This window comes from Heliconius melpomene, chromosome 3 (assembly GCF_056956725.1).
Source record: "Heliconius melpomene rosina isolate 202511_hmr_F chromosome 3, ASM5695672v1, whole genome shotgun sequence".
Classification (NCBI taxonomy): domain Eukaryota; kingdom Metazoa; phylum Arthropoda; class Insecta; order Lepidoptera; family Nymphalidae; genus Heliconius; species Heliconius melpomene.
The window spans coordinates 641,598-763,493 of record NC_140391.1 but is presented as its reverse complement, the minus strand read 5'-3'; the positions used below and the strand labels follow the sequence as shown (position 1 = coordinate 763,493).

The following is a 121,896-nucleotide window of genomic DNA, read 5'->3' as shown; positions in this document are numbered from 1 at the left end:
TTTATAAAATATTTATAGGTATGAAAATAAAAATTAATAAATTATGTTGATTTCTATTACAACATTAAATGAAAGTATAATAAAAAAATCTGATAGATATGAAATGAGGTTCCTTTATTATTTTTTTACAAATGTACAATGAATAGTATAATGTATTTAAGTATAATAAATCAATAAATTGTAATATAATATATAATGTGTATTCATTATTAGGTATTTTTATTTTACATCCAAAAACTTCCTTTCCTTTTATTTTCTCTATAAATTAATAATTATGGAGTGTAGAGGTAAGAGGTGCCTTCGTATACGAAAAAGAGCTAAAAACAGATAAAATAAGAGTAGCACTACGATATTATAGATTTTTTTTTAAAGAACGCGGTACACGCAGATAGACTATTGAACTGTTTTCGAAAGAAAAGAGTTCAATAGTCTTCAACTTTCAAGCAGCTCGAGTCCTTAAAAATATTCATTAACCAATTTCAGTATGTTTTACGTTTTCTATAATTGCTCAGTTCATATAAGGTTCTTCTTCATATTAGCTCAACTTTGGTCAAATGTTGAACTTTAATAAGCCGGTACTAATGCCAATGTCATTGTCAAAAATGTCAAATCACATTGTGTAGTCAGATGTCATTGAAGTTGTGATTTGGAAGGTGATAAAAGTTATTTAACTTTTAATTTGTTCACTTTTACTTCGTTGGTCCTAACCTGTTTTGCTTACTATTTATCAAGCAAGCTTGCAAGCTAATTTGAAAATTGAACAAAAGTAATGTAAACTTTTTAATAATACATTTTATTAAACAAAAAATATTTATAAATAATAATAATAATTTGTTAAAATAATTATTAAATAAATCGGTTCGGTTCTTTATTTATGGCGCTTCGAGCGTTATTAAATAAATAATTACAACGAATTATTCGCTTATAAAAACATTAGTGTTTTTATATTTTCAGATGAGTTTGGGAAAAAATATTGTCCTCGTAACAGGAGGATCTGGTCTTGTTGGCCAGGCCATTAAAACAGTCATCGAGGAAGAGAAGAAAATTGGCGGAAAACACATATCAAATGAAACTTGGATATTTTGTGGATCTAAGGATGGTGACCTTAGGTAAGTCAATAACTATTACTTAAAAACTAATAAACATTTTATATATTTAACTTCATGCTGTATCATATACATAGCAGGAAAGGTACAGGGAACCTAGTGTTAAGACACACCATTCCCCACAAAATGCTCAATTTTTGAGACATTGCCTTTAAAGTAGTGATTTTTTGTATTGTCAACAGAGGAAAAGTGAGGTAAATTCATTCCCTATAATGGAAATCAAACTCACAATTGTTGTGTTTACAGTTAGAGACTGTGACTACTACACTGCAACATTGTTATATATGTATTATAATTGACTTAAATAGATTTACAATAATTTATTTTTATATTCTTTAGTAACTATATTTTTAATTAAGGGACACGGCACAGACGACAGCTCTATTTGCAAAATACAAGCCCACTCATGTTATACACTTAGCGGCAATGGTTGGTGGATTATTTCACAATATGGGAAATAATTTGGACTTTTTTGTAAGTAATTGTTATGTTAGATAATTATAAGATAGTCTTCATTGATTACTTTAAATGTTTTGCTGTGTGTATTGTAAGCATTAGGACTTAAATCTGCACCTCTTGGAATTTGTCCTGGAAAACAGATGTGAAATTGTGTCCCCTTCTTATTTAATATGCAATTAATACCTCAAAATAGGTTAAAAAGCTTTATAATATTAGCCTATTATTTATATTTTTTTTCAATTACTTTATCTATTTAAATTTGGTTTCAGAGAGAAAATATGGCGATTAATCAAAATGTTTTAGATGTGAGCTTTGATAATAAGATAAAGAAAGTAGTGTCTTGTCTATCCACTTGCATTTTCCCAGATAAAATTACATATCCCATTGATGAGACTATGGTAAGTGTATAAAAAAGAATAAGTAAAATTTATAAAGATAAAAAGATTATTATTAATTGGCGGTCATTGTAGTACAGTGGGTCAATATCTTATTCTTGTGGGTTCTAATAAAAATTATTATTGATTTACATTTCTCTACACTGATAGACTGAATAGAACTCTGATACTGAACACTGATAGAGTAAATAGAATATATTAAGTGATACAACAACATACAATAAACAGTACAGTATATAACATAAATAGTTAAATGTTATTTTATATCTATAATTATATTGCAGGTCCACAATGGACCCCCTCACTCATCTAATTATGGTTACAGTTATGCAAAAAGGATGGTCGATGTATTAAATAGGTAGGATTTTGAAATTTTTTAGCTTCATGTGTATCCCGTTTATAGCAGGGTAACAGAGATGTGTTAGGACTCTCCATTCTTCTGCTGACTTTTCAAGACCTTGTAACCTTGACTGTAAATGTACTCAGAATTACAGGTACTTATTGAATAAATTATTTTTGAGTGAATATTGTACTTATCTTTTAAATATTCTTGTTTTCCCAGTAACACAAAGTATGGCAATCACTTTCATCCTAATTCCAATAAACTACTCATTAAAAGTGTAAATCTTTTGAGAAAATAAATGTGTCTAACCGTAAAATTTATGAAAAGAGTGTCTTAACACGAGATTATTGAGGCCTGTCGTGGCGCAAGGGCACAAAATGTGTCTAAATCGACTGGTTTTGGGTTTGATTCCCACTCGAAACGGAAGTCCCTTTCCCACTTTGCGTGGAATTCTTTAGGCAATTCGTGTTGAGTTGAGGAACTCGATGCAACGCCGCGCTTTGTTTCGTTAAAAGAGCTAGACAATTAAAACATTGAGATTAAAGATATTTATTTTTTAAAAAAAGACGATAGTATAGTCACTTACATGAGATTTATATAACTAAGGTTTACATATTTAACAGTAAGCCATATTAAATATTTAATTCCTCCTAATGAGATTCGAACCCATAACCGTCGCCTCCACTTCTTTTTTTAAATAGTTTCCTCATTGTAGAGGCTACAACGACCAACACGGCTGTGTATTCACTTCAGTGATCCCGTGTAACGTATTCGGGCCGCACGACAACTACTCGACGCAGAGCGGCCACGTCATACCCGCCTTGATCAGACGGATGGACGATGCTATGAAAAATGGTAGGTTTCTATGTTTATTTGGAAGATAATACACTCTTTTATAGGGATTTGCTGTATAATTGTATTTTACCTGACTTATGGAGGCCGCAGCGCTGGGGCACAAAGTGTGGTCGTAAACGCGACTGGTGTCAAGGCAATTGAGTTCGGTTCGCGGCGTTGAGTTCCGCCACTCAACACGCTATGCCTCCAGAATTTGATAAAAAGTGGGGAACGGAGTGTCTTAACACTTAACTCCTGCCTGCTATATGCGGGAAGCAGCGTGAAGCTAAAATAATATATTGATGTATATTATTATATTTCAAGGTGATCCAACGTTCGCGGTATGGGGCAGTGGTAAGCCGCTACGACAGTTCATATATTCAATAGACTTGGCTAAATTAATCGTGTGGGTGTTGAGAAACTACGATAGCGTGGAGCCTATTATTTTATCAGGTTAGTTTTGTTTTCATGTTGTTGTGTTTTATATTTTAAGAATGTGAGAAAAACCTTATTATAGATTACTTTAATTATTAAAGAAGAAAATTTTACGTTTTTAAATATAAATTAATATACCTAAATAAATATGAGGCGTGTCGTGACGCAGGGGCACACGCGTGCGATTGCAAACGCCACAGATTGTGGGTTCCATTGTGACTTGATGGAAAGAAATATTTAATATTTCCATTTCCTCGGTCTGGTAACGATCCACCACTTAACACGCAACGTTTCTAGTGTTCGGCGGAAAATGGGGAATAAGACACTTCGTCTTATTGTGAACAGACTGTTACAAAAGATTCCTTTTTTCTTCCTTACTATTTGCAGGATTCGGCGTGAAGCTAAAACAATAAATTAAAAAAGTAACTGTGTTTCAACGTAATACCTGATTAACACCACACATGTGCCAATCAATTAAAAGGTGGATTTAGTTCGGAATCAGATATACCTATATATTATTTTTTAGATAAACGCAAATAACATGTATATTCAATTAAGTTATAGATTTTGTTTTAGATTTGGACTATCTTTTAACAACGTTTTTACATTATGATACTTCTATTTTATCAAAAAAAAAAAGATCAGCTTCACGCTGTATCCCGCACACAGCAGGGTAGGCAGAGGGAACCTAGTGTTAAGACACTCTGTTCCCCACTTTCTGCCGATTTCTGGAGGCATTACGTGTTGAGTGGCAGAACTTGACGCCCCGCATTGCCTCGACACCAGAGCGAAGAAATAGATAAATATAAACGTAAATAAATATTTCACTTACTCAAGTGGGAATCGAACCCACAACCGTCGCATTACAGTCACATCCTTGTGCCGCTGCGCCGCGACGGCCTCTATTTTATTAATTCATATTTAGATAATATATTTCGTTTTATATTCACGCATCAATTTTTCACTTCATATTTTTTTTATTTTAGTCTGGTTTGAGGTTGTGGGTTCCCACTAGTGGGAATGTACTATTTATTTTGATTTCCTCGCTCTGGTAACGCGGCGTTGTGTTTCGCTACTCAACAGGCGCGCTTTGCCTCGACGCCAGAGCACAAAATGAAAATATATTTTCATTTCCTCGATTGGGAATCGAAAACAGAACCTTTGGGGTTTTGCCCCTTGTCTCCTGCGCCACGTCCGGCCTCAAATGTATAATAGTGTAGAATAATCTTAAATAAAAAAAAAAAACATTATTTCCCCATTTCCAGTGGACGAAGAAGACGAGGTATCAATAAGCAAAGTAGCGGAATCTATCAAAAAAGCACACAATTATTCCGGAGATATTGTGTACGATACAAGTAAAGCGGACGGACAGTTCAAGAAGACGGCGTCTAATAAGAAATTGCGTTCTTTATACGAGGACTTTGAGTTTACACCTTTTGAGAAAGCAATTCAGGAGTCGGTCACATGGTATAAGGAGAATAAAGAAAGTGCTAGGATGTAGGGTTTAGTTGTTTCCTATTTTTATTTATTTATTGGCAATAAATTATTAATTGTGTGGTATTATTTTATTATGTATTGACAGTTTGTGTGATCAATAGATTTATTACACTGTAGGATTAATAAAAAAACTGACTGCATAATAACTAAAAAGAAATAAAACAAGGCAAATAGGGTTTGTTAGGACCCCATTTAAATTTTACAGTGGTCATTTTGGAGATTTATTTGAAGGTTGAAAAAATAAGTTCTAACTGATAAACACATTGTGTTCTAAATATTTTTACACAATGGTGTAAAAATATGTTTCATAACCTTTCAACAAGTTTCGTTTAAAATTTTATATATATTTCCAAATATTTACCTTTAACCATGTATGAATAACTCATTAAAACTGTTAATACAATAACTTTTTTAAAAACAGCTAATTGAAAGTAATGACAGCTTAGAAATCTGATTGGATTATATTAATTTTGTTTCAATTCAATTATTATTCTCAAATAGAGCATAATTTATAGGAAAGTTTAGTTTTTAGATATATATTTTTTAAAAATTATACAGATAAATCTTATATACAATAGAGAAATCTTATATCCATACAATAGAGAAAACAAAACCAGTTGTATTAAATTATTATCATTTCCCCACTCTGGTAGTCAAAGGGCGGCGTTAAGCTCCGCCACTTAAGACCCAACATCTATAGAGGAATAACTACTTCACACATAATCTATATATATAAAAGGACTTGTCCTCACTGACTGAGGTAAGACGCACGCACAGCCGTAATCGCTGATGGTAGAAACGTTAAATTTGGACAAAAGTTTACTTTCGTAATCTGGACATCCACTAAGAAGGGATTTTGAAAAATTTTAACCCTAAAGGGGTGAAATAGGGGTTCAAAGTTTGTAAGGAAAAAAAATTAAAACGGCACCGATTTGTATAAAATTTGATATTTAGACTCTTAAAAATATTTAATTGAACCTATGTTTTATGATTTTCTAGAATTCACCCCCTAAGGGTGCAAATAAGGGGTTTAAAGTTTGTATGGAAAAATCTTTAAATCGCCACCGATTTTTATAAAATTTGAAATTTAGACTCTTAAAAATATTTCATTGAACACATGTTTCATGGGTTATTAGAATTCACCCTTAAATACGCAAGCGAAGCTGCGCGCGTCCGCTAGTATTTTAATAAAACACAAGTCTAAAATAAAACAATGTATAATAAATTATTCATAATACATTTACTTATCCAATCTACATATCGGGTTATTTTCCACCATGTTCAAATCCACTTTGGGTCCAACTAAGTCCCTTATATTGTTCAAGCCGTATTTAATCATGGTGGGTCTCTCCAGAGACAGCCCCCATGCTATCACATTCACGTCGTCCGGTAACCCCATGGGGAGGAGCATTTCTGGACGGAAAACACCGGAGTTGCCGATTTCTATCCATTTTCCGAGACCTGTAGTAGTATTGACAATATAATAATAATGTTATATGAGTGCGGTTATGGTGCAGGGGCAGAAGGAGCCCCATAACGCGACATATATGGGTTCTATTTTCACTGTGGGCTATAAAATATTTAATATTTCCATTTTGTTCTGGTAACGATGCAATGCGCGGCGTTAATTTCCGACATTCGACAAGCATTGCCTCCAGAAGTCTGCGGAAAGTGGATATGCTCCCAGGTTCTCTCTGCTTACCGTGCTTGGTGCGGGATATAGACTGCAGTTAACCCAAGATCATAAACGATTACTAATTATAAGGTAATATTTTGGCATAAACATGTTTATATAACGCCACTAAAATTGAAGTGATCTAACAAACAACTAAAAATCTAAGCCATAGTAAATTCTTACAAACAGTAGGAAAAATATGAAATTCTCAATTCTCATAGTATCAAGTTCTAAGGTGCCATACCTTCATGATAAGCAAATATCTCCATACTAGGCTCTGTGTAGGGGTTATACGCGGGCTTAAACTGCAGTTTGTTGAAGCCGAGTCTCTTGAAGAACGTGTCAAGAGTGGTGATGAGGTCGGCGAGGCCGAGCCCTCTTGCCGCTACCACACCCTCCACTTGGTGGAACTCCGCTAAATGGGTCGCGTCTAGAGTTTCGTTGCGGAATACCTGTATAAACAACATTTTTATTTATTTTTCTTAGTTTCACGCCGTATCCTCATATCACATCGCAGGGTAAGCAGAGAACCTGTGAACCTAGTCTTAAGACACCACCAACTTCTCGAGCCATTGCGTGTTGAGGGCCGCAACTCAACGCCGCGCTTAGCCTTGTCACCAGAGCGACGAAATGAAAATATTAAATATTTCATTATTCTAAGTGACGGTTTTGTAATTAGACAAATGAACTAAACGAAAATCTTATATTATTGAAATGCATGAAAGCCTCTCGAGTCTCGCTATGTGTGAAGCAGAGAGGAAGACTATACCCTATTCAGGGAGCCGTAAGAAAAAAAGATAAATAAACAAAAAAGGGTACTTTTTTATAGGTCACAATTAATAAATAATTTATAAAAACAACCATGGAAGTAAGTTTTAATTGTTTACATTTTGTCTCGCGCCCAAATGAAATGAAGACTATAGTCATAAGTTGTTTCGTTGTTGAACAAATTTATAAATAATAATTATCTAATTAAAAGACAAAAAAAAATCAAATATATCTCCATTCTACAAATATATCACCTTTACCAAAATATAGAAACAATATACATTTCTGAGTGTCGTAAAATTAACTTTTTTCGCCCTTTTTCTATGAGAAAAGAGAAAAACAAAAAAAGACAAAATTTCCTTACCTTATCAATACTAAAATATTTCTGTGGCACAAATTCCTTTTGCTGCGCCACTTCATACAACATGCGGGCGCTGACCGCCGTAGTGTGTGTACGGAGGAGGTTCTTTTGAGCTTCTTCTAATTTCCAATCGTATCTGTAACCCTGGGACATAAATATATATATTTTTTTGCTTCACGTTGCATCCCACACACACAGCGGATTAAGCAGAAATATCTAAGTCTTAAACCACTTCGTTCTCCACTTTCCGCCGAATACTGAAGGCATTGCGTGTTAAATGGCGAAACTCAGCGTCGCGCTTTGCCTCGACACCAGAGCGTAGAAATGAAAATATCAATTATTTCATTTTCTCGAGTGAGTTTCGATCCCACAACCTGTCTGTCTGTTCCACGGCTGGCCGCAAATAATCATAATAATTAAACAATGCATATTTATATGTCTTTTATTTATAATTGTTAATAACTCTTAATAATCAATAAGCCTTCATGGCACACTGGAACACAGTCCAACTGTGGTCATGTTTTTAAATTTAGTATCATTAGAATGATATTATTATGAAATTATTAAGTATGTTAGCAGAAATATGTATGTAGCATTAAAAGAAAAAGTGACAAACAAAATAACATTTTTTTTGCATTATTCTAAATGATCTGCCTCTTATTCTAATTGTAAAATAGTTGACACTAATATATTAACACATAGAAGCATCATACTTAGATAGCAATCAATAATGCATGCAGAATAGAAATGTCTATGTGCATTAGAAACTTGTCAAAAGTAATACATAAAAATACAACTTAATTAAAAAAAAATCTCACCTGTGACCCATAACCACCCTTACTATGAACAGTTTTAACCCTTTCCAAGTAATCCATAGGGAATTCCTTTGACAAACTGGGAGATGAAATGAAGAATGTATCGTGAGCATCTCTGGCAGGATGCTGCTGAGGCTGGAAGAGGGCATCGAAGTTCCAGAAAGAACTTTCCACATATTGATTGGTTGGCATCTCTGTGAAACCCATTTCTAGGAAAATTTCACGGAATTCTGATCTGACTTTTAGTAGAGGATGCAGGTGACCACATTCTGGAGGTTGACCTGAAATAAAATAAAATGAAGTTATATTAAATGCTAGCTTTTGAATTCAGCTTTGTTCGCATGGTCAAAAACCTAAGAGTTGAATTGTTTGTGTATGCCACATGACACAGACTAACAATAATTGTGACCGCACGGATAGTGGGTTATGCCAGTAGTTAATGTGATATACTGTAATTATATACATATAATTAAAATTAAACCAGTAGTTCATGAGATTATGGCATTCAGACTCAGTTCCATAAGCATACATTATTTAAATTTAAAATACTAGCAACCCACCTTTGAACATTTGTCTACTTAAAGTCATTGTTTATTCTGACTACATAATACAAATACTAAACATAAATTGTTGTAGGTAGCCTATGTGTTATTCCGCTGTATGAGCTGTGTTATTGTAAAATGTAATGTGATTTTGTTCTTTAACGCACAAGCTTTCACTTTAATAAATATAGAATAGATTAGTAGGATAGTAAAAAAAGCTAATCCTAAAAGACAAAGCTCCTAGTATTTTTTCATAATATTGAGTTTAGAAAAGTGTACTTTGGCAACCAAATATAATACAACAAACCAGCTTTTTCATTTTTCCTCATAGCATATTTAGAATTCTAGAGTCAAAACAATATGTTCCTCACTTTCCAAATTCAAGACATTGCACAATGAGAGAAAGAAATGAATGGCATCTTTTTCTAGCCAGAGGAAAGCAAACGCCTAATTCATGCCTACAAAAATATTGTTTTGAAACTTAGGTGTAATTATAACAGAAATGACATTTTTCAAAAAAATATTTTTTGCATAGTTTATTATCAATATACAACCACCCACCCACTAAATATATCATTTAATAGTTTGTAAAAATGTAAATATTATTTCTTTTAAAATTTCATTATAAAATGAGATAAGAATGTTGATGAAGGTTACCTTCAATTTGTACAAATACCAATTTGTCTGTGTCATATATTATTTTACTTTAATAGCATAAAAATTGTATACAATAATAATAATATAAAATATGTAATTAAACATAAATGTCCACATTATATAAAGAGTTTTATAAAGGTTTTTTTCCCAAATAATTGTATTCTACAATTTCCATCACATGTTAAGCAAGTTTATAAATAATTTACATGAGATAACTTACCAAGAGCAGCAAAATTATATGGTTTGAACTGCAAATCTTTCCAAGATCCTGTCAATAACATTTCACTAGTTAAATCAGTCTCTAATTTTTTTATTGAAGTAGAAAATTGTGGCCCTTTAGATAATAAGAAACTTTTTAAAGTTATTTCCTGAAGAAGCTTTCTTTTTTTATAATCACTTCTTACATTATCAGGTAGGTTGTCAATGCCCTTCTTGATTTCATTAAGATAATCTTGTACTGCGTCTGTGATGGATTCAATTTTCTTCTTAACTAATGGAGGCCCTCCAGATTTATCCATGTATATCCATCCAAGGGACATAGCTTTGCTAAAGCCTACTTTTGCATTTGGTACAGTCTAAAACAGATGAAGTGAATAACATATTAAATTATATGACGGTAAATAATAATAATTGACATATTTTAATATTAAAACGTTGTTACGGCAAATACAAAAAAATAAGGTTACCTTCATAACTTCAGCTTGCGGCATTCCATTTTCGGGAATACTTCTATATAGAACGGCTTCATGACTGCCCTTTTCAGCTACTAGACTCCCCTCCTCCGTTAATTCCCATTTCGTGCTTTTTACTGGCTCTGAGACGACCATTTCAAGTGCTTCTAAACTTTTAACGGCTCCAACTATCTTTTGGTGATCTTCGTTGAATTCACTAGCTAATTTAAGGGTATCGATTTTGTCACTACCCTCTAAATAGTTTAAAATCCTTTCATTTAATTCCATTTTAATTAATTTATCTAATATTTCAGAAATACATAGGTTATAGCTTTAAGCTAAGCCACTTTAACAACTGTTTTTGACATTTGCCTTACAAATTGACACGACTTCGAAACGATGACATTTCATTCCTCAACCTTGTTTTAAATAGTAAATTTATTAAATAACGTTATTTTTCCACAAAATATAAAATTTATTTATAATTCCTACAAAATTTTGTAATTTTATATTTTTATAAGATCTTTAAATGTTATAACCTATATATAATCTGTGCTTTGTATGAGCCGGCGCGGTTTTATTATGAAACATCAAATAATTCACAATTCGATTTGCCGGGTTGCGAGGCGCAGGAAATTTCTGGTCAGTGATAATAGTGTAGAGTTTACATAAACGAACTCTCACCATCCTTTTATTTATCTACGCGTATATAAATGTAAGTACATTCTGTTTCGATAATAAAATAATCAATATAGTAATTGAACAATTTACGAAAACATATCACTTAAGATATGCCGTTATCTTTGCTAGTTGTTTATTTAAGATATACCTATGCAATTTAAAATGATTGTGGGACAGTAGATATTGTGTATTAAATATATTTTTTGTGAACTATCGTCTTCGCTCCTCCCAAATTTCTCAACAGCACTGCGTCATTCCAGTAAGTTATTTTTAAAACGAACTTCCAGATAAATTAATACAATTATTAGTTGTTGTTTCCTTGTAAATTGTTATAATTATCTCAATAATTTAAATGCAAAATCAAATGTATACCTAGTTTTACTTTGATAATTGAAGCAACTTTTAAATATGTTTTTAGAGAGCTATATTTATTTAAGGTAATTTATTTTAACCTACCCTTCTATTTAAACAATGAAAAAGAAACCCAACTCATACTACGTACACTTAGTACTATACAAATTAAATAGCTCTTGTATGAACAGTAATATTGATTTTTCTAATGTGTGTGTGAACAATAACAAATAACATGGGTAACTATTGAATATGAATTATAAATAATTCTATTTGCTTTTTTATGTATATTCGTGATTACTTAATTTTATTTTACCTACTAATATTCTAAATATGGACAATTTGCTTTGAAAATGAACGCTAAGTAACCACACGCTAAACGCGGAACTAATCTCAGGAAGTACTTGTTCATTTATCGAGGAAGGCTACGGACTACATTACAGTGCGTTAATCGTTTCGGTGTACCCCATTATACCTGTGGTCAGAGTTACCTCGGACACTTAGAACGAGCAAAGTCAATGCAGAGCAGATGAAAGCTTAAATACTTAAGCGTTAGCATTAAGAGAGGATCCGCACTATAGTGTCAGTCACGGTTCTCACACAACGAGAATATCCATACCGTCGTTCTGGTCAAGTTCCGGTCTAATCACGCATATAAGAATATTTCTTATATTAGAACATGAGATCGGAACGTGTACGAACCGTCGCCATCACTATAATGTGCGCCTTCCCTAAAGCGGAGAACATAGTGTCTTGAATGCTCTCTGCCTGAAAAAACTTCAAGCTGAAACCGACATTATTGGTAGTGATTGACTATAAATATATTCGTATAGTTATCTATATATATAAAAGGACTTGTCCTTACTGACTGAGGTAAGACGCACGCACAGCCGTAACCGCTGTGCGTAGAAACGTGAAATTTGGACAAAAGTTTATTTTCGTAATCTGGACATCCACTAAGAAGGGATTTTGAAAAATTTTAACCCTAAAGGGGTGAAATAGAGGTTCAAAGTTCGTATGGAAAAAAAATTAAATCAGCACTGATTTTTATAAAATTTGAAATTTAGATTTTTAAAAGTATTTTATTGAACACGTGTTTCATCGTTTTCTAGAATTCTCCCCCTAAGGGTGCAAATAAGGAGTTGAAAGTTTGTATGGAAAAATCTTTAAACCGCCACCGATTTTTATAAAATTTAAAATTTAGACTCTTAAAAATATTTCATTGAACACATGTATCATGGGTTATTAGAATTTACCCTTAAATACGCAAGCGAAGCTGCGCGCGTCCGATAGTTGTTTATAAGATTACTAGCGACCCCCTTGCGGCTTCGCCCGCTTTTACTACTGGATTATTCATATAATGTAGGTATGTTTGCAAAGCACTTAAGATAATGTGAAAATTAATTAAACCCTAATGCAACCCGCATTTTCGTAGTTTCAATAAGGATTTTCCAATTGTTTTACACAGCAAGGATTTTTTAGTAGGTACCGTAATTTTAAATCTTTGCTACTAATCTTTTCAAGTACTTATTAAAATATATTTAAATGACTATTTTTAGATAGTTAAATGACTATTTTTAAACGGAAGAATTTAAAAACAAAAGCCTACCTACTAATAACTACTACAAAAAATATGAAACCAAATATATCGCGCTGAAATAATACATAAAACTCTAATTATCCAATACGTGTAAACGCATCTAAATCTTCGTTGCTATGCCTCTATAGCGGGCGGGTTTTTTTTTCGAGCTTGTGGTTAATGCTGAAGAGGGTATTCTGTCCCTGATGAAAAGCAAGCACTACGTGGCTGACTGTGAGGAAAATTAAATAGAATGCATTGGCCGGGAATCGAACCCGGGCTGCCCGCGTGGCAGGCGAGCATTCTACCACTGAACCACCGATGACTGCTCATGACGCACTTGTATAAGCAAAACGTCGCGGGGCGCGTTTCGCAGCAAGGATGTTTTGATATTGTAACAATTTCTAAAGTACTTATTAAAATGAAAAAACAGTAAAAGACAGTTTTGGTCTACATTAAATGGCCAACGTAACTAATATACTTATTTATATGCTGAGAGTAAGGGATAAATGAAACTTGAGTAACATACAGCTGATGTGTCAACAATTAAATGCGTTTTTCTCTAAAACTATTCGCAATTTCGAAATAGTGTAAACAGCAAATTTTATCTTCGTTTAACGTAGAAAATTAATAAAGTATTTTAAAGGATAAGGATTAGTACCATTATGGAAAAATATCCCTCACAATAAAAAATATATTGAAATTACTATTTTTAGACAGAAATATGATCACTACACGTTATCCTTAAAAGATAAAAATATGCTCTCGCGGACTTTTTTGTAGATTTTTTTAAGAGGAATAATACTCCAATACATTATTTTCATGTAGTACTTACCATTAAAGCAGCGCATGCGCGAAAGTGTCTCAACGGGTAGGACTTTATACACATTTATCGTATTTATGTTAACTTACATAAGAATGTACAAATAATAAACTATATATAAACCTTCCCTGAGAAATACACGACCTAATGGTGAAAACCGCATAAAAATCCGTTGACTGGTTTAGAAGAAGAAGAGTTAGAAAGTTCAGACAGACACGAAAAGCAACTTTGTTTTATAAGATACTAGCGACCCTATTGCGGCTTCGCCCGCTTTTACTACTGGATTATTCATATAATGTATGTTTGCAAATCACTTAAGATAATGTGAAAATTAATTAAACCCTAATGCAACCCGCATTTTCGTAGTTTCAATAAGGATTTTCCAATTGTTTTACACAGCAAGGATTTTTTAGTAGGTACCGTAATTTTATGTCTGTGATACTAATCTTTTCAAGTACTTATTAAAATATATTTAAATTACTATTTTTAGATAGTTAAATGACATTAAATAATACATTCAACTCGAATTATCCAATACGTGCAAACGCATCTAAATCTTCGTTGCTATAAAGGCAGGCGGGTTTTTTTTTTCGAGCTTGTGGTTAATGCTGAAGAGGGTATTCTGTCCCTGATGAAAAGCAAGCACTACGTGGCTGCCTGTGAAGAAAATTAAATAGAATGCATCGGCCAGGAATTGAACCCGGGCTGCCCGCGTGGCAGGCGAGCATTCTATCACTGAACCACCGATGCGTGTAAGGCAGGCGGGAGCGGCGGACTCGCTTGTATAAGCATAACGTCGCGAGGCGCGTTTCGCAGCAAGGATTTTTTGATATTGTAACAACTTCTAAAATACTTAATTAAATGAAAAACAGAAAAGACAGTTTTGATCTACATTAAATGGCCAACTAATATACTTATTTATATGCTGAGAGTAAGGGATAAGTCAAACTTGACTCGATCGTTGATGTGTGAACGGCGTGATGTGTCAATAATTAAATGTGTTTTTCTCTAAAACTATTCGCAATTTCGAAATAGTTTAAAAAGCAAATTTTATCTTCGTTTAACGTAGAAATTTAATAAAGTATTTTAAAGGATAAGGATTAATACCATTATGGAGAAATATCCCTCACAATAAAAAATATATTGAAATTACTATTTTTAGACAGAAATATGATCACTACACGTTATTCTTAAAAGATACGAATATGCCATCGCGGACTTTTTTGTAGATCTTATTAAGAGGAACAATACTCCAGTACATTTTTTTCATGTAGTATTTACCATTAAAGCAGCGCATGCGCCAAAGTGTCTCAACGGGTAGGACTTTATACACATTTATCGTATTTATGTTAATTTACATAAGAATGTACAAATAATAAACTATATATAAACCTTCCCTGAGAAATACTCGACCTAATGGTGAAAACTGAAACTAATACTAAAACTAATCCAAATCTGTTGGGTGGTTTAGAAGAAGAAGAGTTAGAAAGTTCAGACAGACACAAAAAGCGACTTTGTTTTATAAGATATAGGATAGGATAGGATAAGGTACAGTTATTGTAAAACTGTTTTCGCATTATTGCGTAGTTAGCATACGAGCATGTAATGTTAGTGATGATTCATTCTGTTCTCTTAACTTTAACGTACTAAAAACAGAGGATTTTACTACTTAGTACTTACCACATCTGGGACGTATCGGTTTTGCATACAGATGCGAATATGAGTTACGGATATAAAATTATTTCGAATTAATTTCGGTAGCTGATAACAGATTTTTGAAAAGTTGTCTATTATTCTGTCTCTTCTTGATAGCAATTTACCTACATTATTGCAGCGGTGTCACGTGAGAGATTTGAATTTGAATTCTGTAATAGTGCATTAAAATTAGCGGGGTAATCCGTTCGCTCTGACTACCCCGCTAGGGATAAAGCATGAAGCTATGTAAGTAAGATAATTACATACATAGCGATGTATGTATGTAATTAGCAAAATGGATAAAAACGTTAATCTCTAAAACTTTTATGTGCAAAGTGCAAATATTTGGATGTAGATAAGTGACTGATAAGAGAAAATTCAAATCCTTAATGTCCTCTCAAAATCCAAATCTTCAAGCGGGCGAAACGAAGGCGACGCTATGCTAGTCTATTTATATTTTTTAATTTTATACTTTTTATATTATAATTAATAAATGCTAATAATATTCATTAAAATATGAGTTATATGAATATGAGTGATGCAACGGTTTTTTGTAAAACGAGTTCCTACTGCATTTAAGTCTGGAAAATTTTAATATTAGATACATATATATAGATAAGGATATTTAGTTAATATTATATATTATTAATGCATTATTATATGCAATGCAATATTATTTTTAATGTAAGAATGTATGGATTGTTAGTAACCTTAATAAATAAATTATTTACCTTGTAGAAGGTAATCGTGGCGTAGCGGCGGCACAGTGACTAAACTCGACGGTTGTGGATTCCACTCCCACTTAGGAGAAAGAGTTATTTTCATTTTCTCGCTCTGGTAAAACAAAGCGTAATTGAGTTTCGCCACTCAACACTCGATGTTTTGATAAATTAATTTTTAACAAAAAGAAAAACCGACTTCAAAAAGTGAAAAATAACTTTACAAAGATTTTATAATTTTGAAGTAAGATCTTCGATCATCTTCGTGCCTTAACGCAATGTCATAAGGTTGGATTTTATTGAAATGATCTTATGTCATAAGCAGTAGCGGCGTTAGGGTAGGGCGAGGCTGGGCGACCGCCCAGGGGGGCCGGATAAAAAGGGCGCCGTAGACGCCCGTTTAGGGCGCTTTGCGCAAAGATGTCTCCTCGCTGCAGTGGCGTAGCTAGGGTATTTGCTGCCCGGTGCGGCTTAGGGGACTTGATGCCCTTTAAAATGGTCTAAGAGCTAAAAAAAAAACAAAGTGATCGTCGACTTTGATTACGGATTATGGGGAGTCTTCTGGAGAACTGTTTGATCTGTTACCTGCTGCCGAATTTTCTAACCGAGGAGGGTTTTTCAAACTGAAGCTAATAAGGACATACCTGCGATCCACAATCTAGCAATCTAGATTAACAAACTTAACAACTTTGAAAATAAAATTGCAGAAAACATAGACTTTGAATGCCTAATAAAAGAGTTCGCAGATAGAAAGGCTAGAAGAAGTGAAATTTTATTAATTTTTTTCATTATTTTTTTTAAATAGATGGTTATTTCGTTGTACCCATTCCCTTTTTTGTATGTTATTGAATTGTAGTTAGGGGGCGCCGAAAAAACTTCGCCCGGGGCGCCGGTAGTGCTAAAACCGGCACTGGTCATAAGTCTGTCATAAGTATCTGTGTAATAATATACTGAATTGATGTTTATATTGACTGGTGCCATATTTTTAAGCCGTATTTGTATGCAATCCTTTATCCAGTGTAGAGTTGATCGAAGAGTAAGATAACACCTTACCTACAGTTTTTATAAAGTAAACGAATAATCAGTAAATTAAAAAATAACTATTATATACCTCTACTCTCTTGTTCAGCTGTCTAAAAGATCAATTTGGGATCCGTTATATAACAAATACTCAGACTGCCTGGAGAGAGTGCAAAAGAAGTTCTTGCGTTGCATGCACTATAAATCCTGTCATAATTATAAACCATACTATCAATTACTGCAGAAGTATAATCTTTTAGAGTTAAAGTCTAGGAGAATACAAATGCAAGCTATGTTTTTATATGACATTTGCCATAACAGATACGATTGCTCTGATATTGTGAATAGTATAAGCTATGGAGTGCCTACTAGATCATATAGGCGGGCCTGTCGTTCCACCCATCATCTTTTTGCCACGCGAACGACTCGTACTAATGCAGGCCTACGTGCACCCATTCAGCACACATTAAATTCCTTCAACAGCAACTTTAGCCATATCGACATTTTTGCAAATACTGTAAGCGTTTACAAAAGATTGCTATTTGAGGAACTGTATGATGACACTTAATAAATTGTAAATTTTTGTAATTATAATGTACAATCGACTCTCAACTTTTAAAACTTATTTATTATATCTAGGGTAAACGATGTTGATTTCACAATTATTATATGTATAAATTATATTATATATAAATTATGTTATTGTGATATTGTTAGTTTACCTCAATAAATCAAAAAAAAAAAAAAAAATGTGCCGACTAAAAATATGTAGATTTACAATTTTTCACACTTTCTATTACCACCAAAAAAAAAAATTGCAATTGAGACACTATGTGTACAATTAAATATATTATGTATTTGTTTTGTAATTAGTACGACAAAATTTGTAATATTATCACTTTTTTTTGCCTAAATTAGAAAATTAAAAAACAAATATTTTTGACAGATGTCACGGCTAGACTTAGTTATATTTGGAGCCACCGGCTTCACGGGCAAACATGCGGTGATGGAGTTTGCTCGCTTATCCAAGAAATACCCTGAAATGACTTGGGGAGTGGCTGGTCGAAGCGAAGCTAAGCTAAAGGAGCTATTGGATGACATCTCTAAGAATAGTGGTATGTTTGTTTATATATATTTTACTGATTAATCTTTTTGTCAGTGTCGTGGAACTGTGACTTGGGCTCCCGTGGTTGTGGGTTCGATTCTCTTTTGAGTAACGTTTATGTTTTCAATATTTCTCTTAAAAATTTAATTGATTTTTGCAAAAAAAAGAAAAATGTCATTTATGGTTACAAAAAATATTAAAATAAAAAAAAATGTACATATTTTAGAAGTCATATTCCGGTATAGTATGAATAATTTAAATTTAATTTAACGGATTTAAAATATTGGTAAAGAAGCCTCATGGTCAACTTAACGTGTCTTCTAAAAAAGGGTCATTTGCGTAACTGTGAACCTGACCTTGAGGTTGCTTAACATACCTACTATTTTATACATATAATGCGGCTTAACATACTATTTTATCTGTTAATTAACCCATTTATTATTTCGGCGTGTATATTTGTCGATTTGTTTTCTTTAGACTGTTTCCTAAATTCACTACAATTTTCTGACATTTGAATCTAAAAAAATTAGAATCAAATATGCAAAATTTAAATATAGATATAGCCTTAGGTTTCAATATAGTTTGGCTTGAGTAGCAATCTAACCTACAGCTACTGCGTCCTTTCATCCTAACTGTTTTTAGGGTTCCGTACCTCGAGGGATAAAGGGCAACTCTTATATGATCACCGTTGTCCATCTGTCAAGATCATTAATTTATTATCAGAACTAAAAGGCTAATGAACCATTATTTCGTATTTGACTTCATCTCTATAGTAACTTAATATAAATAAACTTGCTTAACATGGAATGTTCACGAGAGTATTACAAAAAACACACCTTTGTTGTTTCACCAATTAGTTCATATAGGTGGGTTAATGTGAATTCTTGCTTCATTACTTACCATATGTTGTTTATGCCAAGTTATTATTATTTTTAGAGTTAATATATTTATGTAATATTTAAAGTAAATGTTTGAATCAAGACGAAAGTGATAGTTTGGAGGTTCGATTCCCTCTCGGGAGCATCAAGTATTTGATATTTTCATTTCCTCGTAATGGTAACGGCCTTCCTGAACATGCAATGCCTGAAAAATTTGGCGGAAAATTGGGAACGGAGTGTCTTAAACTTAATTATTATCTATTGATGAAACCGTCATCTCAAGATTACTTCATTTTCCGTTTTTATTTTTATAGCATTTTTTGTTGTATAATTTATAATTCATAATTAGTTTTAGCATAATTATTTTACATTTATGCGTAATAGACATATCTTATGACTAAAATTCAAATACAAGTTTTTGCAACATCATCATGAGTTTGTAGTTTTATAGTTTGAGTCAACTTTTTTTTATTAGACTTTTAATTTCAGCTTCACGATGTATCTTATATGTAGGGGTAAGCAGTGGAAACGTAGTGTTAAGATACTCCATTCCCCTTTTCCCTAAATTATCGAAACATTGCTTGCTGAATGGTGGAATTTAATGCGCCCCCCTTTGTCTTGTTACCAGAACGGGGTATTAAAAAAAAACATTTCCGCGAGTGGAAACCGAACTCACAAACGTCGCGTTTTCGTTCAGTCTGCTGCGTTTAAATCGAATTAAATTACGGAATATTGTGTGTATATTTTATTTATAGTATGTAGGTATATTATTAAATACTTATTATTGTTAATCTGTTCTTAACCAGAATAGGGAAAATTTTCATTGCAATTTACAATTAAATATTACTGAGATTAGTCTTGGCGCAGGGACAATATTATTTTCTTACTATCCTGCAACATGCGAGATGCAGCTTGAAGCTGAAAAAATCTATTAAATATTAACATTTGATCAATTAATTGTTCGGAGATCACTTTAAATTATCAATTAATTGTTGATTGAAGTGTAACAATTCATTTAAGTACAGGGTATGATCGATTGTTAATATTTTTTTATTAATTACAATTAAAATTTACCCAACGCCCTACGATTCGAGTAATGTGTGTTTGTATTCACAGCGCCACTGGCGTTAAATGAAATTGCTTTGTTAAACGTAACCTATTACAGCCGCCAAGACGGAAATTGCCGTGACTTATAATAGTTAACTCCATGAAACTATACTTGTATAAAAGCTTATAGATGTAATGTAGGAGTTTGTTTGGTTGAACGCGCTTGTCTAAGGAACTACTGGTTCAAAAAAAGAAAAAATATGTTAGATAGTCTATTAACCAAAGGAAGCTATTGGCTTGGCATCGTGTTAATCATTTTGATGACAACTGATAAGTTGTATCTACAGTCTAAATCCCCTCGACCAGCTAGGTTGTGTCATGGATCATTCACCACTTTTAGTTGTTTCCATTTGACTACAGATGTAAGAGATAATTTAGGATAAAAAGAAGAGAAATCAGTATACGGAGATAACACAGGCAGTGTTATCTCCGTCAGTCTATGTAACACTAGGTTCCTCTGTCTACTTTCTACCCTGTAGGAGCTGCGGAGTGCAGCGTGAAACTAAACAAAAAAAATGCATGTACGAGTGTAGCATTCCGCATGCCCTATAGTCTGTAAGCAAATTTTGTACTTGTATGTTTTCTATTTTGGAAGTTTATATGCAAGCACAAATTATTCTAAACGCTATCGCTAGCGCTAACGTAAATACATGAATGACCTTCTACACTTTGGGATCTCATTCGCTTGGGAGTTAATAAAACGCTGAGTTGGAAACCGCGTTGGTGCTTTTGTACATTCACAATTTGTTTATTCATAAGAACATATTAAGTACTAAATTACTAGCAATAGAGATTTGTATTGCTAAAAGATGAAAACAGTTTTTGAGGCAGAATGCCAGTAAATTTTAAAAAATATTATTAGAATATTTTGGCGGTCACTTCCACAAATAAGTATTTGAGACTCCATTTCAATAAACCACCTTCATACACCGCGGAGCACTGAAGGAAGCGCCAGTGCTTTTTAGAGCTCGTCTGATTAATAGTAAGAAGTTTCCAACGCTCAACGTCCAGAATGCAGAAGTTCTTGATTAAATATGTTCTGTATTATCGGTTTTATTAACGCTCGTTAAAAATCTCTCGTGTGTATGAGGTCTAAAAGTTTCTGAAGAAACAATTAGTGTTTTTAGACACGCTGTATTAACTTATTGTTTTGTTTCATCTATATATATAAAATCGAAAGGTCACTCACTCATCACGAAATCTCAGAAACTACATGTGCTAGGAATCTCAAGTTTTGCATAGGCGTTATTTATAGGACGTAGGTGCTCGCTAAGACGGGAATTTGCAATATTCGACTTCTAAGGGGTTGTTTTTGGGGTCGAAAGTTTGTATGAAACTTCTTTACTACAAATGCTAGGAGTCTCAAATTTTGCATGGACGTTACTTACAAGACGTAAGTACACACGGAGACGGGAATTTCCAATATTCCACCTCTAAAGGGTTGTTTTTAGGGTTGGTAGTTTGAATGAATCTTCGTTACTATAAGCGCTAGGAGTCTTAAATTTTCTATGGACGTCACTTATAGGACGCAAGTACACACGGAGACGGGAATTTCCAATATTCCACCCCTAAAGGGTTGTTTTTAGGGTTGGTAGTTGGTAGGCATGAAACTTCGTAACTATAAGTGCTAGGAGTCTCAAATTTTGCATGAGCGTTACTTATAGGACGTAGTTGTTAACTAAGACGAGATTTTGCTAAATTTGATACCTAAGCATGTAGTTTTGGGGTTGTTATTGTATATGCAATTTCGTAATTACAAGTGCTGGTCAAAAATCTCAAATTTTACATACGAATTATTTTAATGTCTATGTGTTTTTCGGGATATAAGTTATAACATCTGTTAACTATATAATGTATTTCATATTCTACACATAATTAAAAGAAAGTGGGGAAAGGAGTGTCTCAACGCTAGGTTCCCTTTGCCTTTACTCTGTGCGGAGTACAGTGCGTAAAGCTGAAAAAAGAAAGATAAAGAGGCCAGTCGTGGTGCAGAAGCACGAAAGTGTTATAGTAAATGCGACTGGTTGTAGGTTTTATGTCTACTCGAGGAAATGAAATATTTATTTAAATTTATATTTTCATTTCTTCGCTCTGGTGTCGAGGCGAAGCGTGACGTTGAGTTCCATCACTTAATACGCAATGCCTCCAGAAATGGGCGGAAAATAGGGAACGGAGTATCTTAGCTCTAGATTCCTTCGGCCCACCCCACTGTGCGCTGGATACAGCGTGAAGTTGATTATAAAGATATAAAAACTTAAGAATTAGGTCCATTAATATATCGATAATAGAGGCTTAAAACTACTTTTGTCTCCGATTGCGAATCTTGCAAAAATGACTGGTATGATGGATGCTGGCAAAATCAAAGTGTCAAGCCTTTTACAGAATATTGGATGCTTACCGATTCAAATGGTTCTAAGTTGTATGCAAACATATGGTTCCAAATGATACTGGGGCGCGTGCCTCAAGATTAGAACAGTAATTCATATGAGGCCGATCTTGGGCTCTTTACATTACCAATCGGTGTTTTGACGTAAAGTAATGTCTCGCTCTGCCGGTGACTCCCAGTGTTTTTGATACCAACTTGCTATTGCTTTCCGTATATTCGCGATACTGACTGATAGTTACTCGAAACGTTAAAGCCCAACATGTTGATACTGGGAGTATATGAAAATAACATTTTTTTTGTTTAAATTACTAATGCTCTATAACAAAAATTTACATAAAAGTGATAAGAGCCCTATCAGGAATGAATCCCTGTCAAGGCCAGTTATTTCGTCTTTAAGTCTGTTTATGCAATTGTAAATTATTTGAATAGTTCAAATTAATACTTATATTTCTTTTTAACATGGTGAAAGCAAAAAAAAGAAAAGAAAAATTAACCATATCTTTGCAATATTAACCATAATAAAAAAAATAACCATATCTTTGCGTATATTTTGCAATATACGTTCTAAAAAAATCGTTAATATATGTATTTACAAAAAAAATCTTTTAACTGATCTTAAATAGTAGGTAATGTAGGTTGCATTCTTTTAAATCATTCAAAATTCTTATAACAATTACGCTAATATGGTACCAATGTTATTGAAATGTGCATATTAGAAATCACTAAGTGCGCTGCAAACATGAGATATTAGAACATAAAGTAATACAGTATATTGAATTAATAATTGTGTAATTTAAGCGGGCGAAGCCGCTGGCGGTTGCTAGTGTTCATAATATATGTAAGGAATTAAAAATTCATTACATAGACTTTTATGTTTACTTTTTGCATTTAATCTTTAGGGATGTTAGAACATACACACAGTACACATATTAAAATATTATATATTATAACTGTTTTTTCGTGCTGTATCTCGCATGTGGCAGAGTAGGCAAAGTGACAGTGGCGTAGCTAGGGGGGTGCGAGCGGTGCGGTCGCACCGGGCATCAACAGGAAAAGGGCATCAAAGTCGACGATTAGTGTGTTTTTTCTTTGTTTTTTAGACTTTATACCATTTTAAAGGGCATCAAGTCCTCTAAGCCGCACCGGGCATCAAAAGGAACGGTCACTTTGTTTTTTTTTTATAGAAGTCATCAAGAAAAAAGAGGGATTAAAGTTGACGATAAGTTTTGTTGTTGGTTTTTTTTTTTTTTTAGAACTCATCAACAGGAAAGGGGCATCAAGTTCCCCGAGCCGCACCGGGCAGCAAATCCCTAGCAATACCCTAGCTACGCCACTGCAAAGTGAACCTAGTATTAAAATACTCCATTCTCCTTTACCTGTCTAATTTTCGAGACAGTCGTATTGACTGTTTTATACTTATTATTAAAAAAAAACAGCTTCACGCTGTATCCCGCAAACAGCAGGGTAGGCAGAGGGATCCTAGTGTTACGACACGCCGTTCCCCACTTTCTACCGAATTTTGGAGGTATTGCTTATTGAGTGGCAGTACTCAACGCCGCGATCATGTAAATTATTATTTTTAAAACTTTTAAAATATTACATACATCCATAGCTTCACGCTTTATCTTTAACTCCTCTCTTTACCTTCCTCGATAAATTAACTATACAAATAAAAAAAAAAACAAAACAAAAATGTTATTTATACAAAATATAAATACAAGCCTTCGAAAACACAGTATCAAAGATACTGGAGAAAGTTTGGCGCTCCGTTCTCTCTGACTACCCCGCTAGGTATAAAGCATGAAGTTACGTTATAAATATAGGCTTGTTACTGCACAGGGAGAGTATCACCAAATAAAAGACGTCGCTACGAAGAAACTATGCTCTCATAAATCTAAAATAAACATGATATGGCTATAAAAATTTCGTACAAACATATTTTACGATCATCATCGATATTTTCATCAGCCAAAATTAATCATACTTACCTACAAGTATAAATGTCAAATTAGCATGAAGTGAGTCATATTCTAGAGGCTATAATAATAAATTGTAAGTAGTTTATTATAAAATTGTTTTCTCCCGCTGCTTTGCCCTCGTGGTCAAATGAAAATAGAGCCCACTCGGGGGAATAAAATACTTATTTAATATTTTCTCGCACTAGTAACGAGGAGCGGCTCGGCGGAGAGTTCCGCCTCTCAACACACAATGTTTCGAAAATGGGAATAGAGTATCTTTACACTGGGTTTCGAGATTCTCTCTGCCTTCCTAGCTATATGCGCGATACAGCGTGAAGCAAAGCAACAGATAGAACTGAAAACTATTGACCAAACCGATGCAGAGACAATAATTTCACTAAAACACTACTGTTTATGAATCGAACCCACGATCATCGCGTATATGGTCAGGCACTTGGACAAACGAAGTAGAAACATGGAACGTTGAGTAGCGGAACTTAAACCCTTTTTTAAAATGCTAAAATTAAAATTATTTATTTTCTTCGGGTTAAGATTGAAACTATCACTAGTCACGAAGGGTTCAATAAAAATTTCTCATAATTATAGGTATTGACATAATTATATTATAATACTAGTGGACCCGGACGCGGCTACGCCTGCTTAAACTATAAGAATATTTATTAAATATATTATTTTCAGTTTTCAATAGCATTAGTAAGAAAATATAAGCTTAAATAATCAAAAAGTATAATAAGTAGAGGCATATTATTAGAAAAAAATATCTGAGAAATTGAAATAAACCAACAAAAGAAGTAAAAGTAACTAAAGGATATTCTTAATATTAGAAAAAGTACCTAAAGTTTTCCGTACGTGCGTACATAGATATCGACTCTACGAAATAACTAAACATTTCTCTCTATTAAGTAGGATAATTTTAGCGGGCAATATCAAATAAAATAAGAAGAGAATCAAAGTGTATTTTAAATTAATTATAAACAGCAAATAAAGTTCGAAAATGTATGAAAATTTATAAAACCGTCAACGTCATCTGCCCGTTCGCGTCGGTCATACTGTGCCGCCCGCTAGGTGGCTAGGTCATTTGGAATCAGTGACATGTCCTTAATTATTTATTAGTATGTTATACAGTAAACTATAATTTCAATCTAGATAAAATGCTAAAAGGGACTATTATATTTATTTTCATAAGGATGAATATCAAAACGTCGCGGTAGCGGTCGCGTAGCAACGACGGTTGTTATTAACATGGCAGAATAAATTGCATGTCAAATTAGAATGTACTTTAAAATATATTAGTATATATGTGTAATGTAATGTTATATAGCCTATAGCACTTCTGAAGAATGCAGCTTTCATACAAAACAAAAACAATGAAAAACGGACCAGTAGATCCAGAGATCTTAGCGTTCAAACAAACAAACAAACAAACAAACAAACAAACAAACAAACTCTTCCGCTTTATTATATTAGTATAGATTTAATTATTTATTTCACAGGAGAAAATTTGACATCAGTCAAAATAATAGTGGCAGATGTACAAGATGAGAAGTCCTTGAAAGACATGTGTGCACAAGCCAAAGTGATAGTGAACTGTTGCGGGCCGTACAGACATATTGGTGAACCTGTGGTCAAAGCGGCCATCGACGGCAAGGCCAACTACGTGGATGTCAGTGGAGAGCCGCAGGTAGGTTGGATATTTATATATAAATGTGCAGTCATCCCTCATAGGATCCTGGGCAGAGGGAGCCTAATAGTTAAAGGAACGCATACTCATAGTTTTTAACGACGTTTTTGTCTCCTGAGAATTTGCTTAATAGGCTTTTGTAGTTTACAATCTAAGTAATGTCCGTTTTGATAAGTCGGTCTCAAGTTTGAGTTCGATCTTGAGGTGCTGTTTTCATTCATAGGAATATATTTTTTTTACTTGAGATGGATTTATAAATACGTGTCTAAGCAAAAAGGTCACTAAGCCGAATAAAATGAATAATTGAATATGTTATATACGTGCTATGTTAACAAATAAAAAACGCCAATCTACGCAAGTCTACGGTTACATGAACATTTGTTGCGTAATAATTTAAATATAATATGATGACATTGAAATTACGGTTGTGTTTGTTGGTTGCAAATGATTAAATTCTATTATATTATATTATAGAAACTCCAGCTTTTGTAAATGATTATAAAAAAAAATATTCTTATATTGTGAGATGAGTGAGAAGCTAAGATGTCTTTGATTCGCCTTCGATGTTTATTTTCTTTCAAATTAAAATATACTAAGGGATGGTTTTAATGAGATATTTATTTTAATAGGTCTTTCTTTAAAACAAAGCATAGAGTTGAGTTCCGCTAATGAACACACAATGTCGTATTAAGTAGAAAATGAAGAACGGAGTGTATTAACACTTAAGTCTGACATGTGAATCAAAAATGTTTTAAGTTATTGTTTATCTAAAAAGTAATGATTCTTTTAAAAGCGGGAAAGGAAAATATCAAGTTTCTTTTATATAAATTTAAACTATACTATTTAAATTTATTTCCGTAGTTCGTTGTAAACGGAATAATTAATCGTTGTTACAGCATCAGAAAGGAAACAGAAGTTGCAACTTCCTTGTTAACGAGTGCATGCCATGTTGCCATATAAACTTTTGTTACTTATATACCTATATATTTTTTTATTTTGTGAGACATGTAGAAAATTTATTAAAAAGGATAGATATATGTCATTCCGTTTCTTGCCCATTTACATATAACTGTGTCGGTGGCGAAACTTAACGCCGCGTAATAAAAGTAAACGTTTTAGATATGATGGATTATATATGATACTACCGGTAGTCCTATCTAGGAAACCCGTAGCGTGACAACTCATCATACTTATCTTTCCCGTTGTTTATACGATACTAGTGTTGTCTGTAAGTGATAGGTGCATTAAGACTCAGTGATCAGACTTATCCCATGATGATCAGTCATCAAGAGTCATAATATGCCATTAGTACCTGAAGTTTGGAAGTATTTTTGGTTTCACACTCTATTACGGACATAGGGGGACATAGCGGGGTATGTAAAGGGAACCTGGTGTTAAGATGTTCCCATTAAGACACATCTGTTCCCTATTTACGCTTACACCTCTGCACCACGACGCCTTCAAGTTTTTTATATAAAAGGTCAAATTAAGCTTTAATGTAAAATATTAAATGACTAACCTTGACAATTCAGTTCAATTGTCCGTATGAATAAGTTCTTTGACTACAAGAAATCATAACGAAATAGTGATTAATGCTTATAAATCTTAGTTCACGTCTATTATTAGCAACAATATGCAATATAATTGAATTTGAACCTTGAACCCACGTCCTTCGATCTTAGTGGGCGGTGCTTGTTGGGTAGACATACCAATTGCGTGATAACATAATAGCGCAAAAACTGTGTTGCTTTGTTTTTTTCCTTATTTTTTTTAGGGTTCTCTACCCATATGAGCAAAACTATAAAGTAGGTACTGTTTCACTCTTTAGGAGCGAACGATATTAAGACTTCGATGCCTGTCGGTCTGTATATAAAAATATATATATATTTAAGGAGAGCCTCCCACACAACAAACGTGATTAATTTATAGATGATATCACAGTATGCGTGCTCGAGTACAACTCGCACTTGGCCAGTTTTTTAAAAGACTATTAGATATATTATGATTTAACAATTTGGACGGAAAGCGGACAACAGTATTTACAGAGGTTCTCTTAGCCTATCCATTGTTATACTGGGAAAAGTGTGGATTTCAATAGTGAGTATAATGAATATATTGTTATTAGTTACTTCTTTAAATTATGCGGGGTTCCTGGAAAAGACTTTATTGATTGAAGAATTACTTGTAGGTCCCGACTGTTCATCCTAATAAACTCTTAAAGGGCTTGTTCATTTTCTTTTTCGTTTCATGCAGTCGGGGTTATTGTTTATTTAAATATTTTTTTATTTTTAATGTAGTTCTTATTACGTAACTAGCGCCCCGATCGCGGCTTCACCCGCTCGAACTACATAATTTTTTAATTTACTAGGCTGCATAACATCCATTTTCAAATTATAATATTTAAAACACATTTTAAAAACTATATCTACATTGAAACTTAAATTTTTAGCCAATTCAATGAGAAGTTCTTTATAGCAATTTTATACAACAACATTATTTAATATGGTATGACTTTTTTATTTATAAAGCGACTAAAATAAAAAAAAAAAAACACTTAATGTTAGGGAGAGCTTGCCAAAATACAATAGTGATAAACTGTTAATGCAATTGAATCGGTGAAGCCGTTTCTGACATTAACGTGAACAAACGCACAGACAAACCACCAAAAACAACTTCTTCTCTTACTTTATTAAATTACACTAATAAAATTTTTTACATATCATCCACGTACAGACACACACCTACGCGTTGCGATTTTGTTATAAGTAGATATTGATTGCTCGCACCTTGATCTTATGAACTGTAGTAACAATATGTAATTACCTATAATAAAAATGTAAAGATAGTCAACTCTGAATATAAGATAAAAAAAAAATATTTATATTTATTCCCAAAGATATTATACTAAATAGCGCTATAGAAAATGTTAGTCAATATGATCCTGTTTCTGCCACTTATAAAAGTTACTAGTGATAAATTATATGTGCATTTAGTGCGAGTCAATATGTATTTAAAAAAATAAATTAATAAATAGGCAGCAGGGTTGGCAGACGGGACCTAGAGTTAAGCCACTCGGTTCCGGGGGCTTTCCGCCGAATTATGAGGCATTGCCTGTTGAGTGGCATAATTCAACGCCCTTTGCCTCGATACCTCGTATAGAAGGAAGAAATAATGATGACCTGGATCTTAACTGCCAGTGCAATAATAATTTTTATCTTGATTTTTCTCATTATTTTAAGTGTCAAGTCATTTTTATTGACATGAAGGTAAATTATAAAGCTATTAGTGGAATGAATAGTGATTATCCATTTTTTTATTACTTTTATAATTTTATAGGAAGAGTAGAAGTAGGTGATTGTTTTTTTATCGTTGTTTTTATTTTTTTAACGTGAAGCGTCACGTTATATGTTAGGTACATGTAGCAGGGGAGACAAAGGTCACCTAAGAACTAAAAACGCTAAAACACGCTATATACCACTTTATACCGAATTTTAGCCTCCTCAATCTCTCCCAATTTTTGGACTTCTTACCATACATAATTCATTCCTCCAAGTGCATTCAACAACCGAGCAGGGTAAGCGCAGGTAGCCTAGTGGCAAGACACTACTAACCAATTTCTGTCGAATTCTGGAGGCATTGCGTTTAGAGTACTGGAACTCATCGCCGCGCTTTTATCTAGACACCAGAGCGAAAAATTTAAATATGAACTATTGAATTTCCTCGTATGGGAATCAAACCTTGTGCCTCTGCGTTACGAGTGGCCTCTATTGCAATTTGTTTATATCGTACCTTATTAGGATTCTTGTAGACTTATGGGCTGGTTTTGTATATTACTGACAGACCAAGTCTTTTTTCGCATAAATGGTATCTTTGACCTTTAAATACACGTGTCAATCGCTTGCGTGTGGTATTTTAATAAATCAACTTCAGTTTCATACTGTATCCTGCATACAGGATGGGCAGAAGTAACCCAGTGTTAAAACACTTCGTTCCTCACTATTTTGTATTTAAAATACATGTTTATTAAATAAGGCACATATTATAACGTTTTATTTCAGTTCTCACGTTGCGCCCCTGCGCAACGACTGGTCTCTATACATTATTCTGTTATCCTCTTTTCACAAATTTACGTTACAATGGTGTTATATTCACTAGTTTGTATTTATTTTTTGTTTTTTATTACCTTTTTGAAGTGTTAGATAATGTTGTCCGCTTTGTCCTCTTACCAGAGCCATGAAACGAAATTAATTAATTCCTTCGAGTTAATCGAACCCATAACCCGCGCGTCTACATATTATGTTGTCCACTGCACCACAACGCCCAAGATTAACGTCTCCTAATACATATATACAAAAATCCAACACTTTTCCATTCCAGTTCATGGAAACAATGCAGCTGCAGTACGACAAGGCGGCGCGCGACGCCGGCGTGTACGTCATCAGCGCGTGCGGGTTCGACAGCATACCCAACGACATGGGCGTTATATATTTGCAGCAGAATTTTGGAGGTTAGTGCTTTATATTGTAGGTTTTTGTATATAGCTCTAATATATGTGAATTTTAACTATGGCAAATGTCACTTCTTCTGTTTGTATGATTTTCTTACAAAAAACGCTATAAAGATTCTTATACGATTAGCCTATATAGCCTGTCCTGTCCAGTACTCTACCCCTAGTATACCTTATCTAGTATCTCGTCTCTGGTACCTTATTTAACATAATGGTAAACTAAAATTTAATACTTTTTTTTTCACAAAATACTGAGAATAAATATAAAGAACAAAATATTGAGATTATTCACATTTGCCGGACGTTGTAAGATGTTTATTTTTTATGTTTAACATAGTGAAATTGTGCCTATAAATAATGACTGAAAGAGATGACAGTGAGTTCAAATTTTATTTCTACACTATAGGTATATGTATCTTTTAACTATTTAAAACAATTCTATATAATCAAAAATTTATGTTATTTAAATTACCATTCATAAGCTTTCCTTATTAAGAATATAGTAGGTAATGATATCTACATAGTTTTACATATTATGACAGGTAACATACAGGTGAAAAGAAGATTCACCTGCCGATCAAAAATGCAGGCAAAACGCCAAGTTACGTTTTGTCTTTTTTTATGTTTTTTTTTTAAATATTTAACTATTATTTATTTTTGTTTATGTATTTATTAATGACAACTAAATAAAATACACGTTTATTCTGATATTATAAACATATCTTAATAACTAACGGCTTGGTGTTTACTTATAAGCTGACATGCTTTTCTGAAGCGTGTTTTTATTTAGTATTCTTAAATTATTTTATACATAATAAAATATAAATTAATATCCAGTTTTCCCATTCAATTCATAGGTACCCTAAACTCAGTGGAATCGTACCTGAGTACGTCAGCGCCCCCACAACACGCCCGCGACGGCCTCATCAATACGGCCACCTGGGAATCGGCCGTTCACGGGTAGGTTTCATTATTTAATGGATTTACACTTTTATTCTACATGGAAATAACTATAATTTAGATATGTTATAAGTGCTTGAGGTAACTTTATACCGAGCCTACGGATGTCCTACCTATAGTCTTCCTTGGTAAACGGAGTATCTAACACACAAATATTGTTTTTCAATTTGAACTAGTATTTTCTGAGATTCGCGGGATTAATAAAACAAACTCTTTGGATATCTATATACACATGTACGAGTCGTACTCGTTAGTCGCAAAACAATGTCTTGAATTCTCATGAAAAGTAGAGAATAGAGTCAGTCTTGACATTATGTTTGAATGAAAAAAAACTTAAAATATAACATGTTCTACATTCTCACGTCTCAGTAACTACTTACGTTATGAAATTTGAATATTTTTTTATACGTAACTGCTAGCAATGCATGGAATGTGAAGTCAAAACATGCACATGAAAATTAATAACGTCATAATTGATATAAATTAATCGTGAACCTTCCTACGGGTATATTATATTTAGCGTATATAGCGTATTTACGCTTAAAGATAAAGTTATGTAAATTTTTAACCGACATCTGTAAACGGAGGAAGTTATTAATTCGACAGAATTTTTAATTATTATATAAAATTTTTTTTTTTTTAGTTTTCAAAGACACTTCCGTTCTTTAAGCACCACCGAATCTTTGAGACATTGCCTGTATAGCCTGTGGCAAAATAACATCGAGATATATTTTTTAATACGAAAAGAATGAATTCTGTCTTTTTTATCTACTACTAATCATCTATTGAAAAAAAAAAATTAAAAAATGGTAATTAAAATACTTGTTTTTCTTTTATCGTTGAATTTGATTCACTGTAATTTTATTCCAAGGTTTTCAAGTCTTAAACGACTTAGGCTTTTAAAAATATGTAAATGCGTCAATTATTTATTTTTACAAATATTAATACTTCATTTTGAATATTTCAGAGTGGCGCACTTAAACGAGTTACCGACGTTGAGGAAGAAGTTGTACCCAGAAAGACTTCCCACTTTCAAGCCGAAGCTGAAGTCGCGGTGACATTTTATATTTCTCTGTTAATATATATTGTACTAGCGGCCCGCTCGCGGTTACACCCGCGTTAACTATGCTATTATTAATTTCTGTCTCCATGACTACGTCCTAGTGACGTCTATGCAAAATTTGAGACTTCTAGCATTTGTAGTAACGAAGTTTCATACAAACTTTCGACCCCAAAAACAACCCCTTAGAAGTCGAATATTGCAAATTCCCCTCTTAGCGATCACCTACGTCCTATAAGTAACTCCTATGCAAAATTTGAGATTCCTAGCACTTGTAGCTTCTGAGATTTCGTGATGAGTGAGTGACCTTTCGATTTTATATATATAGATGTAGAGTGGGATCGTCGTGGCAAAGAAGCGCAACAAACGTGCGGTTGTAAACGCGACTGGTTGTGGGTTTGATTCCCACTCGAAGTGAAATATTGAATCTGGTTTGGCACACACATATAGGTTTTTTTGTCCTCTTGCATTCGAGATTTATTTATGTAGCTATTGTGTTATATCTAGACAAGTTTACGGGAGCACGAGTGAGCTTTTAAAAATAACTAAGAAAGTTATATTTAAATTTGTTTTAATTAAAATAAGAACAAAGTTTTATGTTCTTATATCTAACTTAAAATTAACTTAACTAGTGAATCGACCGAGCAGAAGTGCATGCTCTAATCGACTAAAGAATAAAATATAGAATAATTAATATTAAAACACTACGTTTGTTTCCCATGGCATGAGGGGATTCGCGTTACATACGCCGAACGCTGATTAGGCGTTTACCGGTACCGTTCTCACGCCATGAGGCAACATAACTATCTATAAGAAATTATAGATAGTTATGTTTGTTTATCGTTCTAGGTCCGTGATTCCTACTGATATACCTTATTTTGTTGTTATCCGTGTCTCTGTAGGTTTTAATTAATGTACTCATATTTTGTACGCAGCTCGATAAGAAGGTATGGCTTAGTGGTAAGAGGGTTTGAATAGTAAACAAGAGGAGTATGTGTGTGTTCGTATCCCGTTATGTTAAAAAAATCATATGTTTGAAAATTTGATTCTTTTCTTTATCAACACTTAATAAAACGTAAAATATATAAATTAGATATTTTAAATTTTGTTATATTTTTATGGAAAAGTTTTCATTTATTTCGTCATATTTTTATAAAAAAAATAGATATTAAAATTTTGTATTTTACATTACATGACATTTGTATATTTTTGTCTATTTGTACCTGTACAGTTTAGTGTTTTACAAAAGCGGATTTCTTTATAGTATTTTACAGTCTTACAATTTTTTTTTACTTTTACGCTGTGTTAAGACACTCTTTTTACATTAAAACACTTCTGTTTTTACAATAATTTATGTTCTTCATTGTGGAGTTAGTTGCAGGACTGACTCTACCAACACTAATGGTCCAATTTAATAAATAATATTTGGATTTTGCGTATAGTTCCGCCACTTAACAGTGTCTTAAGACTAGATTGCCTCTACCCTCTATAACTGCCCCCACACGCAGGTCTGTCCTGCACGCGCGCGGCGCGAGCTGGTGCGTACCGTTCCCAGGCGCGGACGCGTCCGTGGTGTACCGCACGCAGCGGCGCCTGTACGACAGCGACCAACTGCGGCCCGCACAGGTAACTATCTCTTCCATTCCTCATTATCCGGCCAAAGCCCTAATTCCGTTCCCCAGCTCCAGAAAGGAGCAGGATGACAGAATGCTTCAAAGGAAATCAAACCCACAACAGTCCTTTGTTTGCGCCGCTGCGTCTTCCTCTTAGGTCCCCTCTAACTATCCTGTCATGTACGGGACATGAGGTGAAGCTAAAAAATAATTATTTACTTTTATTTATTAAATTTCAGATAAAAACCTACGTAAAGCTGCCATCGCTGTTCTCAGCGGTATCAATTCTATTTGTCGCAATAATCTTCTTCCTATTTACCCGCACTCGCATCGGTATATGGTTACTGGTTCGATTCCCGGAGTTTTTCACTTTGGGCAAGGTTAAAAAGAATCCCCCCGAAGAGGCAGTTTCCGCTACGAAATTTAGTTTTGAATTGTACGGAGAAGGATGGAACAAAGGTGCAGACGTACATTCTAGTGTGCCTGATAAGAGGGTCAAAGTGAAGGTCAGTGATAAGAAAGTTATAATAAATGTTCATTATTAAAAATGTCTAATAATATTTTTTGTTGGAACCCGCATAACGCGGGGTAGGTAGGGCAACCTAGTGTTAAAACGCTCCGTTCTAAATTATAACATATTTATGTTGAGGAAATAAAAAATAATTCATTCCCCCCGAGCTGCAATCAAACCCACGACCGTCGCGTGTACAGTCATTCGCAAGTTGCGAGGCTGCGCCACGATGATCTCAATTATAAATAACCTCCAATTGATTTAGATTATATTTGTACTTTTATACAACTCTTGTTTATAGTAAAGTCGACTGGGTCACTCAACAATGGTGGTCGCCGCATTTTGCCCAGAGTGGAGAATTAAAAAAATATTCAAACATAATCAATCCCTTAAGTGGAGTGTGAACCCACAACGATTACGCTTAAATCTAGATACGCTGTAATATATTTTGTCGTAATATGTTACAGCGCGCGGACGGTTTCAAAGAGGCGCGGGTTGAAATACCGCAAAAGCCAAATGATCTACCTAATACTTATTATTATAATAGTGTAATGTAAATATATTTTTATATATATAATACAGGTATCTGGTACAAATCCCGGTTACGGAGCGACCGTCGTTTCGCTGCTGTTCTCCGCCATCACTATACTGAAGCAAGCTGATAAAATGCCAGAGTAAGAAATATTGATATTTTCATTGTTATTTTTTTTCTGTATAATAATGTAGGTTTTTGTGAAATTATTGCATTTAAGCGTTGATTCTCTTTCACTTATTTTTTTTAAATATTTGATATATGGACAACCCGAAACAAAATTAATTTCTCAATTTGAAATCTTATCAATAAATAGTTCCCGAGATTATTAGTTGAAGGGGTCAACCAAACACACTGTACAACTTTATAATATTAGTATATATTTGTGTAATTAACATATGTCTATAATAATATTAATTTGAGACCGTTGTGGCCTGGTGGCATGAATATGTGACTGTATATGCGATGTAGGTTCAATCCCTACTCGAGGGAATTAATTATTATTTATTAATATTTTTATCTCTTCGCTCTGGCACCAAGGCAAATGCACTGTGTTAACACTTAGTTGTTCCCTCTGCCTTGTGCGGGGGATACAGTGTGAAGCCGAATTTCTTAATACAAGTTTATAGTTTTAACTTCCCTCAATATAGATTAAAAAAAGTGTTTTTTCGACATACTTCCAGGCCCGGCGTTCTTACAACTGGCGCCGCTTTCCGCAACACCGACCTCATAAAGCATTTACATGAGAATAATCTTAAATTCGAAATTGTTGATTTCGACGAATAATTATTTCATTGTATTTATGCTCTCTTAAAAATATATACTATTCTCGTAAAATTATTTTCTTTTAATTCAATTTGTAAATAATAGATTTGTTATTAAAACTAATAACACATTAAAATAAAAAAAATGAATTGAATCAGAAGTAACAATTGCTTAATAAAAATACTTGAATATTATTGCTATAAATATGATTTAATAAAATGACTGAAATTATGTATTTTTTTATATTTTATATTAATTCTTTGGAAAGTGTAGTTGTTTTTTAATTTAATGCGATGGTCGTGGATTCAATCTCATATGAGAACTGTTTTATTTTAATATATTTGTTTTTTCAATATGGTGCTATTCTTAGTTGGGGGAATAAATTGTTTTAATTTCCTCGCTCTGGTAACAAAATAAAATGCAGTGTTGAACTATTATTCCTCTACCTACTCTACTTTTTTTGAAAATAAACAACTTATATATATAATATTTACATATAGATGTATTGTTTCTATTAAATGTTTTATATATTATATATAGTAAAGCCTAAACCAAGTGGCCTAAGACATATAAAAAAATATAGTAACATTTATATTTGATTTTTTTTATATATAAGTGTTAGAGTTTTTTTATGTTTGTATGAAACATTGTTTGGAAATAACTATAATTACAGTATTTACTTTTATATCACGTCACTAGATGTAACAATTACCTCTCTAAAAAAGTCGAAATCATTCTTCTTTGGTACTATGTATACTGGTACTTTATATAATATCGCAATAATTCTTAAAAACATCATAAATAACTCGGCCTTGAAATTGTTATTATAATACGTGGTTTTTTTCGCAGGCAGTAGGTTAATTTTCTACAATTTAAAGCATATTATTAATAAGTATTAATTGTATTTTAATTTAATGTCGTTTAATAATTTAACGCAGTTTGTATTTATCAATGATTATAATATAAAAGTGGATTATTAATTTTTTTTTTTATTATTTTACTACATTGGTTTTCTTTATTCTTTGTGAATGACTGTTGTAATAATATTTGTAATTAATAATATTTACAATTTAGACTGAAACTATGGTATGAAGATTACAAAAACCATTTTTTTATTTACTATACAGGCCGTTAATTATTATTAATAATTAATTAATGAGGATTAACTTAACATTAGGATCCCAGGCAGGAACTCCCTCTCCCTGAATCTACCTATCTGAAGGTTAAAAATTATATATTCACATAATTCATTCAGTTCATTATCACAATTGATATTAAATATATATAATATATAATAATTGTGACCATATCTTTCAATAGGGTTAATTGAAATGGAGGATGTTTTTAAATTATTTTAGAGAAATATATACACATAGAGGTTTACTCTTATGTAGTAAGTAATCTATAAGCGCCGTAGACACAACGTGCGGGTTTTGGGTTAGAGTCCCATTCGAGAGAATGAATAATTTAGTTTTTAATGAATCAAGACTAAGCTAGGCTTTGAGTTCCACCACTGAACACATAATGGTTCGAAAATTCGCCGGCAATTGAGAAACGGAATGCCTTAACATTAGGTTCCCTGTGGTTATCCTACCATGTACGAGATACAGCGTGAAGCTGATTTAAAAATAAACAAATTTAGTTGAAAAAAGTTATATTTTCTTAAAATCTAAGTTATAGTACATTTCTCTTTACTAAATAAAGCATTACAAAATATTATGCACTTAAACTAACAATGACTAGGAACATTTAGATACAGTGTCACAGATTTTACAATGACACGAATGTCACGGTGTCACGTGTCATAGTATCACGAAAGTTACGGTGTCACGTGTCAGTGTCACAAATGTTACAAATAATACAAGATAAATAAATCAGAGATCTAATGTAATAAATACTACAAAATGTAAAGTTTTAAAAAAGGTAACTTACTTAAAACATTTTTTTGACATTTATTTGTATGCATAATTTATAGTCTTGATATTTATGTTATTAAAATTACAGATTCAATATTAATTATGGTATTCTAATATTATAGTCACAGATTGTTAACATAAAAATGAATTCCATCAAATTGATGCAATATTTAAATGAAATCAGAACAGTCTAAAAATACAAACACATTTCCACAAGATACATAAGTTACTAACCTAACCTAACAACATCAATAATAATATAAGTAAAAAAAACTAAAACATCATCAAATTTATTAAAAATGTTTTTTCTTTGGCTGTCGACAATCGCAGTGTTCGTTAAAAATATATTAAGGTACAAAAATTATTTTGGCAAGAAACGGTACTGTAAGGTCAGCAAGTCGTGGCCGCCCTGAAGTTGGGTGGTTCAATGTGCATGTGTGAATGGACAATGCGCAAAAATTCAGAAAACCTAACTTCAGGGCGGTCACGCCTTGTGAACCGTACTATAGACAATTACAGAATGGTAAAACAATTAAAAAAGATATCTAAATAATATTGTTTAGTAGTTCATTTATGTTCAATAACATATTCAAAGCAAGCAATTATAAAAAGGCTTTGTTAGTTTCAAGCGAAATAATTGAGTTTGAAGTAAACACAATATTTTAAATTCTAAACTAAAGAAATAGTATTATTTATAGTTTATAATTATTTATAAACAATGCATATGAAATGTAATGATAAAAAACTAACAGTTTGACATTTTTAAATTGAACAATATTAAAAAAAACACAGAAATTACTAAAAGTATATAGATTTTTTGGAAGATATTACTGAGGTAGGTTTAAAAAGCACCTATATTTTGTGAAAGTCATATAAAATTGTAACATGTACAGAAGTACATGGCAGATTTATGAGAAAATCTATTATTGGGAACATGACTGTATCAATGCAATAGAACTCAAAACAATGATTTAAATTGTTTTTTTATATGTTTGTCCGTGCGTGTCGCTCGCACGCTCAGCTAAGATACTGCTTAACGGATTTAAATACAGTTTTATTTTAATATATAATATTAGTTTTATTCTATACTGAAGGCATCCATTAACAAAGTTTTAAATTTGGAAGAAGTACTGTTATAAGTAAGAGATAGACAATTTAAATTTAAAACAATTTTTCTCTTAAGTAAAAAGTGCAATTACTTAATAATTTAAAACAATACATTATATACAGTCTATATATTCAGTGCATTTTGTAATTAATATTAATTTCATTTTAAATAATTATCCCTAAACTTTAAATAGGTACGTCTATTGGTTTGTCTTATCATAAAATAAACATATATAGCATAATATACCAAGTTATTTATAGAAATTGGTTTTTGTTTATAAATATTTTAATTTAATTGGTTATTTTTTCATCTAACCTTAGTCAATTTCAAACCTTCATTCTTTGAAGTTTTTATTTAACCATCTATCTTATAGAAATGGAGCAAAAAAATGGAAACAATTTATTCTCCGAAATAAATTTGTGGGAATAGAATCCCTTACAATGTTATTGATCAACAACATATTAATTTGTAAAAGTAATACAAATTAAAAATATTTATCAAGTCTTATGTTCTAAAAAAATATCACCATAAACGTCCAAAAATTTTTGCCAATAATTCAAAATATTAGATAATTAGGAAGAATTATTGGTTCCAAAAAAATACAAAATTCATATATCATCAGGTCCCAATTGCCTCTCGCCCTCACTCAAAAATATCAACATGGCCTTATAAAGTAAATACAAACCAAACATTCTCCGTTTAGGACCATTCCAAGTCTCCGCCACACCATAATAGTTACCAGTTTTTATATTTTTCAAGTTTTTTATACCTATAGCATCTATAATTGAGGCCTCGTGGGTGTAGGCCTCTACCGGGATTACGTTTTGGAATACGTGGAGGCAGACTACGCCTAGATTTTCCGACCAAATGTCTAATATTGTTTGGACTTTTTCGTCTCTTGATGTTTTGAAGTTTTTCTTCCATAGGTTCAGCGCTTGGTACAGGTGGGCGTATGGGCGGGAGCGTTTGCCTATAACATATATATAACTATTATTATCATCATCATCAATCTTCACGCAGTATCCCGTACATAGAAGGTAGGCAGTGGGAGCCTGGGAACATAGTGTTTTTTGTTGTTGAGCGGTGGAACACAACGCCGCAAATAAAAAAATAGGTATTCCCAAAAAAGAAAAAGTCAGTCAATGCCTCATTCATGAAATCGAGGTATGTAGGTAACGGCGGTGAAGTGATGTTAAATCAACGCAATACTTACACAACACAACCACACAACCTCACATTTATTTAACTGACCACTTATTTAATAGATTTTTCAAAGTGCCCCCCTTATTTTTGAATGTGCAAAATGAAATTGCATCTCCGTAACATATTATGATATACATCCACGTGGAAGTTCGAACATTTCGTTTGAAAATTTTAAAATATAAAAAGAAGCCTTACCTTTTCCAACATAAAATATAGAATCGACGAATGTGATCCAAGTATTCAATTTATTATTTTTTCCAGCTCGTGCGGGCAAGTTGTTAGTTATACGAGGGTCTAGAAGTAAGTACGTGAAAGATTTCTTAGAGTTACCCTCTCGCCATATTTTATTGTTTTGCGAGAAATCATTCTTTATCATATCTTGTAATTCTATATAGGGTGTGAGATTTCCCATCCATTCGTCTGTTTGTAGTGATTTATGTAGTTCTTTTGAATAACCTGAAAATTCAAAGAAAATAAATACTTATCTATTAAAAAATTATGCGTATTATATTAACAAAGTGTTTTTTTTTATTTCAAATAAAAAAATCTTCCCTTCCTCATCAACCTTCTCTACTTTAAATAAATTAACAGATTTTTTTGTAATTTTCATCAATTATATGAATAAAATTACATTTTACAACTACTATGTTAGTATTATTATATGTAACATAAAAAAATGAACAAGTCACCTCTACGAAACGACTTTAATAGACATCTTGATAATTTAAAATATACCATTGTATAATTTTTCAAAAAACACGTGTAAATAATGAAAAGAAATGTAAAAACAATGACAATTTAATTTATAATGTAAAAGACATTTGATATTTTTTACGGATATGATGACCTATGAAGTTTTTACTACTTATTTAGGAATCGTTGCGGGATCTGAAGCCGCGTCTCTTGGAAACCGTCCAAGCGCTCTGGCCACTAAGCCGAGCTCTTATATTCTTGTTACAATTTATTTATGTTGAAGTCTCTATTAGAGAGATTTTTACAAATTTCCGCTACCCAAAGATAATTACTTTTCTAAGTACTAATGATAGTTCTCTATCATTTGGGAAGAGAAAATGCTATTTATTAAATATTTTTAAAGTGTTATTCCACAAATAGGAAAGAAAGAAGGTTTTACTACTTTAGTATTAGGAGGTGTTTACGTTATTGGTTTGTATTCGTTCTGCGTCACACGTAATACAGTATGGATAAAAAAAATCCTACGTAAACTGTTGACGAATCTTGATTAATTTCTTTAAGTATGGGTTTGAGTTCCGCCGCTCAACCCGGAATGCCCCTAGAATTTGGCGGAAAGTGGTGAACGGAGTGTCTTAACACTAGGTTCTCTCTGCCTACCCTGCTGTGTGCGGGATACAGCGTGAAGCTGATTTTTTTTTAAGAATCAAAAATAGTACTCACATTTCCCCCCCGCCGTAACAACAACACTCTGTTTCTTCAATGAGTGTAACTTCTTCAAGTACAAATGCTTAGTGTTCTCCATTATAGGTCCAGGGTTACAGCCCAGAGCTATCAGCTCGTTTCTAAGCGTCTGTGCATCATACTCTACTGAAGGCGGAAGTGAAGAGAGCGACATTGAAGAGTCGTTTAGAGAACTTTCTTCGAGAGGTAAGCTGTGGGAAAATATTTTATATAGATTTTAATATGTAAATTGTCGGTTGGGAGATTGATTTCCCAGGATTTATTTATTAGCTCTGGTGATAGATATGTTTTTTTTGTTTTAGCGTCACGCCGTATTCTACACATAGCATGGAAGGGCTGGGAACCTAGTGGTAAGATACTCCGTTCCCACTAAAACACTTTCGTCTTCCACTTTCCGTCTAACTTTGGAGACATTGTGTGTTGAGTGGTGGTACTCAACGCTGCGCTTTGCATTGTTAATAGAGCGAGGAAATGAAAATAAATAACCAATTTCCTCGAGTGGGACTCGCACCCACAACGCAAACGTGTTCCCGTCCCTGCGCCACGACTGTCCTCGTTAGTAGACATGTAATGTCTTGAAAATTGTGTAGGGAATGCTGTGTTTTAATATTATTTTTACACTGCCTACTCTAGTTAATGAAAGAAGTAAAGATTTTGTTTAGTTTTAGGGATCTTTTGTATATTTTCCACCGAATTCAATTAAATAAAAAAATGAATAAAATTCAATCCAATTCTTGAGATATAAAGAAAAAAAAACTTACACAACAGAAGAAACACGCAGTCTCCGCTCTATCAACACTACGTCTTCCTCTTTATCTTTGTATTTATATTCCTCTTGAACGTTCGCCAATATGATCGACCCCGAAAAATTACTACTGACACCACTACTTGACCGTCTAGTGTCCAAACACTCCTCTAAATCACTACAAGACGATAGCCACTCGTTAGTCCTATTCTGAACGACTGCCAAGGCTTTATCTAGATCAATTCTAGAACGTTCTATATTTTCCTTATTTTTCTTCAAACACGTTTTACTTTTATAGTTCTTATGTACAATACTGTTAGGCGAACCTGGTAACGAGAAATTTTCGTACACGCTGATCCTTTTGTTGTATTCCAAAGTATTTTCTAAAGGATGAATTCCACTGATTTCCAAACTTTTGTGTGATTTGCAAGTCTTAAACGTTGTGCTTGTTTCGTCTAATATATTCGATGTTTTGGGTAAACTAGTGGTGTTCCAGTCAGTGTCGTCTAGAACGTACGTATCTCCTATTATAGTAGGATATAGCTTGTTCATAACTAAAGTGTTCTTATCACACCAGTCGCGCGTCATTTCAGATTTTCTATTCGTAGTGTTTACTGGCTCTTCGTCTCTTACTGTGTATTCGGCGACCATTTGGTCTGTTGTCACTAGTATACGTTCTGAAAAAAATATAAAAAAATGTATTTTTAATATAATTATTATATTAATAATTGTAATTATCTAAATTATTAAATGTAACATTGCTTTTTAAAATAAATCAATATATTTATAGATTAATATTTTTATCTCTGGTAACAATATTACTGGAAGTTATATATCTATGCTAAGAAACTAATAATTTATTATTAACTTATGGCCAGTCAACTTAGGGCATTACTGCTATATATAGAAAATAGTAATAACTCTTGTATTTCAAATACAACAAAAAGGAAGCACGATTATGATTGTTCAAGCAACGAAGTGAATACAAAGTAACGTGTAAGTGCACGGACGATGGTGTAATCCATAAATTAGGAAAGCTATGCGAGAACCCAGTTTCAAGACACTTATCATTCCCTCCCGAAGGACTACGGTTGATTGTTGAGTGGTGGAACTCAAATGCCACACTTTGCATAACTAGAGCGATGGAATAAAATTGATTCATTATTCCGAGAAGGAATTGAACCCACAACCATCGCTCACAGTCAGACGCCGACCCGCTGTACCATGATTGCTAATTTTTTTTCTTGTTTTTACATGATCCACGAGGTCAGTCAACTTTTGGCGTCATTGCTATAATTAATTATATAGAAAATAGTAATAAATTCTGTATTTAAAATACGACAAAAAGGAAACACGCTCATCATTGTTTAAGCAACGAGTTGAATACGTAAGTAATTGCACGGATGGCGGATGTAATAGAAAAATTTAAACTGTCCAAATATAGTGTGTCATTTGTATGAAACTTCCGGTCCTTTTGTTTCCTTGTTACCACGTTCTATTTTACTGTTTAAATATTGCATAACGAAAAAACTTTAAATAGTTTGAAGCGGTATCTCGCATATAGCAGAGTAGGCAGAGGGAACCTAGTGTTAAAACACTCCGCTCTTCATTGTTCGTGATACTACATTACGTGTTAATTTGCAGTAGGAATCGAACTCGCAACGGTCACGCTTACAGTCAAAGGCCCTGCGGCGGCGCCACGACGATTTCATTATGTAGCGTAATGTTGATAAATACTACTAATGTTATGTAGTTTCAATGTAATGGACAAAGCGCTTGTGCGTTTATATGTGTGTACTGCGTCGGTATACTCAGTACTCTATCTTGATAAATCACTTGAAGATATTGATAAACTAACAGTATTTTGAGGCCGTTGTGGTCAGGGGTGTAAGCGAGCGACTGTAAATGCGACGGTTGTGGATTCAATTCCCACTTGGGGAAAGAAATATTTAATATTTTCTTTTTTTGGCTCTAGTAACGAGGCAAAGCGCGACCTTAAGTTCCGTCATTAAGAAAATTTCATAAAAATATATCTGTTATAATTGATACTATTAGTAATAGAATAGTAGATTCTCAACGGTAGCTATAAGAGATAAATTAAATAATAAGATTTGATCTTGCTAGTACAAAAATTTAGCAAAAACAAAAGTAAAATAAAACAAAAGTATTACAGCAGGTGCTTAACCAAACTGGCTCGTGGATGCTGTGCAGGTGTATCTCCAGTCTGCACTGTGCAGCTGTCGCCCATTGAAACCACTATAACGCAGTACTACCAATTAAGTTACGGAGAGCAGATGTTGTTAATATACACACATATAATTTTTAAAAGCGTTATACGATATAATTTTTTGGCTTCATGATGTATCCCGCACATAGCAGGGTACACAGAGGGAACCTGGGAACTTAGCGATAAAACACTCCGTTCCCATTGAAATACTTTCGTACTCCACTTTCCGCCGAATTCTGAAGGCATTGTGTTTGGAGTGGGGAACTCAACCCGGTTCGTCGGATAGGAATCGAACTCGTAACCTGTCGCGTTTACGAACCTGCGCCTGCGCCACAATTGACCGCAACTTATGTTAAACTGGTTTTTTTTTTAAAAAGTGCAATTATTTTATTTATTCCAGTAAGAGATTTTTCTAAACTTATTTCATATTTATTGTAGGAATAAATATTTAACTATTACAAAATTTGCAATACCAGTACATATTGTACCTACCTATTATTACTTAAACAACACACACATTAAGACTTCGCGGTGGCATTTCCGTTTAATCTTAGAAAGGGAGCGCGGCCGACCGTAACGTATAGTACGTTCGACGAGTCGTGGCCTAAATGAAGACGACTGCGCCCTGATAGATGGCTACACTGACATCAATATGTGAATTTTTCTTACGTTTTATTATATATTTTTTAACAGCTTCACGCTTATCCCGCACATAGCAGGGTAGGCAGAGGGAACCTAATGTAAAGACACTCCTTTCCCTACTTTCCACCGAATTCTGTAGGCATTGCGTGTTGAGTGGCGGAACTCAACGCCACGCTTACCCTCGGCTGAAGAAATATTATATTCTTCCTAAGTGCACAATGCGTTAAAGTTGAGAGTCTAAATTTAGGGTGGCCACGACTCGTCGGCAGTACTGTACTATGTAGTAGTGTAGGCGTAAACAAGTCATGAAGTAAATTGGCCAGCCTTCCCACGCTGTATATAAATCTTTGTATTTAAACACCTACTGATGTTATAAATTTTGAAAGTTTTTATTGAGAATCAAAGTGCGAGGTTTCATTGAGAATTAAACACCAATAATATAAAAGAAGTAATTTAAAAATATAAATCGATTTCAAATACCTCCCAATTACCTAGTTAGCTACGTACGAGACCTATATTGTAGGTATATGACACACGTCGATTTTGATAAAACTTCTTCCTTAAATTAACTGTTCCCTACGTAGTAACATGGCCAATTTAAATAAAAAAATATTAACAAGATATGACTTGTAGGTGGTAGGTTTCAGAGAAGTTTATGAATAAACAAACATACATACAGACTTAGCACGTACTTGGGAGACTAAATAGATTACCATACTCAAATATTATCCTATTCCAACAATATCATATACCTACATATGTCAAACTAATAACCTCCTATTTTTAAGTCAGTTAAAAAGTTACTTCGGACTTTGTTTATTAGTTGACGCAACTTAACGCCGGGGTCTGTTTTAAAATCTATATAGATAATTAAACATAGATAACGATTTGAACCTAAACTTATTGCGTTTATTGCGCCATAGTGGCATTTATAATGTTAAAATAACATTATTTATATATGTAATAGCAAAAATGTGGTGCAAATTTCCGTTTCCCATGAGCTACCTTATAGGATATGGTTATATCATGTTTATATCGAATTTCTCAAAGATCGACTTCACTCGGCGTGAAAGGATAAATTGCGCACATTTTGCACGCTAGATCGACTTCTGCTTGGGAAAAAATAGATATGTATAACGCACCATGTTATTACGTTTCTTGAAATTGGTTAGACATATTCGAAATAACTGAGATTTGCAAAAAAAGTATTATACCCTATATGTTGAAGTGGGGAATGGAGTGTCTTAGTGCTAGGTTCCCTCTGCCTACCCTGATGTATGCGGGATACAGCGTGAAGCTGATTTTTATTAATGTTGATGTAGTTGTATTTGAACCTAGACCATTTCAATAATATTTATTACTAAAAGCTTCACTGTAACATAATACACTAACCTAACCTTAATTAGCATTAAATACAATAAAAAAATAATGACATGTTTTATACACGCGATAAACAAGGCTTTCGATTAAAAAAAAACAACTCAAATCGCTTCGTTAATGCAGGAGCTACGGTGCTACAGACAGACATACAGACTTATAACACCCGTTCTTACGTGGACCGGGAACTAAAGATGGAGTGGCCAAAAATCCAAATATCTGGTTCTTTCAGCGTACTCCACTCCAAACAAATGCGGCTTTATATTTTTAAGCTTATTTATAGTAAGTCAAGTACACAAGGTCACTTTTGACCCCAAAATTATGAGATACGATCATGACTCACTACACATACTGCATGCTTAAACGTGTTTTACTTTGATAACACAGAGATATCTTCACAAAAGTAAACCCAAAAACTTTCGCATCATATTTTTATGTGGCTTCATGTTTTTAGGAAAATCCAACAGTAATTAATTAGCTTTTAGATGTTATTTTACACGTTTATAATTAATTTGTATATACATATTTTAATTACTATTCAACTTAGTAATATAGCTTCGTATAATTTGAATGGGAAACCAAAATATACTAATCTACCAAAATATACAAAATATAGTTTTTACCCGCGTCTTCGCTCCTGTCGTCAAATTGAAATGACTAAGAATTATAGGACACATGACACATTTTAAATACCACTACATCCAAAATATTAATATTGTGTAATATATAATATATCTTTGTAATATATCTTTTCTCATTAAATTGAATATCCAACACAAAAAGAATATTTTTTATTTAAGCCAGCAATTTCTGAGATTAGATCATTTAACCAAATAAACTTTTCAGCCTTATAATTTTTATTTGAAATGGGATTTGAAGCCACATTTATCAACCAAAACCATCAAGTTCACTTAGACTTTTATACTATACAAACATTTCTAAATGTCTAAAGGAAGGAAATGGCCTTTCTATTCAAGTGTAGTTTCAAAGGAAGTTACCAAGTTGTTTATTATTATGCAATTCTAAAATGGATATTTGGCAAAAAAATATTGTGTAATACATCAGCAGTGAGAAACAGGATAATAGTGTTGTAAAGGTGTGGCATTTACATTGTTTCCTTTTGCACATTAGTTCATCTTGTTTCTTAATATTATGTTAATTAGTTAAAGCCAGCCAAGGTGCAGGGGGCATAACAGTGTGATAATAAATGTGACAGGTTATGGGTTATAATTAATTTCCTTGCTCTGGTATAGAAACATAGAGCGTAATTGACTTCCATACAACATAGTTTACGAACACGTTCAGGTGAAATTGATAAGTTTAGAATAGTGTCACTCAAAATTGTACTTAACACAAAAATAGACAAAGAGATGAAAGAACTTACCCAAATCTAAAGTATAAGCACATTCTGATCCTATAGAGTCATCACTTTCATCAATAACATTATGTAAATAGTCATAGACGTCCCACTGCTCTTCCCTTACAGCATAGTTGAAAGCTGATATGCCATCAGAGTCCTGTCTACATGGGTCTCCACCACAACCTATCAGAAGTTTTAAATTGTCTACTTTACCCCATATTGCCGCTATATGTACGGGGGTTATACCTTCATCATTACTAAAATAAAAAAGAAATATATAAGCTTTCATTTATATTTTAAATAATGCTTTAATTGATGTTATATAAGCTTTTATTTAAATTTTAATAATGTTTTACTTTTTTAACTAGCAAGTTTTTTAAATTAGAAAGAATATGAATTGAGCCATACAGAAATTAATAAAGTAATCTTCTTTCAGTACAATATTTGGAAGACACGGTTCTAAATATGGAAGTAATGTTAAATATTGTACTAATATTTATAAGCGAGGTATTATAATACATGTAATAGTATTATAAAATAATATAATCACTTAATTATGCAATAATATAAAGATAAATATTAGTTATTACTGTTCCCTGTGGTAAAAATTCAAGTTGCAGTATTTGCGTCTAAATCATTAATATATAAACAAAATTAAATAATGCATATAAAAAATTACCTTAAGTTAGGATCTCCTCCATACTTTAAAATAAGTTCAGTGCATCTTCTAGATTTATCCAAAGGTTCTATTCCAACAGCTAAATGTAAAACTCCAATACCTTTACATGGTAAAATCATATTTAAATCTACGGTGGAGTCCTGTAAAAAATTCTCGACGGCCCTGTATTAAGTAAGAAATAATATATTTAAACATTTTTTTTCTTATTCCAATGTTAATAAATATTTAAATCCACCGTGTATTTATGAAGAAGTGAATTACCGAGCATCGCCGTTCTGTATTAAATCGTACAACTTAAAAAGCTCCCGGTACGTCGTTCCCATGGTTTTCGCGAATAGAAACTAAATTAAAAGTCGAGTCGGCGAGCCCGCGACTTGTATGTCTTCATTTCCTCCGGGATTTCCTGCGCTATCACTTTTATTTATAGATTATTTAAGCCCAATGTCAAATATTATCTTTTTATTATTAATATCTAATATAATAATCATAATCTATTAGTTTATCGAAAACACAGTGCTCGTATTGTCCGTCGTTTGTTTTTTGTTAACTTTTCAAATTAACGTCAGTCACGCTCTTCATTTCTTTGTTTATGTTTGGCAGTGGCGCGTTCCGTTTCATGTGTTCACTTTCTAAGTATTTGTATTTATATATTTACGTAAAATATTAATTAAAAAAATACAAATATATACAATTTTATAAAGTTTTATATATATTCGTGTAAAACAATGTAAAAATTTTAATTATTCATAAAGTTTTATTAACGTTTGACAAATTCAAGTAAGCGTGGAACGGGGCGATATTTAAACTTCAAATTTAAATTGTAACTGAACTATAAATGGCCCCAACCCAATAGATATAAATTGTTCGTGTAGGTGTATCGGCATTCACCGTGTAGAAAGTGTTTAATTGGATAATAAAGAATAATTGAGAGTTCGAAGGTTACCATATTAGGTAGGATTTCGTAAGCACGCGCCCTGTCTTTATTGGTAAATTCGTCATCCCACATGTTGAATTAATGTGTTATAAAATGGTATCAAGTTCGTATTAAATTATAATTTAATGTGCTTCTATTGGTGCGTTGGTGGAATATTATTATTGAATATGAAGTAAAAACATAAACAGATTTTTTTTGGTTTTGTACTGAGTTTACTTGCCATTTTTTTGTGAAATACTTTATTAGCGTCTTTATATTAATATTTTTTTTGTTTAATTGTAAATTTATTACAAATAGAAAAAAATATGTGAATAAAAGTACTCTAAAAATGTTTATATTTTGATGACATAGGAATAATTAAATTAAAATGTATATTACAATTTTTTAAATAATTTTATTGGCTAAGGTTCAATGTAAATTACAAATTGAAATTGAAATATTACAAATTGTGTTAACCACAGTTTAGTTCAGCGTAGCTCTTGGCGCTGTTCTCTCTGCCTTTCCCGCTTGTAATAAAATTAAGAGTTTACTACGATTCAGAATACTATGCTGTTTACTTTCCTCGATGATTGAGCACTCGTATTTCAAAGATTGTTTTTTAAATAGACAGTATCTGCCGAAGTGTTCTGACACTTAATTTCTTTGAAACCAAAAAAAATTGCGATAAAACGAATCTTAACAATAATAAGAACCAGGTATTCAACATTTAGTTCGTGACTTATTTCTTTCCCATTATATAACTCCATTGTGATTTGTAAAGTACTCCTACTATACAGTTACTGCGTAGTATGTACCAACTACGAGGTAAAGTGGATTACAGGTAGGAAAGATAATCTCCCGAGGCATTATGACTGTGAGGGTCTATTATTATATGAAATTACACTATCGTGGAAGACTTGGGACGTCAGCTAGCCGTGATTGTTCTAATTTTTACATTTAACTTTTTTTATGCTTCACGCTGTATATAGTATATAGCAGGGTAAGTAGAGGGAGCCTAGAGTTAAAACACTCCGATTCTCACTTTTCAATTAATTCTGTCCTAATTGGCAGAACTCAACGTCGCGCTTTGTCTAGTCAACAGAGCGAGCGAATAAAAATAACTTTTACCCCATGTGCTATCGAACCTATGACAGTCGCGCTTACAGTCAAACGCTGTGCCGCTAAGCTGAGCCACAATGATCTCATACTAGTTTAAGAATGTTTATAAAATTTCATGTTTCGTTGTAGAAAACAAGATAAGTTTATAAAGTATTGTACATACTGAAGGAAAATTACTTCTGTACCTATAATCTACTTATTAAAAAAAGAGATTTAATCCAAGTCGATTTTTATTATAATCGAATTAGCATACTTGACCTCTTAATAACAATTGACCTCCGTCAAAAAGTGGTTTTAGATTTGTGCAGTCATTCATTATAAATAAGAGCATTGAAACAAACTGGGTACTTTGCTCTTATTTTTATATCAGGAGCATATTTAAAAAAATGATACTTTTTTACTTGTAATGTATGGTAGCAGGGTAGGCTAATAACAATTTTATTATAATGATTAATTTGCATACGATCTCCATACGACTTTTTACCTTTAATAAATTGTATTTATAACTTATATTAACTTTGCATAGGTACATCAATAAGTGTATGTATGAGTGGTTCCCAATTTATTATTTAATCTTTTATTGTGACGAATTATAATAAAATTATTTCTAGACAAAATATATAACTACTATAAATATCTAAAAATATTTATAGTATATTTTTAGATATTTATAGTAGGTATATATTTTGGCAAGGACTTAAAATTAGTAAAAGCGTGCAGTTCAATCATATTTTTGTGATTTTCATTTCCGTTTAGCAGCAGCAAAGTAGAGTTCCGCCACTCAGCATGTATTTCTTAAATTATAATGGAAAGTACAAAACGAAGTGTTTTATCTCAAAAAATAAACTTTAATTAAATTAAATAGGCAGTAAACCCTGGTATTCAATTCTACATCGATTATATAGTAAACATAAGAAAAATAGACATTATAAGTAATTGCATTCTTCCAATTGCAAGTAAGTAATATAAGAGTTAAATGAATGGCTTATAAGATAATTTGCCTTTTACAGACATCGTGATTGTATATGAGGAAACCAGCTCACGTAGAGTATATAAGGGTGCTTACAAACGACTTAGTTTTTTATTAAAGCAATATGGCCGTTGTTTGTCGCTATCGCATTTATGGCGGAAGATGTGTGTGTGTATGAATGAAATATTAATCGGTATCGGTACATACACGTAATGCCTCCAGAATGCGGCGGAAAGTGGGGAACGGAGTGTCTTAACACTAGGTTCCCTCAGCAAACCCTGCGGTATGCGGAATATAGAGTGAAGCTGATTTTGATTTAATTTACAAAAAAGACGTTTGCACGCAGCCTAAGTTAGCAACAAAAGCCTTCCTTCAAGTCTAACCTCATTCTACAAGGAGACGTTAACGTAATGGTACGTTATTATTTTTTCTTTTACGTTACTGCGTTATTACAATTTTCCATGCTTTACTTTATTAACAACATTAGCTCTTTGAAAGATGAAATATTAATTATCTTTTTATAATCAAAAGGAATCCTTTCAGGATCACTTTGTTGTTTATGCCGCGCTATGAAATTTTAAACGGAGTACAAACTTCCGATATAAATAAAGAAAAAAATGGTGTATTAGTTAAACATAAGTATGTCCACCTTAATAAGTTGTCCTTCTTGGCCTACAATTTTGCAATTAGTACAGAAGCCTCAGTAGGTAGTACGACTCGCACTAAGCCGACCCTTTAAATTTTGTTTCTGATCTACTTCTGTCATAATAATAAATTTTTAAGCTTCATAATCTTTTCCGGTCCTACCTATCGTTTTACCTACGTCCTCGTATAATTTGCACTCGTTCATAACGTACGTAAACGTAAACGTAGACTTTATGTTTATATACATTCAAATTAAATATAATTAAAAACACTATTCATTACCATTAAATGGGTAAAAACCAAAATATATTTAATTTGCATATTTCCTTAATCAGTTTGTATAAATTTTATTTTTAGACTAGCGACCCTCTTGCGGCTTCGCCCGCTTTAACTACTGGATTATTCATGTAATGTATGTTTGCAAACACTTAAGATAATGTGAAAATTAATTAAACCCTAATGCAACCCGCATTTTCGTAGTTTCAATAAGGATTTTCCAATTGTTTTACACAGCAAGGATTTTTTAGTAGGTACCGTAATTTAAAATCTGTGTTACTAATCTTTTCAAGTACTTATTAAAATATATTTAAATGACTATTTTTAGATAGTTAAATGACTATTTTTAAACGGAAGAAATTATAAACAAAAATCTACCTATTACTAACTACTACAAAAAATGTGAAACCAAATATATCGCGCTTAAATAATACATTCAACTCCAATTATCCAATAAGTGCAAACGCATCTAACTAAATCTTCGTTGCTATAGAGGCAGCCGGGTTTTTTTGTTCGAGCTTATGGTTAATGCTGAAGGGGGTATTCTGTCCCTGATGAAAAGCAAGCACGACGTGGCTGCCTGTGAGGAAAATTAAATAGAATGCATGGGTCGGGAATCGAACCCGGGCCGTCCGCGTGGCAGGCGAGCATTCTACCTCTGAACCACCGATGCGTGTAAGGCAAGCGGGCACGGCGGACGCATGGCGAGTGGCGAGCCGTTTCGCAGCAAGGATTTTTTGAATATTGTAACAACTTCTAAAGTACTTATCAAAATGAAAAACAGTAGAAGACAGTTTTGGTCTACATTAAATGGCCAACGTAACTAATATACATATTTATATGCTGAGAGTAAGGGATAAGTGAAACTTGAGTAACATACAGCTGATGTGTCAAAGGCGGGATGTGTCAACAATTAAATGCGTTTTTCTCTAAAATTATTCGCAATTTCGAAATAGTGTAAAAAGCAAATTTTATCTTCGTTTAACGTAGAAAATTAATTAAGTATTTTAAAGGATAAGGATTAATACCATTATGGAAAAATATCCCTCACAATAAAAAATATATTGAAATTATTATTTTTAGACAGAAAAATGATCACTACACGTTATTCTTAAAAGATACGAATATGCTCTCGCGGACTTTTTTGTAGATCTTATTAAGAGAAACAATACTCCAGTACATTTTTTTTATGTAGTACTTACCATTAGAGCAGCGCATGCGCGAAAGTGTCTCAACGGGTAGGACTTTATACACATTTATCGTATTTATGTTAATTTACATAAGAATGTACAAATAATAAACTATATATAAACCTTCTACGAAAAACACTCGACTTAATGGTGAAGACCGCATCAAAATCCGTTGGGTGGTTTAGAAGAAGAAGAGTTAGAAACAACAGACAGACACGAAAAGCGACTTTGTTTTATAAGATATAGGATGTTAATATTTTAATAGTAGTTTATTTCTTATAAAATGCAGCTTTACAATTTAATAAAAATACCCAATTATCATAATATTGACTGAATAGTCAACTGTGTCTGCGCAGGACCTTGCAAACGCAAAAATATTTACAGTACACAAAAACTTCCTAAAAGAGACGTAAATGATTTAAGTGGTCGCGACGGCTGTGGGTTCGATTACCACTAGGGTGAATGAAATATTTAATATATTTATTCGCTCTGGTAATCTAAACCTTATTGATCAAAGATTAAGGCATATTGTTTATTCTTTTTTAAATAGAAGAGAATCTAATGTAAAAAAAAGTATGGTATCCAAAAGATTAACGTACATTTTTTGTTTCTAAGGAGAGGATAAGCATTGTAGTGTTTGGTGCGTCCGGCTTCACTGGTAAACATGTGGTGAAGGAAATGAGCAGGATAGGCAGAAGCTATCCCGAGATCACGTGGGCTGTGGCGGGGAGGGACCAGGATAAGTTGGAGGCTGTTTTACAAGATGTTTCTAACAAAACTGGTAAGGTTTATATTTATTTAATTTACTATACTTAAATAACAAATCAAATATTACAGCTCTGCAGCTTTTTTGAATGTCCATTTAGGATGGATTTTAATTTTTTTATAGCTTCACGCTGTATCCCGTACATAGCAGGATACACAGAGGGAACCTAGGAATCTAGTGTTATCACACTCCGTTCCCATTAAGACACTTCCATTCCCGACATCTGTCGAATTCGATATTACGTGTTGATGGCGGAACGCCACTCTGCGTTTTGCTTCGACATGAAACCAAAGCGAAGAAATGAAAACATTAAATATTTCATTTCCTCGAGTGGGAATTTAGCCTACAACCTGTCGCATTAACAACTACCGACTCTACGCTATGTGCGGGATACAGCGTGAAAAATAAAAAATAATATAAATTCTGTCTTAGTCCACTTTTTTCCTAGTCATCTCAGTTAAGAGGCGTCCGTCAGCATCTACACAACCTTGGTCATGGTCAATTAACTAACTAATTATACTATTAATCTCATCACGCAAGAAAATAAGAAAAAACTACATTTTGTTATCTTATCGATTTATATCTAAACGTATTATTTTGTAAAATCTCAATTTAGCGTAAAGAGATATAAGCTTTTTTTATTTCTTAAGTAAAGTACGTTTTATATGAGGTTTTGTTATGTTTTTATGGAAATAACTAAGAGTTTTACATTGTTGTTTAAGAAATAATAAAATAGAATAACGTTCATCAGTGAACGGCGATAGGCTAATTAAAAAAAAAGCTGAAGCATTTGTTGGGATGATCACGCTAATCTCTGGAACTACTGGCTTGAATTAACTCCGCCTTTTTCATTCATAATTCATATATAAGGATACCGTCATAGCGGAGCGGCACTGTGTTTGACTGTATAGTTATGGGTTTGACTCCTACTCGGGGTAATGAATTTGTTTCATTTGCTCGCTCAGGTAACAAGAACTGATCCATTGACACAACAAGAGAGCCCCTCATACAAAATGTCTCGAAAATTAAACGGAAAGTAATGAAGAGAGTGTCCTGACACTAGGTTCCAGCCTACCCAGCTGCAAGATACAGCATGTAACTAAATAATAAATGAAGTTATAATAATTTATTTATTATTGTAGGTGCAGATTTATCTAAAACGAAAATAATAATAGCTGATGTGAATGACAAGGAGTCTTTAAAAAATATGTGCAATCAGGCAGAGGTGCTAATAAACTGCTGTGGACCGTTCGTGAAGTACGGAGAGAGTGTAGTGTCCAGTGCCATAGAGTGTCAGACACACTACGTCGATGTCAGCGGAGAGACACAGGTGAGAATAGAGAGAACGTGGCAGGTAAGAATAGAATGTAAATATCATCCTAATAAATCCTAGGTAATAATCCATTTTGTATAGTAATATACTTTAGTTGATTAAAAATAGTTTAAGTTGATCTTATTTTTTTTCACCGTCTTAAAGCAGCGGCATTGACTGTAAATGCCACGATTGGGGTGAGTTTGATTCCCACCCGGAATTTTTTTCTATCGCTATATGCGGAAGAAGCTAAAAATATATATGAATATACATCATATAAGTAATGTGTTATATTGTTTTTAGTTTATAGAATGCTTAGAGCAGTATTATGATGAAAAAGCAAAAGAAGCTAACATTTTTATAATAAATGCTTGCGGCCTGAGCAGTGTTCCCGCTGACTTGGGAGTGCTGTATTTGGAAGAACATTTTAATGGTATGTTTTACTTAAACTTTAAGCTACATACCTACACTTAATTCCTAGCGTGTTGAGTAACGGAACTCAACGTCGCGCTTTGTTTTGTAAAAGGAGAAAGAAAAAATTACATTTAATATATCTCGTATTGTTTAAACAAATCAATCTAAATTCATTTGAGGTTCAGATTCATAATTGAACAGAATCGGGCATGTATGATGTAGGTACTTCATAATTGTGTCATAATTTGTAGATTTATTAATTTCGAGGCGCCAAAACAGTCCAATATTTCATTGAAATTTGAAGTTACAAACTAAGTCTCGTATGATTTTTTTATCATATTTATCTAAAGGTACATTACATTTGGTGGAATCATACCTAATAACCCACTTTCCTCCCAAAATGATGGCGGAGAGCCGGCGCAACGGCATCGTGCGGTACAGCAGCTGGGAGTCCGTTATAAATAGGTAATTTCCTTTCATATTTTTTAATGTACGTAAGGAAATCTGACAAAAAAATCAAAGTGGGGAACGGAGTATCTTAATGCTAGGTTCCCTCTGCCCACCCTGCTGTGTGCGGGATACAGCGTGAAGCTGTTTTAATATCTGTATGTTCATATTTTTGAGTTCGAATTAGTAACCTACAATCGTTGCGCTTATAGTCTACGTTTGTGGCACTGCAACACGACAGTTTTAACTGAGTAATATAGGTTTTTGAAAACTATTTCAGCATGGCTTACATTTCATTAAGTAAGGTGCGACAAAATTCGATCAAAATGGAACCAGAAATAAAGCAAAGGTAAAAATTATCAAGTCTCCACTATTTTTTTTTGTTATACCTAATCTCTCTAATCTAATCTTTTATTTATTTTTTCTATTTATTTTTAAATTACTATTATTCATTTAAATGTATATAATGGTTTGTTGTATATATGTAGTTATTTTTTTCTTTTTATATAGTGTATATATATATATATGTATTTATGTTTGTGTATATATATATAATATTTTGTTAGTTTGTTTATATTATATTGTATTTATTATATATCTGTATGTATTTTCAAAATTGATATTTTATTTTTATTTTTTTTATTTTTTTATTTTTGCACGCCTACACTTTTTGTTCTCCCACATGACAGGTTGGCTGGTAGAAAATGCTTGTTAGCGTTAAGCCCGCCTATTGTACATTTTTTTTTATTTTTTTTGTGCAATAAAGAATAAATAATAATTAAATAATAATCTCAAATGACAAATTTACATTTTGAATCAACTAATAATGTAATTAATTTCCAGATGCATAATTCACAAAAATCTAAACAAGTGGTGTATTCCATTTCCTGGCGCAGATTCCTCAGTAGTGTCTCGAACACGTCGCCACCTTGCCTCAACCGGGAAGAGAACCTTGCAGTACCGTCCGTACATCACTTTCCCATCAATTTTTACAGCTACAGGAGCTATTATTGCTGCATTCTTATTGTTTGTTCTTAGTAAAATGTCGTGGACTAGAAATTTTATGCTCAAGTATCCCAGGTATTTCTTTTTATTTTTGCATTTTTTTTTATTTTTGCCGATGCGCCATGGTTTTATATCCCACATAGCAGGGTAGGTAGAAAGTACAAACGTAAAGAAAGGTAAGTAAGTAAGAAAGGTAAGTTATGAGGACAACTATGATATTTTTAAATTTTTAAACGACCCAGCTTCTTTTTTGACTTTTTGCTTATTTCGATACAAATTTAAAAAGACTAGTAAATCACAAGTGTATGTTAAAATCTTTTAAAACAGTACAAAAATAATTTAACAATACTGGTTTTAAGAACAATATTTATTCAATGAAATGACGTCACAACACTGTCCGCAAGCGGTATTTTTAGATATACGTGAAGCATTAGGTTCATGGAAACAAAAAATGTTTTTTTATTAGTTTTATCCATAGCTGTATCCCGCACACCGCAGGGTAGGTAAAGGGAACCTAGTGTTAAGACACTGTGTTCCCCACTGGCGGAGCTCAACGCCGGCCTCTACGGAAACAAACAATGTATCTATATTAATTAAATTAATTAGAAATTTACAAAACAGTTAACCAGTCCAAGGTTCAAATCAAAATTTACTTCAAAGCCGTATACTTACTTATTCTTTCATATTTAAGGCTGTGTTCTTTCGGTGTAGTAACATACGGTGATCCTAAAGAAGGAGTAATGGACGATTCTTGTTTCCAATACGAAATGATTGGGAGTGGATGGGACAAAGATACTGATATTACTGATAAAATGAATAAGAAACTTGTAGCGAGAGTTAGTGTAAGTATTGTTTTTATTATTTCGTTTGTTATTTCTCTCTGTATCTCGCGTATAAGACGCGTTAAGACACTCATTCTTTACGTATAGTCTTAATTTCTGAGATATTATGTGTTGAGTAGCGGCATTCAGCGCTGCCTTTTGTCCGATAGGTAATCGAACTCATATTAAAGACCAGGACTATTAATTATTATATAAAGTGGTAATACTTCTTTCCTCTTCCTAGTTTCTTTCCTCGAGCTGCAAGTGGGGCGTCATCGGAGCCGTCTTTATACATTGTTATCTCGGTTCCAATATTTTTAAGATAAAAGATATTTTATGACGTCTACTAGTACTACTAGTAATAATAGCTTCACGCTGTATCCCTAGCGGGATAGTCAGAGAGAACGGAGCCCTGCGGTGGTGGACGGAGCTACAAATGTATAAATGTTCTTGTTTTTTGCTATTCGACTACTTTAGGTATCCCTTTCATAAAATTGAAAGGTAAAACATGAATGAATCACTTCATGGCTACAAAGTCCAATTAGAGACTCATTATGTAGGGCTCTTGCCTCTTGCACCAGCAGATGTGGCCATCCATTATACCCACTAAAACCTCACGCTGTTTTCCTTAACCGCTACTGGCCGAGTTTAGAAGTGCATAGGGATTCTTCCATAACCCGGTAGATTCAACTAGATCGGCCCTACCAGCACCACTGTAATCTAAGCCAAAGTTAAAGAAATTTAATAGAATGTGATACATGCTACAGACCAAGAGATTTTTCCCTAGATCCGAAGGAGAATACTAAAAAATGATTATTTTTTTAGGTTTCAGGCGTAGATCCAGCCTACGTGGGGACTGCAGTCACTGTTATATTATCTGCTATTATGATTTTAAAGGAAAAACACAAAATGCCCAATGTGTAAGTAGTTTAGGATTTTTTTATGCTCTCTTCTGCCTAGTAAGATACACAGAGATGACCTAGTGGCTAAAAGCCTTTTCTGCTCATAGTTTTCTTTTTGTTTCATCTTCATTTTTAAGTTTTATGAGATTTGTATAAATATAGTATTTTTATGTCTTTCATTTGTTTTAGCGGTGGAGTATTAACACCGGGAATCGCCTTCAGAAACACAAGCATTTTAAAACATTTACAAGAAAACAATATAAAATTTGAAATTATTGATAGTGATTGAAAATATAACAATATTTTTTGTACAGTAAGAAAGTGTAAGTGTAAAGCCAGAGAAAATTTAGCTGAAATAAAAAAAAAACAAAATCAATTCTTAAATATTATGTATTTTTTGTAATGTAACTGTTTGATATTGTTAGCGTTGTGAATTTATTATAATGTAAAGTTGTTTTTATTAGTATTTTGTTGTTAAACTTTATTAGAATTATGGTATAATAATTCTAATAAAGTTGTTATTTTCTTTGGCTTAAATTTTTAAATAATATTTTGTGAAGTCAAATGAGACAATTTTGTTATAATTGTATTTGTCAAGATAGTTGTTGATTTGACTAATAATATAAAAGGCATGGAATTAGTAGTCGGGATTCAACCGCCACCACCCTTCTTCTCACCTTCATCTGTAAAGAAGGAGATCCTACGCTTGAAACCGAAGAAAGCCCCTGGCAAGGACGGGGTTACCAACGGGGCTCTCCGACACCTCCCGCCAAAGTACATCGCCAGCCTCACCAGACTCTTTAGCGCCATTCCGCGCCTGGGTTACTTCAATCAGGCGTGGAAAGAGGGTCTGGTGATCACGATTCCTAAGCCCGGGAAGAACACGCGACACCCAAAGAGCTACCGCCCTATCACCTTATTGAGTTCTACAGCCAAACTGTTCGAGAAGCTTACCCTCCCGCTTCTCATGCCGCACCTACAGCCGCGGCCCGAGCAGTTTGGCTTCCGCAGTGGACACTCAACCACGCTACAAGTGGCAAGAGTCCTCCACTTCGCCGCCGCTACCTTCAACCGGAAGGAGAGCCCAGCAGCGGCATTCCTGGATGTGGCCAGCGCCTTCGACCGCGTTTGGCACCCTGGACTGCTCCTCAAGATCCTCAATGCCGGCATGCCTCACCACCTCGCTCTCGTCCTAGCCGCCTTCCTCCGTGGCAGGACCTTTCGTGTGAGAGTTGAAGGAAGCATCTCCAGGAGTCACCCAGCCACAGCAGGCGTGCCGCAGGGCAGCACCTGGTCCCCGGCGCTTTACTCCAGCTACACCGATGACGTTCCGACGATTAAGGACACCACGCTGGCTTTGTATGCGGACGACATCGCCCTCCTCACGAAATCACTCAACCCCTCCCACGCCGCCGTCAAGCTCCAACGGGCCCTCAACCTGCTGCCTAACTGGCTAGCGGAGTGGAGGCTCACCATCAACGTCAGCAAGACTCAGATCGTCTCCTTCGGATCGCATCTCAAGTTGCCTCCTCCGCTCAGCCTACAGGGCCAGCAGATCCCTTGGAGCCCCCACGCCACCTACCTGGGAGTGGTGATAGATAGGAGGTTGACCATGACGGGGCACATCCGCAAAGCTGCCAGCTCCGCCAAGACAGCGTTGTTCCTGCTGCGTCCTCTTCTTCGTTCGCACCTGCCGCTGCGAACAAAACTGGCGCTCTATAAGACATATGTGAGGACTCGCCTCACATACGCGTCACCGGGGTGGTACTCCCTTGCCAGCCCTCGCCAACGAAACATCCTGCAAGTGGTCCAAAACTCTGCCCTAAGGCGAGTCACCCAGGCCCGATTCTTCGTCCGCAACCGAACGCTCCACCGCGATCTCAAGATGGAAAGCCTGGAGGAGAACATCGGCCGGCTCGCGTCCAACGCGTTCCGCCGTGCCGATGTATCAGACCACTTGCACCTTAAGGATATCGCCCCGTGGCACTCAAGACCACCAGATGCGCGCCGTCTCCCCAGGGATCTCCTCTCCCCCCCAACATCCGATTCCTGAGCTGTCGCCTCGGTCGCTGGTCGCCTAAGCTGGGCCTCTCTCGGGTAGCCGAGGGTCTCACCCGGCTGGGCTGACCGCCCAGGCGACTCTAGCTCATCCTCCCCCTCCTAGCCTCCATCTATCCTAAAATTACTCCCCTCTCGGTCAAGTAGCGCCTCTACAGCCACAACCCGAAGACGCACCCATTTTAATAGGTGCAGAGTGATACCCGGCAATAGGGACTCTCCCTGATGCCGCTCCCCTCGCTCCCGCAGTGTGAGCAAGAAGGAAGATAACACGATTGCTCGGGATTCATTCCTTGCCCGAGCCTCGGCAAATACACTTACTTTACGGCACAGTGGTATCTATCAATAAAGTGTTGGAACCGAATGGTTGTTTCTATTATTAACCTGAAGAAGCTTATAGTTCAGAAGTGGCGAGTGTTTCCACGTTAACACATCAAAAGGTTATATTAAGGCCAGTATCAATTATTTTTTATTATCTTTATATTAATTGAAATTAACAGTATGCATTAAGATACCTATGTACAATAGGTAGACATATTATTGTTTTTTATATACTTATTTATTTTGTAAACTGATACAACTGGGTGTAAGTTTCAGATTGAGTCACGAGTGTAAATTGAAATTATCATGAAGGTGTAAGAAGACGCAAACGTGAACGTGGGCCAATCTTGGGTCGTAAGCTGAGTTCGCGCTCGTCTAGCAGATACCGATTGAGATGGCATCATCGAGCTTCGAGGTCACCTTTCGAGCGAATTGCAGTTATCAACTTTAATTAAGGCCACGTCGCAGTCACGAGCGACGAAGAAGAATGCTGGTGAGTGAATCATCTAGTTCTGATAGTGGATGTGGAATAGAAGATACGACTCCGTTCGTACGAAAAGAATGAATTAGCGTTGATAAAGAAGTACCTACATTCATAATTAAAGAAGTAATTAACCTACTCTTACTTAAAACAATTCTATCAACATATATTACCTACGAATACTTCTAATACGATTCCCGAATTTAACCGCTCAAATGAAGAACAAACTTTGGATATTTGGTTAACGAGAATAGAAAACTATTTAAAGTATAAATAGCCAGGAACTCAATTACTCATTACGTCTACTTTAAACCTAAATATAATGAACTTTTAGAAACGAAATTGTCATGAAATGAATTTATTAAATAGATGTGAAATGTAGGGTAAAAAGGCTATTGTTTTGTATTATTGATGCTACAGAGGATTGTAGAATACGATTAGGAGTACAAGTTGGAAATTTTGTAGTTCCAGAAGATTTACTAGCCTACTTGAAATTCAGCAAGTTGGAATATGAATATTTAAAATCATTAATAACTTGTATTATTTGTAAATGGTTACAAAGAAATGCTAAAATAATAATAATTAAGTTAATAAATATATAATAGATGCCTTTTGTTTAAAATCACTGAGTCGATTTTCTTTAATGAGAAATAAGTAATATGATTTTCGAAATTTACGTTTCGCTGAAAGGTTTTGGTAAATACTTAAAACTATCGGTAAGCTATAGATTATTTAAATTCAAAATGAAAATTTAAATAAATTCAAAATGTTTCGACTAATATTAAAATTCTTATAATACAAGATAATTTACTAAAAATATCCAGTAATTATTGAGCCATAATTTTACAGTGCATAATGGTATTGTACTAATTAAAGCGGATATAAAAAAAAATAATTTTCCAAAAAAAAAAAATGTTGTGAAAGCGGTGGTGAAAAAAATAAATAAAAATATAGTTAGTTCAGTCCCATTAGAAACAGAATAAAATATTGAATCATGTAAAGTGTATATAAAAGAGTTTATAAGAGTAGCAAGATTGTATCATTTTTAATAAACTTAAGTGAACCTTATGAATTCTAAAAAAAAAAAAAAATCGTGATCAATTAAATATTTTTAAGTCTGAACTTTAAATTTTATAAAATCCGAGCTGCTTTTAAGTTATTAAATTTTAGAAATCTGTTCAAATTTCGTTCGTACGTTTCTACGTATAGCGTTTACGGCTGTGCGTGTGTTAGAAAGCGTGCGTATTACCTCAGTTGGTAAGAACATGTCCTTTTATTAAAGGATTAGAGTACAATTAATGGAGGCCAAACATGTAGTAAATATTAATAAGATAGAAGCGACTGTAGAGCAAAATTTTGAAAAAAAATAACATGTGTTGTTGGCGATGTATTGAACTCGAGTGATAAAATAAAAATATGAAGAATTATTTCGTTAATATAGTAAATAACTTTCAATTAGGATGTTGGGCTTAGGTTTAACTCATTTTAAAGAAATGACATCAACTTAAAAAAAATCATCACCGTCGTATATTACAGCCGGCAAACGACTTTAAAAAAAAAAGAGATTTTAATAACACGGGTGGTAAGATGGTGGCTTCAAAATAACAACTTAGCTAAAAGAATAGAAACAGAAAGTAACTGAAATGCAAAAGACAGATGGCGAGATTTTAAATATAAAGCGTATATTAGACGAAAGTGAAATTGAAATGATATTTACAAGAAAAAAATCAAAATTATAAAAAAAAAAGGAATGGTATATAGTTATTCATAATAGACTCAAATTGATAGTTCCAAAAGTTGTTAGGCGGCAATTGTTGAAAAAAAAAACAAATACGATTTAGTGTATTTTGAAAGTGATAAAACTTTAGAAACCTTATTTTGAATGTAGTTATTGCAAAACATGGTTATTCATTTAATAACCAGAATTGACTGACGGTCAAATGTGTTGATGTCAATGAATAAATATGATTCGTTCAGAAACAGCCTTAAATGTTAATAAATTATTTATTTTGGTGAGGATTTATAATACTCTTTGTAAAATAAAAACTGCATATTAAAAAAAAATATATATATAATTAGGTTTCAGAAGTGAAATATCAAAAGAAAACTATACAACACTATTGTTACAAATACAATCTTATTTATTAAAAATCAAAATAACTATAAACTGAAGTTTAAATAACTAGAAACCTATATAAAACACCAACAACATTCGAAAACACATATAGGTATTTACTCAGTGTTAATTATAGCAGCTCTTTTAACCAATTCACAATATTTATTAATTAAAACATTTAAATTACTTTATAACTTGCTAATAATTATCTATTAACAACCTAGTAACAAATCACATCGACTACAACACGTGTAACCTCAAGTATATGAGGGCCAAATATGTCTTCCCGCTTAAATTAGTAACTTAATAACAAAATGAAAAGAGCGGGAGCGGAAGACATTGACACATTGCAGTACTATATTTGACAGTTGACATTTGTAGCACAGAAGTCTCCCAACTCGGCCATTCTGACCCTGCGTCGTCCCCGACGTAGCTGATCCAGTTGCCTGATCACATGCTGGTGCATCCCGATTAGCCCCAAAGTCATCAGCGTCGTTTCATGGCTGTATTGATGAAAATTCTACAGTAGTACCATATTCGCTGTCTTCATCATCTAAAATTTTAAGTTTATAAATGTCTAAACATTACAACATAAACGGATAGGCAATCAAAATGTACAGACAAAAGATATAAAAATAAAAAGTTTCGAGAGCTCTCATTTTTAACCCTGTAAAATCTTCATATCCAAGTATGTTCAGTCCGGTGCAGCAAACTCTGGAACCTGTGAACAGAACAGTCAGAAGGCGTCCCCTCTGTCTGCCAGGACCAAACGTCCACATAGACGTCACATGGTCCACAATGACCAAACGTTCACATAGACGTCACATGGTCCACAATGACCAAACGTTCACATAGACGTCACATGGTCCACAATGACCAAACGTTCACATAGTCGTCACATGGTCCACAATGACCAAACGTTCACATAGACGTCACATGGTCCACAATGACCAAACGTTCACATAGACGTCACATGGTCCACAATGACCTAACGTTCACATAGACGTCACATGGTCCACAATGACCAAACGTTCACATAGACGTCACATGGTCCACAATGACCAAACGTTCACATAGACGTCACATGGTCCACAATGACCAAACGTCAGCAAGGACCAAATGTCCACCTTGACCAAATATCCACAAGAACCAAACGTCCACATGGGCGTCACATGGTCCACAAGGACCAAACGTCCACATGAATGTCACATGGTCCACAAGGCCATAATGTCAGCAAGGACCAAATGTCCACAAGAACCAAACGTCCACATGGGCGTCACATGGTCCACAAGGACCAAACGTCCACATGAATGTCACATGGTCCACAAGGCCATAATGTCAGCAAGGACCAAACATCCTTCAGAGCCAAACGCTCTTCACAAAATCTTTTAGGGCCACACACCCGTCAAAATTTCTCAGGCCATATGTCTTATCAGACCAAACGTCTGTTACAAGTCAAAGTCAAAACACCCAACCCAACCCCATGTCTGTGCCCAAAGGGACCACACATCCAATTGAACTCAATAAACAAACTGCCACATTACACCAGTATTGTACACTAAGCCCCACCTTGGTTGTCAGACAAAAATTAAACAATTAGAAAAAGAATTAATGGAGGAAGAGAAAAATAAAATGTCGGTCTGTATGTATGTAAGCATGTAATGATTTAGAAAGAAATTGTGCTAGACAACAAAGCAAGAATTAGTGCAATACAGTTAAAATAACTTGTCAATGAAAAAGGCTGTACAAATTTCCAGTTACTAATCCCCATGCCATTGTACCATGTTAGAGCTCCTCGAGTGGTTTAACTACCACCACTCAATTATTAATTGCCTCAGTCTTAGGAGCTCGGCCTAACCTGACCTCTATTTATAATTCAACCAACATGTTCAATTTCTGTTGGAGTAATAAACATATTCGAAATTTTATGGGAAAATCGGTTTCTCGTTTGAGTATTAATAGTAACTGAATCCCATCATAACGCATTATCAACACGTCATCAACATATTCTAAAACATGACCACATTCAATATGTGTTTACATAAAATATGACAACATTCAACACATGTTTACATAAAATATTCATAACCACCACCACCACCAAATTATCCGTGTGTGATCATCAATCAAAGGGAGAAGATAGCATCCTCCGACATTCAACCCTTTCAGTGCCCCACAATCAACACATATACACACTTTGAATTGCACTCTCCAACATACATACTACACTCCTCTCTTCAAGATAGCTGACAATTTCATGTACTTTAAGCTTTTCCCCACCCCATATGGAAGATAAGCATTTTCCCATATTTACCGTTGTTTGCACATTTAATGGCACCGGCGATCGAATAATGTGAAAATTTATTTATTATGTACATAAGAGAATCCAGCTAATAACTTAAGTGGTACATTAATGTGTTGCCAAACGCTGAATGTGCTGACAGACACTTCAATACAGACACACACTTCAGACACACTTCACACTTCAGACCAGGACAGACACTTCAATAGACATTCCTAGGCATTGTTTACTCCTCACTATTTAAGTTGTCTGAAATTGTCTCCTATATCATAAACGATAAATTATTATTTACTATAAACATTCTTCTGGTTTCAATTTCCCATTTTAATTTGTTTAAAATAATTCAAACTCTGTAACCTCATAATAGTAATACACAGAAATCTTTTGCTACAATAATCCCTCCCAATTACTTATATAGCTATTAATAGAGGTAAGTCTAAATATTGTATCCTCAGTTATATAAGTAATAGTTGTAAAGTTAGTCTTAGCAAAAATTATTTATGTAGTAATCTTAATGAACTTGATGTAATCGGTAATCCTATTTGTGAAACCGAAATTATGTCTATGTATGTTATGGCTTTTAATTCACTTCCTACTATTTGTAAAACAAATTTTATTTTAGGAAATTTACATTTTTATCAATCACTAGGTAATAATTGATGGGTCTTTATTTATTCAAATCTACTAAATTGCATGTTAATTGTAATAACAATGATTTCAATGTAACTTTATTTGACACTGGAATTTTAACTTTGAAGCTGAATTTATTTACTCAGAATGTTACCTACAACATATGTTACAGATGTAATTAATTAATTATTAATATTTAGTCTCCATATACATTCTACCATTAGGCATGAAAATATTACATTTGGTTTTATTAACATAAAATTTACAATTTTTATATTTACTTGTTATGTAAAATTTATTAGTTCAATTAATCCAACAATTAAATTAAATTCTACTCATTCTGATTTCAATCTTATAGCAGACAATTGTTGCAATTGCACATAAATTAAAAATATTAATAATCCTAATTTGTTTAATTTAATAAATCCTAAGTTATATACAAGGTTTGCACCCTTATCTGCAGCATTGCATCACTTCAATACTATGTATGCATTAATAAGTCATTAGTATAAAACATAGTTAGTCTACCTGAAACTCTCCTAACAGCCACACATTTTTCTATATCCACTGTGACTCAATTCTATTTGTTTTATGATTGAGACTAATTAATATGTTTTAAATTATTACCAAATCTCTTTTTAATTGATTAAATCTTTTTTTTTTAAAACAACTTTAAGCCAAATGTACATAACAGCACACACATTCTACATACAATAACATCAGCATCTGTAATAGCTAGAACAGGCATGCAAGATCTCGGAACACCTATCAAGTCAGTTCCAAGTGAGAACTCATCAATAGCCAAAAGGGCACAAAACCATTTCCTGCCAACAAAGTCACAGTATTACTCACCCTCCAAGTGAGAGCTCATCAATAGCCAAGGAAACAAAACCATTTCCTTCCAACAAAGTAACAGTATTACTCACCCTCCAAGTGAGAGCTCATCAATAGCCAAGGAAACAAAACCATTTCCTTCCAACAAAGTAACAGTATTACTCACCCTCCAAGTGAGAGCTCATCAATAGTCAAGGAAACAAAACCATTTCCTTCCAACAAAGTAACAGTATTACTCACCCTCCAAGTGAGAGCTCATCAATAGTCAAGGAAACAAAACCATTTCCTTCCAACAAAGTAACAGTATTACTCACCCTTCAAGTGAGAGCTCATCAATAGCCAAGGAAACAAAACCATTTCCTTCCAACAAAGTAACAGTATTACTCACTCTCTAAGGTACAGTTTATTGGTTCTCCCTCACACAACAAACATTTCAGAACAAACAAAGGTTACAAGTCATACTGCTACCATTCCTAGGTTTCCTTATCCAATGTTACTCACACCCCCTTCACCAACAATAAAATTGTTCCAATCTAAAAGAATTGTGTAACGGACGCCCAATTATTAAGCTATGAATCTCTTGTCTTTCTTTTTTTTTTTTAGTCACTATGAATTATGCTCAACTGGCAAGCTCGAAACGCCATATATCAAGAATTTAATTCAATTCACTAAGCCCTATATACATTGACAAGAATCATCTCAAGGCAAACTGGCACCCGTCTCTCCTCTAGCACACTAAGCACAACCGCAGGACTCTTCAGAATCAGCCTGCATAAAACATCAACCACCTATGATCACCAGTAATCACTCACTCACTCATTCAATCATGAACATCACCCTTAAGGCGCCCAGAGTCATGTGATAAACATTCTGAATCATTCCAGTTATTAGCACTTCTAACCCTCTCCACCTCCTCACACTATAGCTCAATATTATTGATAACAAAGTCAGTTTGATATAAAATAGTTTTGTATTATTCAACTATTTAAAGATTTTATTGCATCAGAAAGATTACAGGCTAACTTGGTACAACCCCTAGGTAACCCCTGAAGTACATTGAGAAGGTGATGAGGTATCAGAGGCCATACTTTCAGATAATGCACCTTTGGGAAAAGTATCAAATCTAACAGTTAATCATTTAAATTTGTTTTTAACAAACTAGCATGACAGGTTGAATTATGAGAAGAAATATTATTTTGTTTACCTTTTTCAAGTTTGTCTAATCTCCAAAGAAATGCATTGTAATGCTCACCAGTAGAGGCACTCAGATACCTGGAGACACACAGAGACGCGTCGCGCATTGCAAGCAGAAGCGCGCATACACGTGCGGGGACGCGTCGCTCATCAGTATCAGAGGCGCGCAGACACGCGCGGGAACCGCATCGAGAGCAGTGGCGCGCAGATATGCGCGGGGACCGCATCGCAAGCAGTCTCGCAGACGCATCGCACATTGCGAGCAGAGGGTGTGCAGACGCACACCAAGACGCGCAGGAATGCGTCGCACATCGCGAGCTGAGCGCGTGCAGAGGCACACCAAGACGCGCAGGAAAGCGTCGCGCATCGCGAGCTGAGGTCGTGCAGAGGCACACCAAGACGCTCAGGTAAGCGTCGCGCATCGCGAGCTGAGGGCGTGCAGAGGCACACCAAGACGCTCAGGTAAGCGTTGCACATCGCCAGCAGAGGTACAAGAGACGCGCGGGGACGCGTCACTTGTCGTGGGAGCAGAAGCACCTCATAGCGGCACGGCGGTGGCATGAATGTCCTGCAACAGCACCATGAAAGCACCAGCGCGAGCGCTCGAGACACCCTTAGCGCTCGAGTTCCATAACATGGCTTTCAAATGACTTAACCTATCTCGCTAACCGCGACCACGTGTCGTGTCCGGTCGACGTGATTTGTTTTGTGATTTACTTCCAGCATCACCCATATCTAACACTGTATTTCTATATAGGCAATAAATCATTTAAGAAAAGAGAAATGATGAAACTGGTGTTTTATTTGCTTTCACAAAAATAACAAAATTATAAGGTACAAGGATCTGGCCTGATGGGCTTAGATAGGTATCCCACTTCTGAAATTAGGTTTCAGAAGTGAAATATCAAAAGAAAACTATACAACACTATTGTTACAAATACAATCTTATTTATTAAAAATCAAAATAACTATAAACTGAAGTTTAAATAACTAGAAACCTATATAAAACACCAACAACATTCGAAAACACATATAGGTATTTACTCAGTGTTAATTATAGCAGCTCTTTTAACCAATTCACAATATTTATTAATTAAAACATTTAAATTACTTTATAACTTGCTAATAATTATCTATTAACAATCTAGTAACAAATCACATCGACTACAACACGTGTAACCTCAAGTATATGAGGGCCAAATATGTCTTCCCGCTTAAATTAGTAACTTAATAACAAAATGAAAAGAGCGGGAGCGGAAGACATTGACAGTGACATTGACACATTGCAGTACTATATTTGACAGTTGACATTTGTAGCACAGAAGTCTCCCAACTATATATACCCGAATCGAATATCGAATCGAAAATAGTTAAATTGACAACGTCCTCCTTTTGGAAGTCGATTTAAAATATACGTTAAGTATAACTATAGGTGTAGATTGCTATATATTCGTAGGCGAACTAATGCCTTAAATTCATTTAAATGATGATAGTTTTTATTTATAAACCGATTTTGCTAAAACAAGATGATTAGATGTTATGCTGAGTTAAAACCGCAATTCGTGTAAGTTAAGTAAATCGGGTCAGCACTTTCCGAGATAAACATAATCATATACAAACAGACAGACAGACAAGAAAATTTAAAAGATATAGACATTTTTGCTTTCTATTATTCCTTTTAAGTGTCTATCCATTCCAGTCAAAAGTACTAAATGTACAAACAAAATATTTTTACTGTAGAATATAAAATTGTTCCCTTTATTAATGCCTCTAAAGAAACTCATATATAATAGACGCTTATAATAAATTTATTACTATAAATGCTGTCAAAAATACGAAAACAACTTTAAAATTACTAAATCATTATTTTAGTTTATTTGATAGTTCCTTCATTCACGAGTAAAAGCTTCCTAAGCTTTAAAGAATTTATTGAAACGCATAAGAACAGTCGTGTATTAAATGCAGTTGCTACATCCCGTACAAACGGACAAGTAATGTTATAACAACAATGTTAAACATAATTGTCAAGAAAATAGAAATGAAAATAATACTCAGGCGGCGGAAAAAAAAGAAAAGAAGTAAATTTACGAATAACAAATGATCAGAAAAAATAAAGAAAATAAATAACAGTGGCGTAAGAAGGTTAAAAGAGCGCGAGATTCTCTGCGAGATGTCTTCAAAGATAAACCCGACAAAATGAACATTGTCATAGTAAAAATAGTGATGGACATACGATAGGAACGAGAAATAAAAATAAGCTTGTTACGCCAAGTTTTCGCCTCCAAAAAGTTAATAAAGCTTTTATCGGTCTGAGTATACGTGTATATAATAAAATTCCGCTGTGTTCCAAGTTTGCCACTTCCAAAATTTAAAGTATTTGAAAAAAAAAAACAAAAAAAATTCTAACAAGTAAAGATTATTACACTGTACAAGAATATTTAAAGGATGTACATGTATGGAATGTAGTGCAGGATAGCTGCCAGCCAATATAACAGTAAAATATACCAGTGACTTTCAAAAGAGCAACTGTTGAGTTTCTTGCCGGCTCTTCCCAGCAGAACTGCCTTCCGAGCCGGTGGTAGCTTTTTGTTTATATGTTCATGCGACGATTCAAGAGTGCTTATAATAAGTTTTTTTTAATTAAAGAATATTTTGAATTTAATAACTACAAAGTAGGTGACTACTAGGTGGTTGGGGTTCAACGCGATATTAAGATTAAAAATGGTAAATCAAAAAAAAAGAACTTGTAGCAAGATTACAAGGATCATACCTCAATTACTAAAAGTGGTAAATATCAAGGAGTATTTTCAGTTCATAAAAATGTTTCCTTGGATATTTTATAATCGGGATCGGTTTAAATGATACTGATGATGACTTGATTGACTCGGTTGACTAGTCTTTAGAAGGTTTAATTTTTGATATAGTTAATAGTAGATGCGCAAGTGATGAAATTGAGCAAGGAAAGAAATTGAACAAATGTCGAAATTAATAATGAAGTTTTGAATGATTATGAAAGTTGATAAAGAGTATAGGAAGAGTTTGTGGTAAAGTTGATAGTTTTAGTGATGGGATAAATAATTGTGAGGAGATATGAATCTCCTCATGTTGAGTAGAGATTTAGAACATGAAAATGATTATGAGTATACTATACTTATAGGTGCCCATGAGACCAATAAGCCGGATGATGAGTGCATCTAGCTAGTGCATCTAGCTTACATGATTATCTGTACACACATGAGGCCGATAGGCCAACTAAGGAGTGTAACAGATATTGAATTGACTATAATAATGACCATGATTATGATAAATAAACAATTGTGAGGTGATATGAATCTCCTCATGTTGAGTAGAGATTTAGAACATGAAAATGATGATGAGTAAGTATAAGTGCACATGAGACCGATAAGTCAAATGATGAGTGCATCTAGCTTACATGATAATCTGTACACACATGAGGCCGATAGGCCAACTAAGGAGTGTAACAGATATTGAATTGAAAATGATAATGATAATGATAATGATAATGATAATGATAATGATAATGATAATGATAATGATAATGATAATGATAATGATAATGATAATGATAATGATAATGATAATGATAATGATAATGATAATGATAATGATAATGCTAATGATAATGATAATGATAATGATAATGATAATGATAATGATAATGATAATGATAATGATAATGATAATGATAATGATAATGATAATGATAATGATAATGATAATGATAATGATTTAGAATAGTTTAGTGAGTAAGAAATTGATGTAATATGATTTTAGTTTGGGTGTACATAAGACCGATAAGTCAAATGATGAGTACACCTGGCTAAAATCATAACCTGTTCACACATGAGGCTGATAAGCCAACTAAGGAGTGTAACAGATATATCTGTGTTGTTTAAGTTTTTTTTTTTATTCTTTTTGTGTTATTATTTAATTGTATATGTAATTGTAGGAACAATTAATTGCAAGATGGCCGAGAAGATTAAGTTTTATATACATGAATGTCTGTTTAATTTTTGGTTATTTTTTTTTTCTCATTTTTCGAGGGGACTCGAAGGTAAAGGAAGGCCGAGCTGTTAGCGTTGTGAATTTATTATAATGTAAAGTTGTTTTTATTAGTATTTTGTTGTTAAACTTTATTAGAATTATGGTATAATAATTCTAATAAAGTTGTTATTTTCTTTGGCTTAAATTTTTAAATAATATTTTGTGAAGTCAAATGAGACAATTTTGTTATAATTGTATATGTCAAGATAGTTGTTGATTTGACTAATAATATAAAAGGCATGGAATTAGTAGTCGGGATTCATTTACGCCGCCCCGGCCTGGTACGCGCTCGCAAGTGCGCCCCAGCGCAAGGTCCTACAGGTGGTCCAAAACGTCGCCCTCCGGCGCGTCACCCAGGCTCCCTATTACGTTCGGAACACCACCATCCAGCGCGACCTCAGAATAGAGAGCCTGGAGGTACACAGGTGTGCTATCGTAATAGCCGCCGCGAGACACCGCAGAAGAAGGGCAACCGCCCTGTACTGTTTCCCGGCGCAAGCGCCGGACGAATGAAATCCACTACTACGGGATTCATTCCTTGCCCGAGCCTCGGCAAATACACTTACTTTACGGCACAGTGGTATCTATCAATAAAGTGTTGGAACCGAATGGTTGTTTCTATTATTAACCTGAAGAAGCTTATAATATGATATATATTATTTTATTTTATTTATTTATTAGAGTTCATTCGAAAGGTTCCCAAATGGGACTATTAAACAAGGAACATACTAATAAAAGTGTGCTATGCATAATTTCATATATGTACGGCAGCAGTCAACCTATGAAATACACCAGTCCTCGTGTACTCCGCTTGCGTGGTGTCGATTAAAGCAATTACAGTATGCATCCTCTACTAGATAGCCCACTTTTTAGTCAATAGCCCGTATTCGGAGACTCCCCGAATGTTGTATAATGAAAAAACTTAATTTTAAAATTTTTAGGAGCAAATAATTGGTACTATCTATATTAAGTGAAGTAACGCCATCTATCGTTGTCTTAACTAATCTTAAAGTAAGCATTGCTTAAATAACATCACTTTCTTGTGAGGGCAGCTCTTGGTATAACAGTAACCACTACTTAATAAGAGATGGCGCTAGCTGTTACTCTTTATTAATCTGGAAATTTTAATACATATGTATGTAACTATGTAATTTTTAATTTGACCATTGTATTAACAGCTATATATTTGTATTTTATAATTTGTAATATATTAATACGTCATCGAAATTAAAGAGTATTTGACTTTATAATACTTTTTTATAATTTAGGGCCTGATTTTACGTTCGATGGCCTGAATTTAAGTAACATAAATAATTTAATATTTTATCGTACTATCTTTCAGACAAAATAATAAGTAAAGTAAAACTATTTTCTACATAGTATAGATAGTTTATAAAGCTGCGTTTATAACCATTATTATTATTCAATATTTTGTAACATTTAATTTAGATTGTTTAGAATTGTATTTTATTTATAGATCTTTTTCTTACGTTAATATTTGGCAAAGTAGAGGCTGTCGTAATTCTCACTCGGAGAATGAAATTCATTATTTTTATTCAATATTTTCATTTTCTCGCCTCTATCATAGAGAATTGAAGATAACTCAAATAAAATAATGCCATAAATATATAATAAAAAGGTAAAGAAAATACAATTTAAAATAGATAAAATTATTTTATTGATAAATTTAAAAGGTACTTAATACAAAAAATTTACACACAAACGTACCCGCTGTTATATAATATGTACAATAGTTATAATATACATACGTTATATCTTGTAACCTGTACAACTATACCATTACATAGACACTACACTATAGGTACTACGACCGGTATTTATAAATCACTCAACTCTGAGATCAATCTTGAGTTGCCGTTCTCATTCATCGATTATAATTTTTTGAATGAAAACCGGAACTCAAGATCGATCTTAATATCGATCACAAAGTTGAGAGTAGTTTATAAATGCAGGCTTTTTTATGTGGTCATTTTCAAATTATTCCATAACTAACCACCTACCTACTGGCTCGCTCGCTTCAAATTATTAATGTTTTCTATTTTAATTTATCGAGTTTTGATAATTCATAGATATAATATAAAACACATGAAATTGTTTCATTATATTAAAACAAAAGCGGATTACTTTATCATTGTATCGTCTGACTGCATCGCTTGATACAGTATACGCGTAAAGATAGATATAAAAATAAATATTTTTTAAGTTATTTTTTGCTTTTTTAATAGGTTTAATAGGTGGACAGAGGGAAATTAATCTTCAGACATTGCGTTCTCCGTGCACCGCTTAATTTTGCGTACTGAGTGGCGGACATTAACACCACGCTTTGTAGAACGAGATATAATGTCTGTATGATCTGTACAAGCAATAATTTGAAAATGACCCCTATTCTACATGTCGTAGCAGCAAAAAGCGAATTTTCATTTGATTTCCAAAAACTTCTTGCTGTCCGAGCTTAATAAATAAAGAAAATGAGCTTTGGTTTTTAATTACATAGTAAAAAAATACAATGACAAAAAAAAATAAATCCAAAAATTCTTTTTGTTAAAAAACAAAATAAAAAAAGCAATAAGTTACAAAAATGAGTTCATCTAATATGCGAAATTAGTGAAAAAAAATGTTTATATTATACAACTAACTTAAGCTAAATTTTGTTCTACGAAAATAGACCTAATTGCTAAGTAATCTCCCAGCAAAAAAAAAATTGCTTTATTATGACTATTAAAGAACACAAACTATGCTGAACACTTTCGTCTAGAAATTGAACAGGTTCTAGCATATAAAATGGATATTAAAAAAGTAAATGGGATGGACTGACAAAACTGACATAAAACGTCAGTTATGTTACATATGTATTATTATGTAACAGATTTTTAGGTTTAGTACGTTGAGCGTATCTTTGTTTTAACTCTGAAAAATTATTCTTTATACTTTGACAAAAAAAATATAGTAAAATATATTTAAAATAATCATTTTAAAAATATTTTGCTTCACGTATTTTTACTATTGAGCGCTTGTGATATTTCAGAAATCTTTTAAATTTAAAAATTACTTACATGTGAGTATGGCGGGGATAAAAGGGACAGTGGTCAGTTAAAACGTTAAAAATATTTTAAACGAAACTCTTTATTGGTGATCTGTGGTCAATGTCCCGTAACTACGGACTTCTGCAAAGTATTTGAAACGTAGGTTTTCAAAAAATGTGTAATAGTAATTAAAAAGAAACGATTACGATTCCGTTCGAGTTTCAATTAAAATGTGTTAATCAAAATTGTAATAATCAAAGATCTAATTTGACAACATAATGTTTCTTATTTTATGTTGTGGAGGAAAAAGTTCTGTATAAGAAAAGTAAAAGTAGTAAAAGTAGATTTTTTATAAAAAAAAACACTATTAGCGTTTAATTTGAGCACTTAAATATTACACTAGTAACATATACATTATTAATATAGAAATTAATTAATATATGTTAGTGCATCTAACGTTGGATACAACAACGTAGTCTCATTTGGCAAAATTCATAATATATATTTTTTTCATCATAAAAAATCTTTAATTGTATTGATTACGCCTTATGCATAATCAAACCAAGATTCTTAAAGTCAAAATTTTAAGAAAAACTATAAATATCATATTTATATTTGCGAATAGATTCGTATATAAATATTTTTTACCACTGTACTATTGTTCATAGTTGTATCCTACAATAGATAACTAGAAAGATTGTGATTATTTACGATTCTTAAGACATTTTCATAACATTCTATCTAATCATTATCAAGAAATGTACAGCGCTAGGATTGTATTAATGTTATATTTTAAAAGTTTTATCAATTGAGTTTTATTATATTTGCACATAAATAAGCAGACATATTGTAAATATTAAAAAACAGAAACTTGAATTATATAAAAAAACTATTATAAAAACAAAATATAGAATATAGATAGAAGAAAATATAAAAAAAGAAAAACACGAGTTACACAAAGTAAGGCAAGCCGCCTTACTTTTATTATGTTACTTTCATATATATTTTGTATTTGAAAAAAATTTAATAATTTAATCCCAAAATCAAACAATAACTTCTTATTTACGTCCAAAAAACACATTTAAATGGTGATGATATGGAAAATTTAATAAAGTTTACTGTTAATCACTCATTATGCACATAAACTAAATAAGTCAGTAGTCTAAATTAGTCTTTCTCACTTAGCTCGACTCTCTACTGTTTTCGTTGGAACCTACGTTAGGATGAGAAGTAGAGGGAGCTACGTCCGTCGCGACTATCAAGCCCTCCTTAATTCTCTTTTTCTGTTTCATCCTCCGATTCTGGAACCATATTTTTACTTGAGTCTCGTTTAGTTGTAATGCGGAAGCTATTTCTATTCTTCTAGCGCGAGTCAAGTATTTATTGAAGTGGAATTCTTTTTCCAGTTCTGTCAACTGCTTGTTAGTGAAGTTAGTTCGGCCTGTGTTGTTTAGATTTAGTAGTGGGTTCGACAGTATTTGACTGCCTGTGGGTGTACGTAGACCATCCTGTGGACTTCCCAGCACGCCTTGGTTGACGAAGTCCGAAGGAGGTATCATCAGTTTAGGTGCTGTAACAAAATAATGCAATGTTAGACGTTATATTTAGTATTGTTTTTTTGGACAAATTTTAAAGTCTTAATGTAAAAACATAAGTTGTAGGTTCGATCCCTACTCAGGGAATGTACCTACTATATCTTTGAATTATTTTCATTTCTCTGCTCTGAAAGGTAAAACAAGATCTTGAGTTGCTCCACTCAGCCGGCCATGTTTTAATAATTGTATTGAAAGTGGCGAAAAGCCTGTAGTTAAAAAATGAAGGAAAACTTGGTATTTTATCATATGTACAATAAAAAAATTTAAGACTATGATACGATCTATTGCAGCGTGTAGGTAGTCCTATCGGTGATACGAAATTGCGTAAGTAAAAATTATCACAGGATGTAATTATCTCTGATTTATATGATGATAATTTATTTTTTTTGAATGAAATCATGATTACTATTGAAATAGAATTTATATGACATATTTTTATTGAAATAGAATTTATATGACATAAAAAATATCATCAGTACGGTTTTGAGTTTGGCCACTCATTACGGAATGTTTTAAAAGTAGAGAACAGGTGTCATGGCCATAGAGAACCTATCTGCTTACCATAAGCGTGAAGCATTAAATTTGGGAGGAGAAAATAAGGATAATTTTTTATATAACTACTACTATAATTTTTTTGTGTAAAATGAATCGAGATCTGATCAAAGATAGCTTAATAATAAGTCATATCTTATTGTAATCTTGCAATTTCCATTTATTTTGATATCTGTCAATACTAAGATTGAGGAATAGCCTGTACTCGTATTATAAATTTAACCATTCCGGTGAGTGTAATTCTATTTTACATTTCCAATTTCTAATAAAAAATTAAAAGTAAGTTAATAAAAATAATTGAGGCCGCCACCGTGGCTTATTGGCACAGCATATGACCGTACACTACGGCTATGGGTTCGATTTCCACTCTCGGAAGTAAATTATTTAATATTTTCATTTTATATTATATTTTCGCTACAGCGACAAGATAACGTCTAGAAGATTCGGTGGAAAACGTGTGGAAAATGGTGGGAATGCCCTAACACTAGGTTCTCTCCGCCTGTCCTGCTATGCTGATATAGTTATGAGGGAAAAAAAACAAGTTAAATTAAAAAAAAAAACTCCCGTCAAAAGGCCAAACTAACACTCAAAACACGTACAAGTTACAATCCGACGTTACAACCGTGTTTACTTTATACACAATGTGTCAAAGTTTCATATTGAAGCCGGCGCGGCGCGGCGGTGACCGGTGCTGCCGCGGGGGGCCATCTCTTTTATCTCTTACGTTTGTATTAGAAAAAATTGACACCTGTCTCGATGTCTCGAAATGCAAAGGATATATCATTGTAATGCCAAGCAATGGTGCCGGGTGAATGTAAGGTGATCTTTGCTAATATTTGTTTAGAGAAACTTAAATGGTTGTTTACAAAAAAAGTTGGAAGATAAAATTAAAAAAAATTTAAAACTGAATGAACTGAACTGAATTGAAATATTTTTCTCTTAAAAAGTTTAGGGGTTAGTCGTCGAGTAGGAGAACAAAGTGTGACTGGTTGTGGGTTCAATCCCCACTCGAGGATATGAAATGTATATTTTCATTTCTTCGCTCTGGTTTCGAGGCAAAGCGCGGCGTTGGGTTCCGCCACTCAACATGCAATGCCACCAGAATTCAGCGGAAAGTGGGGTACGAAGTGTATGTGTGTGTGTGTGTGTGTATGCAGGATACAGCGTTAATTAAAAAAAAACTTGTTATTAAGTACAAACTCATACGTATACTCATATAACAAAAAAATGGGATAACTATTCTTTGTTCTCATAGTGACGCATTAATACTTTTGCTCGTCAACCTTAACACATTTATAAGAGATCAAAAAGAAACAATAACAACAATACAAATCATCTCACAAACGGTGAATCCCCCGTAACGGCAACAGTTGTCTAATTACTTAACTAAGGGATTATCTGGACAAGGGACGGTTTTCATTAAGCCTTCTCCTTGTACCGCTAGTTGGCAAGTTGACACTTATTAAATCATGTTTTCTAATATGAAATCATCCTATTAGATGTATTTTTGTATACCTATGCGGCGTAGGGTTACGTTAGATAATAAGCGATGTCTTCTAATACTTATAATACTTATAAATGTCATTCTATGAGATAGACGTGTATCTTTTGCTCTGCCAATTTTGCACGATAAAAATTGCTAAGAGTGAAAAATAAGCTTAAAAAAGTACTCAAAGTTGTGTTATAAGTTCCGAACTATAGTCTTTTAAAGAATTAAACATGAAGAATCGAAGTGAAGTGCTTAAATATCGATAAACCCGTGTCGTGAAGTTTATGTGGATTATACTTGTTAGCGATCGTTAAGCAGTATTTTCTTCTCCCACCGTCTTTGCTAATTGTTAAATGAACCATACTGCGTGACATCAACGATTTAACTAAATTGGCATATCAAGAAGTGGCCTAGCGGCATAACTTGTAGAGAAGTGAGCAACATTCCCTTCGTTCAAACCTCACTAAAAATACAAATTATAGTTTTTAATTTTATATATATATTTTTTCTTTTTAAGATTTAAATTAATAAAAATATAAATATATAAAAATGTCTGATAAACAACTATCGTGGGGATGTTGTAGCATGGGAACGGATAATGATAAAGATTTTATCCAATGTTTAAAATGTAAAATGTTATATCACCACGGATGCTTGAATATAAAATCTAATACAAAAGTACAAACTAATTGGATATGCATGAAGTGCGGCAAAACTAAAGCTGATAATAATGACGACACACCTATACGTTCTAATAGCAGTCGGATATCGGACTCCAACATTACGAAGAGATCATATAAAAGGCAAGCTCTTAGCTCGCCCGCTTCGCCTAGCTCAGCATTATCTATCTCTTCCGAGGAAATAACTAAGATAGTCAATGAAATCTTTGAAAAAGAAATGTCAAATTTACTCGTAAACATAAATAAAACAATTACCTCGATTGTCAGCTCTTATTTCAAAAGTATAGATAATAAAATTGAAGACTTACAGCATTCTATCTCATTTATAAGTACACAATATGATGATATGAAGAAACAAATCGACACATACTCCGAAATAATTGATAAGCAAAAGGAGGATAATGTATTTCTTCAGAAATCCGTTGAAAATCTTACCAATAAAATAAATCTTATGGAACAGCAAGCTCGATCGAACAATATCGAGATTCAGTGCGTCCCCGAGTCAAGAAATGAAAACTTGGTGTCCATCGTAAAGCATTTGGCAACAACTGTCGGGTATAATTTAAATGACAGTAATATTGCACACTGCACTCGTATTGCTAAAATTAATAAACAATCAGCAAGGCCGCGATCGATTGTGGTACAACTTAATACACCATTGACGCGCGATCATCTCTTAGCAGCTGTAATAAAATTTAATAAAAACAATCCAAGTGAAAAACTCAACTCTTCCCATGTTGGCATTGCCGGGGATAGATCTTTTGTTTATGTTGGAGAACATCTTTCAAGTACAAATAAATTTATTCACGCAGCTGCTCGACGAAAGGCTAAAGAGCTGAACTATAAGCATGTTTGGGTGCGTAATGGGAAAATCTTTATGAGGAAAACCGACACTTCAGACTATCAAGTGATCTCTAGCATAGGTTATTTAGATAAACTGTCTTAAGTTAAAATATATGTATTTCGTTTATTTTTCTCACTGGTGTATGAAACTATTTAATTAATATTATAACTATTTAATAACTTTAAAATTCGATTCGCTAACCATATACTATCAAAACGTTAGAGGTCTACGTACCAAAACTCACGAGTTTTTGAATAATGTTTGTCATAATAACTACGATATTATCATACTCACTGAAACATGGTTGTGCACTGGTATTTACGATTCGGAAATTTTTGATACAAATTATAATGTCTATAGAAGGGATCGTGATGTAGTAAACTCTAAGAAATTGAATGGTGGAGGAGTATTGGTGGCAGTATCCAACCGAATTATTTCTAAACGAAAAAGTCAGTGGAGCAGTCCATGCGAAGATTTATGGGTTACATTAGAACTAAATAAAAATGAAAAACTGGCTATTTGTGCAGCCTATATTCCTCCGCCAGTCAATGAAGAAGTGTTAGATAATTTTGTAAATAATTTTAATAACATGGTAGAAACAAATACTTCTGGTGTACTCGTTATCGGTGATTTTAATTTGAGTTGTATTGATTGGAACTCAGCCGATGGCAACCACGTTGGAGAACGAATGCCCTATGTTGCAAAAATATTTTTGGATTTCAGTTCTTTAAACAATTTTAGTCAATTTAATCAAGTAAAAAATAGTCAAAATAAACTTTTGGATCTTGTCTTGTTTAACAAAGATTATCCCCAAGTCTCAGTTGAACGTTCCCCTAATGAACTTACCCGAATTGATCCATTGCATCCCCCTCTATTAGTCCGCTTAAGTATGTTTAAAAAGAAAATAGCCCCATCATTGAATTTTAGTAGTTCTAGTCTTATATACGTTTACGCAAAAGCTAATTATCAAGCAATTAATAATTACCTTTCGGCCGTGAATTGGGACCATAAGTTCTCCACTTGTATAAGCGTTAATGAGATGGTGGATGTTTTATATGATGTGATATACGAATCAATGAATCTCTATATACCAAAGAAAACAATTACACAAAATTCAAAACATCCACCTTGGTTTACTAAAACCCTACTTAAACGTATCAGGGAAAAAGAAATCGTTAGGCTAAGATATAAAAAGTATAAAAATCCAATGGACGAGGTAATCTTAACGATGTTAGAAAAAAGATGCCATAAGCTATCTTTACAGTGCTATAACTCCTATATTAATTTTACTGAAGAGCAAATAACTTCAAATAGTAATTTTTTCTGGTCATTCTTAAAACGTAAAAAACAAAATATCACCAACTCATATCCAGCTGAAATGAATAATGATATTATCAATGTGTCAGGAGGTCAGAATATCTGTAACCTATTCGCAGCATACTTTTCATCTATCTATGATCTGAATAATGTTTCTCAATATGACTACGACAACGTCGAACGGAATTTATGCCTTGATAAATTTGACAGTCGCAGCCTATCTAACGTGCGCCTAAACCTTAGTGAAATCATTAATGTAATAAAAAAGCTCGATCGCAACAAAGGTGCTGGAGCAGATAATATATCTCCTATCTATTTAATAAACTGCGCTGACTCGTTGGCTTATCCTTTAGAAAAAATATATAACAATTCGCTTAAAACAGGTATCTTTCCTACGAAATGGAAGATCGCAAAAGTTGTTCCAGTATTTAAAAATGGTATTAAATCAAGTGTCAAAAACTACAGACCTATATCCATACTTTCTCTATTTGGTAAAATTCTTGAATCTCTAGTTTACCAGAGGATATCTAATTATTTTAAGCATTTTTTTAGCATTCACCAACATGGCTTTATCAAAGGTAGATCCACTTGTACAAATCTTGTTAATTCCTGTGGAATATTGATTGAAGAAGTCGACAAAAAGAATAGAGTAGACGTTATTTATACCGACTTTAGTAAAGCTTTTGATTTGGTGCCTATTCCCTTGCTACTACATAAACTATCTAAGTACGGAGTAGTTAATGCATTGCTCAAGTGGTTAAAATCATATCTCACGGAAAGGCAGTTTTATGTGGTTGCGAACGGATATGAATCAATTAAATGCCGCATCACTTCAGGAGTACCACAGGGTTCTCACTTAGGACCACTCTTGTTTAATATATTTATTAATGACCTGCCAAATTGCTTCTTATTTTCTACACCACTAATGTTCGCAGATGACCTTAAAATTCTCAAACCTATCCGAAATCCAAACGATATTTGTTTGCTACAAAAGGACCTTACTAATTTGAGTAATTGGTGTAAGCTAAATGCTATGGTGTTGAATGTTAAAAAATGTTTTCACGTTACGTTTACGAGAAAGAAACTTAATATACCGGCTAAATATTATCTGGATGGTTCCTCTGTCAGTACAGTGGATATAATTAGGGACTTAGGTGTTATATTCGACAAAGAGCTGACATTTGTACCGCACCTAGAAAATATCGCTGCTAGAGGGAGCAAAATGCTGGGATTTGTAATACGAAACTCAAAATTGTTTAAGAAAAGTCGTACGAAGTTAATCTTATACAAAAGCTTAGTGAGGAGCGTATTGGAGTACGCCAGTGTTGTTTGGAGGCCCCATTACGCTTCTCACTGTCTCAGAATCGAAAGGCTGCAAAAGCGCTTTTTATACCACCTCACCTTTTCATGTGGAAAATTGAGTTCACTTAAAACCTATGCGGATAGGCTTGCGTACTTTAAGTTAAGTAGCTTGGAAAATAGAAGAAAAATTATTGATTCGCTTTTCTTATATAAAACTATCAACAGCTTGTACGACAACCCGTATCTAGTACAAAATTTCTATTTTAAAGTTCCTAGGAATTCCCGCAAAAAAACTAATCTTCTCAAAGTTCCTTGTCGGAGGTCTGTTTTGGGCAATAATTCCCCTATGTCTCGATTTTGCTCTATTGTTAACGAAAGGACCGCTTTCGATCCTTTCGGTGACTCTTTCTTTAAATATCGCCGAGACGTAACACACTGTAGTATTTAATATTGTATTTACTGATGTTCATGTAACTTAACCTCAATTTTAAATTTAATTTTTTTGTGTATATTATTGTGTAGAATAATTAGGTACATGGCTATATAGTTACATTAACGCATGTGGTATTCACCTTAAAATGTAATGCATTTAGCTGTAATAATTTAAATATAAGAAACTTACTGTATGATTAATTTAATGTTATTACCACTGGTGGATCTTAATAAATAAAATAAAATAAAATAATGATTTAGAAGACTATGAACGAACTTATGTATATATCTACTTGGTTTTTTACGATTTTTAGTTAAACGCTGTATGCCACAAATCTATACAGCAGGAAATGAAATATTTAATGTTTTCATTGTTCTGCTAACCAGGCAAAGCGCGGCTTGAGTTCCGCCAGCGCAACCGGGTAGGCATGATGAGGTTATAGAAAAATCCCTTGGTTCCTCGTGGCGGTCGAGGAGCACCGTGAGGGTTTAATGGGTAGTGTAGTCTGTCTACATCTGCCATCTCGAATCCCCACTCGAGTCGACGGTTTATCCATAAAAGGATAAGACAAGATAAGCATCGAAAATTGGGCAATGGCCAACGGAGTGTCTTAACACTAGATTCCTCTTATCTACCCCGCCACACATGCGGGATACACCGTGAAGCTGCGTAGAAGCGTGCGTGAAGCACGGTGAACACACAATTGCGTAACAACCATTGCATTTGGCCGATCGAAGGCAAAATCCATGGACGGCAAATATTTGTCCACGTAATGGATTAAAGCTGTCGCGTCGGCCTTCTTCTGTTACAACAAACACGCGGCACCTTTGTGGGACGCACCGGCGTGGCGCGGTGTTCTGAACAGTGGAATGTTTTGATTTTAATAGGCTAATATGGGTAAGTAATAGACTGAATAGTGACTTGCAATTTAAAGTTATTAAAATGCGGTCTATGTGTTATTTGGATATAAGCTAAGTTTAGCAGTTTTTGCGAAAAACGTCCATGCTTAATATTTATAAAAAGTAAAATATAAACAAGTGAAATGTACAAGTATAGAGAAACTTTGATTCACTATTTTCCACTCTCCGCTCTTAATTTGAAATAAAATAAACGTTTATGTTTCAGGCTGAAACTTTCAGCTGAGGCCCTCGCGGCGCAGCGGCATTGTGTAGTCCTTTCTCTCTTATTGACTTCTCTTTTTGGTTTCGGAAGTAGATTTACAAAAGTTAAAATTTTACAACCTTTTTAGATGGGAAACCAGATGAAAAAATAAAAAATATCTTTTTAGATATGAAGAAAAAATGTGATGCAAATCAAAATACGTTTTTATTACCACCAAATTTGTAAATGATACTTAAAGTATGCAGCTTCTTTAAGTTTTTCCCGCATAATAGACCAGACTGAGGGATCCCAGTGTTAAGATATGTATTTGTATTGATAAGTAGCGGAACTCAATACTGCATTATCTCTGCCAGAGCTAGAGAGTGAGAATGAGATGATAATAAAGAATGACAGTCAATTACAATTACAAAACCCACAGGCCACGTTGGTCTTAAAGAAGGTGATAACAATCCTCAATTTAAAATGATTCTATATGTTTTCTGATAATCCTTTTCTATGAATATTAAAACAAATGGTAAAGTTTGTGAGGATAGATGTTAGTTCCAAATCTATTGAACGGATTTAGATGAACCTATACAGTAGTATTCATTATAATTATGTACATCAGTACAAAACATCTACAATTTGCGTAAAGATATTATGTAACTTGGTTGTAATTTAGCAATAAATTTAGGCGGGCGAAGCCGCGCGTATGTATCTAGTATCATGGACATGTTTCGTAGATTACAATTTCCAGCTAGCACTAGCACTCACGAGTGATGTGACTCTGGCATTCAGTTTGCATTACATGCGTCTCCGGCGTCCAGCAACCCGCAAAGCAAATAGCGGCGTGCCCCTCACTAGTCGGTGTTTGCGCAACCCCGAATACTCTCATAAGAAACTAAACGTGCAGTATCTGTTTTCATTCTACGATGAATTATTTTATTTATTTCTATTTGATTGTAAACGCGATGGTTGTGGATTAGATTCCCATATAGAGGAATGAATTATTATTATTTTATTTAGTAGTTAAAAAGGCAAAGGGCGGCGTTGAGTTCCTAAACTCAATACACAATCTCAAAAATTCCTTCTCCCTATTTTGCTATATTCGGGACATAGCGTGAAGGTAAATGATGTATAAATAAAATGGGAGTAAAAATAATAATAATGTAAACTAATAAATGAGAAATTGGCTACATCGAGTGAGTACTTGCTATACCTATTCTAGGTTATTGTCACGAAAAAAATATTGTTTCTAAATTATATTTGACCCTGTTGTAATAATCGTATCTGATGATGGAGTCAGAAACTGGATGAACATACTATGGACACGCACACCCCGGCGGCATGCGCATACGCAGCTTAATACAATATTGACTGTGACGCTAACACAAACAAACACACACACACACACAAAAGCCTCTTTGCTTTGTCTCTACTTTGCTTTGCTGACGACTATTGTATTAGGTTTCCGTCAAACTTTAATTTTTAAATCAATAATCTGTACCAATATTAGTTATTTGTTTTACGTCCTTTTAGATTTGGATGTTTCATAATCCGTGAAGTATAAAAGGTCAATTTCAGATTATGTAGGAAGGAACATTGAATCCAGAACCACCGCGCATACCATACTATCAATAAAAACCCCCACTACATTGACCAATTGCCGGCCTTTTAAAATATTGCAAAATCAACACCCCTATCTATGGATCTTATATTTAAATGCGGGTATCGCCCATAAAGCTATCAATAATCCCGTCAAATCACCCATAATTCAATCAGTTCAATTGTCGAACACGGCTGACCGTGTACGCCGACGCCCTTCGTGGATAGAAAAAAAAAGTATGAAATTAAATATTTAATCTGTGGCAGAATATTGTTGTGTTAATCTGTTGGCTATTAGGGAGCGAGTGATTTTAATATATAATGAAAGTATTTTTTAATTTAATTTTTTTATATTTTTCTGTAAGAATAGGGTTTTGTAATAGTTAGTAAATTGAGAATACTTATTGAATTGTAGCGGAGGATACTGAAATTTGAAATGTTGGGGAGCTTAAAGAAGCACTAAAAGAGCATTTCAGAGCAGAACGAAACGACCGCGGCTTCTACCAAAAAATAACATTTTTCTTCATAGTTAATTTCAAATACACAACTATTACTTGAGTTTTGTAGAAGAAATAATAAAAGAGTCAAAAATATTTTATCTACAACTACATCTTATTTTTAATTTATTTTTATTATAATTGCATGTTAATGAATGCCATTACAAATTTTTCGAGAGAGATAAAAGATAAAAAAACAGTAGCATTTCACTATCTCCATCCCCTTCTTCGGCTGTATAATTTAATACCATTGCGCAGACCCAATTACACGTCAATGGCTATGACAGTTAAGTGACAGCGAGGGGAGCGGGAACGCTCACCATTGGTCGAAAATTGGACAATGAAGCAGATGCGTTGCGTTCATTTTTTTATGTCACCCGCCATATTTGCCCAAATTCTTTGCTGTAAAATAAATAATAATATAACTAATATACATATACAGCTGACATCTTTATAACTTGTCATGAGTTTGACAGATATAGATAAAGGTGTATCGCTTCTTTTTTCTGTTTTTTTTATGTGTTTTGTGTTTTGTGGAAGGACTTAGTGATACTTTACTCTGTGTCTCATTTTCTCAATTTGGAAGACAACGTGTTCTGGGTAAGTCAATATTACAAATCTTATAGTATTTTGACTTCGATAAACATGAGTATTTTCCATTAGTTTTAGAGAAAGGGTTTAGGCTAATATCAGCAAAGATAAATCTATGAGAAAATTATTTTTTTAAATTGTTTAACTTCAATATATATAGAGTATTTTCTATCCTCGATATATATACCTATATTTAAGTCATATTTCATGGTTAAGTTACGCTCAACAAACAACACTTTTTAAAAACATATAATATACCTCTTCAAACGAAAGCAATCAATAAGGGCTACTGTATTTTTAATAAAGATTAGGATAAAGATAGATAAGTATCCCAAATTGGATGGTGTGCAAACAACCGTGGCAATATCCGTAATCCAGTAATCCCGGCTATCGTGGCGATAACTTTGTACGTCATTCACATATAATGCTTTGTAGGGAACAGAGTATTTACTTATTAAACAAAATGTATGAATGTAATATACCATCTTTGTATCTAAGCTATATCTCGTGTTAAAACATTCTGTTCCGCACGCACTGTCCAATATTCATTGCGTATTGAGTGGTACAACTCGTGCTGTGTCTTATTACCATGGCTAGGAAATGAAAAGAATTAATTCCTCTAAGTAGGAATCAAACCCTTAACCGTTCCGTTTACCTCCACTTTTTTCCTAATATTATATTGTCAAAGCTACCTCCAATAATTTCACTCGAGTGCACGAAGCTCGGGCGAAATATTAATTCCGTCTATGCATTACGACGCGACAGCGGCCGACAGTATGACGGATCACTCTTACAGAAAAAAAATACCCTATTTACTCGTGGGGTAGCACTGAGCTTCGCTTGTCTTAGATGTACAAATATCGAGAGATTTTATTCTGTACTAGCGAACCGCTGGCGGCTTCGCCCGCGTAAACTTATATATATTATAGCCAAATTATTAAAAATATTTATATAAGTTGTAGTCTGTGTGTTATTCTGATGTACTGCCTTCGTTTGCGTGGAATTTAAGAAGTTAGTAAAGAAGTTGGAAATCTTCTCTACACTTCTAGAATAATACTTATGCATATGTTCAGTAATGATCTGGATATTAGAATGCCCTTAAAAGACATATTAATATTTTATGTCAGGGTACAATTTAATTTGAAATATCTGATGTGATTGCATTTTCTTAGAAAAATACGTTACCTACTTTGCGTGTTATGAATAGTGTAAGACCAAGATTTTCCTAATTAAAAAAAATCACTTAATCCCATTATCACTAATCGTATAAACCAAAAAAATAAATAAAAACACATAGAGTTAATTTAATAATATTTTATTAATATAAAATGCCATATATATCATAAAATTGTGTATACGAACAAAGAAGTAGACATTAATTAAGAATGTATAGATATAGTATTTGTTTGAATAGAAGTAAAAATGAATGAAAACCTCATAAATAAATAAATTGACATTATGAATTTATATTATAATGAACACCCTAAACGAGGTTCTAATATAAATTTGCACAGATTCCACGTACGGACGATAAAAAAGGTAAAAGGATACCCTCGTGATGATCATCTAACAATGAGAACCAATATTTGCGGCCAATGTTTGAGTAACGACCAATTTTAGACATCAACGCGCTTTCAACGGACGGATGACTTGTGAATACTGATGTTTGTTAAGTAATCTAAATAATTAATGTTTAATTTCTTGAGTTAGTAAAATTAAAATTTTAAGCTTTGTTATGTTAGAGGTGGGATATCTTGAGGCAAAAGTGTATTTTATTATTTATTTGTTTTAGCTATTTTTATCTTAAGATAGAAGCGTATTTTTTTGTAAATAATATTTTAAAATTTCCTCGTAAAATGTGCTAAATGAGAGAATTAGATTAGAAAATTATAATTCTATTCAAGCGAAACCAGTCAACAATAGTTTTATAGTTTTCCGCGGTTAACAATTTTCCGTCGGATAAAACGAATTTTCCTTTTTAAGTAAATATTTACATTAAAAAGCACCATTAAATGAGACGATTATAAAGAAAATATGAATTACTATATATTCGGTTGCGACTTTGCCCGCGTGAATTAAGCAATTTTGGTATTTTTTCTATTTCTTGTTTGGGTGGTCTTGGACGCGAACACATATATTTTTACATCATTACATATTTTTTTATCATATTTATTTGTTTTCATATATTCTTTATTGTTTATAAATCACTAAATTTAAATCACTTCATGTATTAGAGAAAACTACATTAAAATTCTTTGCATATTTTGAAATATTCAACAGTTAGTCGACTTTGCTAAAATAAAGAGAAAATTATTTACAATTTTCCAATTAAACTTTATTTAATTATAATTAAATAATTAATTATAACACAGACTAACAAAAACAAAGGTGACTAATTAAAGTACGGCGTTGTTTTCTTATTACGAAGATTCTTTGTTATCGTACTTGATGAATTACTAAAATATTTTTTGCACAAAATTATCTAGATGTGACACGACATGAGGGATGAGCTTTTAAGTGGCGAATTGAAGAAACAACTCTAATTATTTAATTTAAAAAAAACGCGGGAGTCGTGTTTCGATGGCTCCTCACTCGAGGAAATGAAATTTTAATTTATTTAAATTTATATTTTCATTTCTTCACTTTGGTGTCAAGAAGCGGCGTTTATTTTCGCCACTCAACACGCAATGACTCCAGCCTTAGGCGGAAAATAGGGAACGGAGTAGCTTGAGAAGCAACTAGGCCCCCTCTGTCTACTCTGCTGGCGTGAAGCTGATTAACTAGTAAAATTAAAATTAATGATTTTAAGTATAATAGTAGTAAAATTAATAGTTTTCTTCATAAAAACGTATCCAATATTTTGCGTTCATTTTCATTCTCTAACAGCTACCCGATAGCAGATTATATGGCATTTCCAATTTTACATAGAAAACAATTTATAAAGAATATATGAAAATATCACGTTATTCACGCCACATAGTAAAACACAAAGCGTATAAGCAATCCGGGGCCGGCTCCTGGTCTATTGTCCGTAACGTACGAGTCTCTCCCATAGGAGCGTCAAGCACGATTGATGGCATCTCATGGGGTCTCATCCCCCTTACAACCAGGTATGTGCTATTATACACCCTATTGCTTTCATAATAGAGTGCAAATTTAACTGAAAGTATCTTGTCCACTCTCTATATTGTTCTCATATACTGGTATTCGTAGTCTGTAGGTACAAGTTACGCTTTATGTTGTTTGGAAATTATAAATTTGTTGTTTTTTTTTGTTTTGTTTTTGTTACGTACAAATAAGATAGCCTTGCTGAATTATTTCAATTGAGTTTTGGTTAATTTTCCACTATAAATATGTATTTCATTATTAATATTTGAGAAATTGTAGTATAATTTGGGCATTTTTATTTATTCAATCGGGTTAGACAAAATGGTGTTGGTTTTAGCAAACTAACAACTTTTTATAGTGCTGAAATTAAAAAACCGTCCAAGTGTGAGCGCGCGTAGAACTGTAACGGAAGTCTATTATCTATAAAAACGTGGAAAAAATCATGTATCTATATTGTATTTGAGCTCTCATAAATATTTATTTTTAGCTGATTTTTAGTATTTATTGTTATAGACTTATATTGGCAACAGAAATACATTATATGTGAAAATTTCAACTGCCTATCTATCACGGTTGACTTGTGACAGACGTACAGAAAAACATTGTAATTTTAGTAATAGAATTTCGTTTCACCGTGGGCACGGAACCCTAAAAATGCTCTCTACTACTCTTCGCTTACTCAGTCTAGTCACTAGCCATAGTAAATATTTTTCTACACAAAAATATCTAACAAACAAGGCCTGTTGCAAGATAAGATAAAATTTTGTATTTTTCCATAATTTTCCGAAAAAATAAAAATAAATTTGAAACGCGTGTGACGTTTCCAACAAAGAGCAGCGTATCTGCGTATCTGAAAATCTGCGCACTTTATCGTCTTATCCTGCGTTACCACTTTAAATTGATAATTTTAACATATCGCGATTATACGTCACAGAAAAAATAACTAAAAATATATTTGTATATTTAAAACATTGTCCAAATATTTGCACTTGAGATTTTTATCTTTAATCTCGCTATAGAAAATTTGCAAGATTTGGTATTATTTTGTTATATTTGGGCGATTTAACTAAATAAGGGTAACAAGGGTTAATTAACGAATGGGGATTCGGTGTTTTTCCACTTTCCGTCTCCCGTGAATGAAAAAATAGAGAGAAACTGATTGAGCAACTACTGGTTATTGATTTCGTTTGTTTTTCGATGTTTTTGTTTGTTTTTTGTTATATTTAATTAAAATTTTAGTAATATACAACATGTAGTGAAAGGCTGCAAGTAATGGCTTATAATAATAATCGCATTCGAGAAGTTCTTAATATTTAACAATTTTTTTTTATTCACTCCCTATCCTGTACATAGTAGGCAGACGGAACCTAGGGGCCTAGTATTTTGACACTGCATTCTTATTGCACCGCCACTCAACGTGCCATGCCTCTATGGTAAAGGGAGTGTCTCAACACTAAAGTACCATCTGCATACCCTGCTGTTTGCAATTTAAGATCATGTGGAATGTATGATGAAGAACTATTGTAGTCAGCTATTTGCATGATACTACAACACAAAACAATTTTAAATTAAGTATTCTAAACTCTTACTTCATCTTTATATGAAAATATCTATACTCTATATCTTCGTGACGTCATTATACAGTCTGTTCAATATTCTTATATCTAAAGCTGAAATAAGATATTTTCAATAGTCTGTAGGTATGAGCTGTAGGTTATATTTAGAAAAAAATATTTTAGTCTTCTTATCGATCGAGAAGTTATTTTGTCATACTTCTTGGGGAGTGGAGTAGGATTTCAATTTGAAATGAAAAATAAATTCTCTTTTTGAAAAACATAGATTTATTGTAGTTTTTGTAAATATTTTTAATGATAAAGATATAAAGAAGAGGTAAATATAACGAATTGGATTCCTTATAACTGTAACTGTAACATAATATTTATTTTCTTTTTTAATAGTAGAATCTATGGATAAATTTATTCTAAACCTAAGTTTCTCAAGCACAAATGGATATACGAGTGTTGTTAGTGAATTAGATTTGAGGCCGTCCTGGCGCTGGGACACGAGCGTGTGTGATTGTATGTTCGAATCCCATTCTGGGGAATCAAATATTATTTTTTTCCTCTCTCTGGCAACGACGCAAAGCACGAAGTTGAGTTCCGCTACTCAACACGCAATGCTTTGAAAATTCTGCAGAAAGTTGAGAATGAAAATGTCTTCCTGGGGAAAGGAGTGTTTTACACTAGGTTTCCATGTCGCCTCGAATTAACCTGCTATGAAAAATGTGGGGAAAAGCGTGAAGCTTCTTTTATGACATATCGAGTGAGTTAAGTTAACAAGTAATATAACATTATACGAAAACTTCTGGAATACAAAACATGTTGTTTCGATACACGTATTATCGTGAAACGTATTAGCCACAAGGTCGGCCGATAGTGCCGGTAACATACCTACTTTAGAAGTCAGTTTAAATTCGAAATCAGATTCGATTGATATGGACTGATAAGTGGAAAATATAGTTGATAAACTATTTTTATTAAATATTTTTTTATTGGAAATTGATAAGAAAAATTACACTTACCCTAATTATCATTTATACTATACCTACAGCTTATATTCTAAAAGTGTTGTTCTCATAAAAAACAAATATGGGACAATGGATGGTTTTGAGTTATAAATATTACTTCTGAGAAAAAAATACTTTATTACATACTCCGATTTCAACTTTCTTTGCGTTTAAGATATAGCACACTATATGTTGCTGGTTTGATACTCACTCAGGGTAAAAAAATATTTTCATTTCTTCGCTCCGGTAAGAAGACAAAGCCCGGTGTTGAGTTCCGCCTCACAACATGTAATGTCTCGAAAGGTGGGCGGAAACTTGGTGTACCGTTTGTTTTAGCACTAGGATCCTTCTGCTTACGTCTGTATACGGGAAAAACTACCTTTTGACAGAAATTTTCGAAATGCTTGATGGGACATGACATGCATGAATATTATGTAAATGTTATCAAAAAAAATCTTTCACCCAGAATGCTAAATCAAGATAAATCTTAAATTCTTATTGGGATTTCCAATTTTAAATAACATTAGTATATATCAGAATTGATAACTGTATCTGAGATGTCTGGTGATACGAGGCATTACTGTGATATCATTTTTAATAGAAATATTAAATCTAACTCTACGTTGTAATCAATATTGAATTAGATTTAATATTTAAATCTGTAATATTATCGTAAAGAGAACGATTCTTTATTGTTGCTACTTAAAAGTTATCTTTTAATTAAATTACATATATTTCATAATTTTATAGTATGTTTCATAAATGGTAATATTATTAAATATTAGCTTTCAAAATTTAAAAAATATTTATACGGGATAATGCTAGTGTATGCGGGATTTAGCGTGAAGACAGAAACCCTGATATCTCAGTTAGTCTCACTGAACCAGTAGCGACTCTAGTAGTGAAGAGACGAGGTGTATAATATGTGTGCACAGCGATCATCCATCAACGGTTATCAAGGGTAATTTGGTGATAAGCTATCAGTACTGTGGCCACACTGTACCGTGACTTCGACAAAATCGACTTTATTCTCGTCTATCAGTGCTTTCTTAACAATAACCTTGTTATTTGCCTGTAATGGATTTGTGTCGATGGTTCTGATGTTAAATTAATGTTTATATAGTAAATGGTGTTTCTGGGTTCGAATTCGATTTGGGGTTAAAAAATGAGTCAGTCTGGTTATAAAAAGTATGACAGTACAACTCCAACTTAGTTTCTTAATTTTATTTTATTGTATTTTATTAGGTCCTATATCGTCTTATCATAAAATTCCCAGATATTTTTTTCTTTTAAACCAGGATATCATACAACCCATATCAAAGCGCATAATTTGAATTATTTTTATTTCCCACTCTATTAGACATAGCGTGGGGTTGAGTTACACCACAACATTCCGTGGCGTAAAACAAACATAAATAATAAAAATGCTCTGGCAGAGAAAACGAGCCGTTTAGTTCTTCCACTAAACATACTGCATGTCGAAATTTGATTAGAATCGAAAGATTCCTTCTACCCAGAAAAGAAACGTGAAGATGATAAAAATTTTTACACCTTTCATCACTTTCAGACAGACTCGTCATCTAATTTTTAAGATATAGTCGCAGTATTCCGCACCTTGTGTTAAGACACTTCCTTTTCCTTTTTTAAGTTTAGTGACGAAGCTCACCGCCGCACTTTGTATCCATAGATATATTTATAGATAAAGTAGTAGTATAGTCCTATCTGTTGTATATTGTTAATTGATTTATTGATTGTTGACAGGATACCTGGCAGCATCCGGACTTACTCCAAATATAATAAATTACTCGTTACGACGTAACTTATGATCGATCATCTGTCTTTATCATACAAAGTCTATCTAGTGGAGGACTGTTTGTGTATTCCGTTGAGGGTTGTAGGTTCAGTCTCTGATAGGGGAAATGTTAATATTTAAAAAAAACAAGCTCAACCTGCTGGCTAATATGCAAGATATACTTGAAAATAAAAAAAAAACCTATTGGCTACTACCCATTGTAAACAGTGACACCGGGTAGGTAGAGAAGAGGGTACTCTGTCTCTGAAAAATTTGCAAGCACAATGTTGCTGTTTGTGAGAATGCCGGCGGTGGTATGGGCGCCCCCTGCGGGACACTAAGCTTGGCTCGCTGCCGTCGAACAGACTGAAAATAAATTCTATATATCTATGTATATAATAAACATTGCTACTCAGTGACTAACAGATAACGCACAAACGGAATTACTGGACTTATACTGGAAATTTGACATGGAGATAGGTTAAGAGGTGTAGGGGGGCACTAAGAGAAGAAAGTTCGTAAAATTGAGTGAAAAGTGACAACGCAGTGTCTCAACTCTAGTAACTCTAACTTTGCAAATATTTAATACATCATAAAATAATTAAAAAAGAAAACAAAGAAAAAGGAGCAACTTCTCTTTTTATTTGTTACAATTTCTAACAAAAGAAGAAAAATTGTGATTTGGACCTTTTACATTTTACTAAATCAAATAAATCATATAAATATTTTTATTGCGGAAATAAAAAAAAATAGTTGTACAGTAATCCCGCGCCAGGGTTACGACCGATAGTGATCGTAAATCTGTCCGATAGACACTCGGTCACTGTAAACATACGACTTATCGAATATCGATATAGGGACAAACAAGAATGTAATGTTATAAAAGATTTTTTAATATTTTTGGAGGACGTCCTGGCGCAGTGGGCTAGTTGGTATAGCGATGACTGTGAGTTCGATTCTCACTCTGGAGGATAAACTATTTCTCCGCTTTTGACGAGATGCTGTCTCGGATATAGGTGGAAAGCAGAGAAGGAATTTTCATTTTTTTATTCCGAAAGTTCATATTAGGTTATATCTGCCTATTGTGCTATATGCGCGGTTAAGCGTGAAACTACAAATGTTTATTCCGAATGAACATTATTATCTGAATATTATTTTATTTTAAAAAATATAAAGTTAATATCGTGCTGTTGGATTGACTTTATTAACATCCGTTTTAAAGTTATGAGTCATAAATAATTGCTTAAAAAAACTAAAAAGGCTTTAAGTCGTATAAACTACCTTCTAATTTGATCATTAGATCTTCGTTGACAGATAAAACTGGATATATTTCACGTAAAATGGAGCAAAATAGGTTTTCTTATACAAAAAAAAACATATAAAAATATATAATAAAAATCCTAAAAAGGCCCATTGATAAGATATACTTAGTGATTTTTAAAGTACCAACAAATATTGATAGGCGATTCCACAGTACCTGTTCAATTTGCGATTATATATAGATAACCGATTTCGTTACGTTACGTAGCGTTATAATTGTAGCTTAACACCAATTTTATTAGATAGCGTTTAACACCGTGGTTTTGGGTACGTATTGTGCTGATATAGAATACTATTTACGTAAGTATTGTATATCATCATGTCAGCTATATCATGTTATGTATGCTATATCAGCTTCACGCTGTATCCCGCACACAGCAGGGTAGGCAGAGGGAGCCTAGGTGTGAAAACACTCCGTTACCCACTTTCCGCCGAGTTCTGAAAGCATTGCTTGTTAAGTAGCAGAATTCAACGCCACTATTTGCCTTGACACCAGAGCGAAGAATTGAAAATATAAATGTAAATAAATATATTATTTCCTCGGGTGGGATCAAACCCACAACCGTCACATTCTTGTACCGCTGCGCCACTATGGCATAATAATATGACTTTAAAATAAGTTAACCTCTAATTATATGAAAAGATCAAGAATATTTAAATTATTTATTTTTTTATGTAGAATACTTAAATATTCTTTAAGAAAAAAATGTTTTTACGGAATACTAGTTACTAAAAATTATTATATTCAAATCATTTTATTCATTAAAATGAAAACATACTTATAATTTAAAATAAAAATTAATACCACTTTAATAATTCTAGAATATGTCCGATAATAGTCAAATAACACTTTATTTGAAAATGCGTTTTAATTTTTTTTAAAGTTACAAAGATACTTACGAATTCAATTGATTTTGTAAATCAAAAACCACTTCACTTAATTATATTATTACGATATATGGGTAGTTTAGTGTAAGGTACTACTATAAACCAAATTATCTCAAAAATTAATCTAACGTATAAAATAGTCGTGGATACGTCACTATCACGTCCATCTATTTGTTGTCTCCATACATCTATTCTAAACCAAACTAGCACAGAATCAGATAGCTGTAGTAAGAATAAATGTAAAATAAACGAAAATGTCAGTTTTCTATTCACATTCGAGGATATTACACTAAAAAATAATATTACAAGAAAAATTTCTGATGTCAGTCCCATGACAAGTAGAATTGAAGTCGTTCGTATCGCAGGCACAACCACATGTCCCATTTCTGGTAGAAAACAGTACATTAAACTGAGCAAGAATATTATAAGTTGTTCATACATTTGTATAATCGCTATAGATATTGCAGTATATTTTAAAATTCCTTTCTTAGTGTATAAATCTTCTGCTTTAAGAAAAAGAAAGGTGTGCAGATACATATTCCACGCAGCACACGCTGTCCATACTGGAGTCATCAGATTTAAAAACGTGATCGTTTCATATAAAAGTCCACTGTAACACTCTGATAGGTTGTAATATAGAGTGAGAAGAGAGAGATGAGTCACTCCACAGTAAATATGCTGCTCGTGTATGAATCTGTTGAGATTTTCCGACTTCTTCGTACAACATTGTATTACGAGTCCTGCGATAGCGAATAGCCATGTATAGACTGTTCCCAATATTAAAGTATATAAAACATTTTCTTCTAGATTTGGGAAGTCTTTAGTTTCGTTTCTAGTGTTATTATTATAGAGACAGAAATCGTCGAAATCGTCCATGTTTTAACAATCCACATCTCTAAATGAATTCATTATTTACAATTAATATTTTTAATGTAAAGCTAATGAGGATAGTTAATTAGTGTTGATAGATTAATTTAATTAAATATATTTATTTATGGATAAGGTATTTATTTATACATAGTTGGAGTTAATATTTAAAAAAAAGTATTTTTCGATTAATTTTGTTATTAATGTTTATTTTCTCGCTGTGATAACGAGACAAAGTGCGGCGTTGTGTTCCCCACTCTCCTCCAAATTTTTAAAACATTACGTGTTAAGTGGCAGAGTTCAACACCACACTTTGCCTTTTCAACATTTTAAGGAAATATAAATATTAAACTATTTCTTTTGCGAGTGGGACTCGAAACCACGACCGACGCGTATACAGTCAGATATTATAAAAGTAGTAAAAGCTACTCATTAACCTAATCTAAATATAGAATATTGTATCACTGTACGTAGGTGAATAAGTTTTTATATCAGTTCAGAAATTGTCGTGGTATTATAAGTGGTGGTCAAATAATCCTCTAATAGTATTACCCGATAATTTTTAATTGAATGGTAAAGAGTGTTAATTTTTATATTATTTGGTTCCGTATATATTTAATTATTTTTCGTAATTTTGTTATATCTTTTTTAAAATCGTTTAGGTCGTGATACAATGGAACAACGTCTGACTTTCAACGCTATAGTTGTGTGTTCAATCCTAACTCGGGCGAATTATTATGTTTGTTTTTATTTAATCACTCTGGTAGATAGAAAAAAATAAGCGCGGCGTTTAGTTTCGCCACAGAATTCTTAAATTAGGAGGTAAGTGAAGAAAGGTGTGTCTTAACACTACCCTCTGTCTACCTTGCTATATGCTCTATACAGGTGATTCTATAAAAAAATAAATAACAATATCATCCCATGAGGATCCCCAAAAATGATTTATTCAACACACATAATCCGCTATTAACTCCTACGCGGTCGCTGTAGGAGACAATGCTACAGGTTTTATATCTAAGAATGTAAGAGCACTTGTATATCGTGGACAAGTGGACAGAATAGATGGAAATGGTCATCTATTCAATTCTGATGAACATATATTTGTGATAGTGACATTGTGATGGTATGATTCGTCTTAATTAGAAGTGTTTTATGTTTTTTTTTTTATGAAAGAATAATTATTTTCATTAATTTATTATTATTTGTTTCGTAATTATTTTTCTTCGAAGTTTAATACCTCACGCTATATCCTGTGTATTCTGGGGGAAATAAAACGAACTAAGAGTTAATACACTCCGTTCTTCACGCATCGCCTCATTTTAAGACTATACGTTGACTGTTAAGTTGCGGAACTCAACACCGCGCCGCTGTTTATAGTTTCTTGTATTTATTTGAAAGATTTAATTTGTGATTCGAATTCACTATCTAACCTGAATTGTTTATTTATAATTTCTACTTTAATCCCTTAGTACGTTGTGACAAACGTTAATGTAATACTTTACGTGTACTTTGACCCTTTTAGGGGTGGCACTAAAACTATAACAATATAATTAATTTGTCTATCTGTTTCAATTATTTACACTAAAAACTAAAGAGCCCAAATTAAGTAATGTTGACCGAGTTTAAAATTCCGTGTTGAGTAATGGGACTAAACAGCGTTTTATATTTCCGTAATTGGTATAATAACCCACAAAAAGCATGCATACAGGCAGATTCTGTCCCGCTGCGCTATGATGGCCTGAACTATTTAGTAAATTAGAAATAAGGTAATTAAGATTGAGAAACAAACGCAGGGAGGGCGTACAATAATAGTATAAAAAATATACCTAGGTTTTTAGTTTCATCACTAGCTTTAACGTGCGGTCCCATTAGCTTTTACGTAGTAGAATGGAAATGACTAAATATCTATAATAACAATATAGAATATGACATTGGCCACTTTAAAGCCCGGAAGGTAACACAGACCGCAGGCACAATGGGCTCCAATACAAAAAGATGATATAACTTAGAAAAGAAATCAAGAAAACTCATATGCTATTAATAGTTCTTTTCTATAAATTAATTCACATTCTGGGGTCATTATCAACGCCGAATGTTCGTGAGGGTGGTCGCGTGAGATCGCCAGATATCGCGCTCCACTCGCCCGTAATCGGTTTACTTGCTACGCTTTGACGTTTGTCACAAGCCTTAAGCGGCGCCTGTGCTATTATATAGTTGAAACTATTAATAAATGTAGATTTATAGTTTTCCCGCATAGCATGTTAGGCAGAGAGAACCTAGTGTTAAACCACTCCAACCCCCTCCTCCACAAACGTCGTGTTTCGCCAAGATCAACTGAGCCGATTGTGAGGTCGATCTTCACACATATTTTATTTCCATTTCTTCATTTTGGAAGACAAAGCTCGGTGTTAAGTTCAGCCATTGAACACGTTGTATGCTATCTCGGGCTCTTTTGTCCTGTGTCATACCTATACAATTCTTAGCCATTTCCATTTAACACCGCCACCGAAAACTTAATAATAATGAACGCTGAAAATATCAAAGACTTTTTCTATAATATTAGCGAATCGCTCGCGGCTTCGCCCGTTTGAACTGCAAAATTATTTACTTACTAATCAGAATCAGAATTATTTTTGTGCTTTAATAAAAATGTAATTTTAAAGATAATATCCATACATTGATAACTTAAGTTTCAACCAATTCAATATTTGTAACAGTTAACAAAATTATTTACATGAATATTACTTTTTATTTATGAAATGATTTTAATGAAACAAACACAGCTCCTATATTAAGAGAAGGTTGCCAAGATACGATAACGGAACCTGAAATTTGAGATTAGCGCGCACAAACAGACAGACATTTTAAAAACTATTGGTTTGGGATCTACTGCAACGATGAATACTCCCAATAATAGTGTTTCTTGTATATCTTCCATGTACTATTAACTCATCAATATGAACATAAAAATACTTATTAAAATCTTTATAACTTTCTTATCAGTAATTATCCAAATAAAAAGAAATACTCCTTTGTCTAATAATATTTTGTACCACGTCCCACGGGGCGGCTAATGCAGGTGACTTGCAAGGGTTATTAGCTTGCCACTTTACCTATTAATGAGAGGGTCTCTCTATTGCTATTATGTAAATAAAAATGTATTCTCTATTTCTCAAATTCTACTTACTTAACTAAACAAAATAAATGAAAATGATTATTTTTTTTATATTTCTTAAAAGCGGCTTTACAGATTTATCCGTATAGCTGTGTAGGAGGAAGGAAATTCCTATTTAGACACCCAATGTCTCATTTTCTATCCAATTTTCGAGACATTGTGTAGAGATTGGTTCGACTCTACTCAGCGCTGTGTCTACTTGAGAAAGTTAATAGAATATGAACTAAAACCATTTCAATGTATGTGGATTGAACCCACGACCCTCGTTTAGTCAGATTCCTCTAGTCTACTGCGCAACGAATGGTTTTTTTGATGTTTAGGCATTGATATTTTATATTTCATAAAATATAATCGTTTTGCAAAATGCATTCTTTGACATTTTTTTTGCATGTTTTAACCAGAAAATGTCAACGTGGGACATTTTATCATGTCAATTTAAAATAATCCTTGCTTGTATATAAATAAAGTTTAAGTTACTTGAAAATCTAGTTTAAAAATAACGAAACTAAAATTACATTGACGTCCCAAGAGGTTTGAATTGCAAAATAGATAAGATCATCCTTCACGTGTGGTCTTAAATGTACGAGTCATGCATAGTTTGTCGATCTTAGATAGTTAAAAATGGAAATATTTTGACTAATTCCTTGCTAAATACTGGAGCTTAACGCCGTAGTACATTTGATCTATATAGAATTGAATAGGATTGTTGTATTACCATATTAACTAAGTAACTAGTACTAAAGTGTCAAAATTTGATTGAACTTAGATTTGACAAGATTCGAATCCACGCCTTTTATCCAAGTTGTCGGTGTCAAGGGAGAGAGAAACGAAATCGTATCTTATTTTCACTACGTTCTTTTTATAATCCCTCATATTACGAAAAAAGAGTTGGAAGACAGGTGGAACAGAGTGGAACTGTAAACGCTACGATTGTAGATCTGAGACTGGGTTAGATCCGGTAACGAGTCAAACTGCAACGTTGAGTTATAACACTCAACACTCAATGCCTCGAAGATTCAACGGAATGTGGTGAACGAAAATTTATTAATGGGAATGAAATGTCTTAACAGTAGGTTTCCAGTTTTCCACGCCACGTAAAAGTTACAATGTGAAGTTAAAGAATTATAAAATTACGAAAATTACACATATTATTTTAAATATTAAAAAAAACATACAAATTTTTTTGATTAAGACGAAATAGTTTTTGAAATGTATATCTTCCATTCTGTCTTTTTTTTATTTAATTTATTTATGTTCCTGTATCATTCCTAAATTACATCTACGACTCATAATCATACATCACCATACAGAGGTAAACTAGTGTTAAGACACTCCGTTTTCTACTTTCCGCTCAATTCTCGGATCAAAGCATGTTGAATGGCGGATAAGAACGTCAAATTTTGTTTTGTTACCTATTTATAGAGTGGGAAATGAAACCACAGACTTACAATATCAATTTAAAACAGAAATATTTTCCCATTTACATTTCCCTACAAGCTAAAACTAACGTTATACCTACAGCTGTAATACAAGGACAGGTCGAAAGCTTATATAATAAATATTGTGTTCAAATGATTTGCAATTTTCTTTTATTGTATCAGATCGGTACAATAAAATTACAGCAATTTGTCCTGTCGTGTGAGTTGACGCGGCTAATATGGTTTTATTGCCTTCTCTTCTGGTCATGGTGACTTGCAGTCCATGCACGGCGGCTGGCTTTGTGGGTAGCTGGGTAAATATTATACAATTACATACGGTATTTGACGCTATTGTGACGCATTTAGGGACGTGAGGTGGTTGTGGGTTCCAACTTTACGAGGGAAATGATTGGATTTAAATTAATTGTTATTTATTGTTGAGGTCCGTCATTAGTTCCCTGAATTAGGAGGAAAATTAGCAAACGATCAGTTAAAAGTATGGGTTAATTGGGAGGGAGCACTGGGTTCCCTTTGCTTTCTCGTAATGCGAGGGAACCCAGTGTTAAGTCACTGCGTTCCCCATATCATGTTAAGTGGCGGAACTCGTTACCAGAGTGAGGATATTAACATATTAAATATTTCATTTGTTCGAGCGGGAATCGAATCCACTACTTGTTGAGTTTACAGCCGCTTACTTGTGCCTCTGCGTAACGATCGGCATAAACCAACCTTATATTAAAGTGTTTAAATAAATTTTACGTACGAGTATAAAGCTAAACCTAATTAGTGTAAAATCGTCCATAAATAACTATTACTTGATTATACTTAATAGAATATTTTATGGTTAACTAAAATTTCGTATATTTTGATGTTGTATTACAGTTTTATAGGATATGGGTTGAACATAATTACAATTTATTATTATGTATTTTTCTCATAATAGGTAACTAATGCAGTTATTACTTCACCAGCTTCTCACGTCTCCTTGCAAAATATAACATAAATAAGGTACATAAATATATATCTATTTTCCACAAGGTAAAAGTGTTTTTTTTAAATATAACTAAGAAGAAGATGACCATTAGTAGTAGTAGAATATCGCCTGACCGTAAAGTGTAAATGCGACATTTGTGGGCACATAGTGCTAAGACGTTCTGTTCTCTATTCTCCATCCACTTTTTCAAGACGGAACTCTGTCATTGAGTGACGGAATGCCTTGAAAAATTCGGGGAACATAAGCATTTTAATGGGAACGGAGTGTCTTTACAATAGGTTCCCATGTTGCTTCTGCCAACCCTATGTGCAGGATATGGCGAAAAGCAAAAAAAAATATATAAAATATTAATTTCATCCGTATTAGTGTTGAAATAAAAACAAAAATTAAAAATGTCGTTCAAAGAATAAAAAAATCATAAACATATTTTATAGCTAATTTGCAACAAAGTTTTCAATGCAACATAAGTACGTAATGAGTTTCATCTAATATATTGGTCGTAAAAGCTTTATGAAATTTATGTTCACGCAAAGTTTTTCAAGCGGATGCGGTCGTGGCGCAGTGGTTATGTGTTCGATTCCAACTAAGGATTATGATTTGTTATTTTTAATTAGGTACTACACTCTGGTTACAAGAAAGAGAGCGGCGTAGAATTCGGGCGGAGAGCGGAGGACAGATCATTTTGACATTAGGTTGTATTACCTATAATTGAATGTGAGTAAGATAAAGCTTCTGGTATAAGGAATCTGTGAAGAAAGGACAGAATGCAGGATCAATGTAAATGGATTGAAGAGAAGTTGATAGTTGGGAAGTATGTTCAGAAGAGATGGAAGATACGAGGTGGATGTGGAAATGCTTATCGGTAGCAGGGTAATGGAGCCTTAGATAGATATTTATGATTGTTAAATTAGAAATGATATAAGCTTAAAACATATTCTTTAGATGTCAATTTAAGAATTGGGAAACATTTCAACCCCGTATCATATTATAAGTGTGTATTGCGTGTTATTATAGAAGCGAATACAGATAGGCTCAGGATTAGTAAGCTACCGTCGCGTCGTTGCGTGTACGTGTGTTTTATAGGGGCTTTGCATTACCATACACCTTACTTTACGCTGTGCCTTATACAACTATATAAGTATTGATAGGAACCAAGTATTTTAACAAGTATTTTCCAGAGGAAGGAATATGAAGGGAATTAAAATTAATAGGGTTAACTTTTGGTTGATCTAAGATTATGAAATTTGGCAGCTAGCAACTACAGAGTAGTTTGTGTTTCAGAAAAATAAATTAAAATTATACATTTGTGGTTAAATCCTAAAAAAATATAGTCTTAAAAGGGGGGCAAAATTTTATATTAAAGCCGCTAGTTCTTCAAGTGAGGTATCAGATGAATGGGCTTGTGGACTGAATATGAAGTTCAATTTTTTATACCTTCTTCCTCTACTCATCAATCGTAACAATGTCGATCCTTATTTTTTTAAATTAAAATTATAAATTATTTAATCAGACTTTACATTTTAAATATATATTTTATAACAGTATCCCTAAAATTTCTATCATTTTATCGCTGTCCTCCTTTTTACATTTACTGTACAACAATCCTTATATGATTGCTCTACATTTGCCCCTGGACGTGTAGAGCGGCTCGTAGTGAGGGGGACTTGTGTTTGGTAATGATAACAAAAAATAAATCTATTTTTAAGTCACTCTATGAAAAGTTTTATATTGTATTATACGTGTACCTACTGGTTTTCTTTTACAACTTCGTTTGGGTGGATTTGATAACGTAATTGAAAAAAATATTTTTCCCTTCCGTAATGGAATTTCAGAAAATCCTACCTTGGAGTTCTCTTTCGTGTAGGGTCCTTACCCTACAAGTCAAATATCAGAGAGCTACACGCTACGCGCTGTCTGTCATTCTCTCAGTAACGGAAGAGTCCTATCTTACTACTTTAGTGCCTAAGCTCGAGTGGTTTACTAGTAACCCCTGAAGAGTTCCACTATTCAGATCCTGACTCCATCACCAGACCACTTTTTATTGTGTTGTCACCTAAGCCACATGTAACTGCCAAGTTTCACGATGATATAATTATTTTTATAATAAGTGTGTCAAATTCAGTCTTAGTCTTAGTCTTACCTAGTTAAAAATAGACTTAATAAAATCGTGATAATAATTTCGTCATATTTTGGTATAGCAAGATAAAACTTGAAATTTAAATAAAATGCATGTTCAGTAAGAGGAGAAGAAACTTTGTGCTCAATTTCTGTTTTATATTACGTGATTATATACCGTGAAGTAATATGTACATGCTTCAGGTGTAGTGTATATAGGAGATAACATTTCTAAAGCACTGTACCGGCAACGACTTAGCGATTGAGTAAGTTGATTAAATATTTTAATAATTCTTTAATTGAATATAAGAAAAACTTCAAAATATTATATTTTCTTTAAAAGTTTTTGCCTAAGTCCTTGCCGTTTTGTGGCGCAGCTGTACAGAGTGTATTTGTTTACATGACGGTAATGGATTTAATTCCTGATATCTAAGTGTCGGTGTTGATTTTCGTCTTTTCTACACGAAATGTTCGAAAACTTGCGAAACTGTGGAAAACGGAGTTTACACTAGGTTCCCTCTTTTTTCCTCTGCCTAGACATAATGTGGTGCTACAAAAATTTCTTTTGTTACTTCGTTTTCGTTATAAAAAATTATGATGGGATTTGTTGCAGTTTAAACTAATAACTAAAGACTAAAAACATTAAGACAGTTCCATAGTCAATTTCACGGATTAAGGTCTTGGCATATACAACATGAATAGAGAAAGAGAAAGAAATATTTAATTTACACACTACTTTATAAATTATTTTTTTAAGAAGCTGGATTCGGCATGTGGCAGAGTAGAGTATGGAAGAATAATAATGTTAAGATACTCCGTTCTCTATATTCTGAAATTCAATGAAAAAAAAAAACAATAATGAAAAAACGATTCGTATCAACAACAACCAAACATTTTCAGCTTCACGTGTTGCGTAACGTAATTCAACGCCGCTCTTTTGCCTTGATACCAGATTGAAGAAAAATATAAATAAATAATAATTCATTCCACCGAGTGGGAATCGAATCCGCAACCGCCCCGTTACAGTCACACGAGATGAGGAGAACGGCTCACACCAAACGGTTGTTCTTCACTACTTTTCTTAATATGTTACAAAATATATTAGAATTCTTGACGTGTGGTGTTGTTTTAATGTCCATTTAACGTACGTCATCTGTTTTGACGTCTTATCTCTACTACGGCGATCATTAAATCGTGAGCCGGTAAGGTACGGGGGAGTCTCTACATTTATACGCAGGCAGTTAAATAACCTACTTTAATTTGAATTTTTGATTAGAAAACTTAATGGTATAATGTTGATTGTGCAGCTTAAAGTATGTTGTACAATTATTGCGTGATTTGTGGTAGAATTTAACGCCGCATTTGACTGGCGTTAGAAAAAAATATCATCTACGTAGAGCAGTAATAATTATTGTTGGGACGAGAAAACACAGGGTAGCCTCGAAAAGCTATTATATTTACTTGTTATATTATTAAATGTTAGGTCATAGTTTGATTAAGAAATTTTTTAAATAGAAGATATTTTTAACATTTAGAAAAAGAATTAAGTAAATATATTAGTATAACATATTAAAGAAGTTTAGTCTAATAAATTTATTTGAGTATGTGTAATTTCCATTCTTTGTTTAACCTATTAAATATTACTTAATCAATTATTATTATCCATTAAATGTTGCATAGAGCTTAACTGAAAAATAAAAAAATGTATATTTCTTTCTACCTGCGCGTTTGAATCTGTGTACGCATCTTCTATATAATAACTGTCAGTGAGCGCTGTCTGTATGTTCGTTAGTGTCAAAGGTCGCGACTCTCCCGCTGACACGAGGCAAATACCTCGCGTTCCCGTATTTTGACACACAGACGAACAGACCAACTGTCAAACGAGACTTTAGACGGCAAATAGAGGGAAAAGTTACAATATTTAATATTAAAGGCCTTTCATATATTTTTTATTACCAAGCAAATCTTTTATTTAGGAAATTTCGTTTAGTTGCTCCTTTCTCTATGTGCCGCTGATCTATACTAATATTACGAAGCTGATGGGTTTGTTTGGTTGAACGTGCTAATCTCATGAATAATTCAAGTAGTGAATGAAAAAATATATTTTTTAAGTAACTTCACAGTATTACGGTAAATTGTATCAATTATATATTTAATTATATACAACATATTTATATACGCACATATATTATAGTAATATGGTATTTTACATAGATTTTATATTTAAAAAAAGAGCAATGATTATATTTTTAAAAAAATCCTTTCAATTTGTCTGGCAATGTCTCTGGTAGATAAAAAGCTTATTTAGCCTTTGCCATAAGATGAAAGAATTTAATATGTTGGTTTAGCATTACGCTAAATCCCGTTTACTGCTAGCTAAGCAGAGGGAACCTAGTACTAAGAAATCAGCATTTTAACCAAAAAAAAAATTCTAGATATGAGTGGCAGAAATGAACGCCAGACAAATCTGAATAGTAACGAATAATTACACGGTAGGCTATTAAGACCAGCTTCCTTATTGTAAAGTGTCAAAAGCACTTTAAAGACATTAATCATTATTCATAATTAATTTGTTTAACCTCTACAAAACAGTTTCACCTTGAACGAGTAAGCTGATTTGAGCAATCACTTCAATCTATTTCTATTCTAAGGTTTTTACGAAATAAAATAGGTACATGGGATTTGGTATTTGGCGCGCGGCTTCGCCCGCTTGAAATAAAGATTTTTTTTATGAACCATAATTATTTTATTTTTATGAACGCATTTAAATAAAACAAGATTTTTAAAACACGATAGCGAAAACTGTTATAAAATCGGTCAAGCTATTTCTCAGATTAGAGTGCACAGAAAAACAGACAATGATAATTTTTAATTCCATATCTGGAATGTGGGTAAACACTACAGAACATTAACACAAGGCTCTCTTTCCTTTCTTTTCTGTTTTGAATTTATGATGTTTTGAGTGTGCCTAAAGTCAACGATATCAGAATCATAGACATATTTAAGTCCTAATATTTTATTTTTGTGTTTTCTTTGTGTGAGTTTACCCTACCACTGTATAAGAATAAAAAAGAGAAACAAAAACGTGGACATAACGCTATGATGAAATGGAAGGACCCTTTTATCATAAAAAACAGAGATGTACCTATCATTATTAAATCAAACGACACATTAAAACTATGAGGATGCAACGTCCGGTGTAGAAGAATTAATATATTTTTTACGATTTTATCGTTTACAATTTTTTATCGATTTCTAATTATAAACTTTATTTTTTAAAAGTATTTTTCATGGCTTTTCTTTGAGTGGCGCTCAAGTAATGTAAAAGCCTCGCGAACTCTATGTTTGTTAATGCTTATCAAATCTCAAATGAATTTCTTACAGAATTTCTCAGGATTTATTTAAAGTTATAGAAAAGCAAATAATTTTCAAGAAATTACTCTTATTTTCATATTGATGTAATTTGATGAAAGAAATATAAAAATAATTTTAATAATTATTTTATAAGGAGTCCAATTACTTTTGTTATTGTTGTTTTATTATTATAATACATATTATGAGGAAGTAGTTTAATATGTTTAAGTTATAATAATTATTATCATTTGTACGAAAACATACACATAAAAAACATTCGTAAAGATTTATAATCCTAATATAGAAAAATCTAAAGAGAAAGTTAATAAGCATAATATGGGAACAAAAACTTACCCGTTGGTTTGGGAACATTTCTCTTGACTTGCATCCACTTGTACGTCGGCACAGTGGCGTGGGAGGGGTGCGGTTGGTGACCGACGTGATGGTTCTGCAAGTCCTCTCTGGGAAACTCCCGGAGCCCTCCGAACTCCTCTTTAGGAGAGTAAGGGTCGAAGTCCCCACAGGGCAACGGCGACCCATGACTATAGTGCATGCTCGATTCATCAACAAAGTGCATATTGTATTTGGTTTCTAAATAATGATTGTCTAATTTATGTTCATGAATATGCATTTCCTCTGGTCGAGGGACATCCTCTCTATGCTTGAAAGCTTCAGGATGCGGCGGGATAGGATGTATAGGATAATTCTGTTGCAATTCACCATAGTCCAAGTTAGTGTAACACAGTCCTGTGTCAGTGCTGATCACGGGGGTGGCCTCGTGGGTCGGCTGTCCGTGGATAACGGGTTCGTAGTACGGCGTAGGTTCGTAATAGCTTTCATGGTAACCCTCGTACGGTGGCTGATAAGAAGCACCTTGCTGATAGTATTCCGCGCTGTACCCGCTCTGCTGATTGTTGTACATACCGACGTCCATAGTCATCATGTTTGTCATATACACGTATATATGCAGATGTTATATCACACACATCACTGAACGGAACCCGTCACCGCGGTCGAGTGTAACTGGTAAAGTCGCGAAGTGGCAGAGACCGTCCGCACCTCAGGTGAGCCGGCTGGCACTGATCGCGTTCACGTATAGCCAAACTATTTTTCTTGGCCGCACCTAAAATTTTTATACGCTGTCTCTATCTCACATACATCGAACTACACTAGCGGAAAGAGACAGCGCAATTAGCTCCTGATAAGGAAATAAAATGTGTTTAGTGGAAAGACGTTGCGTTTACACTGTAAAGGCCAGTTTAAACATATTGCTACGGACGACTGAGCTCCACGACGCACAGTCAGGTAGACTTTTCAGAAAAGTAACCAAGAGGCGTGGTTTGGGAGAGAGGCGGGGTTGGTGGGATCGACTCTACCAATAACAAAACTGGAAATTAATGGCGATTTCGTATTGGCCGGTGCGAGATAATAGTTGCGAATCTGGAGGCTGGATGAGTGTTTTTTATTTACTCCGCGTTGAATGCTCCGGGTGTTTTTACGCGAAACGCTTCAATTTATTCTCGTGACGTAAATCGATTTGGAGGTGTGAGCAGTTGCCTTTGCTCCTTTGTTGTCAGTACCTCCGCTACAGTACCTCCTGTAGCGGATCTTGTACATACATACATACATATATTGTTATTATGTTATCTTTTCAACTGCTCCTTTAAAACATGACATTTTATGAATAGTATGCATATGTCAGTCTTTTTGTTGTATAATTTTGAAATAGTTGCTTGATGTTTTTTCTGATTGAGATTTCAAGTGATTTTATTGACAATTTGTAGAGAAATTTGTTATTGTAGTAAAGATCAGGAAAAAATAACGCATTTTAATTAAAAATTTAATTAAAATTATTATCAAGAATTCAATTCAATTCGATCAGAAAAATCTTATTTCTGGACTAGTTTTCTTTAATCTTCTTTCTTTTGTAATAAAAGTTGGTATAAAATGTTGTATATGTCTCTCAAAATTGCCGAACCTAATATACCTAATACTGTTTAACTTTTAACTGAAGATAACTATAAGCAAATTTACTTAAATACAATTTTAATTATGGAAAAGTATTGCAAAATATACCTATATTGACTGAAAATTAAATGAAATTTGCTAAAACGTCTCTTAACGTTTTTAAAAACATTGGGCACAATCGATAGAAAAGACATTTCCGTTTCCTCCCGAGGAGTGTCTCAGCACTTGGTTCGCAAGTTCCCTCTGCCTACCGTGTTAAGTGCAGGATACAGCATGAAACTAAAGAAAAATTAAAGTGTCATTCCATACTCTCTAAAAAAAAATACTTTTCTAGAAAACGTATAAACTTTGAACGTTGCGGGATTAGAATTTGCGCCTCTTGGGAAGTTCCGTCCATGTCGGGAGATTTTTATACATTTACAAAAAAAAGTAGTAATAAAGTATACCTATTAGTAGTACTTATACTATAATAGTACTTACAATAAATAGTGTATTTCGTTATTTATTGTTATAAGTATCTATTAATTATTTAATTTTCAAATAATATTTTATAATTATACTGAAAGGCTGTTTTTGTAAAGTGTAATAAATCAAAACCTCTACAATTTGGTTAAAATGTGTGGCTTGACCGTATAGTAGTTTTTGGTTTAGTAGCTTTTTTTTACATAGCAAGATGGGTAGAGGAAACTTGGAAACCTAATGTTAAGACATTTCCTTCTCATTAAGATATTTCCATTCCTCGCTTTTCGCCAAATTAAATAAATATTTCCTTTCTTCGAGTGGGAATCGAACCCAAAACCAGTGGATTTTGCAGCACACTTTGTGCCCCAGCCCCACGACTGGCCTATAGGCCTAATAGGTTAACTCTATAAAACTAAATATTAAGAGACCAAGACCGACTCCAACTTCTAATCTAATTGCTGCCTACCAGACACGTTGACACCCAACCACGTCCCTTATCTCAAAAACAATCTGACACCATTGACATTTCATTTTCTATATAATTGTTTCATCTCAGCAGTACCAATTTTCCAAACAATGACAGAAATGGGACGATTGTGATCTCGAAGCCCGATGTAAGCGCACCACCACACAAGCGCTGACAAGATAAACTAAAATCTTGAAATTCTATACTATACTACTTCTATACTATTCTTTATGATGAAGGCAGTAAGATTTAAATTTACTATAAGTGTCTATACATTGTTTTAAAATTATTAGCACCTTATGTCTTTTGGATAGAGTGTAGAATAGAATTGAAGAAGTGAATAATGGAGGGTATTTTAATGAGGCTGGACGTGTTAATGCTACAGGCGGGACAGATAACGATGTAACTGATGATCGTAGGGATGAGCTTTTTTGGAGGATAGATATTATTTTTGAATTGGCATTTAAGTAATGAGGAGGATAAATATTTTTTTGAATTATAATACAATTGCTTTTATTAGTATATGTGTGAAAAATTGTATAAAATAAAAAGGTCCCTCAAATTATCTAAATATATTTATTTTTTATCATTTAGAATTCCGTCACGTAATAGGTAATGACTCAAAAGAAAATTGAGCGGTTGGTTGGAAATAGGAGTTTCTTAATAATAATTATAGTAGGAGGAAAGCTTAATTTTTATAAATACTATACAAATATTACTTAGTATAAATAATAATTAAAAACAAAAATGTTACAGATTAAAGCTACTCGATAAAAAAACATCGACTGTTCGTTCCCCTATACTGTATTCAATTAAGTTGTTGAGTGGTGAAATCCATCTTTGTCACACTTCATACAATACTATCGTTCCATCTCTTTCGCACGGCAACGGAAGCACTCGTTGTGAGCCAATGATCATGATAGGGGCAGTGGCAAGGGGTTAAAAAAAATTACATATTTTATTTCAATGCTATAAATTAAAGGTTTATACCTATTGCAAATGTTTTTGATAAAATATAGTTTTTAGATATAGATGGCGGAATATTTGTTTTTGTATGAGTAGCTTAGTAGCTTCCATTTTGGTTCTTTTTCTCATTTTTAAATCAATAATGAGAGAAGGTAGAAGCTAGTGATGAGTACCTCTGGTTATGATCTTGACACTTATTTTACTATTGAGTTTAAAGGAGAACAAGTACAAGTATTTGAGGCTATTATGGCAGAATTACAAACCCAGAAATACAGTGTTAAGTATTACATATTGTATTTGCACTTTATTTTTAAAAAGTACTTTGTATATTTATAAAAAATATTTAATATATTTATATAATACAAAACTAATGAGACATGTAAAAAGAAGACATGTAAGTGAATATATAAAAGCTGTATTAAAATTACAATAGTTATCTAAACACAACGTATACCAGACGCGCGTCGTCGCCAGATTATAAATAAAATATCCATTTTTTCCAATCGACTCACATCATCTCAAAGTCATTATAATCTAACAAGAATATCATAATATTTCTGATTCAATGCCATTACCATCCTCCCACTCATTTATCTCGAGAAAAAAAAATCTTAAAGGCATTAAAGAAACGCAACGTTATCGCGACGTACAACCGCCCTGACAGACGTCTCTATACACTAAACAATGGCCTATCATTTTACACGCTATTAAAAATGTTACAACCCTATAAGTTTGGACTATATCACCAAAAATATAGAGTCCAAATTTGTGTGTTCGTACCAAAATTTTCAATGTACAACCTTTATTTAATATGGGCTTTAATTGATTAAAATACAGTCTATATTTTATTAACAAATAACAAAGCGCGTGTTATAATAAAAATGTTATAACCGGCTCTATATTCTAGAATGTATTGTAGAGTTTAAGTTTTAACTTTTAGGGTTGTATATCGTTTGGGTTCTAAATTGAAAGGGTTATTAGTCATTACTCAATAAGCATATCATAGTGTTGTGACGTGCCGTTTGATTAATAATGGAGCGAACATGTTCAGTGAGTTTTTTAAGCAACGCGTAACGCTTTCGACCGATTTCAATGTTGACTTTTTCTTTATCGCATTTTTAAATTATTTTTTACCATTTCTGTCAACATGAAGCGACCTGATTTTGTATTGGGGACAATTAAAGTTATACTTTTAATATTAATCATTAGTTCGTTTTTTTTAGTTTTTTATTATGCTTAGTTTAGTTTTAATAAAACTTTATATCTTAGTAGTTTCTACCTGAGGCTTCGCTTGTGTGGTCAAATGGAAATTACTAACAATTGTGTATGACACATTTTAAGTAACATAAAATAATTAACGTAATGCTTATAGCCTGACTTCAAAAACTACATGGACTATCCAACACAAAATAACTTTTCAATTCGGAACAGTTGTTCTTGAGATAAGAGTGTTTCATAAAGTTAATTCTTCTGTTGACAGTTTCAGTACAATAGTGGTATAGATTATATAGTTGTAGGGTTAGTTTTGTCGTTTTTATATCTATAAAATTAGAAAAAACAGATTGGTAACTATCTATGAATCTAGTTAATAGTCATTCAAATCAAATCTCTTGAATAGGACCTAGGAAAGGTTCTATTTCCAAGAATACAATATATTTAGAATAATTTAAAGACATTACTGGATGGAAAATTAGTACTATTCATATATTTAGCTGTCTTAGAGCCATTATTAAATTAATAATACTTTAATATTATATAAGTTTTAAATTCTTTCGCTTTACTTCGAGGTTGCAAGGGCGCAGTGGCAAATCGTCTAAATGTAAACGCGACCATTATAAGTTCGATTCCCACTCGGGACAATAAATTATTCTTATTTCCTCGTCATGGCAAATATTAAGCTGATGGCGGAATTTAATTCCGCCGCTCAAAAACTCTTGGATTCCGCTAAAAAATATTCGGGCAATGAAATGTGTTGACAGTGAGTTATCTCTGCTTATTCTCATAAAACTTAAGTAAATAATTAATATTATAAGTTTATTAAGTTGTAATATAAGTTTGGGTTAACATGTGAATGTTTTACCCTGTAGGGACCCACCTTCGGTACAAGTTGTCTGGTTTATCTGCAACCAAGACGGATGAGGACGAAACATATCGCCAGGGAGTTGTAGTTTTAGTAGAGGTATTATCTTACGCTCTCTCACTACCTTCTTAAGTCGAGTGAGGATAGGTATGTTGCATCATAAGAAATGAAGGATAGGTATAGGTAGACGCTAGTCGTAGGGCGCTAAAAACGTGTGACTGTTAATGCGAGAGGTTGTGGGTTCGAGTCCCACTAGAGGAACTATAATATTTAATATTTTCATTTCCTCTGAGTGTTTTAACACTACTTTCCACCGTTGCAGATAGATGAGGGATTTGAATTGTTTGGAATTGTCCAATTAATAAAAAGAAATTCCTCCATTAATTATACATTATATATTATATACTAGCAACCCCCTTGCGGCTTCGCCCGCTTTTACTACTGGATTATTCATATAATGTATGTTTGCAAAGCACTTATAATAATGTGAAAATTAATTGAACCCTAATGCAACCCGCATTTTCGTAGTCTAAATCTTCGTTGCTATGCCTCTATAGCGGGCGGGTTTTTTTTTTCGAGCTTGTGGTTAATGCTGAAGAGGGTATTCTGTCCCTGATGAAAAGCAAGCACTACGTGGCTGCCTGTGTGGAAAATTAAATAGAATGCATTGGCCGGGAATCGAACCCGGGCCGCCCGCGTGGCAGGCGAGCATTCTACCACTGAACCACCGATGACTGCTCATGACGCGCTTGTATAAGCAAAACGTCGCGAGGCGCGTTTCGCAGCAAGGATGTTTTAATAATGTAACAACTTCTAAAGTACTTATTAAAATGAAAAAACAGTAAAAGACAGTTTTGATCTACATTAAATGGCCAACGTAACTAATATACTTATTTATATGCTGAGAGTCAACGACGTGATGTGTCAACAATTAAATGCGTTTTTCTCTAAAACTATTCGCAATTTTGAAATGTTGTAAAAAGCAAATTTTACCTTCGTTTAAGGTAGAAAATTAATAAAGTATTTTAAAGGATAAGGATTAACACCATTATGGAAAAATATCCCTCACAATAAAAAATATATTGAAATTACTATTTTTAGACAGAAATGTGATCACTACACGTTATCCTTAAAAGATAAAAATATGCTGTCGCGGACTTTTTTGTAGATCTTATTAAGAGGAACAATACTCCAGTACATTATTTTCATGTAGTACTTACCATTAAAGCAGCGCATGCGCGAAAGTGTCTCAACGGGTAGGATTTTAGACATACTTAACGTATTTATGTTAATTTACATAAGAATGTACAAATAATAAACTATATATAAACCTTCCCTGAGAAATACTCGACCTAATGGTGAAAACCGCATAAAAATCTGTTGGGTGGTTTAGAAGAAGAAGAGTTAGAAAGTTCAGACAGACACGAAAAGCGACTTTGTTTTATAAGATTACTAGCGGACGCGCGCAGCTTCGCTTGCGTATTTAAGGGTGAATTCTAATAACCCATGAAATATGTGTTCAATGAAATATTTTTAAGAGTCTAAATTTCAAATTTTATAAAAATCGGTGGCGATTTAAAAATTTTTCCATACAAACTTTCAACCCCTTATTTGCACCCTTAGGGGGTGAATTCTAGAAAATCATGAAACATGTGTTTAATTATATACGTTTAAGAGTCTGAATTTCAAATTTTATAAAAATTGGTGACGATTTAAAAAAAACCTATACAAACTTTCAACCCCTTATTTGCACCCTTAGGGAGAGAATTATAGAAAACGATGAAACACGTGTTCAATTAAATACCTTTAAAAGTCTAAATTTCAAATTTTAGAAAAATCGGTGCCGATTTAAATTTTTTTCCATACAAACTTTGAACCCCTATTTCACCCCTTTAGGGTTCAAATTTTTCAAAATCCCTTCTTAGTGGATGTCCAGATTACGAAAGCAAACTTTTGTCCAAATTTAACGTTTCTACCATCAGCGGTTACGGCTGTGCGTGCGTCTTACCTCAGTCAGTGAGGACAAGTCCTTTTATATATATAGATTACTCATTATTTATTTTATTATTTTATTTTCTAGCTAATATACGGCAGTAATATTTTTTAAATAAAAACAGTTTTGTTGCTAATGTAAATATATTTGAAAATTATTTGAATGAATCGGCCGTCGGCATTGCTTACACAAACTTATACGTTTCTTACATATTTATATTATAGTTCGAAACAAAAGAATATAAATGTTACATTATTTCCATAACTTCATACTGTATCCCGCATAACTCAGAGTATGTAGAAGGAATGCTCTTCACTTTCCACTAAATTCTCTAGACATGTATTGTTGAGGAGTTGGTTTCCTGGTTACAAAGGCGAGGATAAGGAAAATATTAAATATTTTATTTCCTCGAGTCGGAATCGAACCTGTCACACTTCTCTGACTGCACTCAACAGTACACAATATTACAGAAGTATATAATATAACACTAAAAAACCTATACAAATAACTAATAATTCATAATTATATAAACATAATATCATGGCTTCCCACGGCCATAAAGCCTAGACTAAATTTTGTCATATATTCGTATCGCTCATTATATAAATACATATCTTCACTTGAGGATTTCTAAGATTGCGAAAATTAAAGTTGCTAAAAACATTATCAAACTGGTCAAGTCCAAGCCGGACCGCCCACGGAGGGTTCCGCGCGATTTTCAGGATTGTAGGTCGATACAAAGTCTAATTTTTAAAAGGTGAATGTTAAAATATTTTGGACGTATGCACTCATTTTGTATCATAAATATATAAGATTGTAATTTTTTTCCATAAAATACCTATAATATATGAAGGTTTATAGGTCAGGTAGGCAAGAATCAATATACACAAAAAAGCACCCGTTTTTTATTTTAATTGTAGTTTTCGTATACATATGTAAGTCTCAAGAAAACAAATTTAATAATATCACAATAGTCAAGAATAACGTGTAAATAAACAAATTAGGCTTTCACCCTTGACAGTTAACCTTGAGCTGTCAAAAATGACAGCTGTCAACGCGACAGCGGCTGTCAAACGGCGAGTGGCGTGATGGAGCGTCGAGTGATTAATTGACGCGGTTAATTGATTTGACGTAATGTTTTAACCCGTTTAAATTAAAGTTTTGTAACTACGAGTTTACTTTAGAGACAAGATCATGGGTTATTTGGATGCCTGATTCGTAGTTAGTGTTTCATGCATTATAATAATAATTTTATAAATATACTTTTAGCAGCAGTTTAACTCTTTTAAAGAATCTCAGGATTTGTGTTGCAAACCTTAGTTCCTCATTTTCCGCTGAATTTTCAAGTGTTCTGTGTTGTGTGCAATATCTTCATCGCCATCATGTTTACTGTCTGTCTGTCTGGAAGGTCCCACTTTTAAAGGCGTTTTGTAATTTATTGCATAATTTGGGTCGTATCTAGTTCTTTTCACAAAATGCAGCAGTTTGAACTTTAAGTCAGTGACCTTTGTGACGCATCTGTTAAGTGATTTTGAATTGCTTTCGTAACATTAATTACATATTACTTACTAAAATAGTAAGCATTTACCAGAACAGACAGACGGCACCTAGTGTTGTCACACTCCATTCCCCACTTTCGGAATAATTAATACCAGTGCTTAAAAACAAAAAAATTATTATTCCCTCGAATGTCCCGAATCGAATCCACAATGGTCATGTTTACAATCAGCACCACGATGGTATCAAATAATAATCGTGGCGCCGTGGGCCATTTTACTAAAATCGCGATTGTTATTGGTTCCATTTCCAGTCGGTGGAAATACAATATTTATATTATTTATATGTCTCCGCTCTGGAGCAAAAATGGGTTGGTGCGTGCGGCGTTCCCCAAACTAAAGTTAAGATACTATCTTAACCTTAGTTTCCCCCGCTTAGCAAGGATACGCAGGATATAGTGACATTGACAGAATACAGCATGGAAATAAAAAACCTTATACGGTGCTATAAATATATATATAAAAGTACCCGAGAGTATAGTGGACCCGAACGCGGCTACGCCCGCTTGAACTATACGAATATTTATGAAATTATTTTCAGTTTTCAATAGAGAGATGCGATAAGCAAGCTCATTTTGGGTGAAGTTTTCTAACAACAAACTTAGCAAAACGTTGCTTAGCAACGACGGTTGTTATTAACATGGCGGAATAAATTGCATGTCAGATTAATAAGTATTTTAATTATTCGTATTTATCGAAAATATTACAAATATGAGAAAAAAAAGTATCCTATGTTCATCCCGAGACCCTCAAAAATCTCTCTATGAGTATTTTATCACAATTAAATTAGCGGTTTGGCCCTGATTGCGTAAAAGACAGACAGACAGACAGAGTTACTTTCGAATTTATAATATAGGTATGGATAAATCCAATTACAATACGTTCGTTTGAGATTGTAGAATGGTAGATTATTTGAGAGCGATAAGATTGTGATGTTGTAAAAATCACGAAGTTTGATATAATTTCAATGTAGCTATCATTATCGCGCGTTATCTTTCTCAAGTGTTGACTTTCTAAGTATGTTTTAGTATAGCTTTTTACTATGACTTTGCTTGCTCGCAAGGGCATTGCTCGTATCTTTTAATTGCGTTGACTTACAATTTGACTTGATTATTCTGTGCTCCAATAGAGCATTGATCTAAATATTTGATATTAATTTCAACTCGATACCTTCACGCGATCTAGAGATATATGATCTTAATAGACATACGGACAGCAAGGTGATCCTATAGAGGTTTTGTTTTTTTTTCTTTTGAGGTACAGAGGAAAGTACAGAGAAATGAGTAGAACTTGATACACGCTATGTTAAAAAACATTTTTAATATGCTTAAACGTAAAAAAAAAGAAAAACTGATAAGTGTATCAGATAAGTCAATATCTTAATATTTATACTTCTGTAGTAGATAATAAATTATTACATATTAAATTTTTATAAGGAATTTGTGACGTATTTTTATGAAAGTCACATCAATTGGATTTCGATAGATTTCGTAGATTTTTTTTTCTGTTATATATAAGAATTTTTTGTCTGTATTTACTTGTCTTTCACATTACAGGAGGTGTAAGGAAAGATAACCTAAATCTATACTAATATGGCTAAATATTTTTTTCATTTAGCTTTATGCTGTATCCCTCATATAGCAGAATAGGGTTAAGTAGAGGGAACCTACTGTTCATACACTTCATTTCCTCTGTTTACCCTGACATAGGGTTATACTATAGCGAGAAGATAAGAAAATATAGAGTGACCTTGCATGATAAAACGCAACGCTGTAT

General features: G+C 33.4%; 6 protein-coding genes and 1 long non-coding RNA gene across 9 annotated transcripts; 3 read left to right on the top strand and 4 right to left on the bottom strand.

The window, feature by feature from the left end:
- The first annotated feature begins 494 nt into the window (after positions 1 to 494).
- Gmer (GDP-L-fucose synthase-like protein) lies at positions 495 to 5,130 on the top strand. 2 transcript variants are annotated; one of them, XM_085207224.1, is made up of 8 exons: positions 495 to 653; positions 955 to 1,109; positions 1,466 to 1,580; positions 1,835 to 1,963; positions 2,245 to 2,318; positions 3,019 to 3,158; positions 3,462 to 3,590; positions 4,838 to 5,130. In XM_085207224.1, the coding sequence occupies exons 2-8, from the start codon at positions 955 to 957 to the stop codon at positions 5,071 to 5,073; spliced, it is 978 nt and encodes a 325-aa protein (XP_085063350.1). In that variant the 5' UTR covers positions 495 to 653; the 3' UTR covers positions 5,074 to 5,130. The 2 variants fall into 2 exon arrangements, with proteins under 2 accessions (XP_085063350.1, XP_085063349.1); XM_085207223.1 differs by having other exon boundaries at positions 607 to 766.
- Positions 5,131 to 6,270: 1,140 nt separating this feature from the next.
- alpha-PheRS (phenylalanine--tRNA ligase alpha subunit) lies at positions 6,271 to 10,974 on the bottom strand. The gene is made up of 6 exons (XM_085207220.1): positions 10,574 to 10,974; positions 10,108 to 10,462; positions 8,692 to 8,969; positions 7,877 to 8,017; positions 6,989 to 7,196; positions 6,271 to 6,530 (listed from the first exon to the last, which is right to left on the bottom strand). Exons 1-6 carry the CDS (start codon positions 10,844 to 10,846, stop codon positions 6,310 to 6,312), a joined length of 1,476 nt encoding a protein of 491 aa, XP_085063346.1. The 5' UTR covers positions 10,847 to 10,974; the 3' UTR covers positions 6,271 to 6,309.
- Positions 10,975 to 11,113: 139 nt separating this feature from the next.
- Positions 11,114 to 37,490, top strand: LOC146539764 (saccharopine dehydrogenase-like oxidoreductase). 2 transcript variants are annotated; one of them, XM_085207221.1, is made up of 10 exons: positions 11,114 to 11,273; positions 18,373 to 18,541; positions 26,375 to 26,562; positions 30,940 to 31,069; positions 31,927 to 32,029; positions 32,997 to 33,083; positions 34,598 to 34,715; positions 34,942 to 35,208; positions 35,796 to 35,887; positions 36,429 to 37,490. In XM_085207221.1, the coding sequence occupies exons 2-10, from the start codon at positions 18,373 to 18,375 to the stop codon at positions 36,529 to 36,531; spliced, it is 1,257 nt and encodes a 418-aa protein (XP_085063347.1). In that variant the 5' UTR covers positions 11,114 to 11,273; the 3' UTR covers positions 36,532 to 37,490. The 2 variants fall into 2 exon arrangements, with proteins under 2 accessions (XP_085063347.1, XP_085063348.1); XM_085207222.1 differs by lacking the exon at positions 11,114 to 11,273 and adding an exon at positions 11,335 to 11,498.
- A 657-nt stretch (positions 37,491 to 38,147) lies between these two features.
- LOC146539763 (uncharacterized) lies at positions 38,148 to 49,780 on the bottom strand. Its single transcript, XM_085207219.1, has 7 exons — positions 49,463 to 49,780; positions 49,202 to 49,363; positions 48,547 to 48,779; positions 42,933 to 43,593; positions 42,151 to 42,362; positions 40,933 to 41,193; positions 38,148 to 40,504 (listed from the first exon to the last, which is right to left on the bottom strand). The coding sequence occupies exons 1-7, from the start codon at positions 49,522 to 49,524 to the stop codon at positions 40,143 to 40,145; spliced, it is 1,953 nt and encodes a 650-aa protein (XP_085063345.1). The 5' UTR covers positions 49,525 to 49,780; the 3' UTR covers positions 38,148 to 40,142.
- Positions 49,781 to 52,560: 2,780 nt separating this feature from the next.
- LOC146539762 (saccharopine dehydrogenase-like oxidoreductase) lies at positions 52,561 to 60,353 on the top strand. The gene is made up of 10 exons (XM_085207312.1): positions 52,561 to 52,616; positions 54,930 to 55,095; positions 56,223 to 56,410; positions 56,696 to 56,825; positions 57,157 to 57,271; positions 57,534 to 57,602; positions 58,097 to 58,333; positions 58,950 to 59,100; positions 59,905 to 59,999; positions 60,171 to 60,353. Exons 1-10 carry the CDS (start codon positions 52,614 to 52,616, stop codon positions 60,268 to 60,270), a joined length of 1,254 nt encoding a protein of 417 aa, XP_085063438.1. The 5' UTR covers positions 52,561 to 52,613; the 3' UTR covers positions 60,271 to 60,353.
- Positions 60,354 to 64,962: 4,609 nt separating this feature from the next.
- LOC146539761 (uncharacterized) lies at positions 64,963 to 71,253 on the bottom strand. The gene is made up of 2 exons (XR_014879439.1): positions 66,396 to 71,253; positions 64,963 to 65,945 (listed from the first exon to the last, which is right to left on the bottom strand). It is a non-coding gene; the product is annotated as an uncharacterized LOC146539761 (long non-coding RNA).
- A 4,383-nt stretch (positions 71,254 to 75,636) lies between these two features.
- Positions 75,637 to 111,915, bottom strand: LOC146539760 (uncharacterized). Its single transcript, XM_085207584.1, has 2 exons — positions 110,984 to 111,915; positions 75,637 to 78,596 (listed from the first exon to the last, which is right to left on the bottom strand). The coding sequence occupies exons 1-2, from the start codon at positions 111,579 to 111,581 to the stop codon at positions 78,208 to 78,210; spliced, it is 987 nt and encodes a 328-aa protein (XP_085063710.1). The 5' UTR covers positions 111,582 to 111,915; the 3' UTR covers positions 75,637 to 78,207.
- Between the last annotated feature and the right edge of the window lie 9,981 nt (positions 111,916 to 121,896).

Excerpts from the sequence above, each read along its gene's own strand:
- Gmer (XM_085207224.1), top strand. The coding sequence starts at position 955 with ATGAGTTTGGGAAAAAATATTGTCCTCGTAACAGGAGGATCTGGTCTT. Across the intron at positions 2,319-3,018 it reads ATGGTCGATGTATTAAATAG|AGGCTACAACGACCAACACG; the intron begins GTAGGATTTTGA and ends TCCTCATTGTAG. Across the intron at positions 3,159-3,461 it reads GGACGATGCTATGAAAAATG|GTGATCCAACGTTCGCGGTA; the intron begins GTAGGTTTCTAT and ends TTATATTTCAAG.
- alpha-PheRS (XM_085207220.1), bottom strand. The coding sequence starts at position 10,846 with ATGGAATTAAATGAAAGGATTTTAAACTATTTAGAGGGTAGTGACAAA. Across the intron at positions 8,970-10,107 it reads ATATAATTTTGCTGCTCTTG|GTCAACCTCCAGAATGTGGT; the intron begins GTAAGTTATCTC and ends ATTTTATTTCAG. Across the intron at positions 8,018-8,691 it reads AGGGTGGTTATGGGTCACAG|GGTTACAGATACGATTGGAA; the intron begins GTGAGATTTTTT and ends TTTATGTCCCAG.
- LOC146539764 (XM_085207221.1), top strand. The coding sequence starts at position 18,373 with ATGTCACGGCTAGACTTAGTTATATTTGGAGCCACCGGCTTCACGGGC. Across the intron at positions 31,070-31,926 it reads TTTGCAGCAGAATTTTGGAG|GTACCCTAAACTCAGTGGAA; the intron begins GTTAGTGCTTTA and ends TTCAATTCATAG. Across the intron at positions 34,716-34,941 it reads ACCAACTGCGGCCCGCACAG|ATAAAAACCTACGTAAAGCT; the intron begins GTAACTATCTCT and ends ATTAAATTTCAG.
- LOC146539763 (XM_085207219.1), bottom strand. The coding sequence starts at position 49,524 with ATGGGAACGACGTACCGGGAGCTTTTTAAGTTGTACGATTTAATACAG. Across the intron at positions 48,780-49,201 it reads GGAGGAGATCCTAACTTAAG|TAATGATGAAGGTATAACCC; the intron begins GTAATTTTTTAT and ends TTTTTATTTTAG. Across the intron at positions 43,594-48,546 it reads TGCTTATACTTTAGATTTGG|AACGTATACTAGTGACAACA; the intron begins GTAAGTTCTTTC and ends TATTTTTTTCAG.
- LOC146539762 (XM_085207312.1), top strand. Across the intron at positions 56,826-57,156 it reads TTTGGAAGAACATTTTAATG|GTACATTACATTTGGTGGAA; the intron begins GTATGTTTTACT and ends ATTTATCTAAAG. Across the intron at positions 57,603-58,096 it reads GAACCAGAAATAAAGCAAAG|ATGCATAATTCACAAAAATC; the intron begins GTAAAAATTATC and ends ATTAATTTCCAG.
- LOC146539760 (XM_085207584.1), bottom strand. The coding sequence starts at position 111,581 with ATGACAAACATGATGACTATGGACGTCGGTATGTACAACAATCAGCAG. Across the intron at positions 78,597-110,983 it reads AAATGTTCCCAAACCAACGG|CACCTAAACTGATGATACCT; the intron begins GTAAGTTTTTGT and ends ATTTTGTTACAG.